The following is a 144179-nucleotide window of genomic DNA, read 5'->3' as shown; positions in this document are numbered from 1 at the left end:
TACTGGGCTAGATGGACTTTTTGTCTTACCCAGTATGGCCCTTCTTATGAAGTTTTTGTCCATGTTAAAAGTCCACTGAAGAGCTGTCAAGGCGTCACTACTGAAGTTCAACTGACGAGCAAGAGGTGAAAGGCTCCATATCCTTTTTGCTGGAAAGCTGACTGAGAAAACATGCTGGCTTTTCTCACTAACACAGCACTCCCACTGTAGGTGATCTTGAGCCAAAACCTTGTAGCTAAACAGCCCCAAACTTAGAAGATATTCAAAATCCAAATTCAAGTCAAGATCCAAATTTTGCAAATGCCACAAACTTCAACCATAAAGATGAATATCCCTGATTATGGAGATTTTAGAAATCTGAATCTCAGCTCGGTTATGGCTTTATATTATGGCTACACTTATAAATAGTTGATTAAGAACTAATAAATTATTAATAGACATTTTAATAAATAATCTCTATAGATTCCAACAGTTCAATAAGTTTCTTATTATGATAGCTTGTACCCATCTATAACAGATGCTTCTCATGTCTATTTAATGCTTACACCGGCAATTAAATTGTTCCTTAACCCTTTGTAAGCTAATACATGTATCCTTAATTTAAGGAGTCACCCACATTTTCTGCCTTGTGCCCATCAGTGAAGTGAGAGGATACTTAGAGGAAGACAGAAGTCTATTCTGGGCTTGTCGCACCTCATTCCTCCAAAGTCTCCAAAGTCCAGCAGCATCAAAAAATGTAAATACACACAAAGTGCCACTGAGATACCACTTCTGGTTAGGAGCTCAGTCTGTATCATTTTCTGTTCCCATTACAATTATCCCAAGTCTTAGGCTGAGAGGAGCACTTAATCTGAAGAGATTAGGCTTCTCGATTCTCTGACAGTTTGTTTTCTTCACAAAGACAGTAGTGGGAGCAGAAAATGACACAGGCCCTAATCTGTTCCTGTGACAACGTTAAGGGATATAGTGAGAACTGACAGTTTCAGAAACGGGTTGTTTTTGTCCTTGTTTACCTGTGGACTTGTTTTCCTATTTGGGGACCCTGCCAACAGAAGGAAATCCCCAAGTGATCCACTGGAGCTATGTCATTATTATTTATTGAGGACCAACAGTGTGCTTGGGGCTGTACATACAAGAAGTTACAGTCCCTGACCTCTGACTTAAGGCCATCTGTTCCACATATAGTGCAGGTTCTATGTTCCTTCAGTCACAGGAGGAGTCTGGAGGTATTTGTGCTAAGAAGAACATAGATCATGGAAATGGAAGAAGATAGTGCTACTCAAATTTACACCAAGGTAACCAAAATGAGAGCTTGGCTGTGTGCATGTACAGTGAGTAGAGAAACTGCACAAGGGAGCCCACCTTACAGTAGATATTATCAGAAAAGATAATGAAACAATGTTACAATAAATGAACTTGAAACATCCTGCGTGTTCTATGGAAATAGGGCCTTTTGTAAGAAGCAAGAGCAAGCCACATAAGGTTCTACTTTGAATCCATCTTATCCTGAAGAGCTGTAAGAGGCTAAGGATCCCACCCTTCTATGTGCAATCAGTGGGTTGCCTGGCAGAGACATTAAAATTATATGCATGTTGTAGCCCTTGTTTTGAGGAGCTGACAGATTCTTCAGGATAAGGTCACTTAAATGATTGATGGAATATGTATATATAAAGTATCTGGCATTTTTAAAGTAAATTAGGTGTGGGACTTATCCGTCCTCAGCAGTGACCTTTTCATTTCTGGTGTTTTTTCACAATTTTTGCACAATTCCATGAGCCAAGTACTGTGATTTGTCCAGGGGGAGTATGTAGAGGTACTGTAAAACTCATTATTACAGGCTGGCTGGACCAGGTAAGCCTGGATCAGTCTTGCCTGTGACCTACCAACTAGCCCTGAGCTGATGTGACATGGCAATTAATGGTAATTAGTGACTGCAGCTGGAGCAGTCAGGAAGAACTTAAATAGAGAAGGGAATCAGCCTAGAAGTATTGTGGCTCTAGGAGGACTTCCTGGGGAGCTGGTCAGGCTCCTGTGAGTGGAAGCCCTGTGCTAGGGTTTAAAGATGCATGAAATCAGGTAGGAGGACCCACAAGGAGCAACATAATTTTCTGTGAGGGGAATCCTGAGCTAGGACCTACAAGAAGCAGGAAGATCCCTAGAGGAAGCTGTCAAAGTCCCTGGTGGAGGAATGCAATAAGGGAAAGTCTGCTAAGACAAGAAGCAACCAAGAACTCTGCAGATGCAAATTAGGCTCCTGGGGATGCCCTGTGGTAGAGTCAGTCAAAGCACTCTAAGGCTATGTCTACACTGGTGGGTTCTTGTGCAAGAATGACCATTCTTCCACAGAGCATCCACACTGCCCGCCTGATCTTGCACAAGAAGATTTACAGTAAAGCATGATAAGAGAGGACTTCTTGCGCAAGAGCTATGCTCTTTTCTAACAAGTGTAAGCTCTCTTGTGCAAGAGCTCTTGCACAAGAGGGCAGTGTGGACGCGCAGCAGGGGTTTCTTGCACAAGAAATCCCTATGAATAAAATGGCCATCTGTCAGCCGACGGTCAGGGCAGTGTGTGTGTGTATGCTTCCGAGAAAAGGTTTAACGTCCGTGTCTTTACTGCTAGGACCGGGGTTCCGTCGCAGAGGGTGGCCAGCAGGCCAACAGACGCCCCGTTATATAGTAAGAGCTTATTACACCTTAGATTTTAACTGCTAGAACACAAAGTTCCTTCGCAGCGGGCAGCCTGGGAAAGGCTGGAAAGGTGCCCCAATGGATCTTGTCACCTGGGAGTGACACAGATCCAAACGCCCAAGCTCTCCCTATGTCTGTCCCTTTATGACCGGCTGAAGTTCTTTTAAATTGTGCTTGGTTCTGTTACAGCAACTGAAGGAGTCAGGTTAAAACTTAAACAGTTACAGGTTTATTAAAAGACTTATAAAAGCATATGGTTACAATGGCTATTGCTCTATTTCTTAAATGCTAACAAATACAGATTTTAAAAATGGTTACAAAGAAAATAAAGATAGAAAATAGAAATAATGGTACCAAGTGACAGCTTAATCTTTAAAGAGCTCTAAGTCTATGTATATATATACTTAAACAAAGGACCACATCCAGGTACAATTTTTACCCCTTTCTGTGCCTCTCGTGTCAGGCCAGGGCCGGTCCCTCAATTCCTAGGAAAGACGAATACGAGGTGGGCGTCCCCTTGGAACCTCGGGAGATCAAACACCTAACCCGACCAGCAGATAGATGGTAGATTGACACTCAGAGAAAATGCGCTGCTGGACCTATCTTTATACCCCTGGGGGCCCGTATCCTCTTTCTTATCTAAGATGCCAAATTCTACTGGTCCGTTTTGTGGCGCCAGTTCTTACAAGCAAGTTTCAAGTTAATTTACACTTGCAAGAGAGATAACTAAATTGTGAATACTAGACATTTTTTTTACTGGGCGAGAGATTCCTCCCCCCGCGGATGGATGTGTGTTCGTATCAATATGGGTTTCAGTCAAGGGCACTCCTTGGCAGCCTCTTGGTCAGCAATTGGCGTATCTCTGTTTACAGCCATTCACGGTCACACAGCCTGGGCCTTCTGCTCTGTGTGCCCTGTATGCTCCAGGCAAGCAAAAATGGATGTTACAAGGGGGTTCCTGTCTGGCTACACCATCAGAGCTTTCTTGCACAAGAGAACATCCGCACTGCCATGGATGCTCTTGTGCTAAAGCACATGGCCATGTGGACATGTTCTTGCGCAAGAGTTGTTGCACAAGAACTCTTGCGCAAGATATTCTTGAGCAAGAACCCGCTAGTGTGGACATAGCCCATGGGTATGTCTACACAGCAGTGTTAGTTCAGAATAACTGGTGTTATTCTGAAATAACATAGTGCACGTCTACACTACAAGCCTTTATTTCAAAATAATGTCATGCTGGAGGACTTCTTACTCTGACTCCTGTAACCCTCATTTCATGAGGAGTAAGGAAAGTCGAAGGAAAAGTGCTCTTCCTTTGACTTCCTGTTGTGTAGACAGTGTCAAAAGCCGAATTAAGCTATTTTGACTTCAGCTACACAATTGATGTAGCTGAAGTTGTGTAGCTTAATTCAACGTTTGCCCTGCTTTGTAGACGTACCCTAAGAGAGCCTGAGTAGGGGTGCAGAGATTCTACCTCAAAAGTGAGGGAAGATGCCAGAGGTCTGGGAATCAAAGGAAAAGCTGTGTTAAGTGAAGACTGCAGAGAAGCAGCAGAAGGGGCATGAGCAGTAGAAATAGGACAAACTTTAAAAACAACAAATAGTCTGGTAGCACTTTAAAGACTAACAAAATATGTAGATGGTATCATGAGCTTTCATGGGCACAGCCCACTTCTTCTGATGACCAGTGTGTTGGATGTCCAGAACCTCAAAAACAGATGGTGTCATTTTTGACAGAGTAGTATTTCCCCTTTCCTTTTGACCACTTGATTCTTCCTAAATTACAACCATTGATTTTAGCATTCCAGGCATGTGAATCATCCCACCAGGTTTCAAGTAATACCAACTAAATCAGATTTATGCTTATAAACGAGAAATTCAATTTCTCTTGTTTATTACCGAGGCTCCTAGCATTAGTGTACAGGGAATTCAAGAATTTTTTTAATTTCATGTTCTTTTGTTCCTTGGCATCTCAATTGTGTGCTAAATGGGCATGTATTTCTTCCTTCTTTTTGCCCACTTCTTTTATTAGTTTAATGCCCTTCTCACTCCTTGAGCCAGCCTGCCAAAAGAATTGTTCCCCTCCTACTGCAGAAGAAACTATCCAAACTATATAGCCCTCTCTCCTTAGAAAAAGTGGACTACGGTTCTACAAAACCAATAGCTTCTATTCTACACCACTTACCTAGCCAGCAGTTCACTTCCAGAATCTTCTGCCTTCCCCTGATTGCAGGACAGGAGCAGAAAAGCACTTGGACTTCCTTTTTCTTCTGAGGTTTCTCAAAGTTGTCTTTCATTTGTGTGGTATTATGTCAAGCAGTATCATTTGTCCTGATAGGCACCATCACCAGTAGCTCTCTGATCAGTAGCTTCATAAGCCTATCCAGTTTTTGAATGACATCTTGCACCTTGTCTCCAGGAAGGACACTAACTACCCTGTTTTCCACCTGTCCCTTGCAGAATATTATTTTCTTCTTGGTATAGAAACCCCAACAAGGATTGTCTGACTCCCTGCACTGTCAGTGAACTCTGCATGGGCATACTCAATTGTCTTGCAGGTTGGGTTGAGCAGCTATCCACAGATATCATATACAGCTCCCGCGTTCCATTTCACCAGCTGGTTCTTCAGAAATATGTTCTGCAGTTTCCACATTGAACATAACAATTGAATATGTCTAGCTGCATATACTTCCTTCTCGTTCTCTTGTTTCTTTGAACCCTTAGTGAACCAAACATACTTGATTGCTCATGAGCAGTAACAGCACAATGCTAACAGAGCACAAACTATGCTCCAAAGGTCCATCTAGAATAGCATTCTGCCTTCAGCGCTAGGCAAATACGTATTGTGATACTGGAAGGAAAAAGGTCTCAGTCGTGCCCCTAGCTAAATACATCTGCTGTGTGGATATGATGAGAAGGAAACAAATGCTGACTGACCCCTTAACATTTATGCCTGGCGCATGAGATTCAATTATCCTTAACCTATAATTAAGATGGCCCTACACTTACCCAAAGCAAGTCTCCAATTGCAAGCTTGCTTGTTTTTCTTGTGAACTATTTAGATTGTTTCTGGTTTTGTATTGCCATGATGTTTTGCATCGCCTTTTATGTCAATCACACTTACAGTAGAAAACTCCCTAATAGACTCTGTGGAGCATCCAGATCCTCTCCCTTTGGGGCTTATAGAAATCACTACAGGAGGAGGGGATTTCAGGTGGCTTGGGTAAGGGAGGTTGTTGTCATAAATGTAACTGGAGACATTAAAGAAGCAGCAGGAGTGGTCTAAAAGCCTATGAAGGGACCAGAGCCAGTTAGGATGTGCTCTTGGCAGCTTGAACCAGGATTCATTGTTTTGCATCACCAGGTATGTGTTCACTTTACAGTGCCAGGTAACTGCCTCTTTTATAGTCACCTGAAATCCCAGCTCTGGTAGTTGCGGCAATCCTAGCAAAGAGACCAAATCTCAGGTTACAGTGACAGTTACTTGCACAGTTACGGTGACAGGCAGCCACAACTGCCCTTCAAACACAGGAAATGTTGCTGTTCATTTCAAACTGATAGTCTAGTGCTAAATGGAAACAGGCAGCACAGCTCAAAGGAAAATGGCTTCAACCATCTGATTTCCTAAAGCTAATAAAATAATGCTTTTATCTAAAAAGATCCTTTGCAAGAAAATTCTGTGCAAGTCCCCAATGGGTCTGAAATCTGCTGCAGCAGAGAACCAGACATTTATTCTCTCTACCAAGGTCAGAAGTAGTCATGAGGTATGGAAGGCTGGCCATCAATGCCACACCACTGGGCAATGGCCTGTATCATGTAGCAATAAGCTGTGGCAGGCTTATTTTCACAGCAGTTTATAAATATTCACTCACAGAAGAGGTAAAGAAATAGTATCATTCCTATTCAGGTAACAGAAGGATCATTAGATGATCATGGAAATCTTGCCAGCATACTCCACGGAAAAGATAGAAAAAAAAAATCTTGCATTTGGAACACTGATGTTACTCAAAAATTATCTTGGAAAAGAGGTAAATAGTAAGATGGCAAAATTTGCAGATACAAAATTACTCATAATAACTAAGTCCAAAGCTGACTGCAAAGAGTGACAAAGGAATCTCACAAAACTAGATGATTGAGCATCACAAAGGCAGAGAGAATAAAGTGTTGATAAATGCAAAGTAATGCACATATAATTCTAACTATAAATATAAAAATGATGGGGTCTAAAATAGTTGTTACCACTGAAGAAAGAGACCTTGCAATCATTGTAGATAGTTCCCTAAAAACATCTGCTCAAAGTGCAGTGGCAATCTAAAAAGCTAACAGAATATTGTGAATCATTAGGAAAGGAACAGATAAGACAGACTATCATATTGCCTCTATACAGCCATGGCATGTTCACATCTTAAATACTGCATGAATATCTAGTTGCCCCATCTAAAAAAAAGATATATTGGATTTGGAAAAGGTAAAGAAAGGGTAACAGAAATGATTAGGGGTAAGGAACAGTTTCCATATGAGGAGAGATTAAAAAGACTGAGATTTTTCAGCTTGGAAAAGAAATGATTAAATGGTGGGGGATATGTTAGAAGTCTAGAAAATCATGAATAGTGTGGAATACATACACTGTTACTCCTGTGTTATGTACTCCTTCACTAAGGGTATGTTTACACTACAGAGTTTTGTCAGAAAAATGGCCATTTTTCTGTCAAAACTTGAGGAAAGTCCACACTGCAATTGTGTTCTTCTGCAAGAACAGAGGGGGTTTTTTCTGGCATTCGTAATCCTCATTCTATGAGGAAGAAGCCTTTTTGCAAAAGAGCTATTTCACAAAAAGGCGTGTGTGGATGAGGAAGAGGGAGTTCTTTTGGAAGAAGAGGAAAGAGGAAAAAGCACAGGTGTCCTGGTGGCCATTCAGTCCATACCAATCACAGCTTACATGCTAGAGAGCATCCATTCAGTCTGGAGACTCTCTTTCGAAAAAGCAGATGGCTTTTTTGATGCACTTTTGCAGTGTGGATGCTCTCTTTTGGAAGAAGTTTTTTAGCAGATATCTTCCGAAAAAAGCTTCTTCCTAAAGAAGCCCACCATCTAGACCTAGCCTAAGAAGCTCAATCAATTAAATGTATAGGCGACAGATGTAAACCACACAAAAGAAATTATTTTTTTCATGATCAACATGTGGAACTCTTTGCTAGGTGATAGTAGAAAGGCCCAAATTATAACAGGGTTCCAATAAGAACAAAATAAATTCAAGAAGGATAGGTCTATCAATGGCTACTAGCCAGAATGGGCAGGGATGGTGTCCTTAGCTTCTATTTAGCCAGAAGCTGGGAATGGGTGACAGGATGGATCATTTAATGATTGCTTCTTCTGAGTATGCCTTCTGAAGCACCTGGCATTGACCACGGTCAGAAGCTAGAATACTGGGCTGGATAGACCATTGGTCTGACCCAGTATGGCTGTTTTGATGTTCTTATATAGAGCCCAAATATATCTGCCTCCTGTTGTAACCCACTATACCCCTCCCCCCTCCCAGAGCTGAGATACAGCCTAGGAGTCCCGCCAGTCAGTCTCTCTCTCCCTTTCTCTCTCTCTCCCTGCAGTTAGTAACAAAGTAAGAATATATATTAAAACTTTAAGCCTAACCAGTGTCCCTTAAGTGACTTGCCATAAGATGTCAGAACATGTTAGTATTAGAGCTGAGTGGATCTAAGATTTATTTAATTTGTTCTTGTATATAGGAATTAGATACAGGGCTCCTGTCAGCTAATTGCTATGTTATCTGCCGAAAAACCTGGAGTTTTTAAGTGCCTTAGTAGCTCCTAGAAAGAGGTGATGTGGGGGGAGGAGGCAGAAAGGGTCAGGTCCACCCCTCCCCCCACCAATTTGCTGCTTAGTTTGTACTGAGCATGCTCGGTAACACAGCTGAAGCTGCTATCCTCAGTTTGCTCCCTCCCCTGCCATGTTCTCCCTCCCTCTCCTCTCCCACCCCCATCATGATATGAACAGGCTGCCCCCCTACCAAAGTCTGCAATGGCCCCCCTGGCTATGCGGGGCAGGGAGGTTGGTGGCAGTGCAGTCCTCAGCTTAGCAGATCCAGTAGATAAATATTAGTATATGTTTGCAATGAAAGAGATGAATAATCAGACTGCCTCAAAACTGCTAAGCCCAGGAGAGACAGATCTTGATCATGTCACTGGCATTTTGTTTGTCGTAGTTCTGAGACTGCCACACCACAGCTCTGTTCCTGCCAATAACTCTCAAGCTGCCTAATACCACCTTTACAAATCCTTTTGTCTGAAGACTTGCCCTGCATATTTATCACCATTTAGTGCAGCAAGGCATTCTTCTTTTATAGGACCTTGGGTTTTAAAGGAAATGTCACATGTAATTTGAGGTGTTTAAAGAGCATTCTGGCTAGAGAAGCCACGGTATCATCCTGTTGTTTCCAAAGCATTTTTGTGATATGTCCATCCTTCTTATTGATTCCTTCAGCTCAGCTCATGAGTGATGAGTTTGTATCCCTAAGGAAAGACTAGATACTTCATTGGCGTCTAAGCCAACACTGGATGAAAACCTGTCACAGGAACACTCAGGAAAGAAATTATAGACATGCAGCTTGGAGGGAAATGTCAGTCCAGCAGCTCCCAACAAATACTTTGATCTTTTATGGCACCATTTGTCCAAGGATCTCAGCTCATTTTACAAACGTTAACTAAGTTTCACAACACTCTTGTGTGGCTCAAAAAATGAGGCACAGAGATTAGATGATAAACCAGACAGTGAGCTAGGACTTCTTGAACCCAGGTTTCCAGATGTCCAGTTGATGGTGCTAAACCAGTGGCTCTCAACCTGCAATCCACTTATGGCCCAGTCAGCACACAGCTGTGACCAATGCTAAGTAAGCTGAGAATCAATGCAAATGCTAAGCAATGTTGGAGTGATATGAGAAGCATCCCTTTCCAAGAGGTAGAAAGGAGAAATCCTTCGGAAGCCTGTTCCAATATGTAACTTATAGTTCAAAAGTTTTCCCTGATATCTAACCTAAATCTCATTTGCTGCAGTTTTAATCTGTTACTACTTGTCCTAGGCTATCCATGGCCATTGAAGAATCTATAACCCTGTCCTGGTAACCTATTTGAAGACGATTATGATGTCCCCTTCACATGCACACACCCTCAATCATCTGTTCTCAAAACTATACCTGCCTAGGTTTTTTACCTTTCCTTGTCAGTCAGGTGTGTTCAACCTTTTATCATTTCTGTTGCTCTCCTCTGGATTCACTCTAATTTGTCCACCTAGCTCTCTTCAGTTGTGACACCAGAACTCAATGCAATTTTCTTCTTTCCTAAGAACTGGAGAGGCCTCAGTTGACCCCAATATGTCTTACAAATGACACTCTTATTACTACACCCCAGCATATTAGCCTTTTCACAAATGCATTATATTGTTGACTCATTCAGTTTGTGACCCACTATAATCCCCAGATTCTTTTCTGCAATACCAGGGGGTACATCTACACTGCATGGCTATTTCGGGACACCAGAGGTAACCCAAAATAGCTACCCCGCATCTTAACAAGCCACCTGTTATTTCAAAATATTTTTCAAGATAACAAGTGTGCTTTTTTGGCATCCAGGTAATCCTCGTTCCATGAGGGTTAAGGAATGTCTCGAAATAACATGTTATTTTGAAATTTGGCACTGTGTAGATGCATCAAATTTCAAAATAGCCTATTTCAAAAGTCAATCTAAATAAGATACGCAATTTACATAGTGCAAATTGCATATCTTATTTCAAGTTTAGGGTGCTTTATAGACTCACCCCTAATGTCTAGGTGATTATTCTCCACTTTGTCCTTATACTTAGATTTTTTTCTTTTCTAAGTGTAGTACTCTGCGTTTGTCTCTATTTAATTTCACCTTGTTGATTTCAGACAAATCCTCCAATTTTTGTCAAGGTCGTTTTGAATTCTAACCCTGTCTTCAAGACCTAACAACACTGCCCATCATGGTGTCAGCTGCAAATTTTATAAGCATACTTTGCATTCAATTATCCAAGACATTAATGAAAATATTGAATAGTAATGGACCGGGACTGATGTCACCCCCTACTACTTATGTCCCCTTATTTTGACAGCAAACCATTGATAACCATTTTATGAATCCTTTCAAGAGTTCAGATTTTTCTGAAGCACTTGGCACAGTGTTACATGCTGTATTTTTTGTATAATTTGGTGAATCTGACATTTTGTTTCATAAAATTTCTGAAGAAATCAATCTGACACTAATGAGAGAACTCACACATGCTCCCTGAGCCTTCATCTGATGATGGGAGAGACATCTAATTCACATGCTTCCCCTAGTCTTTGCATTACAAGGCTAAATAGTAATATCCTACATTTAGATAGCACTGCTTCACCCAAGAGAATTTGAGTTGCTTCATAAACTAGCTACATACACAGCAGCAGTTGTGAAATGCAGCCACTTTTGTGATGGAGACTAGCAGTCAGCAAATAATCATGTGGGAGTGTGAAGACAAGGATCTCAGGGCTAATCCATGGCTTCACAAAAAGTTCCACATGGAGCAGGAGTGTGCAATTCAATGTCTCATCCAAAGTTGTACACGCCATATATTGCATGCTGGTTCTTTTAAATCCCCGGAAGGATGAAGAGACGAAGGACTGGTATTTGAAAATGTGGCTATTCCAACTGCATAAATGGCAGCAGAAGGCCAAGTTAAAACCCTTTTGGTCACTGATGATACAGCTAACACGTGTAGGGTAGCCAGGGCCTTACTGTTTGATAACTGATCTAAGGTGTTGGGTCTAATGTTAAACTGTATACTTAAATTAGGTTATCTGAGTCTTGAGTGCAGTGAAAGCACATAGTCTCATCTACACTGCAGTCCATATACTCCATGGTTGTACATCTGCATAGCTCTATTGACTTCACTGGACTTGTGTGAAAGGAGAGCCTGACCCAGCATTTTTTTTTTTACCATGTTCTAAATGGATCCCTTGATTCTGTTGCTTTTGCAGTGCAAATGAAGTTTTAGAGGGGTTTGTTGTAAATGGACACCTTTCAGATTGGATCTGGACTTGCCCACCCTCTCCTTTTCAGAGGCCCACAGGACACTAGAAGAGAGCCACTCATCAAGTAATGCCAATCTTAGCATTGCCATTCACAAGTGCTCAAAAATCATAATTCGGGCTCCTAAAATCATGAGACAGTTAAAAATAACAAATGTTGGGGATGTCATTTTTTGGGTTGGCTGTTTTCCCTTCTGGCTTCTGTGGCTTGTGGTGCATTTGTGTCACATGTCTCTGCACCATGAGGTCTAGAATTTTTTTTAACATGGAGGTTTTACAACAACAAATAAACCCACACAAGTTATCATGAGACATCACACAAACTGGCAACTTTGAGTTTTGTAGTCTAGCACCAGCCGCAGGAGACATCCAGTTCCTGACAGGTTGTCGCTCACTAATTAGGCCATGTGAGGTTGAGTTTCATCATGATTTTTTAAATAATAACTGAAGCTCAAAAATAGAAACAAAAGAAGAAGGGATATAAGCCATTACAATACACAGAATATGAGTTAGCATGGAGACTTGCATTCCCCATACGGCAATTCCAGTGGGTAGCTAGGATAGAGGCTCATTAGGTTCTGCTATAGCCTGTTACTGCAAAACTGGTGTTATTTTGAGGGTTAGACACCTTCATCTGTAGCATTTGATCTCTGGCTTCCAAAAGGACCGGTTCAACTGGACCACTGATCTGAACCAATTTGATGACTCCTTTGCTTTTAGACAGGTGTATTAGATGCACCATACTACAGAATCTTGCTAATAAGCACTTTGTTACTAAGATACTAATCATTCTCACCAAAATGTGGCAGTATTTCCTTGTAGCCCAGGGAAGATGTAATAGCAGATTCATCATTTTAGGGGTTCAGCTTACCATTACACTTACAAAATATACTGCAGTAGATTCATAGGTACATTATGAAATATTGTTATTAGGCAATTTAAATGAAAGTTCCTTTGTCAAATCAGGTGAAAAAGGTTCTTTTTGTGAGGTATTATCTTCGTGGGGGGGTTCCCCACATTCGTATTTGTTTTATTAATTAACAAAATGGAGCCATCTGCATTAGTATTCCCAGTCATCAAAAATAAAGCGGGAGTTAAAGCACTGTGCACCACAGCACCAAGTGTTTTGGACGAACACTGAGGCTCCTCCCCTCATAGAATAGGAAGAGGTTCAAGTCATAGACATCCTGCCAGACTCACCGACGTTTGGGAAATCACCATTAAATTCCTATACGTTTGCCCTATCTTTGTTATCTCACTATCAGGGCTGATTAGCCCGCTCTCCCTTACACTGGGGAAATCAGGAGTAATTCCCTTGAATGTGGGAGGAGAGGGGCCTTACAGTTGCATGGGGGTCAGCTGATGCCTGTGGAGCCAGAGTAAAGTGGATACAAAGTAGCTTGTTTTTTCAGAGAATTCTTTGGCACAGGCCAGAGCCCTCCCAGCAGGTGAAGAGTCAAATCTGCACATTCTGCTCTCTCCATGTACCCACGAACTTCTGGAAGGTGGTGCCTGTTGAGGCCTGGCTGGAACTTCCTGTTTCCATCTCCTAGAAAGCTAATACAGGCCATGAAGCAATCTCAATGTAAGTTAGAGCTTAAAATGACTCCGGAAAAGGAAGCTGCCTCCTATTATTTCTTGCACTGATCTAGCCCTTTGCGTTTCTGTGGTTTTCTCCATATTAGTCTACATGCTCCCCCTCTTAGATTCATTCAGTGGATGGGAGGAAATAAGGTTTCCAGGGGTCTGGTTTTGAAACAGACAGACTGGTATTTGAGCTTTCTGTCTGGGAAACAAATTGAGAAAATACTGGACATATAAATGTCCGGTATTTTCTAATTAAGTAAGTTTTATTATTATCATGAGTATCAGTATGTAGTTGCGTGAGTGTGTCTACCAGCCAGGCAGTAAGCAACTACATAGCAGAGGGGAGGGGAGCAGGGTGGGAATCCCCAGGGCCAGACTCGCCTGTGCGCCCCACTGGGCCTGTGCATGGGATGGGCAGCGCCCCGGGATCTGCATGCGCCCGGGCCAGCTGTGCACCCCACTTGCTGGTTCCCCTCCCACCCCCCGCTATGTCCCTGAACCCCTCCCAGCCAGCCCGTTCCCCCCCTGGCCAGCCCCATTCCCCCCAACCCTCTCCCACCCAGCCCTGCTGCCTGCCAGCCGCTTCCTTCCCTCAATCTCCCTGGTCAGCCCCGCTCCCCCCAACCCTCTCCCAGCTAGCCCTGCTTCCCGACGGCCGGTTCTTTCCCCTGATCTCCCCCGGCCAGCCACGTTCCCCCAGACTCCCTCCTGGCCAGCCCTGCTTCCTGACGGCCGTTCCCCCTCCCCGCCCCCAATCTCCCCTGGCCCAGCCTTGACCCCCAGGCACCAGGTCCTCTCTCACATCTCAGAGTCACCAACACTAGGCAGCTTGCCTGTTTCCAATGCACTTAGTAAGTGGCCCGTTTCCTACGGGTCAGTAGGAGTTTAGTACTTTTTTAACAATGCTTGTGCCTGGCTATTACTCTTTGCCATGGGTGGCAGGTATAAGAGGCAAGGGGAGGCGGTGCCTTCGCTGGATCTTAGTGCTCAACCTGTCCGCTCTTCCTATCTCTATGCTGACCATTTCTGAAGGCTCCCACAGTAGGCTGTTGCTGCTTGTAGACTGGTGGCTCTCCCTCTGCCCCCCCCCCCCCCCCCATCCCAAGTGGATCTATTATTTTAAAGTGAAAAGCCTTCCAGCTTGCCAGCCCTATTAGCATAACAGTGAACCTGTGAAAAGAGCCATTAAGTTATAATGAAACCATTTAACAGGCATATGCCAACCTGAATTTACTGACAAAAACAGTTTTGCATTACTATGTCTACAGAGCCTTAGTTTAAAATTTTCTTTAATTATTTCATTAGTTGGTTGCTGAAGATTATAAAATCACATCTCTAAAAAATCCTTACATAGATATATAGATGCACAGTCTCAGTATTCAGCTTTAGCCTTAACTGCTTGGATCTTCAAACATGTAGGATTTTTAAATAAATTGTTCAAAAGTCCACCCTTCTCTAAAATAAACATTTTAATTTTAATGACCAGAGTATAAAAACTCAATTCCAAAATCTTCCTGCCCTTCCTATCTATCTATCTAATCTATCTCCATTCCTCTTTCACCCCCTGTTGAAGAGAGCCCTTAAAGGGACAAAATTCCTTTTCTTCCAGATAGCTGGACAAATGGGTTTCCTTTTTATTTCTGACTATTTGAGTTACTAGTTTTAAGAAAACTACCCCTTCCCCACCTCTAATATCATTAACTCACTGGCATTCACCTTCCTTTCCCCCCCCCCCCCCCCCGCATCCCCCTTCTGTTCTGAAATGTGATTTGTCCTTTTCATATGTGTTCATTTTTTTTAATTGTATCCTTTGCTATATATGGCTGTGACTATTTTCTTCCACTATTTGATCTGAGGAAGTGGGTCTGGCCCACGAAAGCTCATCGTCTAATAAACCATCTTGTTAGTCTTTAAAGTGCTACATAGTCCTGTATTTTGTTTCAGCTACACCAGACTAACACGGCTACATTTCTATCATTAAAGAAAATGGAGCATTTTTTCCATTGCATGCCAGATTGGGAAAGCTGGACATGCAGAAAGTACCTAATTAAAAGCCTTAAATTTGAGAATAAAAAATGTCAGCCACAGGCAAGTCATAATGCAGCCCTTCTCTGTTTTACATTTTCTTCATCAGTATTTCTAAGACAATTTTATATTTTAAATATACTCTGAAGCCTTCATAAAGCAATCATTCCAGGTTACTACATATTTAAACTCACTGAAAGACATTTTAAATTAGTCAGTCAGAGGGGGTTCAGTGTGTTCATAATAAAGTTCATTGCTTTTAGAAAAAGGGAGCACTAATTTATTTTGTGTGATTTTTCATAAGACATGTTAATGAAATGTCACTATATGTTTATGTTAAAAATGTGTTTCCAAAGATTTTAGGCATAACAAAGGATTTTATTCATGGAGGGTTTTCTTAAAACTAGTAACTCAAATAGTCAGAAATAAAAAGGAAAGCCATTTGTCAAGCTATCTGGAAGAAAAGGAATTTTGTCCCTTTAAGGGCATGTACCTTCCCCACCTCTAATATCATTAACTCACTGGCATTCACCTTCCTTTCCTCCCCCCTCCCCCCCCCGCATCCCCCTTCTGTTCTGAAATGTGATTTGTCCTTTTCATATGTGTTCATTTTTTTTAATTGTATCCTTTGCTATATATGGCTGTGACTATTTTCTTCCACTATTTGATCTGAGGAAGTGGGTCTGGCCCACGAAAGCTCATCACCTAATAAACCATCTTGTTAGTCTTTAAAGTGCTACATAGTCCTGTATTTTGTTCCATTTTCTTTAGAAAGACATTTTAGAAAAGTGTGGGAGGGGGGGAGAGGTTCCCAAATGTCATTTGCTACATTTGGGTTTAGAGATTTGGCTGGAATGGGAGAGCAGAGAGAAGAAAGAGACAAGAGGAAGGGGTCTGGACAGAGCAGGGATGGAGTATGGGCAGAGACATAGCCTGGGAAGCTTACCTCCCTAAATAGCAGCTTCACCCATAACCCTTGCTCTCTAGTCCAGTGGTTAGGATACTCAACATGGATTGTAGGAGATGCAGGTTCATATCCTCCAGGGTATGTCTACACTACAGAGAAGATCGAAGCAACCACTGTTGAACTTCCAGGCTAATGAAGACCTGCTAATTTGAACTGAGAGGGGCACTTGGGGCAATGCCGGTAGTCCTGCTTCTACAAGGAGTAAGAGAAGTCAAAGGGAGAGTGTTCTCTCTCAACTTCCTGCAGTGTGCACAGCACCAAAAGCCGAGTTAAGGTACTTTGGCTTCAGCTACGCAATTAATGTAGCTGAAGTTACATATGTTAATTTGGCATTATTCTGTAGTGTAGTTATACCCCCAATGGCCTGTTCTCCAGGGGCTTGTACAGGGATTTCCTGCCTCCTAGGTGACTGTCCTTTTTGGTGGGCCATCCTTGTCCAAACCCCCTCTCTTTCTCAAGTGGCTGTTGTTCTCTTGGGACCAGGAGAAGGATTGCTCACAGGTGACTCTTCTCAGGAGGTGGGAGCCCCCAGTTCATGTCCCCTCAAAAGAGCAAGGGAATGCCCTGGGGTCTGCCACAACCTGGGCCTGTATCCTGATCCTGGAGGACAAGAGCAGTGTGGGGAGCTGACTGCCCACCAGCAATTCCTCTTTAATTAAAGGAGCTAGAGAGGCTGCAAATGGCCTTTTGATTAGCTACAAGGGTTCTACTGTCATACTCCAGAGGCCCTCCTGCATGGCAGAGCAGGAATTTGATCCAGGGGCACTCACACCCCAGCTGAGCACCCTAACCCCCATATCACAGAGGGCTTTGGAAGTGTACTGTGCCCTGGTTAACATGGAACACTTGCTGGCAATAGCTCACACTGCCACTCATTTCCCCACAGCAGAAAAGGGATTTCATCTCCTTGCCTCAGGGGCAGAGAACCAAACCACCAGAACACAGCAGGAATCACAAGTGTTGAGTTGCCAAATTTTAATTTCATGTTTACTGACCATGTCCAGCCATGAACAAGAGAGGCTGAAGGCAGGGGTGCTATGTCAGATTTTGTTGTGGGGGGGGGCAATCTGTGTATGCCGTGATGGGGGGGGAGGGGGAGAGAGTGAGAGCAATGGGGGGAGGACAGAGGCTTCAGCAATGGTACTGAGCATGCTCATTACAAGCCAAGCACCAAATGGGGAAGGGAGTGTTCCCTCTAACATTTTCTGTCCTTGGGTGCATTTAATTTTCTTTTGGGTGGGTTGAAATTTCTTATTTGCAACATCAATATTGAGGTAGTGCATTGAGGTCCACCACCAATACAAACAAAACACAAACACATATATATCAGTCCATATGTGTGGAAGAAAATATATTAAAACAAGGGACAGGTAACAAGAAGCAATGCTTATTATATTTAATATGAAATCAAATAAAAAAGAAAATTAACACTACCCTTGGAGTACATGTATCATCATCCTTTCTAACAACTCAAGCTAGTAAACACACCAAAATGCATATTATCCACACATAATTCATCTTTAAGATGCTAAACCAGGCCTGGGCAAAATATGGCCTGGGGGCCGGATCCGGACTCCCTGCTTGCCCCATGCTGTCACCCCTCCCCCCCCATACTGCTCAGAAAGGCTGCCGCAGCCGTTTCTCTTTCTCAGCTGTGAGCCTGAGGGAGAGGAGAGTGGTGCTTCATGCACACCCCCAGCACAATTTCATTGGCTGATTTTTGGCCAATGGAAGTTGCCTGTTTGAAAAACAGGCTGCCTGAAAAACCTGCTTGGCTCCTGGCCAGGAGTCACCCAGGTAAGTCTCTCAGGCAGAGTCTGCCTCTGGCACTCCAGCCCCTCCCTTCCCCTGGCCCTTGCCCCCACCCTTCTTCCCCCTGCCTCACATAAACCAAAAACCTCTGTCCGTTCCTGAACCCATACCCCCTCCCAGACCCTGAACCCCAGTCTCCTGCCCCAGGTCACAACCCAAACCCCTGCATCCCAATCCCCTGCCCCAGGTCACAACTGCCTCCTTCACTCAAACTCCCTCCCAGACCCCACACCACCTTCCACACTCCAGTCCCTTACCCCAAGCTCCCTTCTGCATCCAACCTGCATCCCAAACCCCACACCTCCTTGATTAATATCATAGAAGAATGTGGCCCTTGACCACTTTCCAAAATCTTGAAGTGGGCCCCCTATCAAAAATTATTGTCCACCCCTGTGCTAAACCAATCTATGAGTGAACTACAATTAGTATTTGCAAGGAGAGCATGACTGATACAATATTTACTGACACTGGAAAGGCAAGTAAAAGGCATTCCCTAAGGCTTATACAGTTTCTCTGGGGAATGTTTAGAATCTGTGCTGTAAAAACAGATAAATGTTCTCCTGGTTTGAAACTTTCACCTTGTGTGTGTCACCTCTCAAAGACTCAGAGGGTTAGCTGTATTAATCTGTAACTGAAACATGTTTTTAATGAATGGTCCTGCAGCACCTTAGAGACTAACAAAACTCAAAGAGTAGAAGCCCCAGAAGAAATTAACACATGGCTTCAGGGTTTGTAGACAGATGCATGTTTCAAGGAGCTTGCAAATAAGGTTTCATCCTACAAAACAACTTGCATCACACCTAGTACTTGCTACTTCTGACTCATGAGAGCGAGAACTCTACCACATATCAAAGAACCAGCTTTAATGCAATACAACATACCGGCTGTGTCTAGACTGGCCAGTTTTTCCGCAAAATCAGCCGCTTTTCCGGAAAAACTTGCCAGCTGTCTACACTGGCCACTTGAATTTCCGCAAAAGCACTGACTTCCTACTGTAAGAAATCAGTGCTTTTTGTGGAAATACTATGCTGCTCCCGTTCGGGCAAAAGGGTCAGTGTAGACAGCTGACATTTGTTTTCCGCAAAACCAGGGCCTACCCGCAGCTACACCCCTGCTCTTTCAGACATTTTAATCTGTCTAAAAATAAAGGTCAGTTTTTTAGCAGTAATAAAGAGATACTATGAGCCTGGCAGTCAAAAACACACAAAAATGAAGGTGAGACAAAAAGATAGTGCTAAGAATCTTATTTTAAAAATCTTTGAAGTATTGAATGGAGAACATTCATCAAAAAGTATGGGTGAAGAAATCTCTCAATTATCTGATCACTTGCCCTGTTGCGGGGATACGATGACGACTGCAAAAGTTGAACTGGTGCGCTCTGCAATGACAATGGAACCACAACATATTGGTAATTTTGTCAAAGTAAGGGAAGAAACCTACCCTGAAGACATTGCATTATGGCCAAAATCTGTTTAGTTGGATATGATAGAATATTTCTTAGTAAATAAACTGAAAAAAAAATAGGTAAGATGAAAAATGTGATAAAAAAAGAATATGAGGTTGGAGGATGAAAGCAATTTAGAGATCTTCATGAGTCCCATTTTCTGATGATGAACAAAAATGGGACCACAGAAATGAGAAATTGGTTGATTTTTTTTTTTTTTTTTTTTTTGAAACTATCACGGCAGTCTATTGTTATGTTTGCAAATTATTCCCCGACCATAGTAAAATAAAAGAAACATTTGTCAAGGGGCACTTGAATTGGAGAAATGTTTCAAGAGACATTGCTGATCATGAAACTTCCAAAGCTCATGTTAATGCTATGTGTAAGTTTGTTGAAAGATGTAAATTATCCAGAAGAATTGATTCTGCGTTATTGACTCAGTTGGAGAAGGAGTGTTCTTGTTGGAGGAGAGTGCTGACATGTATTGTTGCCACAGTGAAACTTCTGTCTTTCTTGGTACTACTTATAAGAGGACATGATGAGTCATCAGTGTTAAATTTAAAAGGTCATTTTTTAACCTTCCTTGAATATCTTAGTGAATTTGACAATTTTCTCAATGAACATTTGAAAAATTGTCAGTATTGTGGCTCAAACCTGCAATGAATTCACTACTATAATGACAGAGCAGCTCAAAAACCAATTCACTGATGAAGTAAAGGATGCCAAGTACTATTCCATAATAGTCAATTCAACACCAGATGTGGGTCATGTAGACCAATTAATATTATTTTTAAGATATATGAGTGGCAATGGTGAAGTTGTAGAGTGATTTTTGGTTTGTCCTACTAAAATCCCATACTCCTGAATAGCTAGAGACAACGATTTTGGAAATCTTTGCAAATTTAGGTTTGGACGTCAAAAATTGTTGTGGGAAGAGCTTTGATAACACTGCAAATATGGCAGGAAAATATACAGGTCTACAGGCAAGACTGAATAATGCAAATCCCTCTCTTTATTCATATCAGGTTCCAGCCATTCCTTAAATTCAATCTGCAACACTCCAGCTGCATCTTGTGAGGGAGCTATACATTTTTTTTTATTTCATTCAAAACATGTATGCTTTTTTTCGGTTTCCACACATCAGTAGAGTATGCTGCAATCACGCTTGGAGCAAGCAAATGGAAAACATTTGACAATCAAAAGAATTTGTGACACCAAGGTGGTCTATTCATGCAGATGCTATTTTGGCATTGAAAATGAACTATGATGTTATAAAGAGAACCTTATTAGACCTAGCCACATCACATTCTGAAAAACTACATGTGAAAACTGAAGCAAAATCCTCAGCAGAAAAGTTTAAATAGTATGATATTGCTGTTTTTATTATTTTGTGAAACCATTTACTTCAAAGAATTAATGCCAGCAGCAAATCACAGTAAAAAGTTGATATGAATTTATTGAATGCTGCACAACTTTTGGCCTCAGTCACAAATTTTGTCATGGAAGTTCAACATGACTATAGGTCCATGGAAGCAGAGGCACTAACACTAACAGAAAATATAGGTTCCTCTGATATATCTGATGAGAAACGTAAAAAAACCAGGAAATTACTTTGATGAAACTAGAGACAATAAAATCAGTTTAAAAGGGAAAGAGAATATCATCATTGAGACTGTCAATGTTATTTGTGACACAATAATAGTACAATTGCAGAGTAAAGGTGAATCTCTAAAGAAAACTGTTGATTTATTTTGCATGTTTTTTGACAGAACCATGGATGAAGATACTAAAAGCCACTACAGTCAGATATTAAGTGAATTCTACTGAGAGAATATAAACACAAATCTTTCTGAAGATGAAGTGAAACATTTCATTCATTTTATCAAAAATGATGAGGTTTATGCTTCAAGATCACCAGTTGATTTGTATAGACTTGTACATGATGGTTTGCAGGCAACCTTTCCAAATGTAGAAATCATTCTGAAAATATTTTTAATAATACCTGTGACAAATGCTTCTGATGAACCTTCTTTTTCTGTATCGAAGCGAGTTAAAAATTATTTGCTAAATATGATGAGTCAAAAACATTTGACAAGTTTGGCAATATTGACAATTGAAAGTGCCTCTAAAAATATTACTTACAATGATTTGATGATTTTGTAAAGAAAAGGTGTAAAAACCTTTTACATTAATAATTTTTTAATTGAATACAGTACTTCAGAGAATGTTAACTTTTATTTTTCCATTCATGCATCATCTACACATTTTATTTTTACACATTTTTCATGTTTTTAAATACGAGCTTCCATCTAAACCAGAAGTTGTCAAACTGTGCTCTGAGAACTCCATTCAGGTGGACTGGGGAAAGATTTTTTTTTTTATATAAAGTACTCTTATCCAAAGCACTTTACAATACTTAGCTAATGGTAAAAACAATATTTGGAAATATCATTAAGTGGTCCACCGAGACCCTCAGCAATTTTCAAGTGGTCTGTGGAAAAAAAGTTAAACTACAAAAACAATCAAGGTACCTCACTTTATTTTCATTTACTTCTTATTACTTATAATATAGGAGGAGGAAGAGGAAAAAAGAATGAAACATGGGAGGGGCAGGAAGAGTGAATGTTCTTTTTTCTTGGTTCCGGGGGGGAGGGGGGACCACCAAAAATGAAGCTGAGCACAGGGCCCCACAAACTCTAAATCCGCCACTGGAAGACAGTGTCATAATGTACAGGTACAAGGGGAGTGAACTGAGGTTGCTAGTCAGGAAATGCCAATGTTAAGGTTATCTTTTCAGTGTTTGACTTTGTGATTTCAATAATGCTCTTTTAAGAAAGGTTGGTTTTTTTGGGGGGGGGCAGGGGTTGGTAATGTAACTATATATTAATGTAGACAGTAAAACTGTCTTTACCTGGGACTTCTAAAGACAGCTTAAATGGTAATTGTATTTTGTCTCTGTAGATAAATCAGTTCATAGATTTAAAGTCCCCGAGGGACAATAATGATAATTGAACTAGAATTCCTGCATAACAAAAGACATAGAATTTCATTCAGATGAAGTCAACTATGTGTAACTGTGACAAGCCACTCGCGCATCATGTGGAGCACTGCCGTGCTGATTGCTGCTAAGTGAGCATTGATCCCTGTGTGATTTAAAATTTTGATCACCTGATTTGGATCAGATAAGCTACCGTGAAGCCACAAGGTCCCTGCCATATAAAGGCAGCACAAAGCAGGCCACTGGGCATCAGACAATCTGGATTCTATTCCCAGCCCCCACTCATTGCATAACCGTGAGAGTTCCAGAGCTAGAATCCAGATTCCCTGACTCCTGATGTGTAACCACTAGGAAGTGCTCTCGCCAAATGGGAAAGCCCTCTGTTCTCTCCCCGCACAATGTGTTTCTCCTATGCTGATTGCAGCTCTCATGTGTTCATTGTCCTATCTGAATAATGCAAAAAGACTTCCCCCTTTCCTGCTCACCAACTCCTATTATGGTCAGGGAGAAATCAAGGCGAATGCACAGAGTTATAGAATGCAACTGCAATCCATGGCATCTCTTTGGATTGTTTCTCTAATTTTCTGGTGGAGAAATCAGAAGACTTGACTTGAGAGGGAGGATGCCAGGGAAGCAGAGCGGTGAGGTAAAAAGACATGCAAATGAAGATTTTAGAATGAAGTGTCTGCTTCAGTTACATATTAAATATGCACACACCTCTCCACCAGACTGCAAAGAATGGGCAATGAATTCAGACTAGCATTAAGGGAGGAAACTTAATGCGAAGTCCTGAGGAAACTTAGCTATAATAATAAGACAGCTGTGTTTTGTTAAATAGCAAGTGGAAGCTAAAACTACATCTTGCTTCATCTACAGGTTGGACCTCCCTAGTCCAGCACTGTGGGCAGATACAGGGAGATGATCTGCACCGTGAGCCATGCCTTGTCTCAGTTCTTGGACATGCAGTGCTTTCCTGTGTGCATGGAAAGCCAGCTCCCTGCAATGTCCCCCCACAGCCTGCTTTTACCCTGGCAGGTCTCCAAGACAAGCCAGATTCTAAGGGAAAGAAGTGGGGGTTCATCTGTCCTGTGAGGTGTCTCCAGAGGGAACAACGGACAGCCCCCAGAGATGCCTGCTAGTTGTCCACATAACTGGTCAGATTTCCATCCTCTCTTTTAGGGACCTATGGCTCTCATTTCGGCAAACTGGGGCCATGTGTGTCTCAGCTGGTCGGTCCCTCTCCTTGCTGCCGATTAGACTCATCACTTTTCCTGTAATAGGTGTGAGTTCCCTCTGGCTGAAGTGAAATACAAAACGTGCCCCCAAAATCCCAGCCCATAGCTAATGAAAGCACCTTGGGCTAACAGCTGCTGCGGAGGGAAAGGAGAGCCAGTTCTCTTGCTTAGCTGCTGGCTCTCCTGATCTTTGCTGTGCCCACAGGCCATTTGTTTTCTTAACCTCTGGAAAGCTGGCAGGCACTATGGGACAAAATGAAAAATGATGCTCACCCCTACTCTCTCATCATCATCATTTGCAAGGAGACTGGACTCGCTTCAGTGCTTAGCTGTCGAGGTTCTTCAGCTTCCTGCCAGTTCCTAACAGCGACTCCACTGCAGGTAGCTGGAAAAGGATGCCCCCTATCTAAACAGCCTGCTTCTGAGAAAGGTGGGGGGAGGAGGGTTGTGAGCAGTACAAGCCAACTATAGAGGAGGAATATCTTTGTTTGTTACTGTTCATGGAACCTGCCTCTCTGTTAACCTCCAGGGCATTTGCAAAAATGAAGGACAAGACATGGGGGCTAAATATCAGCTAGACTTTTGTTACCTGTTGCTGACAAAACAACTTACCTGACAAATTAATGCCCAAAAACCTCCTCCAATATGCTCCCCACCCCCCGAATCAGCCTGAACAAATGAGCCACGCAGGTCAACAAACACAGGCACTGACAGATTAAGTAGGAAACAAGTTTCAGAGACCCCCCACTTCCCTCTGGGCAACATTCTCATGAGATACAGTGCAGAATCTGGCCTCAGATATTTGTTTCAAGTCTTTCACCTAGGGAGGGGATGAAGAAAAAGTCACAAATATTACAGATTCATCTATAATTCACCTTAGAAGGTGCCTTCACTCCAGAGCTTTGGTACAGCTGTTCTAAAGAGCACCTGCTGTGCAAAGGCAGATGTTAGCTCTGCCAAGAAAGGTCCGCTTGGTCTCTTTGTAGTCTCCTGCAGGTAGGAATGCACTGCCACACAAGCAAGTGAATGAGGCAGGAGGAAACAATGTAAAATAGGGACCTACCAAGAGACAGTACAGCCCAAATACCAGGGGAGGAAAGGTGGAAATCATTCAGTTTCAATCAGTGATGGTTTGATTATATGGGATAATCATCTCACTTTGGAATCACAACTCAGCTGTCACTTTCTCCTGTGGTTTTTGCCAGAAAGTGTTCCCCTTTTCCCTGACTGGCAGGATCATTGCATATTGGGCCAGCTGTTCAACGATGTGCGAGATATTCTGGCTATCAAGCTTCTTCATGCCATGGGTATAGGAAAAACTAGAGACCCTCCCACAACCCAGCTGTCCTTTCCTCTTCCAGTCCTACATTTCCCTGCAGGGCAGATGGGGAAAGTATAGTGGGAAGTTATTAAACATTCAAGGCTTTTTTTTATGCAATCAATGCAACTTGTTACTTCACCTACCAGACAGCATCTGGGGTTTTTATTTGTTCCCCTGTAGAAACAACAGGACTGTCTTCATTAGGACTGAAAAGACTGACTTTCAATAGACCAAGGACCAAACCATATTCTTCTGCCTAGATATTCTTCTGCCGGATTAGGCTTCTAATCCGAACTAGCTGTACTCCGTGCCACGTGTAGCCGCGCGGCACAGGGTCCGACCTAGCCGGCATTTAAAAATGGCGCCGGCCGGCTTCATGCAAATGAAGCTCGGGAAATTCAAATCCCGGGCTTCATTTGCAACTGCGGATGACAACATGTCTACGCTAGTTCGAACTAGCGGGGTAGCGTAGACATACCCTGAGAGAGTTCTCTGCAGCTACAGAGAGGGACAAGCATGTCTCTCTCTCTCTCCAAGACACCATTCTTCATTTTCTGTAAGTAGGGTAAAGTTTAAGTAGTTTTGTTAGGTTTTATTGTTTTAAGGATTGGGTATGGGATCTGAGATCTGGCACTGCTTAAAAGATGTTTTGGCTTTTCTTTGTAACTAAGTTCTAGGCCCATGGAGTTTCTCCATGAGTATATTTTGTTACCTCCCTATCTAGTCATTATGTTTGCAACAGGAATATTGTTGTAATAATAAAAGTTCTTTCTTTTCTTTTTATTAACCTGGCAGTGGTTAATTGTGTGCCTTGATTTTTATCTTAGGGGTGAGATTTCCCAAATGATCTTCCCCCTGATTTCTTTATCAACATTTGGGTGGTGGCAGCGGAAGTTTTATTCCCAAGATCTAGGTTTTTAAGATTTTGGGGGAAGTTTTATACCAAAGCCTGGTAGATAAGGCTTTGGGGTACACTTGCTGGCCCCCACTTCTGCATTTATCATGCCAGAGTGGGGAAGAAGCCATGACAAGGCCATTAGTGATTTTCTCACAATCTTTAGATTTCCAGACTTACATTCTTAGCGCATTGGCAAGCATCACAGTCCCAGTAAAAGGCCTTAAGATTCAGGCTTCATTGGGTCTCTAACTTCTTAGTATATGCACAACATGCCTCTGGTGGCACATGACCAGAATTCATCCCTGAATTTGGTCCACTGGTTGGATCATTAGCTTGCCCATTCCATCCCAGATACTGATGAGAAGCATGACATGAACACTGACCCAGGTGCCCCCTCCAGTCTAGCCCTTCCCACTGGGTCTCTGAAAGAAGCAAGTTCTGCCTGACCAATCAACTGAACAATATGCTTCAGGCTCCAACAACCCAAGGGGTTCCATATTTGTGCCTGTCACGGTGCAGCCACTTCACCAGAGATCTTCCACCTGGTAGTCCCAGGAATTATCCCATTGAATTATCCCTACTGATAGGAGGGCCCCCGTCCAATAGCCTCTCCCAAAGCAACCCAAGGGTTGAGGTCCAATGCTCACCCCCCTTTCCCGGCTGCTCAGTCCAATGTTCCTCCCTGAGTCCAAGTCTATAGTTTGCCCTCTGGGGTCAGAACAACCCAGTTCACTAGTCATGGCGTAACCCGAAGTGAGTAGTCTGTTAAAGAGTTAGTCAGTAAGCGCAAAGTATGTGTTCCTACCCCTCAGCATGGGGGTCTAGGCCCACCCACACAACTGGACCCCAGCCGGGAGCCCATTAGTGGCTTGCTCATGCCATAGAATCAGTGGGAATTCCTGACCACAACACGCTGACTCCGGTGGCTTGCTCACACCCCTGAGTCAGCAGGGAATCCAATCCGCACCACGCAGACCATTACCAAAGGCTCACTCACTCTGGTTGCTGTTGCGGCTCCAGGGCTGCTTCCTGCTTCTTGGCTCACTGGTAGGCCTCTGTTTCACCACATCCCTCTGTGTTTTGGGTGCTGCTCCTTTTCCTTAAACCCAGCAAGGTCTCAAGAGCTGTCCCGTCCTCAGTTTGTGTGGTAGTGTCCTGGCCTCTGGGTAAGCACTGGGGCTTGCATGGAGCTGGTTCAGCACGTCCACGTCCACGTCCACGTCCACGTCCACGTCCTCTCCCTCCAGCCCCCAGCTCCAACTGAGCTGAGCTGCTCTCTCATATATTAGAGCAGCCTGAGCATGCCTAGTAAGCTAAAGGGGGTGTGGCCTCTTTCACCCTCAGGGATGAGTTAACCCCTTCCTGACCAGTGCGGGGTGGGTATGCCTCATCACAATGCCATGAACATGGACCTGAGCAGTGTTCCCTGTAAACTGTGTGTTTGGGCAGCCACCCAGGATTGATTCCAATGCTGCCCATCAGATGAGCAGAGCACCCACAGCTAGGTTTTGTTTCTACTGATGGTGCACATTCACACATGCCTCAGTGCACATAAAATTTTATTCCACACATGGATAGAAAAATCCACACATGGATGGAAAAGATTAGAGGGAGCACAAGCTGGGACATGATACCCATTGTAAGTAACTAAGTGAAACTGCAGAAATCAAGTGGCTCTGTAACATAAAGTCAAATACATCTGTACTTGAAGGCTGAAGGAAATTTGGACAGGATTGCCTTTTGGAGGTCACTCTTTGTCCAGGTGTCACGGTATGCATTAGTGATAACAAGAATTATTGGTGTGGTACAGCTGGTCCGCTGGCCAGCTAAGAATATAATAGCTGCCCTGTGGAGTTCACAGGCTAAAGACCCAAGTGGCTCTAGTACAGTACAATGTCACTAATTCCCTTCCAGCCTGTGCACCTTGTAGTCAGTTGCCGAAGGTGTGTGTGTAGTGCGTGGAAGCGTAGTTCTGCACATAAAGAAGATTCAAATCTGTATTCTGCTCAAGTATACACAGACATGCCTGCACTCAAGGCCACTCCATTGCCACTGAAAGAGAAAAGCAAAATCTCCCCAGCTCCCTTTTTTATTTGAAGCCAGCAGAAGGGAATAAATGGACAGCAGACGCAAGCCAGGGATAACATGCAGGGAGGAGGGACAGGGGGATATTTGATGAGCACGTCAGATTTTTCTGCTACTTCATCATTTTTCCCAGAGGGAAGGTTTTCATGTGACTTGAAAACAGAAAGCGTCACCCTCATGGGTTTGCTCCTGCCCTCCTATCTCTGAGCTTCCCTCACACTTAAATCAGAGAGCCCCGGACATCTCTGTATTATGTGGCTGTAGGTGATCCCACAAAAGCCCTTCCCCTTCTCCCATCCCTTCTTCATTGGCCCATGTCGCTGCGACAGCAAGGAGGGCAGGGCTTTTTTTAGAGATCATCAATGCCACGCTCTGTGCTTTGGTAGGAAGAGTGATCACTTGGGTGGCTGCCAATGTCTTTCTTCCCCAGTGTGGGGCTGAATGTGCTGCCTCAATATTATTCCCCTCCAGCCAGATGGTTAAGGGATCTGGGACTAGATGCTACACACGGTGGCATAGCCCTGAGTCACTAACTCTCTCCTTTCAATATCCCCAGCCTCTCTATGGCCCCACCATTCATTTCCATCTTCACCTATAGAGGGTGCTAATGTGCCATGTATGTCTGATATTTAAGCATCTGTTGCCAGGACCCCTAGGATGCTTAGGCATTGTCTGGGAAAGAACATGTTTGCTTTAAATAGATGCTCAGATAATGGGGAAATGTTTTGTTCTGCTTTAAGAGAGAGAGAGAGAGAAGAAAAGTAATTAGCTGGAATTTGGCCAGGTGAAAAGCTTTAACTCACACTAATCTCAGAATGTTCACAAAAAAAGAAGCCACTCTAAATCCCCATCTCTACCACTGGCCTTTTCACCCCAGCAAAGCAGGGCAAGCAGAGTTAGAATATGTATTGATTTGCCCTATGATTAAGTACTCCAGTGGTAAAGAACACAGAAACAGAATGGAGTTGCTTTTTTAATTGACTGTAAGTAACAGCGGCATTTGTCGGGGAAAGGGGAAAAGCAGGAGGCAAAGTAACACATTTTGAGAAGTCTATGGAAAGGTTTGTTAAGCAGATATGTGAGGTATGAAGAGAAGGCTGCAAGGAGGGGCTACTTTAGATTAAAAACAACTCTGCAAAACAGGAACTGCAGTGTCTCTGCACAACAATGAATGAATTAAAGCCAGTGGAATGGATCCCTTTGCAAATCCAATAAAAGCCATTTGTTTCCTTCCCAGAATACAGATTTTCTTTTATATGCACCACATTCAAGGCAGTCCATTGTTTGCCAAGCCCTGGAATAACAAAGATTTACATTTATATCACACCTTTTCTTTGAAGCGAGGACGGTACTCTGCAGACAAAGGGCCTGATTGCAAGTACCTTCTCTCTGGGACCTGGACACAAATATTTGCAGGAGCAGATGGCATCTTTTCTTCACCTAACTACGTGACTGCGCATAGGACCTGATCTAAAGCACGCTGAAGTGAATGGAAAGACTGCTTTTGATTTCACTGGGTTTTGGATGAGGGCTGCACAACTCAGTAGTTACTGCTAGCATTAAAGACTTTGTCAGCTACACCCCAACTATCTGCCCACATTTTTGCAAATGCAAAGTGGGAGGCCAACTTGAGACCTCTTTGAAAAAATCAGGCTTTCTTCATGCAGAGATTGCTTCACTTGGCACTGATATCCGAGCAATCTTAACGGAAAATGTAAAATCTTCCACATGTGTCTGCCTAGATTCCAGAACAAGTCATCCTGTGGTACCTTAGAAACTAACACAAATATATAGGATCATGAGCTTTTGTTGGGCAAAATCCACTTCATCTGATGAGTTGGAGTGGAAATAACAGAATCCAAGATATATATAACAGCAAAAGCAGTTACCTATCAATCATAGGCCCTGTGTTAAGCTAATTAAGTGGGTTGGATGTTTCCCATTCATAGCTTTTGATGTGAAAATGTGAATGTCAAAGACAAGGGAAATTGGCTTTGTAGTATGTTAACCAGTTTATATTTTTATTCAAGCCTAGGGTGACAGTGTCAAATTTGTAAATGAATTCCAATTCAGCAGTCTCTCTCTGTAACTGGGTAGTAAAATTCCATTGTAGAAAAATAAGTATCTACACAAGTGTGTTATTCTTCTCCAGAAATGAGATTATCACGCAAACACTACTACACCTCCCAGAGTTGCGAGGGCATCATCATTCCTCAAATGCATCCAGTCCTTACATAGCAAATGTGCGTCTCTTTGCAAGGAGACAGGCTGCTGGCTGTCCACATAACACAATGTCCATGCCAAGGCAAACACTAGTGCTTTTGTGAGATCCAGGAGCCACGTACACTAAATCAGTCCAAAAATCAGATAATACGGTCAAAAGAGAAAACATAAAAATTGACAAAGGTGGGATGAGGGCTGCTGAAACAGAATCATGATTAATATAAATTTACTTAATTTTTTGTAAAAAAAAACCTTAAAAAGCGAGTGGTCCTGTAGCTCTTTAGAGACTAACAAAAATATATATAGTATCATAAGCTTTTGTGGGCACAACTCACTTCTTCAGATGAGTGGAGCAAGAGACACAGAAGCCCCAAAATTTAAAGCAGAAAAAGAGGGGAGAGGAGAAGAGTGAAAAAACTGTCAATTATAGTGTCCGTGTTAAATGAGGCTAATAAAGTGGGCTGTAAGTGTCCGATACTTAGTTTTTTTATGTCATTTGGGTGTTGAATGTAATGGCCCGCCCAGTTCAAGTCTTTGTTTAATCTCTGGTTGAAGGTGTCAAGTTTGCATATGAAGGCCAGTCCACAGTCTCTCTCTCTCTCTGTAGCTGGTTCCTGAAATTACTTTGCAAAAGAATGACTAATTTTAAATCCATTAAAGAGTGTCCAGGCAGGTTAAAATGTTGTCCAACAGGTTTCTATGTGTTACCATTTCAAATATCTGATTTGTGTCTATTAATCCTTTGTCGTAGCGACTGTCCAGTTGGCCAATATTCATGGCTGAAGGGTATTGCTGGCACTTGATGGCTTGATGGCATAGATCACATTAGAGGATGTACAGTTGTATGAGCCTCTGATGTGGTGGCTTATGTGGTTAGGTCCTGTGATGGCGTCGCTTGTATAGACGCATGGACAGAGTTGGCAACAGAGTTTATTGCAGCTCATGATACTATATATATACAGGCAGTCCCCGGGTTACATGGATCTGACTTACATTGGATCCCTACTTACAAATGGGGTGAGGCAACCCTGCACTAGCTGCTTCCCCCCAGCAGACCAGGGAGACGCAGAGCGGCTTTTCTCAGCAGACACCTCAGCTTGAGAATAAAGGACTGAGGGAAGTGAGATGTGGGAGAATAAAACTGAGCTCTGGAGAAATGTTTGGCTAGAATTTCCCCTACAATATGTACCAGTTCCGACTTACATACAAATTCAACTTAAGAACAAACCTATAGTCCCTATCTTGTACGTAACCCGGGGACTGCCTGTGTGTGTATATATATATATATATATATATATATATATATTTGTTAGTCTCTAAGGTGCTACATGGTAATTTTTTGAGAAAGGGGAGGAGCCTTAGTTTCAGATTTTGGCCTTGAGTTCCCAAAAACCTCTGAGCAGCCCTGGTGGTTTGTGTGATTGTCTATAGACAGTCATGACCCTAGAAGTGTGATTGCATCAGAGTAACATATGAATGGGTGAGGAGTGGTGTTGTGTGTAAGCATGCAGGGCATTCATGAATCTGCAAGTGTAGATATGTCTATGGCTGGTTCTTTGTGTGTGCACACTGCTATGTGATGGTGTATAGAGTGTGCAGTTTGGTGTATGTGTGGTTGTGTATGCATTTGTGTGTGTGGATGTAGATGGCTTGCGCGCACACAATAATTTGGACAGTGAATTGAAATTCTAAATAAGAAGAACAGCTGAACTTCAGCCGTAGTACCCACACTACATATGCATTCAATTAATTTCATTAGACAAGGAATCTCCTCCAGGCTAAAAGGCTTCAAAGTGGCTAAGGAGATAAATCGTCCTTCCAATTCAGACTCATGGCCAGCCACTGCTTGGGAGCCTACTTAGATTATTATTAATTTCCCCCTCCAGTAGCAGTGGACTGTTTCAGTAAATAGATTCAAGAAGAGGGGACATTACCAGAATACAAACTTCAAGCTTTCCCTTGATTGCTTTCAAACTTGAATTTTACAACCCCTTTGAAATTCCCCCCACCCCAGATTTTCAGAATCTTCGTGAAATTACTGGAGACTTGTATTAAAGGAATGTCACACATAACACCACCTTATCATTTCCTCCACTAGACAGATTAGTGTGGGGGAGGGGGGGCTGGAGAACAGTGATTTTTGCTGACTTTACAAATGGACAGAGACAAATGACCTTGAAAGGGCAAAAGTTAGCATTCTAAGATGACACCAAATGGCTCAATAAAGTACAAATTGATCTGAAAGTAGGAGAACAGCTTAGATGTGGAATGATAATCCATATCTGTGGGAAGGTACTGTTCCATTTTTCGAGAGACAAAAAAAATCATCTGTGTTGTTGCATAGACTGTTTCCAACCATATTTCTCCTACAGAGGTTTCAGGAGAAGAGGGAAAATCAAGTCAGAGATCTCCTCAAAGCATAATTAATCACCTTTCCCCTTCCCCTTTTTATCATGAAACAGTTAATGGAAATCCTCTAGGTGGATGAGATCCTCACCCTAGTTGGACCCATTTACAACAGGCGATCCAGCTGGCATTGCATACAGTGACCCTCACAACTTGCATCTGACCAAGAAAGAATTCCCCCAGTACAGGCTCAATTTCTTAGACTCAGAAGGTTCACATAATTTGGATGAGCTTCAGGAAATCATTTATACATTGGGATGCCAGCACTTAAACCCAAGCTTTCTGGGCAATCTTTCCTAGGCAGAGCTTGTTTGGCATTTTCTCAGGCAAAGACAACATTAGCTTTCCTGTGGTTTCAATCACATACATTGAATAGGTTTGGCAACAACAAAACATGTAAGTCATGAAATGAGGCCTGTTTATTAAACATGCAACAGTTTGATATCACAGTATTTTGCCCATATACATAACATTGTGATTCCAAGAGTCTCTCAATGGGCTTTGCAAAGACAAATCTTCACAACACCAAGCTGGTATATGGTATCACACCCATTGCACATGTGAGGAAAATGAGGCAGGGAGGCAGATAATCAAGTAGCCAAAGGTCACGTCACAAGTCTGTACCGCATTATTGTTGTTTTGTGTTATTATAGGAGCTATCAGAGGCCCCACTCAGGACTGGAGTGTCACTGTGTTAGGCTCTGTCCTCACACATTGTCAGAAATCGTCTCTGCCCAAAAGACCTTGCAATTTAAACAGACAAGGGGAGGAAGGGTAGTATATAAACAAAGGGATCAGGATAATGACCAGACACATGTAATTAGTTGTAACTTTCCCCCCTTTTGCTCCAGGCATGTGAAGGGCTGAGAAGAGGAAACTGGCACAAAATGTGTACCCCGCTCCATGCTGTCGTCCCTCACTGGAACCTTCCCCCCACCCACCCCCGATGGAATGATATCTTCCCCTCCCCAGTCTATGCAACTACTCTGTGGGGAGCTGACATCTCAGTGTGCCTTCTCTGCATGTTCCTCTGCACCTCACCCACTTTTTGACAAAAGCACGTGTCTGTCCCATTTGCTCTTGCCAACTAATCAGGTCAGCAGGAGCAAATAGAAGGAATGCCTCCTTTCGAAAACAAGTCAGGACGGCAGGGGCAAGGCTTAAAAAGGAGACTATCCCAGCCAAAACAGGATACATGGTCACTCTAACTATGGGGTTATTGACTTCAGTGAAAAGCACTAATTCATTCATGTGCTGTTCAAAGAGCAGGATAGAAGGGCCCAGAGAAGCAGTGGAGTGAGTGAGACGGCATGCATAAAACAGAAGGGAATATGGTAATCAGCTTCCCTGATCTCCTATCAGCATGTACTCTGGGTGACCTTTGTCACACACAGAGTGTACAAGAATCTGCGCCTCATGAATTATCAAAGATTAGCCTCCCTGTTCCCACTTTGCTTCTTCTTTCCCCATCTAGCTCCCTGGAGGAAACCAACAGCTGAGAGGCCTTTACTCAACCCAGGAGTATTCCCTGTCAGCTCACTCTCAGCATCAAACTGCATGAATTATTGAAAGCTGGGGCTGCTGCACTCAGAACACACAGACTGCTGTTCTAGTTGTGCATCCTTCCCAGGCCTCATCTCTCTCACACACACACGCACACGAACACACACACACATGCATACACTATAACAATAAGCTACCAAGCATTAATAGCACTATTAGTAATATGTAATGGAATTGTCAAACCTGCCCAATGCTAACATAATAGGTAATTCTTCTTCATTAACAGAAACTGCCAGAGGAGCAGCTACCAGCATCCACATGTTTAATTTTCCAAGCAAAGAAATACAGAACTTTCCCCAAGCTACTTAGAAAGGATGTGACCCTATGGCTGCTATCTCTCAGAGGCAATAAGCAAGTGTCACAGGTAAGGAGACAGGCGCTCTGGTATTGATCAAAACAGAACTAACTGCAGGTCCCAAAAGGAGCTATTATTGAGATTGAAAAAAAAAAAGTTTCACTTTTTTTTTTTCATATTCCTTGTACTATCTTCACTTCTTGGCTCCAGCCAGGACTGTGGTCTTCAGAGCTCAGATCCCACAGTCCCCTCCTTACAGCCAGAGTTCTCGTGTTTTTCTAGTCACAGAGATTTATTACTATTCCTGTGCAAGTTGCAATAGCAACTAGAAGATCCAGTCAGGGATTAGAGCCCTATTCCACTAGTGGTACTGTTACCATCTTAGTCAGCACACCAGGGAGTGAACTTAAAAGATAAAAGCATCGGCTGCTACAACTTTCACAAAAGCTCTGTAGCTAGGGGCTGTAACAGGCTCATCTCAACTACACAAAAGAGAAAAAACCTATGACACACACTCACCAGTAGGTTACTGTGACGGGGCGGGCCGCCTCCACCCCGCGGACCTGGACCCTCCCTGCACTGAGCCCGCGGTCGCCCTAACACTCTTTGGGACGGCCCGAGGCAGAGGGGCGAGATGCGGCGTATGCTCTGCCGCCACCGCTCAGCTGAGCGGCGGCGCAACAGGTTCACGTTCGGCGGGGAGCCGGAGGGCGGCGTCCGTGTGCGTGGTGTCTGACGTCACGACGCCAGGACGCTGGGGCGGGCATTTTAAAACCCGCTGGGGCCGGAGCAAGAGTGGGGGAGAAGCAGGGACGTGGGAGGAGAGGAGTAGAAGGAGAGGTGCACAGGAGTGGAAAGGACAAAGACAAGGGGGTAGGAAGTAGCCCAGGGCAGGACAGGGCGTCCGGCGTGCTGGTGAGTTTCAGGCATTTCCCCCACCAACAGGACAGGACCGTCTGAGCCTGTCTTTAGGGCCCTGGGCTGGGGTCCGGGAGAGAGGGTGGGCCCGGACCCCCCTAACCTCCCCCCCGTCGGGGAGGAAATTGAGGACAATTGGCGGACACCAGTGACTAAGAGAGAGACCGAGAGGGAGACGGAGAGAGGGGAGGGGTACCCCCCTCCGTTACAGTTACATACAGAGTGGGAGAGAAGTAACAATAATAATGGGATGTTTTATGTACACTAACATGTGGACACCTATCTGATGCCCCCTCAAGATTCCACCTCAAGACACACTTCTGCTGGCATTGTTGTGTAGCATCACAGGGTATCTAGCATCACCCTGTGTCCATGGGAGAAAGTGGTGTCATAGGGAAAAGTGCGGAGAAGTTTATGAGAGATCTGGACAAGCAGGCAGTGAAGGCTGGTAATGCTGGGAGCAAGTGATCACACATCAAGATAACAGAGCAGATGGCCTCCTAGGCTAAACCTTCTGTCATGGGGAAGGCTGCCCCTCCCCACTAGAGCCTTTACAATCACTGACCGTATTGACATGGGTGGTGCTCAGATGCCGTATTCTGTTAGCTTTTCAGATTGCTACTGCAGATTGAGCAGATGTTTTGTGAGAACTAACCACAAATGACTCCAAGTTCTCTTTCTTGGGTGGCAACAGCTAATTTAGTCCCCATCACTTTATACATATAGGTGGGATAAATGCATTACTTTGCGTTTATCAATACTGAATTTCATCTGCCATTTTGTTTCCCACTCACCCAGTTTTGTGAGATCCTTTTGATGCTCTTTGTAGTCTGCTGTGGACTTAGCTATCTTGGGCAGTTTAGCATCATCTGCAAATTTTGCCACCTCACTGATTATCCTTTTCTCTAGATTGTTTATGAATATGTTGACTAGGATTGGTCCCAGCATAGACTTTTGGGGGACACCACTAATTACCTCTCTCTATTCTGAATACTGAGCATGTATTCCTATCCTTTGTTTCCTGTCTTTTAACCAGTTACCAGTTCATCAGAGGACCTTCCCTCTTATCCCATGACAACTTACTTTACTTAAGAGCCTTTGGTGAGAGATCTTGTAACAGGCATTCTGTAAATCTATGTACACTATATCCACTGGATTCCCTTCTCCACGTGTCTGTTGTCTCCCTTAAAGAATTCTAGAAGATTGGGGAGGCATGACTTTCCCTTATAAAAACCAAGTTGACTTTCCCCCCAATAAATTATGTTCATCTTTGTGTCTGGGTATTCTGTTTTTTACTATATTTTCAACCAGTTTGCCTGGTACCTAAGTTAGAGTAACTGGCCTGTAATGGTAGGGTCAGCTCTGCACCCTAAACATTATCTCTTTCCCTCTTTCACCTTCTTTCTCTCCCATGCCCTGACACACCCTCTATTTTGTAGATTGAAAGAACTAATATAATCACTTAGCACATACATTGTACTGTTTTGTAGGGAGTGCTGACCTTATTGTTCCATTCCCCCTTACCTTTGAGAACTCCCTGGATTTCCCCTGTACTGGGTCTGTACCAGCACATGTGAGGTGGGAGACAGAAGAGAAGATTATGCTCTGCTTTGCAATACTTTTTTTTTAAATCAGAAAATCAAATGGCCATCAGAATGCTGGATAAATGAGCAGGGAAGAGAAGCTAAGCACAAGGAAGTGAGTGATTGTACTGTATAGCAGGACATCCCTGCTCAGTAGAGCTGACTGAATATTTTCCATCTGGAAGCATGCATACATCTGACTAAACGGCTGTTACCCACGAAAGCTTATGCCCAAATAAATCTGTTAATCTTCAAGGTGCCCCAGGATTTCTCGTTGTTGTTACTACATATGTACTAATTAGTGTTGGTACTTCTAGAACCAGGCCTGCCTCACAAGCATCGCTACAACTGGCCCCACAGCAGGCACTGCTACCTAAATGCACCGATCACACTGCACAGATTAGGCAGAGCAAACAGAACAGCACAAGGGAGGAGGGTGGAAGCCCAGGGACAGGAGAAGAGTGAAGAAATGACAAGATGCTTTTGAAGAAAGAACTGCCTGAAGGTGCCAGAGTGGAGGGTGAGCTTTTTGCGGGTGGCAAGAACTCTCAGTCAAGTCATCAAGATTTCTGGAAGTGATCCATATTACATATGCCCTGTGTGATGTAGTGTTGGTACCTTGCTGGTTGCTAGACTTGGGCTGTGGGTGACCCCCACTCGCTGCTATCTGTACCACGGCCCATCAAAGTAGCTGATGGGTCAGGTAGGTAACCTGTTCTACCGGTTACCTCCCAGGGGGTATGTCTACACCAGCTCCCTAGTTTGAACTGTTCCATGAGGTGTAACAGTTAATTCAAACTAAGAACTTAGTTCGAATTAACGTTTAACTGCTGTGTGTAGCCGCGGGCAGTTAGTTCGGACTAGGGGAATTTTAAAATAGCGCCCGGACGGGAAGATGCAAATAAAGCCCAGGATATTTAAATCCCGGGCTTCATTTGCAACTTCGATTGCCTACATTAGCCTCCCTAGTTCGAACTAGGGGGCTAGTGTATACATATCCCAGGAGAGGAACAAAGGGAGGAAGGTGGAGTGCAGCCCCTGACTGGGGGGCAGGGCTGGAAGTTGGGCAGTTTCTGTCTGGTATCATGGAGGAAGCAGCCTAAGCAAGGGGCTGGGATTTAGAGGCCCAGTCTCCCCAATCTCAAGGGGGGCTGAGGCATCCTAAAGCCTGCCCTGTAATCAGATTATATCTAGGCTGTGCTGTATTCTGGAGAAGCAATAAACTCCCTCTATTCTACTGGCTGGTGGAGTCTGTTCATGCCATTACGGGGGTGCAGGAGTTGGGGGAACCCCGATGCGTCATCACACCCTGTAATAAATATATATCATTATTCATCAGCCTTACTGATGGATGGATGCACCCCAATGCAAAACTATGACTAATCTACCTGCCAAACCTTGTAACAAAAGCCTGGGAAATGGGAAGAGAGAAAGACCTTGCACCCCATCCTCTGCACTTAGCACCTAAATGTCCAAGCCAGAGTCCCATTCAAACCAGCCTAGGGCAGTGAATTCCAGCATCAAGAACTCTCCAGTGTGACAAAGCCCTGACATTATGTCCCAGATGCCTAAATCAAGATGCTATTCTCTTAACTGGCCTTTACTGCCATGGTAGTATATGGAGAGAGCGCTCAGATAGCCAGACCCCAAATAATGTTAGGGATTTGCTGAATTGCACTAGGACACCTATAGTAAGTCAATGCAGTTGTTGAAAAATGCTGCTGCAATATTCTTCTTGCTGCAAATACCTCCTACCAGGCAGCCATGTGTTATGCCAGTGGAGTTACATCAGAGATAAATTTTGCCCAAAGTGCCTCTCAATATATTTTGCATTGACTATGTCTCTCAGTACTACTCAGGCTGACGTTAGCATTGTTGTTTTTGAAAACTCCTTGGCTAAAAAGACATGCTTGTGTGACAGAATTCAAAGCTTTTAGCAATAAATTCTATTCAGTCAACTTTTTATATTTGGATTAAAAACATGAAAAGAAAAACTTTCATGTAGTTGAAAAATAGGATTACAGTTTTCAAAATAAAAAAACAATTAAAATTTCAGTGTTCCCGCTTTCCTTTTCTTCCTCCCTCCCTTTTTTCCACTGAATAAGGAGTGGGACAAAAAGTTTAACAAGTGGAAAAAAGGGAGAGGGAGTAAAAAGGGAGGGAAGAGTCAATAAAACAGAATATCAGAACTGAGAAGTGTTTTCAATTTTTCAAAACCCAAATTAGACAAAATATTCCAAAGAAAGAAAGATTTTATTTTATTTCATCATTTTTCATTAAAAATATCATGAAACATTTGGAATGAAACATTTTAATTTTTTCCCAAAATATTTCATGAGAATGAAACTGGTTTTTTGGGTTTGTTTTTTGTTTTTTTACCAACTTGATCTTCTCAACAAGTTCTAAATCCAGAGGCTAGAGTATGGCTCATCCAGCTGAATTTTCGTACCAGAAAAATTAAGGTATGACAGTACCAGTATACTGTCTCCAGTTTACCCCTTTTGCAAAGCCAGCATTTTCCCCAGAAATACATCATAGGATTATATCTGTGTTACTGGGGCATTTGATATTATATTAAATAGACAGCCATCCTATTAGCCCCATTAGAGTCCCTCATCAAAGCTAATGCATTATCTTTGATCATGCTTCTAATACAGCAGCTCCCAACCGCCAGTACACGGACCGGTGCTGGTACGTGAACTGCTGACTTCCAGGCTGCGGCAGCTGCTAGGGATTTTACCTGGTAGCTGCGCTGGAGCTGAGGCAGTGGCAGGAGGAAGCAAAGCAGGAAGTACCCCCCTTCCTTCTCCTCACTCCCACCCAGGTAAGATAGCGGCCCGGCTGGGGCTCTGCGCTACCTCCCCCCAACCCACCTCTATCGCAGAGGGATATATGGTCACAAGCATGGAGGTGACTGAGGAATGTAAGTCATTGAGAGTCAGTAGGTTGGAGGCTCTCAAGTGACTTGCCAAAGGACACAAAGGAACTTTATGGCAAGACAAGGAATTCAGCTCCGTGGAAATCTGTCTGTTGACGGGAAGGAGAGTTGGATGCTCTTGGGGAGGGAGGGGGCGCAAAGGAGGAGGAAGTGCATGTGCCACTAACAGCAATAGTGGCCCCAGTCCCTAAAGAGGGCAGCCTCTCTCTGGGGAGTGCAGGGGTGGGGTGGGGGCAAAGGGGTTTTGGGTGAGGGAATGGTGGGGTCACAGGGCAAGAGGGTGCTGGCATGGGCGGTTGGGGTCAGAGGTTAAAGGGTCAAAGGACACGGGGCATAAGGGTGGGGGGTCAAAGGGTGTTAGGCACTGGGGAGCAAGGGGCTGTGTTGGGGCTAAGCGGACCGGTAACATTTTGTGTGTATTTGCATATTCATTATTTGCATAATGAATATACAAATATGCAAATAAAATGTTACCAGTCTGCCAAAAGTTTGTGAATGGATTTGACAGTCCACAGTATAAAAAAGGTTGGGAACCACTGTTCTAGTATACAGTTCTCCTCTGTACGTGTTAATGTCCTCATTATTCATCATATTTTGCAACTTTCATCTCCCAAATGATAGAGAGAAAACAGTGGGGTAGGAGGAAATTCACAAGCTTTGGCATCAAACTTTGATTTACTGAATTGAAAAAAAAAGTGCAGCAACGATTTGCAAAGATGTTGAGTCCAAATGAAAACTGATTGCTAATGATCAGTTGCTTTCTGAAATGCTAATGGAAAAGTGAAGCCATCTCAGTTGCCTCCTCCATTAAGTGGAGAATCAAACAGATATTCAAGAGTTACAAGGCTGAATAAGAGAAACCGATTCACTTATGAATAGGAGGATTTGCTGATTCTAGCAGCACCGCCCAACCTATAGCAGTGCAAGAGACACACTGGATCTTGCAGTCAGGCATAGAACTGGAAAGTGCTCGCCACTTGATTTAACAGAGATGGACAATGCAGGAGAAGTTTGGATTTCGCAAGATCTCTGTCCCAATTCAGGATTCATTCTAGCCACATCGCTGGAGTTCTGAGTCAATGAAGTGGGAGCAGAGGTAAGAAAAATGACACCAGTTTGGGTCCATCTTTAATTTAAAAGGGAAACTACCAAGATCAGATTAAACAATCTTAGGTGCAGATCCTGCAAGGTGTCGGCCATTTTCTGACAAAACTCTGTAGTGTAGACATACCCTTAGCCTTTGTAGCTGGGATCAATGTCAGCAACAGTAGGGGAGATGTCCAAGGAACACCTAAATGCTGCAGGGAGTGGCATTGGGGAATCAGTAGGAGTCCCACATCCCTGAGCACTGACACAATGCTCTGACATGGTGCCACTATCCAGCTGAATGGTACCATCTCTGAGGTGAGATGTGTGCTCTCAACCTCCACCCAACGTGTCAGCAAACTAGGTAATTCCAAGGCCAAACCTATTCTCAACCATAGATTGGATGCATTTTCACTTCCTGTCTCAAACTGTTGCATGGTTTTGTTGCACACAGTTACTCAGCTGCTGCGTCCCATCGCATGTCAGCAGTGGCAGAAGTGATCCCTTTGAAGGAGTGATTGGATGAAGATTGATGTTGTCATGGCCATAAGGGATGGGCAGCAGCCTGGGAACTAAGAGGTTAACTGACAGGTAGCAGTTAGCCAATAGAAATGCAGATAGGGATTTCAAACTTGGACAAAGGAATTTTTGGGTTTTTCCTTCCTTTGTCTCTGAGCAGTTTCTCTCCAGCTACTGAGGGGGATAGACAAAATGTCTCTCGCCAAGAAAAGACTCTTCACTATCTGTAAGTAGGGTAAAGTTTAGATGAGTTCATTAGGTTTTATTGTTTTACTAGCCAATTAGCCTGTCATAAGACGGGATTTTCAGGTCTTCTCTCCTGAGATCTTTCGCTCCGTCTCTCTCTTTCTCCTCCGACTGCCTCCCCCGACCCCACTCAGCTCTCCTTCGCCTCCTGCCTCTTTCTCCATCTCTTTCTTTCTCTTCTCCTCCTCCTGCCTCTCTCTCCCTTCCGTCTCTCCCTGCCCCCCTTCCCTTTCCCTCCCGCTGTGGCACTCGGCTGAGTGCTGCCTGCTCAGCCAGGCTGCTACGAGGGGGGCGGGGCGGTGATGTACATGGCCAGGGGGCAGGGCCGTGTACATCACCGCCCTGCCCCCTTCCCCTCCCGCTGTAGGAGAGCCCAAATGGCCCCTTGCGCTGCTGGCTCCCCCAGCGGCCCAATGGAGGGGTGCAGCACTCAGCTGAGCGCCACAGTGGGAGGAGAAGGGGGGGTAATGGATGAAGGGCCCCCACTTCTGCATTCATCATGCCAGAATGGGGATTTAGCCATGAAAGATGTATAGGGGCAAGGTCATTTATACAATGGAAACATCCCTACTGAAACAATGAGTAATAAAACATACATAGGAACAGAGCTGCCTGTCACACATGGTCATGTGCCCTGCCTTTTGGGTTTCATTTGATTGGATTAGGCAGACAGCAGCACGACTGTCTGGTGAGGAACACAGATCTGTCAGAATGATGGCAGATCACTGGGGCATAATGCAAGTAGCAACTACACATGTTTGTTTTTATTTCCATCATTGGCTATTATGGGAAACATTGAAATGTGTCCCCTACTCTTTATGTAGCCTAAGGCACTAGATGCACCTTATACAACAGCCTGCATAATGGGCAAACCCCAATCATCTGAGACAGTCCCTACACCCTAGATGTCAGTCACAAAGAAGCAGATGTTAGGATGCCACCAAAAGCTTCCAGCACATGCCTGTTGGCAGGATTTACAGCTTAGAGCTAGTGTGCGCCTCCATCTGGCTGACAGCTCAGCACTGCTTTACATGAAGGCTCCCCAAATATGGGTTTCACACGAATATTGTCCTCACCCGCATCAGAGCTGTCCTGACCCGTGTCAGAGCTGTCCTGACACACCTGTGGCCAAGAGCCACCTTGTGACAGTTTATCAGATTATCCCACTGCAAAAGCACAACTATTTACCATTTACAGATGGTGAGAGCTCACCGTGTAAGGCCCACTAGCCTTTAGCAGCTGCAGATCCCAAAGGGTTATACTGTATAAAGAAGTGTAGGCATTAGTACCACAGCTTGCTGATTTCATGGGTGCTGACAGCCTCTGTGAACTCCTGGGCAAGGTGTGGAGGCCCCATCTCTGTACTCCTGGAAGGGGAGGGGCCTTGGGCTGACAGGGCAGGGCCGGGGACAGCCAGCCTTGAGAGTAATGCCAGCCCCACGGCAGCCTTCAGCGCTGCCCAGAGCACGGTGTGCCCTCTCCAGCCCATAGCACTGCCCAGAGCACCGTGCTCAAGCAGAAATTTAAAGGGCCTGAGGCTTCCACCACCACCACTGCCACCATAGCAACGGCAGCAGCCAAGAGCTCCAGGCCCCTTTGAATCGCTGGACTCCAGGGCTGCTACCCTTTTTGCCTCCATCCTTTCTTTCAGCAGGCGTGGCTGATGGTTGGCTAACAGAGGGAGAGGCCATAGGTGCCCTGCCCAGATGACAGCAAGCCTAATTAATCAGAGCCTATACAGTACGTGAAGATCCCGAGACAAAACACTAAATCAGTGCGAAGTCCTGAGGACAGGCTCAGCACGGCAGTAGCTGACAACACGGTCTGTGTTGTTCCTCCTCTGTGGTTCAACAAAGGACTGTCAATCTAGCATATTTTCCCCATACCAGATTCACTGATAAGCACATGGATAGAAGGGGTTTCTCCATGTAAACTGGGCTGTTTTGGCTTGTGGCGCTGAGGGGATTTGTGTCAGTGAGGCTCCAGAGTACAGTAATCCTTAATAAATGTGTTTTAAATAATACATGTGCACTGAAAGAACATGCTACGGCTGCCTTATTAAATTGAGATCTAAATCTAAATGCATATTCGAGGAAGGCATCATTTATTAAGCTGTTGCCAACACCTTCCAGTCTCCAAGGAAGCCCACAGCACAAACATTGCTCTCCTGCTTTGCTTAATCACTCGGAGAGCACAGGGATCCACATATCCGCATGCTTAATCATCTGTTCACGTAATGCTTGGTGTGGGTGCTAGTGGTAGTTCCAATGAGAGTCCACCTTCGTACAGGCTGCACTACATGGGAAATGGGGAGTGCTTGCCATGAAAGAATGACAATTATAAAGCACGAGAGATGATCAGCAACCAACAATAAGGTCTCTATTTGCCTTTACAGAAATCCAGTGCGGGTACAGTATGATTGTCAATATGTATTTGTTGGACTTACTGTCTGTTTTCTTAGGGCAGAGTGGGGAACCTCAGGCCCAGGGGCAATTACCTGGATGCAGCCCCCAGGGCTCAGGGCTCCTCCCCCCCCCCAAGCATTAGGGAGCCCGTGCTGGCATTCCAGGCCCCCCTGCCACCCCACTGTGGGGATGAAGCACACAGAATCTATTAGCCTGGGCCTCCTGATGTGCAAGGGGAATGGGGGAGTGTCCTTCTTCTCAGTCAGGATCCATTAGTGAGGACTGATTCTGTGGGTCAGTGGCCCCTGACCCAAAAAACGTTCCCCACCCCTGGCTTAGGGTCTTATAGGACCCAATCCATCAAGGTATCTGTGGTCCTGATTTAGCAAAGTACTTCAGCACACATTGATCTTCAAGAAGCTGTGCAGTCCCACAGAAGTCAGTGGGACTACTCTCCTCCTTTAAGTCAGTGGGGCTGATAGCCTCTCCAGGACCCTGAGCAAAGTGGGGGGAGAGGGGCTGCTTCATACCCCCGGAAGGGGAAGGGACATCAGCAGACAGGTGAGGCTGGAGCTAGGTAGCACTCAGCACTGCCCGGAGCATGCCACACCTCTCACCCCAGCCCTTAGTGCTATCTGGAGTGTGCCACGTGGAGCTCTGGCAGTGACTTAAACAGGCCAGGCTTCCAGCCACTGCTGCTGCTGCAGTCGTGAAGGGATGGCCAGAGGCTTTGGGCCCTTTTGTATTGCCAGGCCCTGGGGTAGTTCCCCCTTTTTCTCCCTTCTCCCATGACGGGGGAGGGGGGGGCTGCTTAAAGTTAAGCACCTACTTAAGTGTGATGCTAGATCAGGGCCTATGTTTGGAACTCTAATTGGAAACATACCTTCTAGCTTGCCTGCATGGAAGATTTTTTCACTTTTTGCAGTATAATTACTGCACTATAATTACCAGTATACTTATACGAGAATAATTGCCTGCATGGACACTCTTATTCTGGAATAAGTGTGGCTTTTTCAGTTTAACTTAGCTCACTTCCACAGTGACATAAAATAACTCAGTAAAGGGAATAATTACGCCAGACCACGTGGAGGGCTGACCTGGTATAACTTTAGCTATTTAAATTCACATCCTACCTTATGCCAGTTTAACTCCCCATGTAGACAAGCCCTCAAAAACAAAAACTTGGTGAATACAAAGAGTGACTCTCCAAAACAGGCTGTAGGTTCCCTCCTGGGGCCCGAGCTTTGCCAAAAGTTATCAGAAGGATATGTTTCTAAATGATTTATTCACTTTGCACCTTGGTGGGAGTGCCACATCATTCATCACGCAGGAAGACATGAGATGCCCTGGGTGCTGCTCTGATAATAGAACCTGTGACAAATGCCTCCAGGCGTCTGCCAGTCCTACCCTGCTCCTCGGAGGAAAGCTGCTCTGGTTCAGCTGCAACAAATGGCTCATGCACACATAGGGTCCAGAGCTGTCACAGGGAACAATTTCCTCTACAGGGCTGATCGGATTGCTCCATTCCCCCAGAGCAATATAGCTATTGATTTTAATGAGTGTATCATATGTAACAAGTGAAGCACCGTGTGGTTAGTTTCGTTTAGTGATCCGAGGGTGATGGCTCCAGTCAAGCATAGAACAGGTTCCTTGCCAGTTTCTCCCACACAGTTCTGATGCTGCAGATTCCTCTCCAGGATACCCATATGGTTCTATTGGTGCACCTCAGGGTATGTCTCCACTACCCCCCTAGTTCGAACTAGGGGGGGTAATGTAGTCATACGGAGTTGCAAATGAAGCCCGAGATTTGAATTTCCCGGGCTTCATTTGCATAAAGCCAGCCAGCGCCATTTTAAAATGCCGGCTAGGTCAGACCCCGTGCCGCGCGGCTACACGCGGCACGGACTAGCTAGTTCGGATTAGGCTTCCTATCCGAACTAGCTGTACGCCCGAGCACTCTGGTGCTTCTCTTGGACGTGTTGCTGCAAGTCTGGCTGCACTTGCTGCAGTCTGCCATCCAGGAGGTCCATCGGGGGCTGTCAGTATCCAGGAGGCCCTGTGGAAGAGTTTCGACCCTGAGGAGCACTAAAAGCTTCCCTGGTGGGGGCTTGTGCCTCATTCCTCCCTCACGTCCTTCCACTTACCCCTCCCTACCCCCTCTTCCTGATGTCAAATAAAATACACGTATTTTCAAAAATATAAACTCTGTTTATTTAACAAAACTGGGAGGGTGGTATGAAACTCTGGTGAGACTGGGGAAAGGAGGTGAGAGAGGGGAAGAGAGAAGGTGGGAGAGGGGAGAGAGAAAACTGGGAGGAGGGAGATGGAAGGGGGAAGCAAGGGGAAGAAGGGAGAGGAGAAGGGCTCAGGGGTGAGGGTCTCGCCAAGCCAACTGTTTCCCAGCATGGCGGGTATGGGGGCATCGGCATCCCCCGGGGAGTGGGGAGGATGGGGTGGAGGATGAGGAGGGAGAGGGGGGAGGGGAAGAGAAGGAGTGGGAGGAGGAGTGGGAGCTGGGGAGGCAGCAGGTGCTGGAGCGGCATGAGGCAGCACACTCTACACCAGGGTCTGCAGATGGACACAGATGGCACAACCCAAGGCAATCAGCTCTCGCCGGAACTCCCGTTGGTCCTGCACCCACTGCTCCATGGTGCAGTACAGGGCTCGCAAGGCCCCCAGGTGCTGGTCTCGTTACCCCTGCAGTGTTGCAGTGGACCTGCTGAGCCCTCGGGTGTGGGAGGATGTCCCGGGCGGGGTAGTGCACCCTGCATGAGCAGCTGGTGCGGCTGTGGAGAAAGAAGAGAAGTGGTCAGTTCTCCCTGGGGATACAGTGGGTGAATCCCAGCCCCCTTTTGCGAGGTGAGGATGACCATGCCCTGCACTGTCAGAGCCGCTGTGCTTGCACAGATGCCATGGTCAGATTGTCCAGCTATCCCTGGGAGTGGGAGCTGCACATAGACCGCACCCATGCCCCTGTGCTGTGTATTAGTGCGGCCAAGGTGGGGGGGGAGGGGGAGATGTCCCCTGCCTCTGTGTAGAGGGGGCTTGTGAAGGGAGGGCGTCCTGCTGTGTCCCACCCCAGGGTCAGGAGCATGTCAGGTCTCTTCAAACACGCGTGTGGCTATTAGGCCATGGCTCCTGTGTGGCATGCAGCTGTAGCCACCTGCCCAGGGGTGGCATGGCATGTGCTTGCATGTGCACAGGTTGCTGTGTGATCTGTGGTAAGCAAGGCCCACGCGCGTGGTCCCTGGTCTTCCACGGCCCCCTTTCCCCCCGTACCCCGAGGAAAGGGACAGTGATGGAACTTACATGGTGTGGCCTCCTTGGATGACCCTGGTGAGTCCGCTGCTGGGCCAGCTGGCGTGGCACTCTCTGTGGTGGCTCCTCTTCTGTGCCCTGGTCAGGGCCCTCCGGACCTGAATTGCTGCCCCCCCCCCCCCCAGGGTGGCACAGACCGTCCCGCCCCCCCATGATGCAGTCCAGGGTGTCGAAGTAGGGGCAGGTGTCTGCCCCTGCTGAGGATCTGCCCTGAGTTGCCCTGGCATATGCGTGCCACAGCTCCTTGATCTTCATGATCACCTTGTGTGCACATGTGACCATGGTGCCAGCTATGCGTCCGTAGATGGCGGCGTTCCTCCATCTAGTGCGGAGATCATGGACATTGGAAGCCTCCCCCCAAACCTCAATGAAGTCCATGATCTCTGCACTAGTCCAGGAGGGCGCCCGCCATCTCCAGCCCCTGGCTGGCTCCTGGGAACTGGGACTGGGTGGGGGACAACTGGCTGGCATTGGCTGCCCAGCTCATTCTCTGGCCACTGGGTGAGGGGTAGTGACTGCTGGCAGGCCTGGCTCTGGCATACAGTGTGGCCAGAGTCTACCCCTTTAAGGGCTCCAGGACTGGGGAGAGGAGAAGAGTTTTCCTGGTTTGACCCAGAGTGGCCACCAGGGGAAACTGGGAAGGGCTGGAGGCCCCCTATTTTGGAATAAGCGTCTACACGGTGGTTATTTTGAATTAGCTATTTCAAATTTGGCGTTATTCCTCGTAGAAATAAGCGCCCCGCTATTTTGATTTTATTTCGAAATAGTGGTTTGCCTGTATAGACGCTAGGAAAGTTCATTCGAAATAACTTGACTCATTTTTCTTAGAGGTGAAAGGACTGTGCAAAGAAAGCCCACCGTTTGTGGGTAGTTTCCAATTCTTCTCTAAACACTGTGATCAGTGGGCGAATAGAGCAGCAACAGATGTCCTGGGGATAGTTACAATGTGTTTTACAAATACCATCTCACCACCAAATACAATATTTGCAACAAAAAATTCCCTTCTGCTCATGGCTTGACCCACGCAACTATTATTATTAGAGCTTAGGACACTTTCTATCTAAGGAGCTCAAAGCACATGATGAAATGGATTCAGCTTCATAAAATCCCTGCAACATGCTATCCCCACTGTATTCCCCAAATGAGACACAATGGTCACACAGATGTGGGCTAGAACCTCTGAGCCCTGAGCGGCAGACCTGTGTTCTAATTATTAGATGGCACTGCCCTTTACAGAGTCTCATTACTTTGACACAGATCTCATTTAACCCTACTCATCCATAGCAGATTTGATTATATTTAATATTAGGTGAAATAAGCTCATGTCCAAAACAAAAACAAATTTTAAAAAAGACAGAAAAAAAGAGAAATTCTTGATATGGCCTAATTTGAGGGTTAACACCAAAGAAGGCTCTGTTAGATTGGAAATGTTCTTCACTCCACAAAGATCAATGAATGTAATTATTTGGACTTAAATCTCATGAGTTCTGAAGAGACTCTAAGATTACTTGGAGAATAAATGCTATTTTATGTGATGTCAAAGCAGACTCGAATAACAACCCTCAGCAAGGGCCTATTGATAAGAGAGAAGCCTTTCAGTATTAGTACTGCACTTCTGACTTCTTAAAGGGATACCCCCACAACAAATCACATTTAAAAATTTATCATCTCCTCCCCTGGATTATTAATAAAGCATGTTAGATACTTAGACATGACTCTTTTTTAGCCCACATCTCTGTGAGCTACACTTTTCTTTAAATCTTTACTTTTTCCTTGGCAATACAGCTGGTTTAGATGTTGTACTTCAGACCAGGTCTACAAGAGGGGAGAAAGTTGACCAAAAATACCAAGAATATTGTAGCTGGAGTCAACATATCTTAGGTCAAATTTCCACAGCATCCCCACTGCAGGAGGTTGATGGGAGAAACCCTCCCATCAACTTCCCTTACTCCTTGCAACTCAGTGGAGTGCCAGAGTCAATAGTGGCACCATCTGTGGTTGATTTAGCACAGGGGTCGGCAACCTATGGCTCACGAGCCAAATACAGCTCACTACAGATGCAGATATGGCTCTTTTGAAGCTCAAGCCTTGCTCCCTCAGCAGCAGAGAGCCTGCACTGGCACTACAACCTTGCAGCCCCCTGAAAGATTCGAGTGCCAGCACCAGCTTCCTGACGGGGGAGAGATGGGAAGCCCTAAGGCAGTCAGAAATGGAGTGCAGAAATGGCTGCGTGCTGCTGCCACTCCCCCAGCCAAGGGAACAGCACTTCCTAGAGGCAGTGCAGAGTGGTAGGGGGCTCCTCAGGAGTGAGGCCAGATTGCACTGGCTGCTTGGCCTCGCCCCCGGGGACTATGGAATAGTTGAGTAACCAATAAGAATTCATGATTTTAATCGACTATTGAATTAACTGATATTTAACATCCTTAATCCAGAACCTTGTGCTGGAGTAAATGAGGGCCTTTTCCACTGAAATCAGTGGAGTAGCTCTGGTGGAAAATTGGCATAAGTGAGAAGAGAACTGCCCTGTAACAGTTTGTTTTACTTCTTGGATCTGCTGCTGCATTCAGGTTGGCAGTACTTCAGGAGAAAGCTAGAGACAAAACACTCAGAGCAGAGCTGTAAAACCTGCATTTGAGAGCCAAAATTACTTCTTTATTAGTATTATTTAGTTGAATCATAGTAGCACCTAGAAATCCCAGTGAAATAGCATTGTGCAAGCACAGGGTAAGAGAGAGATTCTACCCCAAAAAGGTTCTTTCTACTCAGGAGACACAAGTTGATAGGTATCCGAAACAGACAAGGAAAAGGTTAATGTAGACCCAAAAAACTGATCATGCTACTTGGATTCACCACGCAAGTGGATCAAGCTTAATTTAAGATTAAATCCAGCTGGGGAAGGAGCTGGAAGATGGCTAGGAAGATAAGAAGTACAGATTAGGAGGGGACTTCATCCTGCAGTCTTCCACCAGCTTAAAAGATAATTCATTGAAAAGAAACATGAGCTATTATGTAGTTGGGGAAAACATGAAGCTACTGTACTGAATGAAAGGTTTGATGTCCGGGAATATGGTCCTGAAGTAAAGATAATATATGCAATATAATGTTTACATATCAGCTTGAGGGTTATTTTGGAATTATGTAACACTAGATAGGAACAGGGATTGGTCCAGTAGTGCAGAAACATGCAGTAGTGATTCCAATGCAAAAATCAAGCAAACTATTCACAAAAGTGGGTGCCTATAGATCAATTGCCCTTTCCGTCTATCTGGGTAAAATTATGGAGAGAATGGTGAGTGATGCTCACCTGTTTTGGAAAACAATGGCATTGGAGATACAGTTCAGTGTGGATATAGGAGAGGAAGATGTATCATCAATCATACTGTTCAACTGGAAAGTGAAAAATAAGAAAGTATTACAAACAAAGATTATGTAATAGCTGTCTTTCCAGATCTTGAAAACACATCTGACATGCTATGGCAAAGTAGATATAAGAGGGATAAGGAGAAGAATGGATGGATGAATTAGAAAATTTTTGAATAAAAGGATCATGCTGTCAGAGTTGAAAAAGTTGTATTGAATATATAGTATTAAATATGGTACATAGCAGGAAATTGTCAGCCTGACTTTATTTAATGTTACCATAAATGATCTTCCAAAACAAATAAGTGTGCAGAGTGATGTCACCTTATTTGTAGATGATTGTGCTCTATGGGTTGGTGAATATTGAGGTGGCAGAACAGAGAATCAGCAAAGTATTACAAAATACACACAGTGGAAAAATACAGGAGGTATCAAGTTCTCCATTGCTAAAACTAAAAGCTTGATCTTTACAAAAAGGAAAGCTAACATAAGAATATAAATGGTGTAACTGTGTGGCAGACAAATACAGTTAGTTAAAAGGTTTAAATTCCTAGGGATAATCTTTGATACTAAATTACTTTGGAAAGATCATAAAGATTATGTTAAAAGATAAATGTAAAGGAAGGATCAACTTGCTTTAAACTATTCCTAGGACTAATTGTGAGGCAGATAAGAAAACACAGCTTATGATATACGGAGCCTTAATCAGGCCGGTAATCAACTATGACTGCCAAGCTTTTGGGTCAGGATCAAAGTGAGAACTTAAAACATTAGATTTAATACAATCGGCACTACGAGTTGTGTGAGGATGCATTTATTACAACACCCACATATGTATATTACAGATAGCTGCTATTGAAATGCCAGGTACACTACAGATGAAACTACTAGACCTTACTGTCTGGACCAAAGTTATTGGCAATTGCAATGATGAAAGCACCAGACAAATATATAAGGAAATCCAATAGGCACAAATTGTTAGACCTCAACTTGCCACTTGAGTGGAAGAAGGCATTGGAAAACAGGGAAGAGCTAAACAACATTAAAATCGATAGGAAAATTTGCTCTGGAGAGAAAGCCACATGTCCAAATGTGGGGTTTGATTTATTTTATAAACTTAATGGTAAAAATGGAGACAGTAGGTATAAAAAAAACATACCAATATAGAGATGGAAAGTTGAGTTGTTTTTGACAAAAATATGCAGATGGCTCCGAAAAGATAGGACAAATTGGGACACCATATAATATGCCAAAAATAGGAATTACTACATCTAAAAGAATGTCCAGTTCTGTAGCTGGTAGCAATAATGCTAGAATTCAGCTGGATTTAGGATGGAAGCTCAGGAGCAGTCATAATTTCTTCAGATTCATGATCAAACTTATAGCACTTAAAAGAGTGTTTTAGTATTTGGAAGCAATTTAATCAATGAAATTATATTTCCAATAACAGAGTTAATACACATGGGCGTACATGTAGCATTTACCTGGGTCAGAGCGCATATCAGGATTGATAACAAAGAAAGAAATGGATAGATAGAGCAGATTAAAAACACTGTAAGAAATGGAAGGACTGACACAAATACCCTTGAATAAATAGGAACTCAAAAGTCCAGGTACAGAAAATAAATGGGGGGAAAAAAGGAAGCAGATTTTTTTAATTGTGTCCTGGAGTTGAGGATAATGACACACTTCGTGGCTCAGATGGGAAACATGAAATGATTTTGTTTATAGTACTAATTGGCCTTTTTTTTTTTTTAATCTTGTTTTAATTTAAAAAAACCCACAAAGACGGACTATGTGTACTCAGTACTGCAGAAAAAATAATTGATCACCTTCCTAGGTATGCTAGTTTCACAAAGTAAGGAAAATGCTTTGAGAATTTTAAACATCTTAAGGTGATAAATGCTATATTGTGTTATTTAGTACAAATATCAGGGAACTGTGGTAGCATTAAAAAGATCTTGTTACATGACCTAAAAGACACAGGACAGAATGAGAGAATATAAACCACTAGGAAGTTAGGAATTATAATTGGTGATTGCTAACTGGCCAGTCAAGTCTGCAACATCATAAGAGGAAGAAAAAAGGAGATTGCAAGGAGCAAGGGGAGGAATGCTGCAGTCCCATTTAGGACTAGAGAATGTAAGTAATTCTGGTCCAACCTGCAGCTCCCATCTTCTGCATCGTCATCCTTTCCCACCTCATGACTTCCATTCTACCAGTGATGCCAGCCATGAGGTCCCATTCTTCTTTCACTTTGGTTTATGTTTCTTTTTTCCGTGCTGTCCCATTGGGGTCCATCCACCCTCTCCACAGTGAAAGGCCCCCCTAAAAACTCACTCCTTCTGCATGCCCACAAGAATGGAAGTGAAAGTAAATAGATAATCCTGAGTTAGTCCGTTAGTCCTTTCTCAGGGCTTCCCACTGCGCTCTTTCCACTAACTCGACTGCACTTGTTCTGAACTGAGTCTTGTGAACTAGCCTCTAACTTTAGCTGAACAAATTGAAGGCCGAGAGGCGATGTGACTGCTTTAAGTACATTGTGGAGCAGGGAAAAGAGCTATTTAGCTAAAGGAAATTGTGACCACAAGAACAATTGAAAACAATTTGTCTGGAAATTAGAAGGTTTCTAGCAATTGGAGGAGTGAGGTTCTAGAACAGCCATCCAGTCAGAGAAACAGAGGCAAGAAACCTAACTAGTTTTTAGACACAGCTTGATGTATTTATGATGCTGTTGCCTGTGATAACTGGGGGCAGGACTTAATGATCCAGGAGATCCCTTCCAGTCCTACATCCTGTGTCCTTCCCCCTATAATGTGAAACCAAATCATTCTTTGCCCCAGGTTTGTTCATGGTGTCGCTCCCCTTTCTGAGCACAGAGCATCAAGGACCAAGTGGCCAACCATTTGCCTGTCATGGCAAATAGAGCTTACCAGATCACCTATAAGGGAACAGCTGACTGCCATGACACTCTGGAGACTCTGTAGTGCCTCTGGTCCACAGTGTATGAAATAGATAACAAGGCTCTTCAGCAGGACACTAGGTTATAGTGAGCTGTCTATGCTACTGTGCTTTGTTCCATCGTGCCATGGAGCCCTGTGTACATATTCAGCTATACGTCTCCTGCAGGCTTTCAATGCTCAGTAATGTGTGTTAACCAGGTGATCTCCTGAACCAAACACACCTGAATTTTAGAGTCACTTGGCTACACTAACTTGGTGCCTTAGTGCAACTAGTTGTACCATCCTGCCAGTATCCCTTCTATGTTCCAGACCAGAACTTAGGAACAGCCATGCAGAGACAGCCCCTGAAATGTACATCCTTGGCTTTACAGATGCTGTGATGGTCAAGAGACCTCAAGCCAAGCTGAATCCATGAGACTATGGGTTCCTAATCCGGAAGCAGGGGTCATGACCCTGATGGGAGGGTCATGAACAGGCTTCAGGAGGTCACAAGCACTTTTCTTTAGGTCTAGAACGGAAGGGAAGCCCCCCACACAAAAATGCAACTTACACTGACACTCGACTTCTTGCTGGAATAGCCTACGCCAGTTGCCTGGATGAAAGGGCTTTTTCACTGGTATAACTGTGTCCACGCTGGGCCTTTTGCCAGCATGGCTAGGTCAGCATGGGGGTCTGATTATCTCACATACCTAACCAACAAAGCTAAGCAGGCAAAACTTTCCAAGCCTCAGTAAGCGAAGGAGTCCTCCAGCAAAGAAAGGAAGACTTTCCTTGCCACTTGCCTTTCCCAGCATTCCAAAGAAGGTAAAGGAGGAGAAAAAAAAACTTTAAAGAAGAAATAAGCAAAACTTGCCGCACCTGTATGCTGCTACCATCCATTCCGTGCAGCTCTTCTGCTAGCCAGGCATAGAGGATGTATCCCTGTAGCTTACATTTCTATGGGATTCATGGTTGCTGTAGGCAGCAAAATAACCTTGAGGCAGCCAGGAAGATGGGAGTTACTCTGCCATGGGCTGTATCAGCATAAGGAGGGTACACAGGTAGCTTAAAGCTACCTTAGCATAAGGGGAAGTGCTGGACATTTGTCTGCTGTGCCTCTTGGAGAGGTAGAGCAAAGTATTACCCAGTGGTTTTAAAGCTCTAACTCCTTCATAGCTCATCTTCAACTAGTGTTCCCTGTAAGTGAGCACTTGGGCAGCTGCGCAGAAGAGGTTCTAGTTCTATCCATCTGGTTAGCAGAGCACTTACAGCTGTCAGCATATGTTTTTACTGGTGGTGCACATATTGGCATATCTTAGTGCACACAACAAAATTTATTATGCACACCAATGGAAAAATTAGAGGGGACATTGTCTTCAGCCTTGCTATTTCTCAGCTTCTTTACTAGTAAAACAGGACAAATAATCCTGTTTTTCTACATGGGGGTGTTGCAAGAGTTAACTTCTTTCTGGTAACAGTACTTTGGGATCTGTGGGTGAGAGGCGGTGGATGAGGGCAGCACATTCTGATGATAACAGTAATTTCAGCTCCCTGATGCAATGTCTCTGTTAGTGCTACTGCTGATAGTCCTGTTGGTTGCAGGTGGCTGTTATTTCTCCATTTATGCTTAAAGCTTTTTCCCTTTCAGGTGCATTTTGCTCGTAGCGTTACAACACTGCTTTGAAACATTCCTGTTGTCCTGTCATCTCAGGCGCACTAGTGCAATCTTTGAACACTGTCAGCTGGAATCATCCAATCGCTAGTCTCATCAGCAGAGATGATGCTGAGCTTCCTATACAGCCTCCACAGCTTTCTCTTTCTGCTGGCTTCCTGCCAAGCCCATGTGTAGAACGGATGCCCTCATTACAGACAGAAACAACCCTTCCCTATTGATGTGCAGGGGTCAAAAATTTCACAAATGATAGCACACAGGAGGAATGGCCAAATAGGCTTGATGCTCCAGCAGCAAAGAAAATAACATCTAAACTGGGGGTTGGCAACCTTTTCAAACCAATGAGCCAAACTACATCAAAATTCAGGACAAATAGTCAACAAAGAGCCGTATAAGAATGTCCATTTGCATGAGTGAAAATATACAACTTAATATTATTGATAATTGACACAGTCATAGAATCATAGAACACTAGACCTGGAAGGGACTTCAAGAGGTCATCGAGTCCAGGCTCCTGCCCTCATGGCAGGTCCAAATACTGTCTAGACCATCCCTATCAGGTGTCTATCCAACCTGCTCTGAAATATCTCCAGTGATGTAGGTTCCACAACCTTGCTAGGCAATTTATTCTAGTGTTTAACAACCCTGACAGATAGGAAGGTTTTCCTAATGTCCAACCTAAACCTCCCTTGCTGTAGTTTAAGTCCATTGCTTCTTGTCCTATCCTCAGAGGCCAAGGAGAACAATTTTTTCTCACTCCTCCTTCTGACACCCTTTCAGATATTGAAAACTGCTATTGTATCCTCTCTCAGTCTTCTCTTTTCTAAACTAAACAAACCCAATTCTTTCAGCCTTCTCTCATAGGTCATGTTCTCTAGACCTTCAATCGTTCTTGTTGCTCTTCTCTGTACCTTCTCCAATTTCTCCACATCTTTCTTGAAATGTGGTGCCCAGAACTGGATACAGGACTCCAATTCAGGCCTAATCAGCACAGAGTAGAGTGGAAGAATGACTCCTCTTGTCTTGCACGACACTCCTGTTAATGCATCCCAGAATCATGTTTGCTTTTTTTGCAATAGCATCACCCTGTTGACTCATATTTAGCTTATGGTCCACTATGACCCCTAGGTCCCTTTCTGCAGTACTCCTTCCTGGACAGTCTCTTCCCATTCTGTATATGTGAAACTGATTGTTCCTTCCTAAGTGGAGTACTTTGTATTTGTCCTTATTAAACTTCATCCTATTTACCTCAGACCATTTCTCCAGTTCGTCCAGATCATTTTGAATTTTGATCCTGTCCTCCAAAGCAGTTGCAACCCCTCCCAGCTTGGTATAATCTGCAAACTTAATGGCTGCGTCTAGACTGGCAAGTTTTTCCGCAAAAGCAGATGCTTTTGCGGAAAAACTTGCCAGCTGTCTAGACTGGCCACTTGAATTTGCGGAAGAACACTAACAATCTAAGGTAAGATTGTCAGTGTTCTTGCACAAATACTATGATGCTCCCGCTCAGGGATAAGCCCTCTTGTGCAAATGCTTTTGCCAAGAGGGCCAGTGTAGACAACTGAAAACCGTTTTGCGCAAAAAAGCCCCGATGGCGAAAATGGCGATCAGGGCTTTTTTGCGCAAAACCGCGTCTAGATTGGCACAGATGTTTTTCCGCAAAAAGTGCTTTTGCACAAAAGCATCTGTGCCAATCTAGATGCTCTTTTCCGCAAATGCTTTTAACGGAAAAACTTTTCCGTTAAAAGCAATTGCGGGAAATCATGCCAGTCTAGACGCAGCCAATAAGTGTACTCTCTATGCCATCATCTAAATTTTTGATGAAGATATTAAACAGAACTGGTCCCAAAACCAACCCCTGCGGAACCCCACTTGTTACTCCCTACCAGCATGATTGTGAACCATTAATAACTACTATCTGAGAACGGTTATCTATCCAGTTAATAATATGGTTCATCACAATGAAACATTGTACTCAGAGACTTTATTTAATGGGACTTCTGCTACTGCATCTTTTCTTTGAAGTTTACTTCATAACTGGTCAAATTCAGCTTCATGTAGGCACTCAGGCTGTCTTCTGTCAATCTTATGGTAGGCGGATGGAGATGTGAGGATACAAGGGGCTCAAGTGTATGATGAACTCAGGTCACAGGGGGGGGTTTTGGGGGGGGGTTGCAGGACTGTTATGGCACAGGGCTGGGGAGGCTGATGCCTTATCCCAGGGGTAGATACAGTGTAAAAAGCCGAGGGAAAGAAGTTGTTGAGCAAAAAAAAAAAAAAAAAAAAAGCTGCCCCTTTAAGAGCCATGTGTGTCCCAAGTAGGCTTCTGTTGGCTGCATCATCAGATCTTGCTGCGCCAAGCGGCGCTCTACCCAAACAAGGAAAAAAAGGTCAGCGCAGGGGACTGTGAGAACAGTCACGGGTGCGGGAGCAGTAATTTTTCCTTTGAAGAGCCGCACGCGACTCGCAAGACATGGCTTGGCCAACCCTGCCTTATCCATTTGGCCATTGGAGGACCCTCCCTATCTCTAGCAGCTGCCTGATCCTCCCTATCTTCCGCTGATGCCCACTCCAGCCCTAGGCTTGCAGGTGGTGGCTGCCCAGCTTCCCCCAGGGCCAGCGGCTTGCTCTGGGGATGCACTGTGGCCTAGCTCCAGCACACGGCAAGGGCAGACCACATGGTGGCTGAGCACAGCACCAAAGCAAGCTGCTCACCCTGCCCCTGCCAGCTCCATCCTTGGGGAAGCTGGTGGTAGCTACTCAGCTGTTCCCAGGGAAGGTAGTTTGCTCTGGGGCTGCACTATGGCCTGGTTCCAGGCCCAGCACACAGCCAGGGCAGGGCAGGCCATGCAGTGGCTACCCAGCTACTCCCACCTGGTGGCAGCTCCAGCGCTGGGGATGCTGTTAATGCCTGAACTGCACCTGTCCCTTGGGTGCCATTGGGTCACTGGTACTCTCCCTGCCTCCCTACCTTCAGCTGATGCCTTTTTCTCCCTAGCTTCAGCTGATACCAGCTCCAGCCCTGGGGAAGCTGATGGTGGCTGCCTGGCTGCTCCTGGGCCCCTCTCACTGTACTGGCTGGGAGCACGCATGGATCACCTCCAGCGCATCCTCAGCCGGTACTTTAAATGAGCAGAGTGCCCCAGCCAGCTCTTGCTGCAGTGACCATCTTGGCATGAGTAATTATGGGTGCCTTTTAAATTTTGGATTAATTTCTCATTTTAATTTAAAAAGGTGCATGTATTATTTTGGGACTACTTGGTTCCATACTGAGCCATATTTGGCCCAAGAGCCATAGGTTGCTGACCCCGATCTAAACAGACATCACTTCAGCATGAGCCTGTGTGACAAGCCAGCGTGTAATTGTTATGTCTGCCTGTTGTATTAACTTCCCCTCATATGCTGCAGCATCTGCCAATGCACCTAATGAGTCAAACATGTCGAGCTGCTTACAGAAGCCCTTGGGAGAAAGGAAAACAATGGGTCAATGGGGCATTTGTCTGTTTTGGGTGGGTTGGGGAACAAACGTAGGTTCTAGAAATAGAACCAAAAACCAGAAAAGGACTCTCCTGTTGTGTGCAGCTGGCAATGTATATGGAGCTGATTTTCAGCACAATGTTAGGAAGCGCTTCCCACTGGAAGTTCTCTGAGATGGAACAGCCAGCACACCACCTCATCATGCCCTTGGGGCCAGATTCTGAGCTCGGTTACCCCAGTGTCAGGCCATAGCAACACCCCCAATTTCACTGCCAGAATTAAGGGCAGAATCAGGCCAGGTGACTGTAGCAAAATCATTGATGTCCGAGCACTTTAAAAAAAATAAGAACGGCCATACTGTGTCAGATCAAAAGTCCATCTAGCCCAGTATCCTGTCTGCCGACAGTGGCCAATGCCCGATGTCCCAGAGGGAGTGAACAGAAAGGGAATCTTCAAGTGATCCCTCTCCCATCACCCATTCCCAACCTCTGACAGAAGCTAGGGACACCATTCCTACCCATCCTGGCTAATAGCCATTGATGGACCCAACCTCCATGAATGTACCTAGTTCTTTCTTGAACCCAGTTAAATGAAAGGCTGACAGCTGGTACATGGCAAAATGCATCTGCTGTGTGAGAGGACTCTGCTTCCTAGAGAGCATGGAAGTGCTGTGTGAAGGGAGGCCAAAGGCTCTCCCTCGCCCCACTCCAGACATCCAGCCCTGTTTCTTCATGTTTTTTCCCCCAAACAAGTAAATTGAGTTTTTTGGCAAATAATGACAGAGGAGCTCTGGGGAATAGATGTCAGAAGCATCTGTGCATGTGTGTGTGTGTGTGTGTGTGTCAACCTCTCCTTTCTATTATTCCACCTCTCCATCTTCTATTTCAATCTGTCTGCATTACAGACAGATATTGCTTTCTATTCTATGGAGACCATTACATTTGTAATTGGAAACCTCACAAAATGTTTCTTCCCTTGTTTTCCCTCCTCTCCCTCCCACTATAGCCAATAATAGAAACATTGGTGTCAGGCTCAAACTGCAGAAAAGGAATTACACCCATGGATTCCCCTCCCTCCCTTTCTGCTTCCAAGTAAATTCAAGGGTCAATTAAATGTCTTGAATAAATACTGGGTAATGAAGACTGTGGCATATGCAGTGATGTAAGTGGACGGAGCCATCCTTTGGGTTTCAGTGTACTACATCTTTTACACATAGAGGAGTCCCCTTTCCTCTCTATAAGAGCCTTATTGAAAAACCTGGGAGGTGAGCAGAAGCAAGTCCATCCACTTATAAAGGGCCCTCCCCCAGCCTTGTCGGAGGTTCCCAGGTTCCAAATGAGTCCAGGAAACAACAAAAGAAAAACAGGCTTGGGATGCAGGTCAGAGGTTCATAATGAGGGAACCAGAGGGAGACACCAAGCAGAGAACCCCAGAGAGCACCCACTGCTCCTCAAACTGGTCCATGGAACCAGTGGACACCACCCAGAAGAACACAGCCTGGATATGTGAGATCAGGGAGGTGTAGCAATAGGCCCTTCAGTCAGAGAGCACCCCCTCATCCATCCCCCTCCTGCTGATGGTGTAGATAGCTGCCTTGGCCAGGGCCGAGAGGAGGCTGATCAGAAAGTCCCAAGACTTCATCGCACCATAGAGTGGATGTTCATAAATAAAATGGAGCAGGGAAAATGTGCAATCAGAGCCTCTGCAGGAGCTAGAATAGAGGCTGCAACTTGGCACACTTGAGGTAGGCATATGCCAGGTTCTCTCTCGCATTGCAGAAGGGGCAGGCATCAGGAATAGGAGTGAACCACACCTGTGCTCACAGCTCTATGGAGGAGCTGCCAACTGATGTATCTGGCAGGTTCTGGGACCAGGGTGGAATAGAGTCCTCTCTATGAGGGGAAGCTTACCCTTTTTTTTTTTTCTCTCAGATGTAGAGAAAAAACAAGTCCATTCGTCCCCTGATGTGCTGAGACCACTGCCTATCATGCTGACCAATATTGTCTCACTGTTTCCTTGTACCCCGGCCCAATCTGCATTCTCCTGTTGTCTAAATGTACGGTACTCAAGATTGTAAGATCTTTGGAGCGGGAATCAATCTTCATTCTGTGTTTGAACAGTGGCCCTAGTTTGAACTAGTGCTACCACACTACAAATAATAAATAGTAATTATAATGGAGATTTTAGATTCCTTCTTTCTTTGTTCACTGTTTTCATTAAGCTGACCTAAAAAGTCATCAAGGATAGGGGAAAATAAGAGAAAATAAGGTCTTGTTCCTTTGTGTTTGAGCAAATGGAAAAATCTGGTGACTTGGGTGGGATTGAAAAAGTAGAAAGAGGTCAGAGAAAGTGCTGAAGTGGGGATGAAGAGCTCTCCTGGTTAAAAAGAGGGAGAGGCAGAATGGAAATACCAAAAAGAATAGAGAAGTTGAAGCTTGCGCAGTATTTTTATGCAAATGCTGCTAAGAATGGAGGCATGAGATCTCTTTGTTGAGCACTGGTGGAAAAAGTAATAGTTGAAGTGCAGAAAGATGTATGTTACCATATGGGGAAAATGGCATATAAGAATTTTACAGAAGCATTTTAAAAGTATCATGTAACAAAGATGAATTTTTTATCTGAAAAATAGGAGAGTTTTGTCCAAGAAATCAAATGGAAACTGATCATCTCTTTGGATTTCTGTTAAATCTTAGAAAGTTCTCAGCTCCCTCCCATTTTAGCAGTTCCCCACAAGAAACCCTTTGAAAGTCTGGGAGAAATCTTGAGTTGAGAATTATGAACACTGGTCATCAAAACAGACCCTAAACAAGAGCAATAGCTGTATTTTTTCATGGTTTATTCACAGCAGCCTGAACTAGGCTAGGGGCTTTGTAGACACTCGGGAAGGCTGCTTCTAGGAGTTCACACTCTAAGGACAAGCAGGCAAGTGGACAGAGGTTAGAGGAAGAGGAAAAATTGACAATTTGGGTCTGAATCTTATTTATCCTATCATCAGTGTTCATCCTTCTGTAAGGGGAAAGTGCTTACCCTAAGGCCTCTTTATTCTTAAAGGAGGAGTGGGGGAAAAGGGTATTAGGATATGTGTCCTCTTCAAGCTGGTGTATGAGTCCCAGTGAAAGGAGACAGACTCCAATGAGCTAATGTACTAAAATTAAAACATAGCTGCAGCAGAAGAACAGGGCTAGTTGCATTGAGTACATATCCAGGCAAGACCCTATTCTAGTTTCCAAGGTAGCTAGCCCAGCACCTCTCTGTGTGCTGCAGCACAAAGCTTTGTTTTGAGGGTCCTAGATTGCTCAGAACTAGCACAAATACACCTCCTTGCATAGGTGACTAGTGGTAGTACTCAGGAGGTGCACTAGCCAATGGTACCCCACCAGAATTTTAATTGCTCCCTGGGGAACCTCTTCATGTCCTCTCCTTGTTTCCCTGGGCATCCCTCCCTACACTCTCTCCCCCTAAAAGTACAAAGCAACTATACCTCCCTGAACTAGGAAGCACATCCACCATTCAAAGCTAGCCAAACCCTCAGTATAAGTGAATCAGGCCTTTTATATATGTGGCAGGGTGTTTACCCTATACTTACCCTGAAAGGGTTATGCAGGAGGTGACTAATTAAGCTGATAGGCCACAACTGAAAAGAATCAGGTGGCTAAGCAATCCTTTGACTGAGGGAGGGAGCCCAGCTGGGGAGGAACCAGCTAGGCTGAGTTGATATAAAGACAGGAAATTAGTAGCTGAGTGGGGCTACTAAGAAAGACTAAAGCTTTTTTGGGGGGGGAGGAGAGAAGAGAGGCCTAAAATACTTCTTGGGGAAAGAGAGGGAGACTGGAAAACCTAGAGAGCAGGGAGTACTAGATGACAAAGAAAGGGCTCAGGGAAAAGCAGTAAGGTCCAGAAGGGAACAGGTTGCTGACTGAAGGGTCCCAGAGTAGAGGGTGTGGGCTCATGTTCCCTTGCCAGCTGCTGTGGATGTGGTACCATAGAGCAAGGAGTGGGAATATTGCCCAAGACTGTTGAAGAAAATCTGTGTTATTCCTGTAGGGGGGAACACTTGAGCTATGTCTACACTGCAGGCTTCTTGTGCAAGACCTTTTGTGCAAGAACTTTGCACAAAACAGTTCTTGTGCAAGAGTGTGTCCACACTGCCATGTGCTTTTGCACAAAAGATGTGTTTTGTGCAAATGTGTCCATGGTGGTGTAGATGCTCTCTTGCACAAGAAAGTTCCGATGGCCATTTTAGCCATAGGCGTTTCTTGCACAAGAAATCCCTATTGCCCGTCCACACTGCCTTCTTGTGCAAGAGCTCTTGCTCAAGAGGGCTTATTCTTCGGGGGAGAGGAATAACCTTTGGGCAAGAAACCTTCTTTTCTGATGCTTTACTGTAAATTTACTTGCACAAGAATGCACGTGCAGCGTAGACACGCTGCAAGTTTTTGTGTAAGGACAGCCATTCTTGTGCAAAAAGCCTGCAGTGTAGTTGTAGCTATACAGTAATCTGCAGGGCTGGCCTTAAGATTTACTATTAACCTGGTATCCTTTTGCCTGATGGCTGCTGGGGGGCAATAATTTTTTTAGAGCTGTGATTTTACAATCTTCAGCAACACACTAATGAAATAGGAGTAAAGCAATTTTTAGATTAAGGTTCTGTAAACTAACACAATACATTCAGAAACTGATGGTATGTACCTGGAGTTGGCATATGCCTGTAAAAAGCTTCATTACTACTTGAATGGCTCTTTCATATAGTCAGTGTTCTGCTAGTAGGCCTGGCAGGCTTTTTCACTCTTAAGTTAACTACTGTAGATGTTCTCCAAAGGAAGCAGAACAGGGCTAGGAAGAGGCAGGTGGGTGGACATTAGGACCCATTTGTGCCTCAAATTTTTGGGTGCCCCACACCACTTTGTAGTCTCTGTATGGTTAAGGCTGGCTCTGGTGATATGATTGAAGGGCTATGCCAGGAGGAGGAGCAAGCATGAGGCTGTAGATCCAGAGAGAGAGGATAGAGATGGCCTGCAACTGCAGGACTGGGTGTTGGCCTTGCAGAGCTAATCCCCAGAGTGGCCAGGAGGCAATGCCATCCTAGCAGTGAGTAGAGCATCCTTTCCTGATGTACAAATCAATTCGGTTCCATGTAAGCAGGACAGCAGAAGTGGGCTTTTAAGAGGAACTGAATTGTTTCATGTGAGGTGAAGAATGTTCTCTTGCTCATGAAGACCTGACTTATATTTGTTCTTTGTTTGTTTCCTTAGTCAGTCACCTGAAAGAGGAAAGTGCATGTGCATGGGAAAACACAGACTTCTGTCCTCACACCCAGGATGATATATGCACTGATGGTACAAAATCCTCTTTTGAGATTCCCATCCCGCCCCACACCTGAATGGATCATGTCTAATGGGAGGGGAGGGGGATAGAAGTTCAACTTCCATATCCCTGTTGCCAATTGGTCTCTTTGTGAGGCCTGCCAACATGGCTACCAATTAGTTCAACTGGGCAAATTAGCAGCAGAAGTTATGCCCATGGCAAGCAGGAGTCAGGTTAGTTTTTACATACTTATGTCCCTTACCTACTCCAGAATAAGTGACAGAAGTTGTTGTTTTTATTTAAAAAATCCAGTCCAGAGCTGGATTTGTCCAGGGATCTCTTTAATTTATTCTTTTCATCTCTTTGTATTTATGTATTTCTTTCCCCACTGCAAGCAATACTAAATGTGAATTTGGAAAGTTTAAAACATGTTTAATGTCCCAGAGCAGCAGATGCAGGCTTAAAAATCAAAAGATTTTCTTTAATCGTTGTTTTGCTGTGAAGGATAACACCATTCCCTTTCCCTCCCCCTCCACCAACCCATTAACTGGACCAAGTCAGAATTTAAGCTTTGTTTGACAGTGCACTCCACCTGTGAAATAATACTTGGGGTACCTTAGTGCCTGTTCACACTATATGGGCATGATCTTAGTCCCCCAAAATCTTATCACACACTTGGACCTTTACTGTATCATTAGAATCAAGAATGTTGCAGCCATGCTGCCAATTCACACTGCCCAATCTCCCGCCCCTAAAACATCACAGCTGTATCTAATGGTTCCATAGCATGTGTAAAGCATGGTTTATAACTACTATCACCCGGTGGTCCCTTGACTCAATCTCCCAACAAAGGGTAAGTGCATATAACTGGGCCTTCCATAACTCAGCTTTTACCAGCACTTACTGCATATGGTTAACAGACACACTTTGACTGGTAACAGAAGAAGGGATTGATTTTTTTTCAATTTGGTTTCACCATGTAGCAATTTGTTATTTTTAAGTGTTCATCTATTATTCATTATTCATCATTCTTTAAGCACTTGCAATTTGTTCGGGTATGAGACTAAATTATAATCATGATTTCAAAAAGCTAACTGTTGCCAACTCCCATGGTTTATCATGAGCCTTCCTGGATTCAGTGTTTTTTATTAACGAATCAGCTCCTGGAATCATGTGAATACAACAGATGTTCAGCTTTCATTTAAAAAAAGCTATATTTCTACCCCGTGTGTTTGCAAGAGGGGAAACTTCTTGAAAAGATGACCTTTAAAGTCCCAGAAAAAACAAAAGAACCTGAAATGTTGCATGATTTTTCAAGTCACTCTTGTGATTTTTGCACCAGGAAGCCCATAGTGCAAGGATCCAACATAGAGGGTGAAACTGAAATACATTGGCTTAATCCATGTTCTCCTGCTTCCTCTGGTGGCTGATCTGAAATGCTCTAATAACCTGATACCTACAGCTGAAGTTACCCCTTTAGCTCAGGGCATTTGGATGTGAGGGGAGCCTGAGAGCTCAGATTTGAATCCAATGGTGTCTGTGTGTGGAGTCAAAGGTGGTTGCTGGGGGAACAATTGTTCAAGGTTTAATGCAATGGGTCTGCCCAGTAAAGAACATTTTTGCCTGTTCATTCACAGTTTTTGCATCGTGCATTTGGTATTGTTTTGCCAAAATAGAAGGTTCTCTCTCAGAGCTTTCTTTTAAATGTAATGGGTAAAAAGAGGGAATTTTTGAGGTCATGCATTGTGAGCATACAGAAACAAGGAGTCTTGAGAGAGGATTTGAAAGCATTGCCTGATGCACTCCCAAACCCCTACCAGAAGAGGCAGCTTGGAGTTAAGTGTGATGGTGGGAGTGAAAGGTGATAAAGCGGTGTGTGCAAGTTGCTTAGTGCATTACTCCTGGGAATCACCAATTGTTTTGAAAAGTTTTGCAGTTCACAAGTACCAGGAGGTAGGACAGAAATCCAAGTGCCTTCATAAAACAGGGAAACAATCAGGCACGGCCATTAGCTCTTCTGCCCTAGCCTTGTACTATATGCAAGATAGATACCCGTGATTATTTACTGCTTTAAAATGAACTTGGGATATTGATTTATTTTTCCCCTTTTAAACATGCACACCATTGGAACGGCAGTCAGCTCCCCTAATGGAGTGTGTCAGGAAATTACATCCATCTCTCAGCTGCAACAAGCCACCACCTTCTGTATGTGTCTCATTGGGTGCAGGGACGGATTAAGGGGGGGACTAGCCGGGCAGCTGCCCAGGGCCCCAACCTATGGGGGGCGCCTGATGGCAGCTGTAAGGGGTGCTGAGCGTGCGGCACCCCTTAGAGCTGCCATCAGGCTCCGGGGGCCACATGGCGCCCCTTAGAGCTGCAATCAGGTGCCACGCACCCTATTGCAGCTGTAAGGTACGCAGCGAGCCAGGGGGCAGGGCCGCACATGAGCCGTGCGCCCGAGGCAGAGCCGCGCATGCATCACATGCCTGCTGCCCAGGGCGCAGGAATGGCTCGAGCCGGCCATGATTGGGTGGCACACCGCTTAGCCAGGAACACAATGGGGAATAACAATGCTAACCCCACCTTTGTAAAATGCTTGGATATCTGTTAGCGCGAGGGGAATAACTGCAAAAACTGAATATTGTCCTTTTTATTTTTAAGTGGCTGCGGTGCGTTGGACATTTAGAGCTCAATTCTCTGGTCCGCTAAGAACACTTTGTGCCATTCTAGCATACAACATGGCTTCATTTTAACCAGAGGGGGACAATGGAGCATTCCCCTTGCATGCAGAAACTCTACTGGGATGAAGCAGATGGAGATGGCTTAGCCACCTCCTGTATCTACCACCCCCATACCTCCAGGCTGTGTCTAGACTGGCAAGTTTTTCCGGAAAATCAGCTGCTTTTCCGGAAAAACTTGCCAGCTGTCTACACTGGCCGCTTGGATTTCCGGAAAAGCACTGATGATCTCATGTAAGATCGTAAGTGCTTTTCCAGAAATACTATGCTGCTCCCATTCGGGCAAAAGTTTTTTTCCAAAAGACTTTTGCGCAAAAGGGCCAGTGTAGACAGCACACTACTGTTTTCCGCAAAAAAGCCCCAATCGCGAAAATGGCGATTGGGGCTTTTTTGCGGAAAAGCACGTCTAGATTGGCCACGGACGCTTTTCCGCAAAAAGTGCTTTTGCGGAAAAGCATCCTGCCAATCTAGACGTGCTTTTCCGAAAATCATGCCAGTGTAGACATAGCCCCAGTGTTTAAACCTGTTGGGAGAGGGTGCTTAGGGGTAGGCCAGTGGCAGAAAGGAGATACGGTAGAGTGGAATTCTGCTACACCTAACCTTTATTGGGATACCGTTGTTCCTCACCAAGGCAGGCAGGATCTGGATCAGGGAGCTGCAACTTGCTCCTTGTGGCCCCTGTTGTCTGCTGTGTCTGAACTCTGCTTGGATACAGTTGAGAACTGTGACCTAAATCTTTAACAAAGTTATGCCTTTCCATATGTACATAGAAAAGGTATCTTTACATTGCACAGGTCATGTGACAAACCACAGCTGCCAAAGAGAATCCAAAAGAGCAGATGCAGGAAATTGAACGCCCGATTGAGCAAAGCACATAGTTCCCTTTGTTACCTGCAAGGGTGCTTCATTGACCTCAGTGGGCTTACTCGTGTGCATACGTTAAGCACAAATTCAAGTGTTTTGGTGAATAGGAATGGGATTACTCAGTTACTTAACATTAAATCCGTGCTTAAGTGCTTTGCTGAACCCAGAGACTAAGGATTGCAGGCAGGCATTAGTATCCTGGGTGCAACAGTTCTGAATGGCACTGGAAAGAGAAAACTAGAGTTTGATTTTTGAGGGGCTGAAAACCACAGCTGAAATCAGTAGAGATTGCAGATGCCCCAGAAACTGCACTGAGATATGTGAACTCCTAGGAAAGAGAACTCCCTGGAAGGCTGGCTATGCGGGATCTAGGATTTAATTCAGTTCTCATTAAAATTTACTGAAGATGGCCTTGGCTATAAATAACAGTGTGCCATCCATGGCTTCTCTCCTGGTCTTTGTCAGATAGCCCTTGATAAGCAGTTGTAAGCAATTCAACAAAAGGCTCCTATTTGTCATATCGCTGAATCCCAAACAGCAGCTTAAAAATGTGATACATCTTTATTCTGGCCAGCATCTCTCAGATCAGCTATGGGACAGATTCACTGAAACCTGTCCAGGGAGATGCAAATTACAAAATTACACTGCCACCCTATTGCGAACAATGGAGATGGGTGGGGAAGGGTTCACCTATGAGTCAGAGCAGGCACAAATGACCATGGAAGATTTCATCTAACTATACAAAAGAATAAATAATTCTTCTCACCCCTTTCCTTTGGGTGGGGGGCACGTTGATCTCACTAGGAGCCAGGCGTATATATCCAAGGACAGAATTTGGCCAAAAAGCAACCATCTTGCAGGTCTGCTGATGTTGAGCCAAATCCAGCTTATCTTGAATAGCTTCACTGCAGATGGGCCCGCCTGAAGTATTTTCTCCTCATACCAACAGTCTCAGTAAGGGCATTGAAATTGCAGCACTACTAGCATCAGGAAGGCTGTGTCTAGAAGGCTTAGCCAGTGTCACTGTCCAGAAAACTGCTTCTACTGGGGACGCGGTTATACTGGCAAAACTGAGTGCCACAGTAACTGCTTCTGATGGGGCCTTTTAGCCAGCCCCGCTATGTCAGTAAAAGCCATATTCTACCACTCCCCTAAGTAACATAGTAATACCAGCACTAGCCTTCCAGCATAACAGCCCAAGGCGAGCTAGATTTGGTCCCTCATTTATAATCAAGGAAGTACTGCTCAGGACTGCTAAAGAATAAGGATGTTAAGTATAAGGTAACTGACTACAGGCAGTCCCCGAGTTACGCAGATCCAACTTATGTCGGATCCGCAGTTACAAACGGGGCTTTTCTCACCCCGGAGGACTGGAGCGGTGGGATGCCCAGATGTGCTGCAGTCCCGCCGCCCCCGTCCTCCAGGGCGAGAAAAGCTGCTCCACTTCTCCCTGGTCTGCTGGGGGGGGGCCCCCCTAGCAGACCAGGGAGATGCGGAGCAAAGCCGCGGAGCACGCCCGCAGTGGGACAGCCCGGGCGCGCTCCAAGGCTTTGCTCCCCGTCTCCCTGCAGACCAGGGAGACGCAGAGCAAAGCAAAGCCGCGGAGCACGCCCGCAACGGGACAGCCCGGGCGCGCCTGGGCTGTCCCGCTGCGGGCGTGCTCCAAGGTTTTGCTCCCCGTCTCCCTGCAGACCAGGGAGACGCAGAGCAAAGCCGTGGAGGATGCGGGCGGTCCCGCCACCCACATCTCCCTGGTGTTCTGGGGGGGGGGTGCAGCTAGTGCCCCCCCTCTCCCTCCCCAGCAGACCAGGCTTTTCTTGCCTACGCCTGGGGTAGAGCAGCTGGGGCGCTGCCGGGTTGGTCCCACAGCGCCGCTCCTCGGCGCTACTGTACCAACCCAGCAGCACCCCAGCTGCTCTGCCCCAGGCGTCCTGATTCAGCCACTGCTGGTCAGTTTCAGCAGTGGCTGAATCAGGACGCCTGGGGCAGAGCAGCTGGGGTACTGCTGGGTTGCTCCAGTAGCGCTGAGGAGCGGCGCTACTGGAGCAACCCAGCAGCACTCCAACTGCTCTGCCCCAGGCGTCCCCAAGTCAGCCGCTGCTGAAACTGACTAGGGGCTGACTACAGGAAGCCCGAGGCAGAGTTGCTTCCTGGAATCAGCCGCTGATCAGTTTCAGCAGCAGCTGACTTGGGGACGCCTGGGTTTCTTAAGTTGAATCCGTATGTAAGTCAGAACTGGCGTCCAGATTCAGCCGCTGTTTAAACGGATCAGTTTCAGCAGTGGCTGACGCCAGTTCCGACTTAAATACAGATTCAACTTAAGAACAAACCTATAGTCCCTATCTTGTACATAACCCGGGGACTGCCTGTAATCAAATAGTCGATGCATTTTTGCATCGACTATTTGATTAATCAATAAGGATTCTTCACCTTTGAAGTGTAGCAACAGCCCTAGGGCATTAGGAAATGTGGCATCGGGCTCCTCCTGCAGCAGCAGCACCACTTGGAGCCTGGGATCAGCTGGGGACTCAGCTGACCCTGGGCTCTGTGTGGAGCTGGTGCTTTGAAATGCCATGGGGAGCCCAGATAGAGGCAGCAAGTGTAGAGGGAGCAGCTAGTCGACTTGTCCTTCATATCCCTACTAAAGAATGGAGGCTTTCCCAGGTATGCCAAGGAACATGTCCCTCTACATCAGAGACATTTGCACTGGTGTAACCACACTTACTCAGTGGATTAAGTTGCCTGGGCCTTAGCCTGGATTGATATTGGTGCGGTATATTTTCCTCAAGTGTCTGAACAACTGAATCTGTGAGCATCTCTCATATAGTCAGGCCTCAGAATGTCTTGTCTCTAAGGCTGCTTTTGTAGAGATAGAGCTACTATGCTAGCAGTTCCTGTTATGACTAGTGGGGCTCTCAAGTTAATTCATAAAGACATTTGTCCAGGGGTGGCACCATTTTTTGTAAATGAAAAAAGGCGTTCAGATTCCCAAAGCTTCAGTAGGCTGAGCTGCTAGAAAAATCTCATAACTTCTTGTAGTTCAAAAACTTGCGACTTTTTTGTTCTGTGTTTGTACTGCACATAATACAGTGAGGTCCAGGTCCATGATTGGGGCCCCTAAGAGCTGGGTCAAGGTGCTGCTATTATTATTATTGTATTATATTGCATTAATAATAATAATAATACAATTTCCTTTTGATTCCATTAGAATCAAACTAAAAACTTTTTTTTAAGTTTTTAGGTGGTGGCCTGCTCTCTCTCTCTTCTGGAGCAGAAAGGAAAAAGGGAGCAAAAGGATTTTAAAAACACAAAGAACATATTGGGATGCATTAGGAGGAGCATTGCCAGCAGATCAAGAAAAGTGATTATTTTCCTTTATTCAGCACTAGTGAGGCCACATCTGGACTACTGCATCCAATTCTGGCCCCACTCTCTCCCCCCCCTCCCCCCCCATTACAGAAAGGATATGGATGCAATGGAGAAAATCCAGCAGAGGGCAACAAAAATATTAGGGGGCTGGAACACGTGAAGTATGAGGAGAAGCTGAGGGATTTGAACTTGTTTAGTCTGCAGAAGAGAAGATTCAGTGGGGGATTTGATAGCAGCCTTGAAATACCTGATGGAAGGTTCCAAAGAGGATGGAGAGAGGCTGTTCTCAGTGGTGACAGATGGAAGAATGAGGAGCAGTGGTCTCAAGTTGCAGTGGGGGAGGTCTAGGTTAGATATTAGGAAAAACTATTTTACTAGGAGAGGGGTGAAGCACTGGAATGGGTTACCTAGGGAGGTGGTAGAATCTCCATCTCTGGAGGTTTAAGTCCTGGCTTCACAAAGCCCTGGTTAGGATGATTTATTTGGAATTGGTTCTGCTTTTAGCAGGGGCCTAAACTCAATGACCTCCTGATGTCTCTTCCAACCCTATCATTTTATGATTCTACGAACACCATTTTTATTCTGTTTGTTTAATCGCAGGGATAATTCCACATAGAAAACTTCCAACAAAACCAAAAAGCTTTTTTTATTCTGTTTTCCACAGAGAGAAGATGCCCTTTTTGTGACCAGCCCTAGAATAACCCTTCTCAGTACAGCAGCAAGCCCTATAGAAACATAAATTGGATAGACAGAGCTTAAAACCAATTGATCCCAGTGAAATTGATGTGAGTCCGTCAACAGGCTTTGAATCCATCCCCAAATAAATAAACCTACCAGTCTCGTGTTCAAACAGGAATGCTATTCCCCTATTCCTAATCCATGCCATTGGAGTGAACGTCCTGGTGGGGAAAATGGCAGCTCTGTAAACACTCTTCCTAGCCGTGGAATGAGTGGAGGGGATTTCTAGGAAGTATTTGGGAAGTTTGGCTTTCAGGATAGCTGCTTTAGTAAACAGTTATGTCAGTAAATGATGGCTGCAGCTCCCTAGCACAGCCTATATTAGTATCCACTGCATGTGATGGACAAGAGCCTAACATTTCCTCCACAAAGCTATTTGTATATACTGTTGGAACGGGGTTTTTTGCTCTGGCAGAGACCCAGAATTGCACTGTCTATTTACATTTTTTAAACAAAAATGGCTAATGCATTTCAATAATAATAATAAAAAATCATCATCGCCATTATAGTAATGGTGCTGTGCTAATTGCTTGCATTTGTGCTCCTATATAGTACTTCCCTCTCTGACTTATTGCCATTTGTATGCAAATAAGCTCTAATTAGCTTGTTTGCCAGACTTTTAACACCCAACTATTTAGGGTCTGATTCTGCTCACTTGACACACACACAGTTGTATCTTACTCCACAGAAGTCAACAAGCCCACACACACTGTAGGGTACTACTCAGCTTGGCAGGATCTGGCCCATAAAGCATTTAGCCTGCAATGGAAGACAACACGTGTACAACAGCTCAAAAAATACATTATAAACTGTGCACTGTGCCCCAACTCATCTCCCCAGAATGCCAGCTCTCTAGTGCTCTCAGGCCAGGTCTACTACACTACTGGAGAAATTTGACAAAAATTTGAGAGAATAGTGTAGCTGGAGTCAACGTACCTTGAGTCGAATTTCTACAGCATCCCCATTGTGGGAGATCGACCACAGAAACTCTCCTGTTGACTTCCCTTACTCGTCACAACCCCATAAAGTACCCAGGTAAACAGAGGTGGCATCAGCAATCGATTTAGCGGATCTCTACTAGACCCACTAAATCGAACCCTTGGAGAGTGATCTTCAGAGCATCAATCTCTGGGTAAGTGTACACCTGGCCTCAGTTGCCATGTGAGGCTGTTAGAAATCTGAAGTGGAATTCTTTGGTACTTAATTAGCTTAACTTAAGGGTTAATTTAATTTGAGTTTCTGTAGTACGGTCCAGATTCCCCAGTAAAGAGATGTCCACATAGCACTGACCCCACTCCCACAGTTCTGTCACAACCTGCCCTGGGAACAATGGAAAAGTTAGGATGATTTTTCCATGAGCTACAATCTTTTCTTTGGTATCATGAGTTTTCGTGGGCAAAACCCACTTCTGAAAAAGTGGGTTGTACCCATAAAAGCTCGTGATACCATCTGTGTGTTTTGTTAGTCTTTAAGGTGCTACTAGACTATTCATTGTTTTTAAAGTTTTTCCTGTTACAGACTAAGTCGGCTACCTCTCTGAATCTTTTCTTTTGATTGTTCTAAAGTACTGCTCAGTAGCCTGAAGGGAGCGACCTGTCCTCAGGACACTCTGTGGGTTACAAAAGTAGTCCCCAACATGGGTTAAAAGACCTTCTTTCCTTTCCCTTTTTTGCACTTTTCAATTTAGCCCTTCACTTAGCGTAGACCGAGAGAAACCTAGACTGGTCAGTTTCACTTTCAAACCAGTGTTGCTTTCTTGTTTCCCTGCAGCCATTCACAATCTACCCCCACCCCATTCTGCTCAATCTAAAGTGATCTATCATCCCTTCTCAAGCAAATATTTCTATTTGTCTTAGGTTTTATACAAAGCCTGCTCTCCCTCCCTTTGCTTTTATTTATTTACCAAACTATAGAACAAACATTGCAATCTTCACTATCTGGCAATGCACCCGCTGCGGTTCTAGGGCGTGTTTTCAGCAGATTGCTACACCTGGTGCCTTACGTGCTGAGCCTCCTCTACTTGATTGTGTCCTTTTAAAATTAACTTGAGGGTAGTTATCCCTAGTATTATATTGCTATGCAGACAGGAATGAGCTGTGACTCCTTTTTCACAGGCGTGCCAGCCTGGGGCAAAATTAAATGAAGATCTCCAAAATCTGTATTCCCAGCATGGAGTTCACCACTCTACATCTATCTGTCAGTTTCCATCATAAGCCAGGGCCCTCGCTGGCCCCAACATTTATAAATTAGCTTCCCTTTTTGGTGTTTAAATGAAAAGCGACATCTAATTTGTGAGTGAAAGCGTTTGTCATTTCTTAGGGGGATCCAGACATGCAGAACGCAATTAACGTCTCCAAAGAACGTTGTACTGAGGTTCAGCAGCAGCTGACAAGGAAAATTAAATGAAAACAAATAAAATCAGTTGTTCTAATACCGTAACTCAAGTGGCAAGTGTAATCTTCTCTTTTTATCTGAGGTCTGAATTGCTTTCCTACTACAGCTTTCATTATGAAAATGTGGCACTTCTCAGCCCCAGAATATTAAGGCAACACATGCCCACAGGGTATTGGATCGTTTTAGCAAGGAACAAACAACGCAGAATGCAACATTTATGGTGGTTTCTTTTCCAAGCTAACACCTGTTTTGCAGCAAATGAACAACTGTAATGATAAGCATTGCCACTCACATGCCAATGCAATGCATCCCAGCCCAGCTAGCTTCTCCTCTTTCCAGCTAGAAAAGGAATCTTTCTGACGGCTCTGGTTTTGAGGATCCACAAAACCCCAGAGTGCAAGTGGCTTTCAGGGCCTGGTTTGCAGGGTAGCCGAGCTAGTCTGTAACAGGAAAAGCTTTTAAAAACAACGAATAGTCTAGTAGCACCTTTAAGACTAACAAACATGTAGATGGTATCATGAGCTTTCGTAGGCACAACCCATTTCATCAGATGTATGGCTAGCTCACAGCATGGTCCTGGATTCTGCATGGGGATGTGGGGAGCCTCTTAGGCAGAGCTAACAGAGTGAAAAGATTCCCTGCTGGGCCACTTAGGCTACGTCTAGATTGCGACGTTTTTGCGGAAAAAGCTATGCAAAATGTGCTCCACATTTTGTGTAGCTTTTTTTTTTTTTCCTTTTTTTTTTTGGGAGAGGCTTTTCCTCCATTTGGCCCCATCTAGACAGGGCCAAATGGCAGAAAAGCCTCCTCTTTCAGCGGAGCCCTTATGCCTCGTGAAAAGAGGTATACAGGGCTGCCTGAAAGAGCGTGATTGCTCTTCCATTAAAAAAAGGGGAAGAGCAAACACTTTCCTTGGACACAGCGGGGTTTTTGCAGGATGCCACAAAAAAACCCTAGTCTAGACGTAGCCTTGGAGTAGAGGCCTGATCACCTCATGTGGGGAGGAGTCAAGAGAAAAAAAGACCAGTCTATGTTTCCTCCTGACCACTAGGAGGTACTCAGATACCATGGTGCTGGAGTACAGAACAGAGACAAGGAGAAGGAAGGAATATAGAGAATGAAGACTGGTGGGGGAAAGAAGAATCCTAGAAATAAGAATGAAAAGGTTTTGTTAATTACACTTAATCCTCTTCATCTGTACTTCTCAAAGCATTTAGCAGATGAAGGAAAGTCTTTTTAGTCCCCATTTTACAGCTGAGGACACTGACACATAACATTTAAGTGATTTGCCGAAGGTCACACAGTAAGTCAGTGGCAGAGCCAAGAAACTAACGTGGTGCATGTAACTCCCAGCTTTGTGCCTATTAGTCCCGCTTTAGAAGAAAGTTGGCTAGTTTTTTGCCATATTCTCTGTGTTGGCGCTGTCTAATTTTTATACTACTACTTGAGACTGACTGAACGAGATCACTGCATGAGAAAAATTAATTCATTGAAGGCTCAACCAAGTTCTAAATCTGGTCTTAATCTCAACCCCTTTTCTAGCAGGCAAGCATGTGAAATGATCACTGGACTTCTATGTGAAAATTTAAGAATCTTGATATATAACTTAGTTATTCTGAGACTGTATCATGCATTTGGAGGTAGTGACATGTTTTTATGTCTGATGCTTAAATACAATGGGGACTGTGCAGAACAGTGAAAGCAGTAGCTCCCCAGATATAGACATCTTAGGGACAGAGCTAGGGACTTTCCTCCCCCAGCCTTACCTTCACCCACCACCCATGGGTGGGTGGGGGGGGAGGGACTCTGTGAGATCAGGGGAAGTCAGAGGTGCAGTTAGCTTGGTAACTTGTAACGGCATTGACAGCACAAAAACACCACTCTCCCTGGGCATCCCTTTTTGGCAGGCTCTGCAGAGAAGTTAAGCACTGAATGTGCCTTTGACTTATCTTCCCTCTAGGTTATGACTGAACCACAGTGCCTAGCATGTTGGCTAAGACAACAGACATCACTTAAGTGCAGGCTAATCTGGAATTTCAAATGCTGTGGAACTCAATTGTTTGCAGTGAGCTTTCTCTGCTCAGAGGAAATACATTACCCATGGTCGTAGGGGAATAGCCAGGGGTGGGCCTGAGTGAGTCACGGCCCACCCACTTTGCACCCAGGCCCCCACTCTGGCATGATAAATGCAGAAGTGGGAGCCCACAAAAAAACCCAAAACCTTATTTACCAGGCTTTGGTATAAAACTTCCCCCCCAAAATCTTAACAACCTAGATTTTGGGGATAAAATCCTGCTGCCACCACCCAAGTAATGGTAAGAAAACCAGGGGAGAGATCACTTGGGAAATCTCACCCTAAAGTACAAACCAGGACACAAAAATTAACCTCTACCAGGTTAATAAAAGAAAAGAGAAAGAACTTTTACTATCACCACAATATTCCTGTTGCAAGCATCATGACTAGATGGAAAAGGCACCAATGGTGGGGGAATCCTGCCATGGACCAGGAGCTTAGTTACAAAAGAGAGCAAAAAGCATTTTTAAATGCACAGACATCAGATCCCTTTTCCCAAACCATGAAACAATAAAACCTAATGGATTTATCTAACTTTACCCTACTTACAGAAGAGTGAAGAGTCTATTCTTGGAGGGAGACATTCTGTCTGTCCCCTGCAGTAGACGGAAAGAAACTGCTCAGGACAAAAGAGGGAAAAACCCAAAAATTCCTTTGTCGCAGTTTGAAATTCCTACCTACCCTCCTATTGGTTGAATCTACCTTTCCTAGATAAGGTTAACTCCTTAGTTCCCAGGCTGCTGGCTAACCCTCATGATCATGACAGCCTTTGACTTATCTTCCCTCTAGGTTATGACTGAACCACAGTGCCTAGCATGTTGGTTAAGACAACAGACATCACTTAAGTGCAGGCTCATCTGGAATTTCAAATGCTGTGGAACTCAGATGTTTGCAGTGAGCTTACTCTGTTCAGGGGAAATACATTACTTATGGACCCAGGGGCATGGCCAGGGGTGGGCCTGAGTGAGTCATGGCCCACCCACTTTGCACCCATGCCCACCCCTCTCCAGCCCACCTGGCAAGCAAGCCAGGGAAAGGGACCAATGCACTGCATTTTGTCCTACTTTGCCCCAGCCCTCCACCCATGGAGAGGGACTGGGCCTTTCTCCACCGTTACCCAGTTGGGAAGTGGCGCCAAGGAGAGGGCCAGGGCTTACCCCTAACCCTTCTGTCCCACTCCCCATCTCCCCTCCCCCATTCTTGCTCACCCTCCCAAAGTCGGAGCCCAAAGTCAGAGTGGTCCCTTCTGGATAAGCCACTGCATGGATCACATGGCTTGTGTGTGGTTCTCCCCTCCCCACCTTATCTGCCCCCTACACAGAGAATATGGACTGGTTACAGAAGCTGGCTGTGTAGCCCAGCTTGTAGAGCCATTCATGCTTTTAGCTATGGAAATTCCCCAGCTCAAGCCCCACCACTGGCCAAGACAGTACCCATCCCGTTTAACTGATGCTGTCTTGTGATCCCTCCGCTGGAGGTGAACAGAGGATTTCAATTGTCAGAGCTCCCTCTCCAGCACCTTTCAGTAGCATTACATTCATTTATGAAAACAAAGCTAGAAGGGGACTGTCATATGAGCTGTAGAGTTCAGTATGAACCAGTGATATCTAGCACAGAGCAAGAGTAAATCTGTGTGCACCTTGTTTGGAAACCAAGTGGAGACCTTAAACAGACTGGAAGAGAGCTGAGAGGCTATCAGCACGCACACACACACACACACACGGTCTGAAACTGACAAGATCAAAAAGAAATATAGAAGCCAGTGAATTTGGAACCGACTCTGAAAATAGGTGAAATAACTTCTCTGCCTCTTGGTCATTTTTTATTTCCTTGAGGAATCCCACTGTGGTCAGAGAGAATCAGGGAAACAGCAATATATTTTGTTGAGAGTTTTCAAGGATGCTTTCTCCACAGCATTGTTGGAATGAAATCAAGACACCACCACTCTCTCCTCCCCAATCTCATTTTCACACTCTCTAAAGATGCACTTCAAGGCTGGCGTTCTCTCGCTCATTCATTCTCTCTCTATATAATATAAAAATACTAACAAGCTAACATAGTGGAATCTAATTTTGCTGGATGAAAAATTATTGGTGTCAACCATGTGCTTCCCCTTCCCAGCTTTCTCATTAAGTTTGGGAACTTGAATCTCCTGTTAGCAACTCTTTTATGTAACTTCTGAAAGTAGCATGGACATTCACAGAACTTATGTTTAAAAATCACAGGGTGAAATGGTAAAATGGGAGAATTCATGTGAAAAATGGCAGAGATTTCTCACTAAAGACTTTAAAGTGAGTTTGAACAAAATAAAAACTCTTCTTACCACAGTGAAAAGTTCATTTTTAAGAAGTTGATAACTTTTTCCTTTTCTTCTCCCTAACATGATACATAAAAAATCACAGAACATCTTAAATGTGAAATGTTTTATTCTGTTACTGTTTTACAGACAAACAGGCTTCCACTCAGCTCACATTCCAGCTTTGTCTTTCTTGTTTATCAGGGAGCACTGTTTCTCTGCTATGCTATACAATGCACATAGACATGAAGTGGCTGAATAATGTTACTGCAAGGAAATATCATTTTAAACCACTGTTTCTTAAGCTTTTTAAGACTGAGGAACACCAAACCATTTTTTTTATGAGGAACACCAGGGATTTTTTGTTGAGGGGTAAAAAAAAAAAGGTTGGGGGGAAAGTAATTGAGCAAAAAAAAAGTCACCTGCCCCTTTAAGGGTGGCCATTTTTAACTCTATTCTCTACAGCACATCTCCAGAACACAGTTTAAGAAACACTGTTTTAAATGCTTATGCTTCTTCTTTTCTATGTTGTGTGTGTGCAAACTGTGCTGGTAGAAGCTAGCCAGACTGATAGCCCTGATAATTGAAAACATCTCTGTATCCAGAGGACAGGTACAGTATGAACAATGTAAGCTAACCTACACAGTGAGGACACGTCTACAGAGCAGGGCTAATGCTGAAATAAGCTACACTGCTTGAGCTATGTCAATTGCATAGCTGAAGTCGAAATAGCTTATTTCAGCTTTTGGCACTGACTACACAGCATGAAGTCCAAGAAAGAGCACTCTTTCTTCGACTTCCCTTAACTCCTTGTAAAATGAGGGTTTCAGTGTTTCACAAAAGCCTCTGCCTGAGCTATTATTTGACTTTACACATGGATTTTCTGGAATACACTAAACCAGTGGTCCCCTACGCGGTGCCCGCGGGCGCCATGGCACCCGCCGGGGCATTTGTGTGCACCCGCCGACAACCTGGTCCGGCCCTGCCCCTGCACGCGGCGTACTGGAGGTGCCGGCCCCAGGCACGCGACACGCACCGGCGCCTGGTGCACGGCACTCGGGCGGCCCCAGCCCTGGGGCACATGCGGGCGCACGGTGCCGGTGCTGGCCCAGGTGCGCGGCTCGGGCGGCGGCGCCGGTCCCGGGCCCACGGCACAAGACGCTCAGGCAGCCCCGGCCCCGGCAAACATGCCGGCACTTGGTGCAAGGGCATCCCCGCCCCTGGCATGCGCCAGGATGCGCGGCCCCGCCCCCGGGCGCCCGGCGCTTGAGTGGCCCCGCCCCCAGGTGCCCGGAAGCCTCTAAAGGTTGGGGACCACTGCACTAAACTGTAAGGTTCTGCCAACACATGCCTTAGAGACTGACAAAAACCTCCTGCTGACTGCATTGCTGCGGGAAGCCGGCAGTTGTCTTCTAAGTCATTCTTTACTGATGATTTGTAAATGATTCTCTGACGCTTTGTAATTGTTTCAGTTGCATTGCCTTTTAAACTCTGCAACTCCTTGTAATCTTTGTTAAATCTTGCAACTTTGTAACTCTCCGCAACTTTGCTTTATACATGCAGAAAATTACTGTAAGCTTGGTGATTGTGGAGCCTTCATCATCATCAACAACAACCATGGGCTCAACGCCCGTTGGTGTCCGCTGCCTCCCTCACTATTTCCTTCTATCTTTCCCCGTCCAGTGCAGAGTGGCTTAGTTTCTGTGGACTAGCTCTGCACCAATCTACTATATCATCTCCGCATTCTCTGTGGGGCCTGCCTCTCCTATTCGAACCATCCATTATGCCAAATACCAGAGTCTGAACTTTTCGCTCGTCATTCATTCTGCAGATATGCCTGAATAGCTGTAACTTCCGTTGTATAACCTTCTTCAGTAGGTTCTCTTTCGGCCATATCTTCCTATATAATTCCTCGTTGGTGACCTTCTGCATCCATCCTATTCTCAGGATCTTTCTATAACAACTCCTCTCGAACCACCCATGTCTCACATCTATACAACATGCTGCTAAATACACACATTTTCGAGACGCTCAGCTTCATTCCTATAATAATTGCTTTATTTTTCCAGATCTTATCCATCACCTTCAAACTCACTCTTGCTTTCAATATTCTAGTCACTATTGTAGATCATACGCCAACTTTGTAACTCTCAGTCACTTTGCTTAGAACTTGCTCTAAACTGCATTCTCCCCGAGATATGAATGTGGATGTGAGCGGAAACTATTGTGGCTGCGTCTAGACTGGCAAGTTTTTCCACAAAAGCAACTGCTTTTGCGGAAAAACTTGCCAGCTGTCTACACTGGCCGCTTTGAATTTGCGCAAGAACACTGACGATCTAATGTAAGATTGTCAGGGTTCTTCTGCAAATACAATGACTCTCCCATTCAGGAAAAAGCCCTCTTGCGCAAATGCTTTTGCACAAGAGGGCCAGTGTAGAAAGCTGAGAACCGTTTTGCGCAAAAAAGCAACGCCCTGATGGTGAAAATGGCGATCGGGGCTTTCTTAAGCAAAACCGCGTCTAGATTGGCCCGGACGCTTTTACGCAAAAAGTGCTTTTGCACAAAAGCATCCGTGCCAATCTAGACGCTCTTTTCTACAAATGCTTTTAACGGAAAAATTTTTCCGTTAAAAGCATTTGCGGAAAATCATGCCAGTCTAGACGCAGCCTTGTGGGTTTGGGATTAGAAATTACAAAGCTGAGCACGTGGAGCCAGATGATGAGTCATCAGACCAGGTAATGAGACTGCTGCTCTGCTGGATCAAGGGAAGTCTGGGCATGTTCCCTGGTGAGAATGTAGATGAGTCACAGGAGTTGTACAGAGGCAATAAAAGAAGAGAGCACATGGCAGAGGCAATAAAAGAAGAGAGCACATCTCTTTCTGACAAACTCCTCTTTCTGCAGCCTGTTTCTTTCCTGACCAGCTCCCCAGTCATGATCAGCAGATAGACCCTCCAGAACCAACATGCCTTAGCTCCTTCTGCAACCTGTGTGTGTGAGAGAGAGAGAGAGTGTTCCCCTTTAGTTTAAATCTTTAGCGGCAGCTCTATCCTCTTTAGTTCAACCTTGTAGTGCATATAGTGGAGTGTTAATTCCTTAATCAATAAATCCATGCTAGTGTAACACTGGGTGGTCTCCAGTGGGAATTTTTTGGGTAAAATACAGGAGTCAGAGTAAGAAGTCCTCCAGCTCAACATTATGTCGAAATAATGGCTTGCTGTGTGGATATGGACTATGTTATTTTGGAATAACACTGCTGTGTAGACATAGCCCGAGTCCTTATAGTGTGTCTCAATGCTGTTCTCATGGGAGATGGCCATTCAGTCTCCATTCACCCCTTGGCTACTTTACTGAGGCCATCTACAAGGGAGCCAATTAGTTCTAATAATGGCAGTGATGCTTCAGTGATGTGGACATTTGTACATGAAAAAAAAGATGGCTGCTGTCAGATCAGTAACACACAAAATCATTCATGTGGCAGTGAAATCCTGCCAGCTAGTTAGAAGCATTCTGGTGTCCAGAGACAAGCATTGAAATTCCTGCTATCTAATCAATTGCAATAAGTATTTCTAATGCACCTATCACTGGGCTATATTGCCTTGATCCAGCAATGCTTTTAAGCAGCGGTCGACAAATTATGGAAAACCCTATTACTTGCCAGACAAAAAAGGGACTCGCCACCCTCCTCCACAAAAAGTGTTTTTTAATGGCATAAATTCCTAATAAGAATAAGAACAGTAATTACTAATAAGTTACTAATAAATATCACTCGTTATTAATAAATCTCTTATAAACCTCTATCTTTTCTCTCTGCTGCCATGTCTCCTCCCCTTGTTCCATCAGCTCCCCTGGTGCCTGCTGCCCCCCAACCCCTCACCCTCCTCTGATGTCCTCACTCCTGCCCTTCTCACTGCCCTCAGCCCTCCTGAGACCTGCCCCCCTCCACCAGCCCTTCTCTCCCCCCGTGCCCACTCCTCCAGTAGCCCCACTCTGATCATGTGAGCTACCCGTTCTCATCCCCTCTCCTAAAACCTCCGTCTACACACCTGCCCTGCCTCTCTCCTCTGGTGCTGGTCCCTCCCCTGCAGGTGTCTGCCCTTCTGCTTCACCCCCAGAATCCCTTGGCACCTGCACCCTCCTGGTGCCTCCCCCTTCCCTCACTGCCCCTGTCCCCTTTGCCCTTTTTTTCCCTGATACCCTCACCCTCACCACCCTCATGCCCCTGTGCCCTCACACATGCCTTGCCCCATCCCTGCCTTCCTCATGCCCACCCCTTCTTTCAAGCCTTCTCCCAGCACCTCCCCCTCCTCCTCTAACCTCCAGTGCCCTTACCCTGTCCTCTCCCAGCATCACCCTGTCCCCCCTCCCACTGACACCTCCCCTCCTGCCCTTTTCCTCATTGTCTGCACTTTACCCTCTGGCATTTGTCTCTCCTGCACCCGTCCCTTGGTGCCTTCCCCTTTCTTCTTCTCCTGACCTCCTCTCCTCTCCTCCCCTCCCCTCCCCACAGCCCAGCCCAGCCCCTTTCCCTCCCCCAGGGCCAGCTCTAGGTTTTTTGCTGCCCCAAGCAAAGCATTTTTGGCCACCACCCCTTTTTTGGTTGTCTTTTACACGTTTGCATTTTGCAATGGGTTTTTTGTTTTTGTTTTAGCCCTATAAATAGCAAATAGAATTTTCATTCTTTTTTTTCCAAAAAGACAAAGGTGCTTCAAGTGAACTCCCCCTTTCACTTGCTGCTGGGTCACAGCAGCCTTTTCCCTGCCCTGTCCAGCCCCTCCCTGTAGACAAGCACCCCTCACTCCCAACCCACAGGGGAAGCAGGGTGCAGGGACAGCACAGAGCCAGAGAGGTGCAGGGATCGAGGGGAGCAGGGTGTGGTGGAGGCACAAGGAATGGGGCACAGGGAATGGGAGGGACAGAGGGATTGGGGTCTAGGGGCAGTGCAGGGAATGAGCAGCACAGAACTGGGGGAGGCAGGGATTGGGGGGAGCAGGGTGCAGGGGAGGCACAGAGAATAGGACGTGGGGAATGGCAGGGGCAGAGGGATCGGGGTCTAGAGGCAGTGCAGGGAACAGGCAGCACAGAGCTGGGAGGGACAGGGATCGGGGGGAGCAGGGTGCGCGGGGCAAGGGCAGTGCAGAGTCGGAGGGTTGCAGGGAAAAGGGAGAGCAGGGGTCCAGGGTGCAGGGTCGGCGTGGGGAACGGACGGCATGGAGACAAAGGGGGGCTGGGACCGTGGCAGGATTGGAGCCGGCAGGGCCAGAGCCGAGCTGCCGCAGCCCTTTAAAATCAGCGGGGCCAGGTCACGCCAGCGTCCTGGCGTCCCACCCCGTCTCCTCGCACCGGAGCTGCATGCAGGCAGCCTGGTGGGAAGAATCGCCACACTTCCCCTTCCCAGCGGCACTCTGCTCCTCCGCTGGCCGCCCGTAGTGCAGGCTTCTGCCAGCCAGTCACAATGGCCCACTGGGCCAGTCCGCCCCTGCACTTGCCAGCTGGTAAAATCTACTCACCACGGGCGAGTGTATTTGTCGAGCCCTGCTCTTAAGCATATGCTTAATTCAAAGCATGTGCATAATTTCTTTGAAGAAAAAAAGACTGCTCATTGCTCAAAGTACGCATGTGCTTAACAGCTCTGCTGGATCATACCTTAGGAGTGCTCAGCATTAACATTAGCACTGCGGTATCTATAATGCAACTGATATCCCACTTCCTGACAACTCCTCACCAGGCATCCCATGTAGTAGACATATTGTCAATCACTAGAAATATAAGCATAGGCCTGCATTCCTCTGGCTGCTGTAAATGATATTTGCATCAATATTTGGCACCGGGATATTATGACAACAGACAAATACATTGGATTCTAATCACCCTGCCTTCCTCAGTCACTTTGAATCCCTAAAAACCCTTCCATTGATGCATCAGCATGTAGAGGGGAAGGGGGAAAAAAAAGCTGTGTTTTCTTTTATTATTTCCAATGAGAAACTCTCCATTATTTTCTCCTCTTGTATGTTTTCTCTTTTTAGTCTCTTCCCCACTTCGATAGTTTATAATAGCAGCTCAAGGTTCAAAGACTTCCCAATATGTATTAGAGATTCAAGTCTCTTCAGGGGCATGACAGACTAGTGATACAACTTGATGGCTTTGGGGAGAATGACGCAATAATCTAATCATAACACCCACAGCAGCAACACAAGACATTCCCTTGCAGGGTTCTGAAGACACACACTTAGGGCTTGTCTACACTTGGTCTACACTAGAGAGTTACCGTAAAATCGTGAGTATAATGCGCACCTATGTATAGTGCACACCCGACCTTTTCAATGTCAGAATCACAGAAAAAACTGAACTCCTATATATAATGCACACCTATATATCTACACTCCTGCCAACAGGTCTGTCAGCACCAAGCCCAGCCTTGCCCACTTCCCGGAGCCATCCCTGGGCTGCCCGTGCACCACACCAAGCTTGTGACTGCCGCAGGGGGCTCCCGCCCCCCCGGACAGCTGCCCGTGCACCGTACTGGGCACACGCCTGCCACGGGGGACCCCTTGGCGCAGCTACCTCCTCCAAGAGCCTCTCTAAGCGGAGACTCTGCCAGACCCACAGCCTGGACCCGGCCATCATTGGTAGCTGCAGCCGAGAGTAGGGGGACGGCCCAGCCAGGACACCCCAGGCCAGGGAAGTTGGTGGCCCCTCCGCAGAGTGCCTCACCATCTTCTCCTCCCATGCCCTGCTGCGCCCAGGGGGCAGCGTGCTCTGCGGCTCACTCTCCACTCCCAGCCTGTCGCTCTCCACTCCCAGCCCCCCTGAAGGAGCCAGGGCGCTGCAGCCTGGCAGCTCCGCTGGCTCCTCTCTTTGTCCAGGAGCCAAAATAAAATTTTTAAAAATAACTGCTACGTATAAAGTGCACCCCAACTTTGACCAGGAAAAAAATTGGAAAAAAGTGCACATTATACACGAGATTTTACGGTATTTCAAAATAACTGCCTCATTTCAAAATAATAAGCCAAGCATCCACACTACTAAGCCCGTTATTTCAAAATAATGGGCTGGTTGTTTCGAAATCTGTACTCCTGCTTTCCTCGGGGAATAACGGTTATTTTTAAATTGTTACTTCAGAAGTTATTATTTTGAATTTAGTTATTTTGAAATAATTTCCTAGTGTAGACATGCCCTTGCAGTGCTGCGCTGGTTGCAGCCACACCACTGAAGTACTTAGTAAAGATGCTACCTCTGCCAAAGTGGGAGCTTCTCCTTTTAGGGTAGGTACTCTTCCGCAAGAGGCGGTAGTTATGTGGACAAAGAGAAGGTCTTCCAGGAGTCAACTTGGTCTTGCTATGTTGGATTAGGAGTGTGGATTTTCCATGCCCTGTGCAATGTCTTTATACTAACATAAGTTCCTAGTATAGACCAAGCTGAAATTCTTCATTAACAGTTATAACAGCCCCAAAACCTTGATGGAATTAGAAATTTATTGTTGGACTTACTGGTTCCAACTCAGTTACCTTAGGGGAGGGAGTGGCACCTAGCCGCTGCTCTTGAAGTGTCCTTTCTTCTGACGGGTGCTCTGGCAATGAAAGGGTCTCAAGGTGCCAGCTTCCATCTCTTAGTTAATGAGAACCACCTGCAGAGCTGGCAGCAAGTTTCCATTGGCAAAGCAGCCGGTGTGGAATGGAAAACCAGAGCCATCACCTGGGCACTTGGAATAAAATATATTCCCCTCAGCACTAGAGCCCAGTAAACAGCTCATCAAAGGCAATCTTTGCCACCATTATTTTTCCTAGGGTTTGTGGCTGAAATCGCTATCTGCGGCAGTGAAATGGGATAAGACAAGGTAGTACAGGTATGGTGCTGACAGCTGCTATATAAATTTCCCAACCGTGCAAAATGTACCATATTCCTGACCTAGGCTGTCCTGATCTAGACTGTCCAGCTTTGGCTATGCTCACACTTCGGTCAGCACCCTTCAAACCCAAGCTTCAGCAGGAGACTGTCTTAGAATCATAGAATCATAGAATAATAGGACTGGAAGGGACCTCGAGAGGTCATCGAGTCCAGCCCCCTGCCCTCAAGGCAGGATCAAGCTCCGTCTACACCATCCCTGACAGATGTCTAACTAACCTGTTCTTAAATATCTCCAGAGAGGGAGATTCCACCACCTCCCTTGGCAATTTATTCCAATATTTGACCACCCTGACAGTTAGGAATTTTTTCCTAATGTCCAATCTAAACCTCCCCTGCTGCACTTTAAGCCCATTACTCCTTGTCCTGTCCTCAGAAACCAAGAGGAACAAATTTTCGCCTTCCTCCTTGTGACACCCTTTTAGATATTTGAAAACCGCTATCATGTCCCCCCTTAATCTTCTTTTTTCCAAACTAAACAAGCCCAGTTCATGAAGCCTGGCTTCATAGGTCATGTTCTCTAAACCTTTAATCATTCTTGTCGCTCTTCTCTGTACCCTTTCCAATTTCTCCACATCTTTCTTGAAATGTGGCGCCCAGAACTGGACACAGTACTCCAGCTGAGGCCTAACTAGTGCAGAGTAGAGCGGCAGAATGACTTCACGAGTTTTGCTTACAACACACCTGTTGATACAACCTAGAATCATATTTGCTTTTTTTGCAACAGCATCACACTGTTGGCTCATATTCAACTTGTGGTCCACTATGACCCCTAGATCCCTTTCCACCATGCTCCTTCTTAGACAGTCGCTTCCCATCTTGTATGTATGGAACTGATTGTTCCTTCCTAAGTGGAGCACTTTGCATTTCTCTTTATTAAACCTCATCCTGTTTACCTCTGACCATTTCTCTAACTTGCTAAGGTCATTTTGAATTACGTCCCTATCCTCCAAAGAAGTTGCAACCCCACCCAGTTTGGTATCATCTGCAAACTTAATAAGCGTACTCTCTATCCCAATATCTACATCATTGATGAAGATATTGAACAGTACGGGTCCCAAAACAGACCCTTGAGGAACTCCACTTGTTATCCCTTTCCAGCAGGATTTAGAACCATTAACAACAACTCTCTGACTACGGTTATCCAGCCAATTATGCACCCACCTTATCGTGGCCCTATCTAAGTTATATTTGCCTAGTTTATCAATAAGAATATCATGCGAGACCGTATCAAATGCCTTACTAAAGTCTAGGTATATGACATCCACCGCTTCTCCCTTATCCACAAGGCTCGTTATCTTATCAAAGAAAGCTATCAGATTAGTTTTGCATGACTTGTTCTTCACAAACCCATGCTGGCTATTCCCTATCACTTTATTACCTTCCAAGTGTTTGCATATGATTTCCTTAATTACCTGCTCCATTATCTTCCCTGGGACAGACGTTAAACTGACCGGTCTGTAGTTTCCTGGGTTGTTCTTATTCCCCTTTTTATAGATGGGCACAATATTTGCCCTTTTCCAGTCTTCTGGAATCTCCCCTGTCTGCCATGATTTTTCAAAGATCATAGCTAAAGGCTCAGATACCTCCTCTATCAGCTCCTTGAGTATCCTGGGATGCATTTCATCAGGACCTGGTGACTTGCTGACATCTAACTTTCCTACGTGATTTTTAACTTGTTCTTTGTGTATCCTATCTTCTAAACTTACCCTCTCTCTGCTTGTATTCACTACGTTAGGCACACCTCCAGACTTCTCGGTGAAGACCGAAACAAAGAAGTCATTGAGCATCTCCGCCATTTCCAAGTTCCCTGTTACTGCTTCTCCCTCCTCACTAAGCAGTGGGCCTACCCTGTCCTTGGTCTTCCTCTTGCTTTTAATGTATTTATAAAAGGTCTTCTTGTTTCCCTTTATGCCTGTAGCTAGTTTGATCTCATTTTGTGCCTTTGCCTTTCTAATCTTGCCCCTGCATTCCCGTGTTGCTTGCCTATATTCCTCCTTTGTTAGTTGTCCTAGTTTCCATTTTTTATATGACTCCTTTTTTATTTTGAGATCGTGCAAGATCTCCTTGTTAAGCCAAGCTGGTCTTTTGCCATATTTTCTATCTTTCCTACACAGCGGAATTGTTTGCTTTTGGGCCCTTAACAACGTCCCTTTGAAATACTTCCAACTCTCCTCAGTTGTTTTTCCCTTCAGTCTTGCTTCCCATGGGACCTTACCTACAAGTTCTCTGAGCTTATCAAAATCTGCCTTCCTGAAATCCATTACCTCAATTGTGCTGGTCTCCCTTCTACCTTTCCTTAAGATCATGAACTCTATTATTTCGTGATCACTGTCCCCTATACTGTCTTCCACTTTCAAGTTCTCAACTAGTTCCTCCCTATTTGTTAAAACCAAATCCAGAACAGCTTCTCCTCTGGTAGCTTTTTCAACCTTCTGAAACAGAAAGTTGTCTCCAATGCAGTCCAGAAACTTATTGGATAGCCTGTGCCTCGCTGTGTTAGTTTCCCAACATATGTCTGGATAGTTGAAGTCCCCCATCACCACCAAATCTTGGGCTTTGGATAGTTTTGTTAATTGTTTAAAAAAGGCCTCATCCACCTCTTCCACCTGGCTAGGTGGCCTGTAGTAGACTCCTAGCATGATATCACCCTCGTTTTTTACCCCTTTTAGCTTAACCCAGAGACTCTCTACACAGCTATCTCCTACATTCATCTCCACTTCAGTCCAAGTGTGTACATTTTTAATATACAAGGCAACCCCTCCTCCCTTTTTTCCCTGTCTGTCCTTCCTGAGCAAGCCGTACCCTTCCATACCAACATTCCAATCATGCGTCCCATCCCACCAGGTTTCTGTAATACCAATGATATCATAGTTGTATTTATTGGTTAGCAATTCCAGTTCTTCCTGCTTATTACCCATACTTCTCGCATTTGTATATAGGCATCTAAGATACTGATTTGATCTTGCCTCCCTGTTGTGCCCTGACCCTCCTTTCTCCTTCCCATTATAGGCCGTAGTCCCCCCCATTTCCAACCCATCTCCCAGTCCCGCACATGCAGCACTTACCTGTGGGCTTTGTTCACCTGCCCCCAACAAACCTAGTTTAAAGCCCTCCTCACAAGGTTAGCCAGTCTGTGTCCAAACAAGGCCTTCCCGCTCCTGGAAAGGTGAACTCCATCTCCGCCAAGCAGTCCTTCCTGGAAGAGCACCCCGTGATCAAGGAAGCCGAATCCCTCCTGGCGACACCATCGTCTCAGCCAGGCATTCACCTCCAGGATGCACCTCTCTCTGCCTGGGCCCCTACCTTTGACAGGAAGGATAGAAGAGAATACCACCTGCGCTCCAAACTCCTTCACCCGTACTCCCAAAGCCCTGTAGTCACACTTGATCTGCTCAGTGTCACACCTGGCAGTATCATTTGTGCCCACGTGGATGAGTAGCATGGGGTAGTAGTCAGAGGGCCGGATAATCCTCGACAATGCCTCCGTAACATCTCGGATACGGGCCCCTGGCAGACAGCATACCTCTCGAGATGAGCTGTCAGGGCGACAGATGGGTGCCTCCGTTCCCCTCAGAAGAGAGTCTCCAACCACCACTACCCTACGCTTCCTCCTCGCAGTGGTGGCAGGAGACTGCTCAACCTTGGACTACCTCTTATGGGCTACCTCAAGAGCATGCTGGGAGGAAAATTGGTAGTAAAGGCTTTACCATGCTAGTATTCACCTTTGGCTTCATGCTAGTTCTCTGACTTCATCTGTTACTGTCACGCACCTCTTTGATATTGATAAACCTTAACCACTGATTTATCCCCATGTCTTTGGATTACTGCTATGTAAAATATTCCCTGACTTCATCAGAGTAGACGATAACCTGTTTTAGGGTAATTCTGAGCAGGTAGAGTTCACACCTTAATTCACAGAACACATCCACACTTGCCCTCTTTCTGGGGTTTGGCCTTATTGGTAACTAAACATAATTCATAACCTAAACTTCCTTCTCAAGCATTGCAGTTTTAGAATTTCCCTACAGCCTTCCATTGTCTTTGTCTCTCATGCCTTCTGCCTCTAACAGAAGGGGAATTTAGCCCTTCTAAATATCTGAGTAAAGCTAAATGGACACATCTCATCTAACCTCTGCACGATTCAGGAAAAATACCTCCCCATCCAGATGAGTGGCCCTAGAACATTGTTGTTTTTGTGTCTAGGCTGCAAACTTGCCATGAAGCACAAACAATACCCAGATAATGAAGAGTTCATGAATCCAGACTGATGGTGGATCCATGTTTATGGGCCAACTGCCAAGACCCGAAATAAATATCCCTATGACTTGAATCTGAGCATCCTCACCTCCCATTCATTTCAGGCATCAGCAGCACCTGGTGTGCTCAGGCCCTTAGTAAGCATTCTTCACACCAGGAATTTTGTACGAGTGGAATCCTCATGGGGAATTTGTCTTGGAAACACATGCTGCATCTACACAGGAGACATGCAGCTCACCAGTCCTGTAAAATTAAAATGAATGGCAAGGTACTGAAGGGAGAGGCAAAGAAATTACGCTGCAATGAGCTGTAGTTTCAGCACTGAAGGCGCTAAAGAGCCCCTGCTGATCTGTTTCATAAAGCTCATTTTTTAAAGACACTTGAAGCCAGTGCAAGAAAGTTGCTGAGACCCGAGGAGCAATTTTGTTCTAAACATTTAAAACAGGGGGATCTTTTTTTAGTCAGAGTTTTAATTTCTTCTCCAGTTTCTTTTGACTCTCCTGCTTTGTTGGAGATTGGGGTTTGTTGAAGGGAAGTGACTTTGTCAAACTTTTCCACTGAAAAAGTCAGTCAAAAGCTAGACAGACACAACTGTATTCTCTCAACTGTGTGAAATGACACTGTATGAGTCGGAGAGGTGGCAGCTGAATGGTCAGAACAGGGGGCTAGACGCCAGGCTTCCTGGATTCTGCCACTGCTGTGCTATGTACACTTACACAAATATTTTAGGCCAAAATTTTCAACCTTGGCTGCTGAAAGGTAGGTCCCTACATCCATACTTAGGCACTTAAGCCAGTAGTCTGGTTTGCAGATGCTATGTACCTATGGTTAGTGGGAGTTGTAAATATTCAACCCCGCTGAAAATCAGGTAACTTTTTTTCAGATGCCTAAACAAAAAAAGGGAGATACTGTATTTCAATGGAGCCAAAAGGGGTACATGCGCTAGTCTGGTTCTTAATAGTGCCTAAGAAAGTCCTGAAAGTTTGGGGGGTGAGTTGTTTGCTTTATTTTTTTGCTTTATTTTCAGTTATTAATCTGTTATAAAAGATTGACAAAATAATTATAGGTGAGTTGTTTTACAGAAAGTGTTCAAAGACTTACAAGTACATAGCTTTCTTTTTTACTTCAGATCCTAGGGGACAATCCTATAGTTCCTAAAGAATTAGTGAAATGACATTAAAAGAATCAAGAGACTGAAAACTGACCATCACAGGGGAAGATGGGCCATTTTAAGTGTGACCATCTGTCTTGTTAACATCCACAGGACTCGCTCACTAATGATTATTTAAGAGAAAGGATGTTTTAGTTAAAGGTCCAACATCGCTCTCCCCTTTAATGATATTCCTGTTGTTTCCAAAGTTAAAAAAATAATACCTGAAGCAAAAGCAGGGTTTTTTAATTGTTTTAAAAAACAACTATATTAATGGCCTGCCTTATCCACCATAAAAAAAAAAAGACAAACCCGTCTTTTGAAGGAGTCTTTCCCTGGTCAACTCTAATAGGTACCCAGCTTTGCAAATTTTGACTAATGGAGACATATATTCTCTGCCCACACAAAGCATGATGATATTCCTACTGAATGGCAAAATTTTGACAGCAAAAAAATAAGCAGAACCAGGCCTCAGTAGAGGAACATCCCTAAGGCATTTAAGAGGATACTAATGGAGCTGTTTACAAATTAAGATACTTCCTTGAGATGCATTTGGAGAGAAAATGGAGTGGAAGGAGAACTCTCAGACCTTGACTTTACAGCTAAAAGGGTATGCTTTTATTTAACCTCAGGCAAACAACGCACATGTGAGCTATCCTGAGGTAAAAACAAGGCACTTCCGTTTATCATGAGGCAAACTTTTTGCCAGGGTCAGCCCTAAACCCCTATGGTGGGAGGGAGAGAGGGGGAGGAGAAAGGTTGAATTCACAGTAAAACTGAAGTACCGTATTTTACCCAAGATAGCTCATGTACATTTGTTTCCAGGAGATAAAACACACAACTTCAGTGGAGACATTAGGTCCATAGAAATGCAGCCAAGTTGTCTGGCAAACTGTAACCTTTCCTTCCCACACCCTCAGGACCAGACAACAGAGGGCAGGCCCTAGTGCCATAAAGGCCGGGATCCTTACACTTCTCTTTGATGGAAATGTGAGTGCCAGCTCTGAAGGTTGCAAAAGGAAGATAACCATTCTCAGAGTGTAGTTATTAATGGTTCACAATCATGCTGGAAGGGCATAACAAGTGGGGTTCCACAGAGGTCTGTTTTGGAACCGGTTCTGTTCAATCTCTTCATCAATGATTTAGATGATGGCATAGAGAGTACCCTTATTAAGTTTGCAGATGATACCAAGCTGGGAGGGGTTGCAAATATTTTGAAGGACAGGGTCAAAATTCAAAATGATCTAGACACATTGGAGAAATGGTCTGAGGTAAATAGGATGAAGTTTAGTAAGGACAAATGCAAAGTACTCCACTTAGGAAGGAACAATCAGTTTCACACATACAGAATGGGAAGTGATTGTCTAGGAAGGAGTACTGCTAAAAGGTCATATTGGACCACAAGTTTAACATAGTCAACAGTGAGACACTGTTGCAAAAAAAGCAAACATGATTCTGGGATGCATTAACAGGAGTGTTGTGAGCAAGACACGAGAAGTCATTCTTCCACTCTACTCTGAGCTTGATTAGGCCTCAATTGGAGTCTTGGAGTTCTGGGCACTACATTTCAGGAAAGATGTGGAGAAATTGAAGAAGGTCCAGAGAAGAGCAACAAGAATGATTAAAGGTCTAGAAAGAAGCAGAGTTGATTGTCCCCAAGTCCTGCTCCATCTGGAATTCCAACTGTCTTCTAGTTTCACTATCTAGCGTATCCAACTGAGAATTCTTTTTATTCATTACAGCAAAACCAAACTCCTTAGGCCCAGCTCAAGGGTTACAGCAGTGACTGCATTATGTCCTCATGAGTCCAGCACCAGGCTCAAATCCTGCCAGGTGTTCAGTCTTTGATGAATAAGATCTATATCAGGTCATTTTGTCAGCTCTGGCCTCCTCTGGGGACTGCATCACAGACAAATTTGAAAACCAGGATTTCAGTGTCTGCCTCACCTGGGTCATGAACCTGCCCAGACACATGCCCGGTGGGATGTGATCTGCAGAGCAGACCAGGAACAAAGTTAGTAATTACACCAGAGGAAAGGTAGGCATTCAAAACTCACCTGAGATGCAATTTCCATTAATCTCTCTGAACTGAAGTCATCACCATTTGATCTACACAAACCAGTAAAGTAAAAGGGAACAGCCAGAGCAACCCCCGGGATGGAAAAATATCCAACTGGAAACCTCCTGAGTTCCCCAAACCAGTCAGTGCTCCACCAAAAGCCCTTTTCTAAAAAGGGTCCCATGTAAAGAAGGCACACCTCGACCCAATGGCATTGATCAAATTCCTATAAATGAAGTGGGACAGTACCATGATGGTCATAAACCATAGACCTTCTATACAGCATCTTTCATTCAAGGGTTTCAAAATACCTCAAAATGTCAGGATTTTCTGACATTTAAAAAATGTTTTGGGGAAAAAATTAAAAATTTGTCAATTTTTTTCCACTAGAAAAAGAAATTGCTTCCCAGCCCAGTCTATTTCATTTTCCAAAGAGTGAAAAAGGCAGCAGGGTTTAGTGTGAAGCTGGTAATAGGGGGAAATAGAGGAGTCAAAAGCAAGGTGGGAAGGAGAATGGGCTTTTCCCAACAGTGATGAAAACAAGAGGAAGCAGAGAACTATAGGAAAGAATAGGTCGTTCCAGGTTGGAGATGTTGAGCTGAAGGGGGCAGTCAGTCATAAGATGTCAGGAAGAGAGCTGGGGATATAAGGGAGGTCAAAGGTGGAATGGTAGATTTGAGAATCACTTTGCACGGAGGAAGGAGCAAAGGAAGAAAAAGTTGAATGAGAAATGGAGAGGCTGGGAACACAAAGGACAGCAACAAAAGAGAAAGACCGTTTGGGACATCAAATCCTCGCCCTCACCCGGCAGGTTCTTGCTCCAGCTCGCGGGCCTCTTGCTTATTTCACTAACACTGCAGCTCTGTAAAAACAATTAATCAGCAGCCTTGGCATGCAAGTGACTCAAAGCCAGGCTGTTCCCTCAAATTATATTACAGATTTTGTGAGCAGAGGCTGGTTGTGATCTGGTGAATTTGTGTCTCCTCCAAAAAGGAGAGAACGGAGACAAATGAAAACAAAGTGCTTCCATCAAGGGGTCCTATCATGTGTCTTACCACATAAGACCATCAACACTCAAAGGGCTGTCTTTCCATCAGAGTCACCCCAGCTCCACCAACAGCAGCAAAGGGAACATAGCACCAAGCAGACCCCAGAGGACATTCCATCAGCGTGAATAATAATAAGGTAGTTTTCTTTGTTGGGTGTTTCCATAGCAACACATGGACGTGATTCTATTCTCCAGTTTAAACCCCCATTGCAAATGACAGAGTTTTGGTTTTTTAAACAAATTTCTGCACTGAAATTTGCCTCTTGTCTGTAGGCTTGCTTAATCCACCTGTGTGCAGCCAGCACCACCATGTGGCTAAAGGGAAAAACTTCACCCCCAGTTCCAAAAATTTAAAACTCAAGTGCCTCTTAATATCAAGTTTTAGGATCCCAGTAAAGAGCTGGAGAAGACTTTGGGGAGCACTGAATCCACACTCCTTCATGGCAGGATTCTCATCAGATATTAAATGAGTTAATTTCTAGCAGACTGAATAGTTGAGGCCACCACATATTCTAAAAGGCAGCAGAATCTTGCATTGCAAGGATCCCAGCCACAGATCTGATGCCAGCATTAGGCACCTGCCTCTTGGATGCAGACCTTGAGTTGCGGGTCAAGGTCCCCATCCTGTTACTGTCTTTTGGCTGCTTATTACATTTTTGGCTGGCCGCAATTCAAATAAAAAAACTCCTATTGACATCAAAGCAGGGGTGCGGAAATACTGGCCTGCAAGCCATTATACCTGACAGGCTCACACTGCTATATTTACCTGCTCCTCCCAGGTATGGGCGATCACAGCTCCCACTAACTGTGAATCGCCATTCCCAGCCATTGGGAGCTACAGAAAGCTGTGTCCCAATCCCTGTGGCTTCCTGCTGCAACCATTGGCTGGGAACGGTGATCCATGGCCAACGGGAGCTGCAATTGCCAGTGCCTGCAGAGGTACTGGTAAATATAGAGGTGGTGGCCCCTGGCGAGCCGCCATTGTTTTATTGCCCTCCCTGCTTCAAAGGGAGCACAATGGGGCCCATTGTTTCCATTCTCCTCTTAAGTGAAAGGGTATTAGGTTTAACCTGATGGTAGACTGTCATAAATAGTCCAGCATTCAGGGCTAAGGTTATGATGCAGAGGGTCCTTAGCTACTGGAGTAGAAGGGAGTTAAATCAGGATGTGTGTGTTAGCTTCGGTGCCACTGCCCAAACTGGAGCCTTAATCTGGTCTGTTGATTATTTACTTCTTCCCAGGACTGGGTGAGGAGATCGGGGAGGCTGGCCCATGAATTGTTGAGTCAGTACAGGGCTACAGTCCTAGGCTAAGGCATGCGCTAAAGGAAAGCTTAGCATGATTTATTTGCTTTGTATCTGAGTGATGTTCTCCCCCTTGTGGCTGGTCCACAGAGCAGATATGGGACCTATTATTAGAGTTGGCTAAACAAGATCTTATTGTGGCCACATGACCTCTCTGCTTTACTCCACATTCTACTTTTAACTATCTGGTGAGGTCACCCAATCTGAACTCTTCTGTCCCTCCGTTCCTGGGGACCAGCCTCCCCTCCAGTCACTGCAATTGAAGCAGTACCTGCCCCTCAATGAGAAAGGAACATGCTCAATTCTCCCTCTCAACCAGCAACACTAGCCAGCTAACGTGCAAGACAGGTGGAAGCCATGCCTGACTAATGCTCCTTTGTGCTAATACAGGAACACATAATAATGCTTCTGCAGCATTGAATTGCTTTTGCTGCATAAACAGCAGAGTCCCAGTACAACATCTTGGGCTCACGGAGGCTAATTCTTCTGGCAGTAATGTAAATAGAGTGGACACACTGGGGTAACATTCCCAATCCTCATCCCCCTTCTTCGGTGGCATTTCTAATGCCTACACCGCATAGGTAATTTACTCAGCTCTCAAACAGGTAAGTTCCACCAACTAGGGAGGGGGATTCTCTCTGTGGTACAGCACTAGTATTCCAGCTTGCCCCTACAACCGAATAAAACTAAAAACATTTCAAGCCACCTTTGACACCCCTGTAACACACACAGAGTTATATATTTCACTTTCAAAATGTATAACTAAAATACCCTTTATCAGCCCTAAGACACCTGTCTTAGCTTCAGCAGGGCACCTCTGATCATACGGGCCTCTCCTACCACTTCCTGTCTTGTCACCCATAATCTTGGCAATATTCTTCCGAGTGGTTAAATCTCAATCTCTAACACATCAGGCACATCTATGGCAACAAGGCTGGTGTGGAAGTTAAAGCTCAAGCTTCAGAAGGACTCTAAGCCTCATGCAAAAGCTTCAGTACAGGTATTTGCAGAGAAAGTGCCTCAGGCAAACCCCAGCTGACATTGGTATCCAGATGGGTGGAGAGAGAGAGCTTTATGAGAGAAAAGATTTGAGAACTCAGCGTATACATAAAGGGACCCTATTTGAACTGCCCTTCCTTCACTTCTAATCAAAACTCTGACAAACATACTACAGAGCAGGCTCGCTAAGTCAACAGCAAACTTCACTATTGACTCAGACAGCAGGGCAGATCCCTGAAGAGACTGGTGCTTTGTCAATATTCTGCACTTTGACTAGCCATCCACCCTCTCTCTCACAGCCAGACACCAAGGAGAGGAAGAACAGCCAGCCAGTGAAACTGTAGAGTTCTGAAAAGGTTAGCTCAGCACAGCCCCTGCTCAGGAATCAGCAAAAACAAACAGCGGGAGAGCTTCTTTTCACGATCAAGTTGTTAATGCGCCAACTCGAACTCTCGCCATAATCTCACTATACCTGTGTGGCTGCGTCTAGACTGGCAAGTTTTTCCGCAAAAGCAGCTGCTTTTGCGGAAAAGCTTGCCAGCTGTCTACACTGGCCGCTTGAATTTCCGCAAGAACACTGACAATCTCATGTAAGATTGTCAGTGTTCTTGCGGAAATGCTATGCTGCTCCCGTTTGAGCAAAAGCCCTCTTGCGCAAATGCTTTGGCGCAAGAGGGCCAGTGCAGACAACGCGGCATTGTTTTGCACAAAAAAGCCCCGATCGCGAAAATGGCAATTGGGGCTTTCTTGCGCAAAACTGCATCTAGATTGGCATGGACGCTTTTCCGCAAAAAGTGCTTTTGCGGAAAAGCATCCGTGCCAATCTAGATGCTCTTTTTCGCAAATGCTTTTAACGGAAAAACTTTTCCGTTAAAAGCATTTGCGGAAAATCATGCCAGTCTAGATGTAGCCGTGTGAGTCTATGGACTCCTCAGATGCAGCACCAGCTGCTAAGAGCCCCAGCATGCATTAAAGCATAGTAAAATCTTGTTTGATTCCTTAAAAGAGTGCATTGTCCATATTAGGATTTGCCAAGTGAGGCTTGAAATGTCACTATTTTGTGCATGATAAATGTCTTTGTAAATCTATGGAATGTTCTAGGGGAATTACTTGCCCAGAATTTAAAGCTTCCATCTGTAAAAAAGAACCACCAAGCAGACAAATGTCAGATGCGACACTTAGCATAAATGGGGTGGGGGAGGTAAAGATTTTACTCTGCCATCATTTCAAAATGTACAAGCTACGCTGGTGCAATTTCTAATCTCTGCATAAACAACCCTTAAAAAAAAAAAAAAAGAGAGAGAGAGAATCAATAGCACATCTTTCTCTGACACTGAAGAATCAATACAGGGTGAATTTCCACTGAACAGAAATATACATTTGAAGCATGTAGGCTTGGCTTGTTACTAAGTGTGCATTATGGGGAAAATGTTGTGGAAGGGAAGCAAAATTAAAATTAAAAAGAGAACTCCTACTTGGGCAATCTAAAAAAAGCACTTAAAGCTGAGAGTTAAGAGATTCTTCTAATGTTCCAGAGAGTGGCAGATACACTATTATTTCATCCTTAGCCAGTTAAATATTCTGAAAACACTCAGTGGCCAGGGCTCTTCTTCCCCATTCCACCCAGCAATAATAGTTTTCTTCAGAGGGTCTCAAAGTGCTATGTGGATATTCAGTAAGCCTCATGCCACCACTGGAAGGTAGCTATTACTCTTCTTTTTTTACAAGTGGGGAAACAGAATCAGTGAGGTTGCATCTTACCAAGGATTACTCAACTCCCTGATGAAGCTGAGACTAGAGCACAGATTTCCCATTTCTCAAGTCCTCTATTTAACCAACCTTGCTTTAAATATTTGGATAGTTCTTAAACTACTAGACAATACCTTTAAGATTGAGACATCAGTTTTGAACACTGATGTCCATGAAACCCTATGGTCTCTGAGTCTTATTAGACAGGGAAGAGTTTTATTTGCTTTGTTTCTATTTCTGTACAATGAATGAAATGCAATCAAGAAAAAGAATTAGGGTCATGACTGTTAAATGAACAAACAAAAACACTGTGCCCATAACTTGTTCTTTCAGAAGATTAACGTGCAATTGTAAGGACAAATCTGAGTCTCAGTAAACCTCCCTTGAACCTCCCAATGGGTTACAGGTATAGAGCTGGTATAAACTAGTGTTCTCACTTGACTCATGATCATTCCAGCTTCTATTAAGAGAGACACTCAATGAATTAGATTAAAGGCTCTGAGCTGTACATCAGCTGTGGATTCACGTAATTATTTCCATCAGTCAGCACGCATTTAAAAAAAAAAGACAGACACCAAATCAGAAGCTATTTCAATTTAAGTTGCTCAGTATAGCAGTTCTGAACAAAGCAACTCGGGTTGAAGTTGACACGTACAATTCAACAAAAGAAAAGAAAAAGTGTATTACTAGGGCCAGCTCTAGGTAAAGCTAATTGCTCTTGGCTTCAGTTTCAGAAGCTGTCAGGGTGCAGCCTTGACCTCCCTGGCTCAGTGAGTATACACAGCCACTGTCAACAAGATACCAGCTTCCTTTCTTCCCTCACCTCCCTCCCAGAAATCTAGCGACGCGGCCATATTTGTGGGATTGGTCTCATTTTGAGTTCTACCACAACCTTGGGGCTGGGGATGCAGAGCAGAGCACTGTGGGAAGAGGAGCCACAGGCAGAATGAAGACAGGTGAGTTGATGTACACTGCAGACTGAACCTCATATGGCAATTTCACAGACTGTCCCCCAAAACCCAGGTCAAGCCCTGTTTGTTATAGTCCCTGTGGTACCTAGGGCCCCATTGGCTCATTTCAAATCACTGTCATACATTAGCAGGATTGGAAAGAAAAAAGCCCTCTTCCCTTTCACATCTTCTTCATCTTCTTCTTGCAGCGTTGGTTGAAGACAGGAGAGGATCCCATCAGACTATCAGGGGAATGAGAACCATAGCTGCTCTCCGAGCCATTGGGACTCTGCGGCATCCCTGCTTCACTCATGCCTGACATGGGCTCCTCAAAGACATCGCTGCCCAGGACCCCATGCCCAGCAACATTGCCCTCCTCGTTTTCCTGTGGTTCCATTTTCACCTGAGCCAAGTTCCAGAGAGGAGAGGCATTCACCTCGGCAGCACCTGGAGAGAGAGAATACTCATCAGTCACCAAGAATGCATGGGAACAGATGCATTGGTACAAAGGAGAAAGAGCCAAAGCAAGCAAACCCCCAAGGCTGGGCTCACAAGGTTGGAGATGGAACAGATGTAAGACAAAGCATATAAAAGCAAGTCTTACTTTGATCCCCTTCCACTTAGGGTAGAGGTTGGCTAAGCCTCCACTGCCTCTCACCTGTTTATACTGCAGCCCTCTGTGAAATTTCCAAGGCAGTGTGTCAGTTTTAGAAGGGCCAGGCACCCGCCAAGAGCTTAGCAGCAGCTGGAGCCAAGAGCAGCAGCATCTAGAGCCAAGAGCACCAAGATCTAGCCAAGATGCCAAACCGCTGCATGGAGTCATGACTTGGAGGACACAGCAGTATCACCAGCGGGTGGTGCCCTTATAGCCTCAGCTGGCCCTATAGCACCAGTAGTGCTAACTCCAAGTGGTTTGAGAGGACATGAGAAATAAGGCACTTCTTTCTTCAGTGATGCCCTGAAGGCCACTCAGGCTGTAAAGACAACATCCCATTGAGATACTGCTGTACCCTCCCCAAGTCCTAGCCCCAAGTCCTAGCCCCATGCAGGAACTGGGCATCTTGGTTAGACGCCTGATGCTTGTGGTAGTAGCTAATGTTGCCGTGTTCTTCCTTCCCTGTGAAGGTGCTTCTTTCCCAGATAGCACCTTCAGTCTCAGAACCTTGGGACATCAGACCTCCACAAATGACCAAAGGACGTCCTACCCTCTAGCACTTGACACCCACAGAAACCACCCCTTCCCCTCCACAGAACATGGAGCAGAGACCTTATGATGGAGGAACACTGAGGTAGCTGTGTATAGTTTGTATTAATTTAAAAAAATCTGATAATTCTAGGTAGGTGCCAACGGGGCTAGTCTGTATAGAAAAAAACCAACAAACTAGCCCGTGGGCCCTATGTCATGTTTTTGAGGAGGAAGAAGGGCAGTTGTTAAGGACCCCAGGAGGTCATAAGGAATTTTAAATAACTGATAAAAAAATTGTTAAAACCTTCATTATTATTGGCCATGCTCATTGGCATAGGTGAACACTGTATGGTCTTCTTAAAGTTACCTTCTTCTTTCCAACCCTTCCCTCCTATTGTCTGTTATACTCATTTCTTGCATCTTCTCTTCAGTTACACTGAGTTCAGGTTAGGAAACTGTGACTTCTTAAGTATTCACATAGCACCTAAAACAATGGGGCCCAGAGTTTAATTTGGACTTTTGGGTGCTACCACAATGCACCAAAAAAAAAAAATCCCCCCGCCCCCCAAAAAAATCACGATTTTTTTAGGAGGACTATGAAAGCTGGGTTAAGGCCCACTAAACTTTTGCCCATCTTTCATTTTTATGCTATCTCTTCTAGTTGCGTCCAGAAAAGAATTATCCCTGATTTGACCAGAAACAAAAAAGCATCAAGTTACAATCAAGTCTCTTCTCAGAAGATTGGTTAGGAGATATGAAGCCTTTTATTTCTTGGTCACTTGGTTCAAACTCTATTCAGGTCAATAAGTGATTAAGTCGTCATAATCCGATATCTTTTCAGTGGCCCATATAAAAGGAATTAGTTCAGTACATAATGGCTAAATTTTCCACATCACAAAGGCCAACACTATTACGAAGACAGGCTTTTTTATTCAGATTGATGTGCAACTTTATGGCCTTTTGTGTAAAATTATATCCAAGTTTTTGTTTTCAACACAGTGATGGGTGGATTTTGTTTTGGTTTTGTCCCTAAGAGGTATAATTATAGATTTTGTTATTTCTGCAAATTTATTTTGAAAGAAGACAAAAAAACCCACTAATGCATCTGATACTAATTGGGCCCCTTGTTGAGTCTTAGCATAACAACCAAGGACTGAATGTAGACTGAAACCTTCTCTGGCTCTTCAAATTTGATCCCTAGAGGTCACATGAAAATAACAAAATGCAGATGCAAACTAAGACGCCAGCTTGGAAGATTTCCAAACCTAGTTTGCAAACTCAAGAACCTTACCTGAAGTTTGAATAAGCATCTGAGTGCTGAGCCAAACATTTTACATTTCCCCTATTACTAGCAGTTATAGAAAGAAAATCCTTCCATTAACATCTCAGTGGTGTATAGGTCTAGGAGCTAGACAACCCTGAAGAACTAGTGTCCAGAACCCTCACTGAAAATCCCCATTGTGTTCATTACAAGTGAAGCGAACCTCTTCTCCACCATGAGGGTATATCATCAACATGCTATCCGTCCTAAAGGTATAAGGCAGCGATGGGGAACCTCAGACTCAGGGGCCAGATGCAGCCCTAGGGGCCAGATGCAGCCCCAGGCTTGCCTAGATCCAGCCCCCAAGGCTCAAGCCCCACCCCCAGCACTGGGGAGCCAGTGCTGGCACTCCAGCTCCCTCCGCTGCCCCACCACGTGGCTGGAGCACACAAAATCTACGAGGCTGGGTCCCACTAGGCTCTGCTTTGCGAGGGCAACATGGGGAGCATCTTTCTCCTTCTCAGTTGGAAGCCACATAAGTGAGGGTTTGGGGGTTTTTTGCTTCTCACTTGTGTGCGGCCCCGACTGATGTTTCTGTAGGTCAGTGGCCCCCGACCCAAAAAAAGGTTCCTCACCCCTGGTTTAAGACTATAGCCCCAGTCTAAGCAACAATCAGAGGGTTTCCTTCTTTCACCAATTTCTCTTCACCCTCAAAGGCTTATTCCCTTTAGCTCCCTTTGTCATTGAGTGTTGTCACCAGCAAATAAAACAACTTACCATTTGCACAGGACATTTCATCTTCAAAGCACGTAACAAATTAACATATTAATCCTCACTACCCTCTCATGGCATGACAAGGAAATAGCGTCCCAATGTTTGTCTCTGTTCCCCCTGCTGCACAGAGATGAAGGGATTTGCCCATGCCCACAGCAACGGACATACTCAGAGGCAGGATTAGAACTCAGGAGCTCCCAGAACCTAGTTTTGTCCACTAGCCACTGGAGACTGCTGCCTCACTAATGGACACCTTCTCATTTTGAAGATGCCCATATCCTAATCCCAATAGCTTCCTCTCCCTCCATCTGATGTGATGCACTCAACACTGCCCATCTCCACAGTGAGAATCCTTTAGAGGGATGTGGTTTCCAGCACACAGAGGCCCTTTTGCAGTGAACAGGGATTTTCAGAGAGGAACAGAACACTTGTATTCATAATTAGAAAACATCAATCTGATATCAGAGGAGCACAAGGCATTTAATATACAGCTAGCATGTTAACCTCTGGGTCTCAAGTGGTAGATGCTAATACCAAGCTTTTTCAGATGAATCATTCATAATCCCTCATGGCCCAGGAGTTCACCATTCCCTCCCCCTCAAAATAAGAGCACTTCACACTTCAGGAACATTGCAGAAAACAATAAAAGCTCCCAGCAAAACATCTGAGGGATTTGTATTTTTTAAAACCCAACAGCATTTAAAACACTAGTAGACTTTTATGTCTAGTCTCTCCTTGGTACACACATAACTTGGATTAAGGTTAATAGAAGAGACCCCATCATTTTTAACTGCATTTCTGAGTGAAACACTTATTTCTGCAGGGAATGGCTCAGTTCCCGTGGCTGTATATATGAATCACAACACAAATTCTTTGAGTAAGGGAGTTATTTGGAATTTTCCAGAGAACTCATAGCTGGGGCATGGTGCTGGATTGCTAGCCAGAGACTGAACTTGTATGGAGATACAGAAGAGGTACAAACACAGGCAGTAGTGGTACAAGACTCTCTCACACCACCAACCACTGTGCCTCAATTCTGATCTTGAGCAATGACTTCAAGGAACAAGAAGGGAGTTCTTTTTTCATGGCTGAACAGTCCTCACTGTCATTGCTGAAGCTACTAGTTGTAGAGGGGGTTTGCGATGTGGACACACATCCACAAGAATGGGACAGAGCTGCCAACCATTTCACAAATGATGAAATGGACAGTCAGAAGATGATGACAATCAATTGACTGAGGCCAAATTCAATCCTGGAGGTAAGCTCTGAGTCCCATTAACAATTTTTTACTCAACCAGTTCCCCATTTCCTCATTATCTGGTTCTTGCCCTTATTCCCATAACAAAGAACGTGGACGACAGGTTTTCAATTACATGAAGTTCTGGCCTCCAGTCACGGGCCAGTTTGATGAGTGTATTGAGCAGTGTAAAATGTCACAAGAAACTAACAAAGTAGTAGCTTTCCCAGCAGTCAACTGGCAGAACAAACTGGACAAGCCCAAACAAATCCAGCAACAAACATCCTCAGACAAGCAACAAGCCCCGCGTTTCAAGAGAGACCGTTTCTGTGCTGTTTGTTTCAGGAAGCGGTGATCTTCTGGAACCTACTCAGAACCAGAAAATCAACTGGATTCTTTTTGTAATTGTTTATTCATTAGGAATAAGAATAAAAAGCAGTGGGTTACGGTTTTTGCTTCATATGTAAAAGGAAAGTCTGTTGGCTCTCCTCTTATAAACATTTCACAAGTGTTCAGAAGTATTTTCCCTTTGTTACACTGGCCTGGAAGAAGGTTACCTTTATTCAAACATATACTACCATAATACTGAGCTAGTAGCAGCAAACACTTGAGTAATATTATTGTAAGTTTCAGTGCTTGAACCATTACTGTAAGATATAAAACACCATAAGGGCTTACACCCTTTCAGTGACTGCAGCCATTGCTGTAAACTATTTTCTACTGTATTCTTTTGATGCTGGCACAATGGCTGCTATTATTAGAGTAACATTAGTGTAAACTCTGCATCTTGCAGTATTACTGCAGAATACTCCCATCCGTTTGTAGCCAATCCATCCCCAGCACTTCATTAACTGCATTTCATTTTCCTCCATTTTGTATCTTGTGTTTGTGCAAGATTATAACCCAACCTTATTGCAGCTAGTTAATTTCAAATAGAACCCTCCTCCCACATGACCAAAGCCAACCCGCATCAGCTGTGGCATTGCTAATGAGGCCATTTGGAAAAGCTGAGGGAGTGTTTACAACAGCAGGCTGCCCCTTACCTGAAGCCTGTGGGGATGCCTCTACTTCCAGATTGGCAGAAAAACGCTCACTCTGAGCTCCAAGGACACCCACAGGCAAAGACTGGTCGCCAGATGCCAGATCTCCCTCCAGCTCTTCGCTTATGGGGAAGGTGATATCGCTGACTGGCTCCTCCTTGATCTTCACGGGTTTGGTGTCTTCTGCTGCCTTTTCGGGGTTGACAATCTTCTCATATTCTTCTGAGAGCTGTTTGCTAACCTGCCAGTGATCATTGGAGACAACAAGGCTGGATTTTTCAGACAAAGCAGAACAGGCAACTGTGTTGCGGAGTTCCTTCTCCTCAACAGATTACTGGCCTCTAATGAAATAAAATGGGCACTCCACTGCAGATAAATTATATAAATTAGGGCTGTTAAAAAATAGTGTAATAGGGTAACTGTGTTACCTTCCTTCTCTCCTTCATTGGGCTGACTCATTCTTCTGGACAGACACACAATTTCCTTAGAGGCAGGGCAAACTGCTACCACAGTTCTCTTAGCTTCTTGCCAGCCCACCCATGATGGTTACTATCTTCTGGTTGTTTTATCTTAAACCCTCCCTGATTCCCCTCCCTCCCCAAATAAGCGCTCTAGTTGAAAATTAACTCACTGAGCCAGACAGTTCTCTATACAGTAATTCCTCATTTAACACTATAGATATGTTTCAGAAAATGATCATGTTAAGTGAAAACGTGTTATGAGGAGTCAATTGTCCCATTGAAAATAATGGAAAAGGTGGGGGTTGCGTTTCAAGCGGTGGTGTCTGTTGAGACCGGGACATAAGGTTGGGGGGAAAAGGGGACTGGGTTACAGCAGGGAGGGGAGGTGTTTAGCTCTGGGTAAGGGAAGGGGAGGAGAGGGGATGGGGATGGGTTGGGAGTTATGGCCCTGTGATGGGTCTGCCAGGACCCGCACTGCGCCCGGCGAGGGGAAGGGTCTCTGGGGAACGGTGCAGCGAGCGACAAACCCTCCGCCACTTTACAGGGAGGCAGGGGAAGCCCCGCACAGCTGCCAGCAATGGGCCAGTGGGGGAAATCGTGTTATTCCAGGGACAGTTATGTAATTCAAAAAAATTCCCTAAAAAAAACCCGTGCTATCGCAAAAACATGTTAAACAGGCCTGTGTTAAATGAGGAATTACTGTACAGCAACAAAAGATTGCACTAAGAGTGCATTAAGCAGCATTTTTGACATCTTAAACCTCACCTGCAGCATGTAGCTGTGATAATCCTTAATGCGATGCTGCCAGAACTTCTGCAGGGAGAGCACACTGCCAATGCCCACTTCATGGAACACCTGTTCCATCACATCCGGGAAAGGCGTCTGCCCAAGTCGAGCTTCTCGGTCCACAGCAAAGCGCAGCAACTTGGTAAACTTCAAGCAGTACTCATGAGCAATGTCTGTCAAGGTCTCCAGGACACTCTCATTGGCACATTCGAACCCCGCATGCGCCAAGATGGTGGCCATGGACTGGTAGAGAAGCTGCCGGCAGGAGGTCCAACTCAGCTCAGTTACTGGTTCCCCTTTCCCTCTAAAAGAAGAGAGGACAACATGAACAGGCCTTCACCCACCTCAGGAAAATAGGAAACAGGGAAAAAAGATTGACTGTTAAAGGGTTTGTACCATTATCATCAGAAGTGAGTGGAAAAGGAAAAGCAGATGGGTCCTTCATGGCATCTCTGTTGTGTATGGAGGAGACCTAGAAGGTTTCTGGCTGCTTCCCTCCGCCCTCCCCCTTACAAACATCAGGAATGTCAAATCTCATCTTTCTTTATTATATTGGAAAACTCTTTGGGTGACTCAAATGCAGACTGAGCTTTCTCATCCCTTAATTAAACCAAGAACTTCTCTCCCAGAGGTCTGATTTAAACAGGTGTTTAATACACACAAAAGGAGTTTTAACAACCTACATGCAAATCTCTTCCCCCTCAGTTAATCAGATTTTACTTCTTTGTTAGCTCTCGAATGTCACAGACCTATTAGTTCTCTAGTCATCCACAAAGGCTTCCAAAGCAGACAAGATGTATGTTTGTAATGTGAAAAACAAGCATACCCAATTTTTCCAGGCCACCTCTAAGCAATGCACTAGGTGATACAGCCAGAGGTGGCAGGCTTGCAGAAATTTTGGTGGTGCAGGCTCTGGGCATTCTGTGCACCACCTTCCCATTCAAATTCCCTCCCCTGTCTCAGGCTTCAGGAGGGAATTTGGGTGGAGGAGGGGAGTCCAGGCTCTGGGAAGGATTTTGGGTACTGGATGCAGGCTCTGGAATAGGACAGGGGATTGCAGTGCAGGAGGGGGTTCAAGTTCTGGGAGAGAGTCTGGGTGCAGGAGTGAGCTGTCAAGGTCTGAGAGGGATGTGGGTGTGGGAAGGTCTGAGGTGCAGGCTCAGGGACGGAGTGTGGGAGCTGGGTGCAAGCTCTGGGCTGGGGCAGGGAGTGGGGGTGTAGGAGGGAGTAGGAGTGATGGAGGGGGTGGAGGTACAGGCTCTGGGAGGGAGTTTGGGGGCAAGAGGGGGTACAGGGGAAGGGGAATCTGGCTCAGGGAAGGAGTGGGGTATGCAAGAAGGGACAGAGGGTGGGGGGATGCAACACTTACCTGGGGCTCCCAAGCAGAGGGATTCTTCCTGGCTGCAAGGATACTCAGGTGGGGGCAGTGCACAGAGACACCCCACCCCCCAATGGGACCGGAGGAATGTGCCAGCAGTGGCACAGAGGTAGTGGCAAGAAGCCGCTCAAGCCCTGCTACACTGCTGGAAGTGGCAGAGAGGGGCCCTGGGCTATTTTAAATCACCTGCGAGCAGCAAGCAGAGCTGGGGAACACACAGAGGGGAACAGGCTGGGGAACACACGGGGGGAAGAGGAGGGTAGCACACAGCAGTGGCAAGCAGGGCCAGGAAAGAGACCCAGCCCTAAACTTTGGTTGAGCAGGGTCCCTGGACCAGGAATACTCCTGGTACCCAGGCATCACAGGCCCATAAAACTCACCACCTACTATGGCTATAAAAGAAGCAGGAAGAGAGAGACAATACAATTTGCAATGTACAACAAAGCATGCTGGAAGATCCAGAGAAAGGCTCTGTCTTACAGCAGGGATTGACAGCCTGGGCATTGTGACCACCCAGGGTCCTAGGTATAGCAAGATGGGAAGCAAAGAGTATGGGGTGGTCTCAGTATGGGAGGGGCTAAGAACCACTGGCTTATAACACACTATTCTCACAATGAGTAGGTGATAATTGTTTTTAACTGAAGCAGGTTAGCATTTGACAGTTTCACAGGGGGGAAAGAAAGCTTTGAGGAATTTGAAAGACAAAAGAGCATGGGACTGGTCCATCAGACTTCAGAATTCATAGCTTCTGCTCACCTGGCATGGTTTTTGTTTGCTTTTTAATACTTCACTCAGCTCCAATGTTTAAACTAAACCAGACAATTTCATTCTCAGTTTCTTTTTCTGATCTCCTTACACGCCCACTTTCTAAATTTGACACTTCCTTTACTGGAAAAACTTAAACAATGAATAGTCTAGTAGCACTTTAAAGACTAACAAAACATGTAGCTGGTATCATGAGCTTTCGTGGGCACAAGAAGTGGGTTGTGCCCACGAAAGCTCCTGGTCCCATCTACATATTTTGTTAGTCTTTAAGGTGCTACTAGACCAGTGGTCCCCAACCTTTTTGTGGCCAATAGCACATTCATGTTTTCAGAAGTGTGTGGCGGGCACTAGCAATTTTTCAAGGGGCGCCGGGCAGGGCTGCCGGGCTGGGCATGCACCATGCTCCCAGGGCCCAAGAATGGCTCGGGACGGCCCTGGTCATTAGACGAGCGCACATAAATGCCCCAGAGGGTTCCATGGCACCCACGGGCACCGCGTTGGGGACCACAGTACTAGACTATTTGTTGTTTTTTAAGTTTTTCCTGTTACACACTAACTCGTCTACCCCTCTGAAACTTCCTTTACAGTCACACTACCCAGTGTTTCCTATAACTCACCACTGGTTGATACTTTACAACTACCGTCTGATAACCGCCTAGCGGGCTATGTAAGAGGTTGGCCTCACTGCAATGCCTAGCGCTTAGGTATCTACACCACAGAACATGCATCACAACTGGCATCTTCTAGTCTCAGAAAAAATGCATGGACCACAAGCTTCAGCTCCCCCGATCCTTAAAGAGGGCCCTGCCAAAAAGGACTGAGTCATAATAGCAAAGAGTATGTGTAGGTCAGGAAGTGAGAGGGAAGCTTGCACAATTGCTACCAGTACTAAAACCCTTCTGGGATACTTAGCGGGCTCCATTTGCCAGACTCTCAATATCTTTTGCTAGTATGAAATGCATTTACATTTTTAAAAAGATAAAGAAAAAAATTAACAATGTAAGTCTCAGATCAGAGTATTACCTGGGGGAATAAGAAAAGCTGTGTAGACCTCAGTTCATTAATTCCCCCTACTTATTACACTCTGAAGTGACTCTTCTCAATTGTTATTTATGTCTCCTGTCTTCGAATGGAGAAAGCAGGTGCTCTACTACGCCAATTGAAAAATAATCTAGTTTTTCTATAAGCCCAAGCATCAGCCATACTGCTCTATCCCCTTTTTGTATTGCTGTCCTCTTAAATAACTCCCAGAGAGCTCTATACTTCTTACAACATCAGCACAAGAGGGGACAGGGGCCTAGTTCTCCACTTTCTTCCATTGTGGAAAAAAACAGTGGTAGAGCCAGGGACTGGTCTTTTTTTTTCTTTCTGTTTTTTAAGGTGAGTAGATGGGCATGATTAAGTGTAGCTAGTAGCTGTCAAATGAGGCACTTTGCAAGCTTCAACTTATACACTCGAGACATAATTCAGTTAGCCAATTTAGGATATATCCCCACCTACAGCTACTGTTTAACAATGCATGGCAACATTCAGCAGCAAAGAAGAACACTATATCTATTTGAAATTTCAGGAAAAGAATCTAATTACCCAATTAGAATGTGGCCAAGACACTGAGGTCAAAGGAATATAGTCAATGTAAAATCTAATCCATTTAGAGAGCAAAAGAAGGACAGTTTCCAGGTACTGTCCCTCTCTTTGTGTCTCCATCTCAATTTATATGTAGTTTCATAAATACGGTTTCCTGGTTGTTTTTTGTTTTGAAAGGTTTGAAGGAACAACAGGAGGTGATGAATGAATTAGTTATACAGGGCAAATAGCGAAACTTCCTATAGCCAAAGTGCTGTCAAACACCCAGTATAAACAGACTGGAGGGCGTAGGGGGAGAAAAAATTCCCCCACTCACCTCCTTTGAGTTATAGTCACATTTGCCAGTGTTTGTATCAACAGGAAAACATTTTCAGGCAGAAGGGTGAATTTTAAGTTGAATGTGTCCCTGTAGCAACAAACATTTGCAAAAAAGGCCATTAGATTTTTTTTTTCATTTTTTAAATGATCATAACTAGTAAGAACCTTGGCTTTACATCTCATTCAAAGTTTGGCATCTCCAGAAACACAGCACTCCTAAACACTTACCACTACAGACTTTAACAGCAGAATGTCACTTCCTACAGCTTCTAATGCTTTCCATGAAGCATCCAGCTATCAACCAAATCTGAGCCTGCTTTTCACCTAATCAGTGTCCCAGACATGCTTGTGTGTAATTTGGAGGCTTAGAATGTGAATAGCTCTGCAGAAAAGGATCTAAACTATTTTCAGTATCACAAGTACCAGAGTCGTTAACTCGAGTCCCACAACCTGAACTCGAGTTCGACTTAAGCCGCCTAGGTGACTCGACTTGAGACTCGACTCAGGTTCATTGTTTGTGACTTGAGACTTGCTAATTTTGTTAAATTGACTTGGTGGAAAAATTGTCAGAAAATGCTGATATTGATGGCTTGTACAAAAGTGACTTGACATTTTTTAAATTAAGACTTGAGACTCGACTTGGGACTTGACTCGAAAGTGACTTTAGGGACTCGAGACTCGACTTGAGACTTGAACTGTAGTGACTTGAGACTCGACTTAGACTTGACAATGACAACTTGAAGACAACACTGACAATTACTATGAGCTACTGGCACACAATAATAGATCCTCACTTGCATCACAAGTCTAAATAAAGATCTACAAACACTTCTACATTTTTATGGGAGACAATATGAAGGAAAAAACATCTACCCAAGAATATATAAACTGAAATGTTGGTTTCTCCCCACTCCCATCAATGGGCCTGTAATGTACAGAATATCAGTTCAGAGCCAACTGACAGATCTGATCAATCAAAATTAGCCTTCAGAGTTAATGAGGTTGCCAATCTTATAAAATGGCACTGTTTTACCCACAAAAGCTTATGCCCTATTAGACTCTAAGGTTCCAAAGGACTCCTTGTTGTTTTTGCAGGTATAGACTAACATGGCTACCCCTCTGAGACATTTTCTGTAGCAGTCTCTTAACATGACTGCATGCCCCCATATGAAGCAATCAAAAAGTGTTCTTGTGTCCAAGCTCCTTTCTAGGAAGGCCATTTCCTTTAAAGGAAGGAAAATCTTGCGGGCCATTGCCTGGTTAACTAACATGTTAAACAGAAGGAAATTGGACCAATTCAATGTGGGAAATAAGAACTGAGGTTCACTCAAGTAAAATAATGAAAAGCAGCCATAATCTGTTGATGGTGAGCAGTGAACTAGCAGCAGATCTCGGAAAAGAAAAGATTGCTTTCTCATGAACACTTCAATTGTATTACATTGCTGAGCGGATTTCTACTAAATGAGGTACAAAAATTCCCATTACATGCAGAAGGGCAAAGGATGATACTGGAAAAACAAGGCTAAATTAAAGCATCTGGAGTGATGGTTCTTAGCCAGGGGAACACACATACCCTTGGGGGTACTCAGAGTAGGGCTGTTAACAAAATATTATCGGTTACATCACTATTCGATGTTCCCTGGGGGAACTCCCAGAGATCCCCTTGCCACCCTGTGCTGCTGCTTCTTATATAAAAGCAGAATTGGGGGTGGCAGATGGGAGCCAGTCTGTGAAGAGAGCAGTTTTAAAAACCGGCTCCCCACGCAGACTGGCTCCTACCTGACGTTGCCTCTGATACAGAGGCAGCAGCAACTGGTGGCAGCAGCCCCTGTCCATGTGGGGGGCCCAAGCTTCCTGTGGACAGCAGCTGCCCCAGCACCCCATGGAGCAGCCTCTGTCCCCGGTGAGCCTGAGTCTGCCAGGAATAGAGGTTGCTACGCAGCAGCAGCCCCTGTCTGCACAGAGGCTGTGCCAGCATCACAGCTTAAAAGCCAGCTCCCCACACTAGTGCCTCTGATCGGCTCCTGCTTGTTCCCCTCCCAGCACTGGTGCCTCTGATAAAGAGGCAGCAGCGCAGGGGGGCAAGTGGCTCACGTGAGCCAAAACACACAGGCAGCTGGCTTCCCACGTGTATTGGCTCCCGTTTGCCCCCCTCACCCTATCAGAGGTAGCAACATGGGGGGAGGGAGGGAAGTTGGGACAGGCGGCTCCATGGATCCGGTGTTCATGGGGAGCCAGCTTAAAAGCTGGCTCCTGCTCCTCCCCCTCCCTGTTTCAGAGGCAGCAAGGGCTGGGGCAGAGTAGGCATAATTAGTACGATTAACCGATAAACACAGGCTTCTTGGTTAATCGTGTACTCGATTGCATGTTGACATCCCTAACTCAGAGGTCTTCCTGGGGCATATCAACTCATCTAGACATTTGCCTCATTTTACAACAGGCTACATAAAAAGCACTAGCATGATCAGTACAAACTAAAAATGTCATACAGACAATGACTTGTTTATATTGTTTTATACACTATATGCTGAATGACATGTTTATACTGCTCTGTATACTATAAACTGAAATGTGAATACAATATTTATATTCCAATTTATTTATTTTATAATAATACGGTTAAAAATGGGACTATATGATATTTTCAGTACTAGCATGCTGTGACACTTTTGTATTTTTGTGTCTGATTTTATAAGCAAGTAATTTTAAGAGAGGTGAAACTTGGAGGTACAGAAAATCAGTCAGGCTCCTGAAAAGGGTATGGTGTCTGGAAAGATTGAGAGTCACTGTGCTGAAGAACACAATGATTACAGTAAGGAAAGCTTTGCTGGGGAAGAGATCTCTTTTCCCTTTCTGAATACACCTCTTTTTAAGTGTCACTCCACTGTCTTGCAGCTGCACACACCTGGCTGTCTAGGGATAGCCTGCAGCTGGCATAATTAGTGCTCGTATCACCCGTAAAAACTGGCTACTTCCCAGCTGGATTATACCTGGAAACTGGCAGGGATTTGGGGATAAAATGCAGTACAATCCAGAGAAAGATTCTGCCTCCCCCAATTTATCCTGAACCTCAGCACATTCTCCCCATGCAAGTTGCCAACCCACTGAAAAAAAAGTCAATTCCTAACCATTGATGGGTACTTTCTATCTGTTGCTACTCCTCAATTCTCCTGAGCAGTGGGAAGCCTGAACCAGAAGTACACTTCCATAGCAGTCAGGGAGGCAACAGAGTCAGAGAAAATAGCAATGGAGGCCAGCTAAGAAACCAGCCAGACAATTGAGAAGAAAGCATCTGAGATGCTTTGGGGGGGGAGTAGGGCAGGGGGAGGAAAGAGAGAGAGTAAATTCTGTCTCTCTTGAAGTTGGTTCCATAGCAGTTGGAGGCAGAGAGATAACTAGCAGTCATGTTATTACAGAAGTGTCCAGCTCAGACAGTAATTACTGTGCATTAAACTTTCAATGCTGAGAACTTAGCCCTCTCTTTTCAGTTCCTACACCAATGAAAATCTGCTAGGCTTTCTTTCTGTAAGTATACATGCACTTCTTTTCCCCTGGAATGAGAGTTATTACAGTGGATAAAAGAACTAGAATAGTTCAGTCATCCAATTAGTCTGATACTATGTCTCTGGCAGGGAAACACAATGGATGTTTCAGAAGAAATCATAAAAGCCAACTATATCACAAGGAGGAAATTCTTCCCTATATCTGTTTATTATCTTACTTACGCATTGAAGAACAAGGGCTGGAAACCCTTGTACTTTTATTCTAACTAGTATAACTGCTGCTGCTATTCTTATGCACATAAAATGTCCACACAACACAGCGATTTTATCTGTTCTATACTAAAACAGAATAAAAGCATACAATACATAGACCTACAACTTCCTGTCTTATGACAGTTAAAACTGTGAGGCACATAATTAAACCATGTTTTGCATTAAATTCCAAATTTACCACAGCTAATTAAAAACTCCCTCTTTATAACTGACAAAACCCATCACTCCCAAGTTGCACTGCACCAATTTTTCACAATTCTGTCCTTAAGCTTTCTTAGGTGGCTAAATATTATTTTGTTTCCCTAGAACATTCTCTGTTACTGTAGAAGACAAGGAGAGGGTTGAGATTCTGTTTTTATCAATAACTATATTAATTACTCTTTCCCGCTAACATGAAAGGGATTTCTAACATTTGTTTAAACCAAAGTGAAATCTGATTAAAAAAACCAATTCAAACCTTTACAATGAAAAGCTTTTTCTTCTTGGGTTGAGCTAACAAGTTTAGAGGGAATGAGTAATTAATATAGTTACTGAATTAGCTATGAACTGCACACAAAGTTAAACAAGAGCCAAGTAAGTCTCTCATGGTTTCTCATTTTAGGTAAGTAAGGAGCTCTGAGAAAGGAAGGCAGTGTGTCAAATGAATTAATTGCATCTAGTGGTTAAATTACATGACACAGAGTAATGATCTAGGCTCTGTGACATAGCTTGGAGCATGAATTTTTGAGGGACCTCGAACAAGCTACTTCATCCATATGCCTCTCTTCCCCACTTATAAGAAAAGGGATAATGTCCCTTTTGCAAGAGCACTGCAAGACCTGATTCACTGATATTTAAAAACTACCGTGAGGTCAAAATATATAAGGCACCATACTGACGTACACATTACTATTTACTACAATTTAAACTTGGTGATATAAATAAGTAACTATTTTCTAGTGCAGTTGGCTTTCCCAATTTTATCTTTATATAGACAATCTTTTCTTCTTTACAAGCGGATTTTTAAGTGATTATTGAAACAATGCCTTACCATGGCGTTAGAGTGCCACTGCATTACTATAACTGGGATTTCCCAAATCACTGGCATTTAAAAACTTGTTTTGTGTTGAACAAAAGATTTTTTTTTATTTTCAAATAAAAAGCCAAGCAAAATATTTGGTTTCAAACAAATCAAAATACAGTGAAAGCTTTGTTACCTGGCACTCATGGGGAATAGGGGTAGCTGATTAACTGAATATGTCTGGTAACAAAACTTAGTGCTCTGCCCCCCTCACTGCAGTAGGCTGATGAGGAAGGAGATGTCTGCCAACTGTTAGAAGGCCTGCAAGGGCTGGCTGGACAGGCGGGAGTCAGGTGCATGTACCTGAAGATGAGGTGGCATTGTGGCTAGGGGCAATACCAGTTAAAGTGTTCTGGTTAACAGAATGCCAAGTAACAAAGCTTTAACTGTAATTTGTTTTGATTTAGACTATTTTAAATATTTGACTTCATTTAATCTGAAACAATTACAACTGACAAAATATTGTCCTGAAGGTGTCAAAATAAAACATTTTGATTTTTCATTTTTGTGTATTTAACTGGGTTTTAAGCGAAACAGTTTGGCAAAATGGATACAAATTGGCAAAACATTTTTTTGTTGCCAAATTGGCATTTCTCACTTTAAAATTTTTTGGCTGAAACATGATGCACAGCTCACCTTTTAAGTGAGTCAAAGTAAAATTCTTAGCCATCTGTGATTATTCAAGATCCTACAGCAGAAATAGGAAGGATGGTTAACCCGTAGGGTCACATTCTGTTGTCATAAATTCCCCGTTTCAGCTGAATTTATTTTTTCTCCTTCAACATGTATGTAGTGGCTCTCTTATTCTACTTAAAAGCATATTGCATTATAATGGTGGGAGCGTGAGCTCGGAAAACAAAACAATACAGTCTGTAAAGCACGTTGGCATCCTGTAAATTAAAAGAACTTTCTCTTGTTAATTTAGTGCTGGCAAAATACCGATTGCTGTTAGAAGACTCCAGAGACTGGACCCATATTATTTACCCAAACAGGTGGAGCAGAGGTAGAAGCAATGCAAGTTTCCTACAAACTATCCCTCTAGCCTTCTGTTGGAAAAGCGAGTTTTAGGGAGAAGGGAATTCAGTGTCCATACCCATACAATTCTTGACCTTTCTGTTGAGATTATCAAGAACAATCTCACCCCACTGAATAGCCCAATGCTCACCTGTAGGCTTATAGACTTTCAGTCATTATGAACCCAAACTGGATTTGAATTAGCAACTGGATTTAAAATAGGGAATGTAAAGATGAAAGACCATCTCCAATGACAATCATAATTTGAACTTCTTCAGCTCCTTCCACCAGATGTCAAAACTATTTACAAACACTAAGCCTCAACAAACACTGAGATACAAATCAAAATTGCTAACCATATTGTACAGACAGGAAATGAATACACAGGCAAGAGTAGAAGTCAGGATTTCTGATTCTAATCTCCTTCTCTAATCACCCTATCTTAGACTCCCTCCTTGTGTAATGATCCTCTAAGGCAGCCATTCCCCAAAAGGGATGCATCTGACTGACTCTGTACATATAAAGATGCCTGACTTTGTTGTAGCAGAGACTTAAACAAAAGTGACACCAACACACCTATAAAAGTCGCTCTCTGGGTCACTGTGCCTTAGCTGAAATGGCATCTTGGGGGTTTTGCTATCCAGTGGAAGTAGGTCATCAGGGAGGGGTGGGGAGGCAGGACAGGATGGTAGAGGCTCACTCTCGTCCATCTTTATGCCTTCCACTTGCTGCTGGTTCTGGGCCTGAGCCAATGCAATGAGGCCACGGAGCCGTCTGTTGTGCTGGATAAGCTGAATGGTGTGAATGGTGAGACTACATGGCTCTGATGGGACGTCCAGCATGGTCGGTGGCCTGGGCTTGTTTGCAGAAGGCTGATGTAATGGAGGATCTTGGACTTCCACAGTGCGAAACTCACGCTGTAGCAAATCAAAGGAGCTACGGTTGGCTTGACTGGCTGAAACGGGAATCTCACCCCAATATCGCATCATGCTGACACAAATAAGATAAAGTAGCTAAAGTAACATAGGAGGGCTTTTGAGAAGACGGTGGGCTTTTGATAGATGAAAACAGGAGTTATGACACTCTGAGCACCTTCACAGTTAACAACACCAAATAATTCTCATTCAAGGGCATGCTGAGAAGTATGATCTTCAAAACACTGGCAAGTTGTTCTTAAGTGATGCTGTTTTCCCTAGAGAAAAAGAAAGCCAGAAGGTCATTTCACATTTATAAAATAAACGTTACTTCTCCCTAATCCAGAAAAAAAAAAGAATTCACAGGAAAAGAACAGGCAACAAAATCAGCCTTGTATGGGGAAAATTCCAGCAGTTTGAAGTCGAAGGGGTCCCAAATCCACTGTGTGTTTGGAATTACTCCTGAGAGGGTTCAGTGATCAGTCTTCTGAGCACTGCAGGAGGATCTTCCTCTGGTGAATGACAGCAGCAAGAACTCACAACAGATACGAGTTCTTACCGTGCGTTCCTTCACTCCCACACTCACTCCCCGGAATTGGATGTAGAACACCCGCAGGAGCTGGAATCCACCCTGGGTGCGGGGCACAAAGCAGCATCCCCAGCAGCGCCTGGCACTCGGGGCTCTCGGGCAGGTTGTCGGGGGGGGGGGGGGGGGAAGCAATAGCGCCAAAACAGACACCGCTGCAAGGGGTGGGGGGGAGCAGCTGCCTCTGACCAACCCCTCTCCCCGCACTCGGGCAGCGCCGGTGGGGCAGGCTGAGCCCTGCGACGGGCACAGGGGTAGGGGATCCCGGCCCGCAGCCCCCGCTGCGGATACCTCGCAACCGGCTAATTCCGATCGCCCCGGCGCCGGTGACCTCTGACCCGGATGCAATAATTGTTCCTATAGCGGAAATGGTCCCCTGGAGTCCCGTGCGGTCTAGCTGGTGGACTGTTCGCCGTGTCCCCCTTCGGTTCCGGGTCAGGGAGATGCGGCCGGAACCCCAGCTGCCGAGCAGCAGGTTTCCCGGGGAGTCGATTTTCGGACGGACCCGGGAGGCAGGCAGCGGCCGAGGCCAGGGAGATGGAGTCGGCGGCTGAGGGACCCGACCTCGAGGGCTTCAAGAGGCCGGCGCTGCCGCCAGCGGCCCCGCTCCGGGGCAAGGAGGCGGGCGCCGCTCCCCGGGACCCCGAGGGGGAAGCAGCGGGTGGGGAGCCGCCGGCGGAGAGCTCGGCCCCGCCCCGGGAGCAGCGCCCGGCCCCGGGTCCCTTCCCCGCCGCGGACCCGCCGCCCCGCTACCAGGAGCCGCCGTGGGGCAGCTGCCCGCCGGACGATGCCGGCTACAGCCTGGAGACCCTGAAGGGCGGCGTCATCGTGGACACCCCGCGCCTGGAGGGCGGGAGCTGGTTCCTGGTGGGGCGGCTGCCGGGCTGCGCCCTGGCCCTGGAGCACCCGTCCGTGTCGCGGCACCACGCCGTGCTGCAGTACCGCGGCCAGGGCCAGCCCGGCTTCTACGTCTACGACCTGGACAGCACCCACGGCACCTTCCTCAACAAGACCCGGCTCCCGCCACGCACCTACTGCCGGGTGCGCGTCGGGCACGCGCTGCGCTTCGGGGGCAGCTCCCGCCTCTTTGTCCTGCAGGTGGGTGCGGACCGGGGGAGGGGGGGGAGGACAGTTTGTACAGTGGGTGAGGGGTTAAGAAGCATTGGCCAAAATTGCAAACCTCGTATAGAGTGGAAACCACTGTAAAGCCGGGGGTATAGCGGTGAGGGAGCCTGGGGGTCTGCCCTGCCTGCAGATGGGGGAGCATGTCTCGAAGTGGGGAAATGTGACTGTAAACATGGTGCTGCACTTGCGGTGATGTGCAGAGTACAGATTGTAAACCTTTTATGTGATGGGAAGCACTTCAAACCAGGGGTGCAGAACATTCAGCTGGGGACTGCCTGTCTCTGAGCCCGAATGGTGGACTGTATACCCCCAAAACTGTTTGGGAGCAGGACCTGAAAATACCGCTGAATGTGGGGCTGCACTTGAATTGATGTGTAGAAAACAGACTCTGCATGCTGACCTTGCATAGGTATAAACAGCTGTGTAGGCAGTGCTTAGGAAGTAAAGTGCCCTCTGTGCCTGAATGTCTGTATGTTACTTTCAGGGCTCTGCTCACTCAAGCCATGCCTTTCAAGTTTGTGCTGCTACTATTAGCTATTGCCACCCTTGTAGCTACATGCCATCTGACAAACATAGGTGTCGCCTGCCTGTCACTGCAGCATGTAATTATTCATGTGGTCCTTGTGTTCTAGGTACTGTCCTAAGTGTACAGAGCCTGACTCTCTTCGCAGTTACAGCTTGTCAAATCCAGTTGTCCAGAAATCATAAGTGAAGCCATTCGCATACATGAACTTTGCAAAATTATTTGAGTATTAGTTTTCTGGCTTTTGACTTTTAAGGTGCACTTGGGTCTCATTTTCAGGCTTTGCTTTGTGACCTGAAGACAAGAAATGCACCTTGTAAAAGCTATGATAAAGTTGCAAAAATTGACCTGCTTTCAAACTGACAGTATTCTTTTGAGGAAGTGTCCTTATTCCATGTTACTTTGCTTACTTATTCAGCAACTTAAGAAAATTAGTTAATGACTTATGGGGAAGGGGAAGGAATTTCACCACCTCTAACTATGATCTGTAATTGGCTTTGTTGATATTTACTTTCTGAAGTAGGATGTACATGTTACTGCTACAAAACAGTGCTTCCAACTAGATTAGAGGTTCACAATGTGCAGGCCTTATAGGGGGTCTACGGCTTGAGATTAGTCCCCTCTCCTCTTTCATGCAGCAGGGAGCCTGTGCTGCTGCTCCAGCCTCACTGCTTCTCCAGCCTTCTCCTCCAGACCCGGCTCGTGGAGAGAGACCGATCAAGTGGCTCCAGCGGCTGTGAGGGGGCGAAGAGAGAGATGTAGCGCATGGAGCCGCTCGCTCTATCTCTCTCTGCGAGCCGGGTATGGCTAGGTATTCCGACCTGGGTATCCCTCGACTAATCGCTTCCCTCTCCCCTTGCTGCCTCTACTAGAGGCAGCAAATTGGGGGAAACAGGAGCCAGTGCTGTAGTGGAGACCAGGCGTGAGCTGTGAATTAGCTGATTCCCACCCCGCGCCAGTCCCAGATGCTTCACCTCTGCTTTTTAAAGCACGGGGCCAGTGGGTGACTGATTGAGTTGGGCCAGGGGAGGACATGCTGGCCCAGTGCTCCCCACACTACTTTCACCTTTGAAGTGTAGCAACAGCCCTGAAGCTGCTGATGCAAATTGCATCAACTTTTCAATTAGTCAATTAATTGAAATTTTACATCCCTATTGAGAACCACTGAACTAGATGGAAAATGCTGTTGGTTTAGTATTTGTTTTTTCCAAAGTGACAAGGAATCTATATGATCTCATAGTGTAGATTGCATGACGAGTACCACTCTTATTTTTATTATATTTAGTTTTTGCAGCAAGAGTTGCAGTGAAAGAGTTGGATGTATATCTTGGAAAGTTGCATTTTTGCAGAAACATTTGCATATGCTGCTTTGGCAAATGCAAAGTTTATGAAAGTAGTCCAAATTAAAGCATTAAATTTAAGAGAAAACATCATTTTTTGTTGGGGTTGTTCTGTGTGTGTAAAATGAAAAAGCAATCACTATCGTTTTGAATTCTAGTTTAGCAATACAGTTTCAGATTTATACAAGCTAAAGTACTAATGCTTAACAGTCCAGGAAAAATTGTATTAGAAGTAGTGATTACACAGGCTCTTTTGAGGCCCTTAGAGCACTTCCTAAACATTAATTATGCTTATTTAACCACACTCTTGTGAATTACAAGTTATATAGGGGTCATCTGGCTACCATTAAAATGCGCCCACATCTGGGATTGAGTGTTGCATCTGTAATGCTAGTCTTCTCTAGACAGGAAGTAAAAACTACTGTGTCTGGGAGCAAGGGATTTAGGGATGTGGAATACCATAGGTAAAGTGAACTTTTTATAAGAAAACTATAAAGAGATTGACAGTACCATATAATAATTTGCTTTTATGTTACAAAATGGTATCTATTCCAGATACACTCTAAAGGTATTGTCTGTGTCTTGTGCTGCAGGGACCTGAGGAGGATCAGGAGTCTGAATCTGAACTAACTGTGACTGAGTTGAAGGCGCTGCGAAAGCAACAGCAGGCAAAGTTAGAGAAGACAATGTTAGGCGAGGACTCGGATGAAGATGAAAAAGAAGAAAAGGAAGAGAAACGGAACGAGAGCACTCAGAGTAACGATATGAGTTGCTCATGGGGAATGGGTAAGAGATATGAATGAAGTTGCTAAAATAATAACTAGTGTTGTCTCTGAAAAAACTGGATCGATGAAAAAGTATTGCTATCCATCTGTGTGGTGTATTATGAAACAGGTTTTTTTAAAGACATGCTTACTTTTGATATGAAAATGATTTAAGTTGGTGTGTGGAAGTGACAGGGAGATTTACACCAAAAAAAACCCAAACGCCCACAACATTAAGGGCTTGACTCAAAAAAAAACCCTAAGAATTGAAGTTTACACTTTGCCCTTTGCTACTACTATGCTGTGGATATTATTGCAACAAATGTAGTGTGATGATTTGAAACCCCTACACGGAGGACTTAGCTCTAATTGAGTTTTGTGCCTGTGTGTTTGACAGTAGGGTTGGGTTTTCTAATTATGTTTTTTAATTCTCGAGAAAACCAAACCTTTCAAGTCAGCATATAAAAGTTGACAAAGTGGACCATAATTTTAAATAGCTGAAGTTCCAATATTTATATCATTTAAATGATTAAACTACTATTATATACTTGATCTTGCTTGCAAAAGGCTGGTAAATTTGTGAGACTAGTGTATCAAAAAATGTAAAAGTTTAAGCCAAACTTGTTATATGGTTTTTTTTTCTGAATTATGGCTCATATCTTACATGCTAATGAAGGCTGAATTTTACTTCATCTCTTCTCAACCTCCTTCCCTTACTCATCTGCACTTCTGTATGTGCTTTCCTCCAGGGGAAGATGCAGAGGAAGATGAGGTTGAAGAAAATCCTATTGCCATCGAGTTTCAAGAGGAGCAAGAAGCCTTTTATTTGAAGGACCCTAGGAAGGCACTGCAGGGTTTCTTTGACAGGGAAGGTATGTGTATTGTGTCTGTCCTTTGTCAGCTGAGTGTCTCCCCATAGTGATGTACGCAGTGATGCCGTACTTGTCACATACTGCTTTGTATTTGGGATGTAAGAACTGAAGTTTTCTGTTCTAGGGTACAGTACCCATATGAGGAGAGATCATTAATACTGGCTCTTTTCATCTTGGAAAAGAGATGACTAAGGGGGGAGGGTATGATAGAGGTCTATAAAATCATGATTGGTATGGAGAAAGTGAATAAGAAAGCGTTCTGAGGAGGAGTAAATAACACAAGAACTAGGGGTCACCTGATGAAATTAATAGCAGATTTAAAATAACAAAAAAAAGAAAGTACTTCTTCACACACTGCACAATAAACCTGTGGAACTCTTTGCCAGGGGATGTTGTGAAGGTCAAGACTATAATAAGGTTCCTGCAGGAATTAGGTAACTTCATGGGGGATAGGTCTGTCAGTGGCTATTAGCCAGGATGGACAGGGATAGTGTCCCTAGCTTATGTTTGCTGGAAGCTAAGGATGAGTGACAGGTGATGTATCACTTGATGATCGCCAGTTCTGTTCAATTCTTCTGAAGCACCTGGCATTGGACACTGTTGGAGTACAAGCTACTGGGCTAGATGGACCTTTACTCAGACCCAGTATGGCCATTCTTATAGAAACTCTTGTCTCTGCACCCATGGCCTTCAGAGTTCAAACTTTGTTCCTAGCTGTCAGACTGGGAATTGTGTAAGAACCTTGCATCACTCTTGAGCGACACCCCTTCCATAACCAACTCTCAGAAATAATACTTGATCCACAGACATCACAGTTCAGCCCCGTCTGGTAAGGGGATGGTTGTTGTGATATAAAGTTTTATGAAAAAGTATTATACAGAAGCAGAAGGCAGTGACAAGTTGGCATACATTTAAAATCATTGCTAATAAAGTTTGCAGATGATTTCAAATATTGGCAGAGTGTTAAAGAATGACTGATCTGGATTTTACTGTAAGATCAGCTCACCTTTACAGCATATCTTTTAATACAAATAAATGCAAGGTCACAAAAGATGAACCAAGAATACAGGTCACTCTTAGGATGGTAAGGGACTGTTTTGGAAAGCCATGACTCGGAAAAGAACTTAATGTCACAGAAAATAACCAGATGCCTAGGATGATGTGGTGGCTTGGAGCAAATCCTATCTATTGATGTATAAGCACAGGACTATCCAGCAGAAAAGGGGTTATTTTCCTTCTTTTGCTTATCTTTGCTATCTTCCCCTACTACAAGTAGTGGTTGCTGAGTATTACAACTTGGGCAGATACATGAACTTTTTTCTTTATTTCTTGTGCAGGAGAAGAACTAGAGTATGAATACGATGACCATGGACACAATACCTGGCTCTGCAAGGTTAAGTATGTATACTATAATTTCAGAAGGTCAATGCATAGGCTTTCCTTTCCATTTCATGAGCAGAAGCAGAGATTCATTTTTTTGATTACTACATCTGCAACTAGACTAAAATGAGATTAGGTTAAAACATTGGAATTAGAAGGATGATGGTTGGATCATTACCTAGTTTAGTATTTCCTCCAGTCTTTCTTGCTTTGCTATTTTCCATTCTTCAGGGATATCAAGTTGAGACCTCTTTTTCAGTTGTCCCTACTTTGAGAAAACAACAATTTGAAATATTATGTGAGGCAGAATTTAGCTTAAGAGTAGCTCACAAACATGTGGAGATAAAAATTGATGCTTTATACTATTTGAAATTTGATTCTAGCCTTTTAGATGGCATAAAACATTGGTTTCTAGCTTCAAAGGTTCTTCAGAAAGGTCACTAACATCATATTGGGGTTGTGGAGGGGAAAGCAAGTTAGTAATCAGAACTGCATGACATTTAGGTCTGATATCTTATGACCAGATGGAATAGCTTGTCATGGCTTATACCATTTTGTGAATCTCTGCTCCAATATGTTATAATGTACCAATTCTAGAAATTAACAGCATTTGCAAGATACAAGTGCTTAAAACTACTTCGGGGTCTAAATTACTTCCTTTAGCTTGTCAGTGCCGTTTTGCTATAGTCTGGGATTAGATGTAGGAAGTCCCATTCCTCAGGCTAGGCCTGTTCCTCAGGCTGTATGTTTTGTGGAAACTAATTGCTTTGATTGGTCTTGTAAAAAAATGAAATATGCAAATATTTACTGAAAAGGAGTATGGGGTGGGATGGAAAAGAGTGATGAATAGATTAGCCTAGTAATGTCTCACAGCTGGTCTACAACTTTGAATTGAACAGATTGCCTGTGGATGATGCATCAGGGAAACAGTTGGTGGCAGAGGCTATTCATTCAGGGAAGAAAAAGGAAGCAATGATTCAGTGCGCATTGGAAGCATGCCGGATACTGGATGCTAGAGGTGTGCTGCGGCAAGAAGCAGGTTGGTAACCCATCAGTTTTTTTGGTAGCTATTGAAAAGATGTTCTCTAGTGAGGCCTGCTAGTTGCCAAGAAAGTTTAAGCCTGCTGCATATGCCTCGGACTAATTTAAACAAGCTTGCATTCTCCGCTGTATGTGCTTGGTCAACTATGTGGTACTAACTAGACTAGGTAGGCTAGATAGTGACGTAGATGACTAGCTTCCAACTGTTCTCATTTTCAAGAGCTTTAATTCTTTTTGCTTCTTCGTGTTTCTCCCTCACCTTCTCAGTATCCCGGAAGAGAAAAGCAAAGAACTGGGAAGAGGAGGACTTTTATGACAGTGAAGATGACACCTTCCTTGATCGAACTGGATCTGTTGAAAAGAAACGACTGAACAGAATGAAAAAAGCTGGGAAAATAGAAGAGAAGCCGGAGACTTTTGACTCGCTGGTAAGAACAACCTCAGGTTAACAGCCAGATAGGACATTGACTTTAGACTATAATCAGTCTTGCATACACTGTTGCTGAGAAGAAAGAGCTAACTGATTATAAATTGCTCTGTATTAGACAGTGCTCGGATACCATCTCAGGCCTTTAAATATCAATTGATCAGCCTAGAGTGGAATGAGGAGGGCTCAGTGTCCATAGAACAAGAGACTTGAAGGCTAGGAGGGTTGAAGCTTGGTATTGTCATATGCATAGGAGTCTTTTGACTCCAGCACAGGTTGGAAGCACCACAAAGCTGCTACCAGCACATGAGGAGGCTGTGCGCACTTCATTGGTGGTCCCACTCTGACTGAATGAACAGGTGTGTACATTACAGAAACTGCCGTCACTTTTGGTATAACTTAACTTCTACTAGCAGCCTCAGCAAAAAGGAGGAGGATTGGGCATGGAGAACAAGCCCTTTCATTATAGAACTGCTCCTGCTTACAATTGAGGAATACTGCAGAAATTTACACTAATGTTGTCTCTACTGTTCCAGCTCTGTGGATAGAGGACTTCAGTCCTCAGGCCAGTCAGTCATCTGTCATGAGCCCTAAATGCACACATATAAAGTAGGGGAGGCAAGAGGAATTTGCAATTTCGTTGATCAGAGCAATGAAAATACCTCCATCTAATCAGTTGCCAGAATATAGTGCACAACTCTATTCTAGGGAACTGTACTGTATTTTGTTGGCTAGTACAGTTTTCCTTCCATTTGATAGGGCATAGAGATGAGTGAATTGAGTATAAGAACAGAGACACAGCCAAGCAGTTTCAGGCCACCATAAAATAATTTCCAAGTGTCAAAAGTGCACATAGTCGTCCAAAACAAGATAAACTGATCCCTACTTTAAAGAGCATACAAACTGGATTGAATCTGATTTTAAAAGTTAGTCATACTCAGGCAAGGAATTTGAGAAGGAAGAACCAGCGTTAATATAACATGGTCACTCAGGCATGTGCACATCTTGATGCTTCAGGAGGAAAATGGTACGGTTGGCATGTGAAAGTAATGAGAAATTGTTTAGGAGAAGACTCAGTCCTTTAAACCAGTAACTTTCTGGCCAGAGAGCAGCAGTGTGAAAACAGGATAATGTGATAGAATATTGGTTTTAAAAAACTTCCTTTAAAAACTAAAATGTTTTTTAATTGTGTGGCTCTTTCTAGGTTGCAAAGTTAAACGCAGCTGAAAAAGAACTTTCTGAGATAACAGAGAAGCTGAAGGCTTCAGGGAAAGGTAATGTGTCAAGAGATTGAAGCACTTACTTTAATGAGCAGCAGGTAGGTGCATTCTCAAGGACGTTTGGTGGCATTGCTTTTGGGCCCACTTACAAAGACTCTAATAATACAGCAAAGAAATGCAAACTTCCCTCCCCCTCCTTTTATTTGAAAAGGGGATTTAAATATAAAAATCTTTAGTGAACAGGCTTTAAATTATATGCTGAATATAAAAAATATCAAATTAACTGTGTTTCTGTAAACAAAACAAATATTGGGCACATAAAAGGCCCACCATAAAATGTTGAAACAAAATATACTTGTAAGCTGTGTGTTGTGTGTCCAGATGATATCTGGGGGAAATGTACAGTCAAAAGCCTAAATACATTTTCTATCAGGAATAGTTTACATAAACAAAGGTTGGGGCTTCCTTCCCTGTGTGAGCAAGATTTTCTCTGAGAATTGCAGTGTCTTCTAAGTGTTAATGTATTTCAGCTTATTGTAGTTTTATGTCTGCAAGATATGATCAGGTATTTCATATTGGTAAACCAACCCCATACCAGTGCTAGTTTGGATCAACAATTTTGTTTCTGGTCATGTGTTCAGAACTATTGATTGGAAAATCTTTCTGAATTTAAAAGCATTTGTACTGACTCTCAGTGGAGCCTGTCTGTGGCCATCTTTCTCACATGATGTCAGCAGTAGATAGCAGATGCTTAACTAGAGGGTAAAAATTAATGCCTCATATTGATTGAGAGATGGATCCCAAGCTTTCAGAGGTTGTATAGCATTTGTTTCTCAGATACCTGCTAAATCATAATGCAGTTGATAGTGAAAGAGGAAGAACAAGATACTAATTAGTGACATATTGTTAATTTCAGGGTGTCATGACTCACCAATATGAATCTTTTTTTATCATGGAAAACTGAGCATGCCAGCATTTATTACTAGACCTGACAGACTGAAGTAAAATACTGGGGTTACTTTGGTGCCCAAGTTTAACAGTGGTTTCCTGATACTGGACTAATATAGACTATAACTAATATTAGCTCACCTATTTTAATTCTTGTATTGGCTGCTTGTTTTTTTTCTATGCAGTTTAAATTGGTAGCTTAAATTAAAAATAGATGCATTAATCGTAGGTGATTTTTATCACTGTATTGGTAGTCAGTACTACCACCACAGCACATAAGTTTGTGAAACCTTGTTAAGCTTTGGCTTTTTCTATGTGATTACATGCCTGGCCACTCAGAGCAGCAGTCTAGAAGGATGGATGAGTGAGTGACAGGCTGAATTACTGCACCTCTTACCTAGCACTTGCCAAGATTAAGTGGTTGTCAGAAAGACATCAATAGAGGTTTACAGATTGCTTTCTAAACTCATTTTGAACTAAACCATTGATGGGGAAGCTTGATAATTCTCCCCTGTCTTGGTGCAACTGAATGAAAATCAAATGCACAGAGATTTTCAATTTTATTTTTGTTAACAATAATGCTCTTCTTAATGGACAAGCTGATAGTGAAGTAAATGGCCATAAAGCTTTTGCCCCTGTAACATAAAATACAATATCCATGATTAATCCTCCTTTTGCAATGTCTAATTTTAGTCTCCCCAGCAGTTTTCTGTGATATTGCAGGTATGATAGCTTAAGTACAAGATTGTGAACTGTACTCCATATCCTGAGCTTGGAAAATCTGGTCCCTCAGGAAGCAGTGAGGGTAGAGTTTCCTTTTTTCATGCTGAAGTAATAGATCCTGATGTGGATCTCCTCCCCAAAGGACAGACTGGTTTGTCCAAAGCTGTATTTACCTGGGACAAGGCCACTCTCTGTAATTGCCACTCCTTGCTGAAACTGGCACATTGCCTGTCCTCTAGGTTCATGTGGTGGCAGTGGTTTAGGCAGAGGCAAATAGTCCATCCTACGCTGGGGCAGGGTTGTATGTATCCACTTTCTGGGCCAGCCCACTGTGCCCATTTTGAGCCATGGCTATTCATATCCATAGCCACGGATGCAGATACCAGCAGATATCTGCCGATTTGCAGGCCCCAACTGGTTCACACTCAATGTAAAGATATGAATTATATATGTGAAAAATAGACTTCTATGAGCTCTTTTGGCTGGATGACTTGCAATGTATTTTTTTAATGCTGATATATCATAATCCTAAGAAAAATTAGGATACAGAACATACCAAGTAATAATAATTCCTAGCATCCTATTACTAAGTGATCTCTGAGTACTTACTGTTACACAAAAGCTGTAGCAGCATGTATTTGTTACATTTGAAATTATATTTTGTTCTATAACAGAATTACCCAGTTTATGAACTCAGGCTTTTTATAAATGTTACATAACTAGAAAAAATATTTTTGAATACTTAATAGTTTCATGCAATCACTTTCAAAAATATTCTTATCACAAACATTTAAACAAAGACCCAAAAAATCAGCTTTAGTTACTTTGTCAATTCTGGCTTAGAATTAATGCTTAGATAATTAGGGTTGGAAGTTAAAATACTTAGGGCTAAGATTTTAAAAACTTGCAAATAATTGCATACAGACACGCTTACATATCTATATACATACTTCATCAGTTATAAAGATTTAAGTTTGCCTGAATTTTAGCATGGCATAGAATATAAAAATAAGGGAGAAGTTCTTACCTGGAAACAAAGGGCTCAAAATCTGACAACATGGAATTAGTGTTCTTTATTGTCTGTCTTTGACACAACTGAAACGGAGTATGCAAATTCTGTAGTGCTGTCAAAATCCAAGAAAAGAACTTTTCTGACCCTTGCTAGTCAGGGTTAGAACAACCTGAGGCTCTAAAACTAAATGAAACAAAATTTGAGATGCAAAGAAACCCCAACTTTTTTTCTACAAGTATGTGAGGAATCAGCAATGTCTGCAAAGAGACTGACTCTCATCTTGAGGAGGAAAAAAGTATTTTTGTTGTCCAAATATAAATCAGCCTCCCCAGTTAAAAAATAGTGCTAAAATAACAGTACAGGCAGTCCCCGGGTTACATGGATCCGACTTACATTGGATACCTACTTACCGCACTAGCTGCTTCCCCCTAGCAGACCAAGGAGACGCGAAGCTAGGGTCCCCCTGCCTCCCCCCCCCCCAGCAGACCAGGGAGACGCAGAGCGGCTTTTGTCAGCAGACACCTCAGCTTGAGAATAAAGGACTGAGGGAAGTGAGGTGTGGGAGAATAAAACTGAGCTCTGGAGAAATGTTTGGCTAGAGTTTCCCCTACAATATGTACCAGTTCCGACTTACATACAAATTCAACTTAAGAACAAACCTACAGTCCCTATCTTGTACGTAACCCGGGGACTGCCTGTATGTAAGATTGTCTGAAAGGAGTCACAGATGAAGTAATTTTTATGACAGGAGAAAATACTTACAGACTTCAAGGGGATGATTACTTGAGTTAATGTTGAGAAATGGATTTACACAGACTAATAATATGTTTTAAATCAAATTAATCCTCGAGGAAACTCCATTGAATTGTTCTCCAAGGACAAATTAGGCCCATTATTCAACTGAATAGTGAGGTTTTTCACAGTGTGGGGCATCTTGGCTAATTATCTGTCCTGGGTACTTATATATGGTGCCAATCTCACACTTTGCAATTTTTAAAGGTTAAATGAGGTGGGTATGAGACTCACTTTCTTTTCCTCTCCCCCCTCCTCCCCTTTCTACCACATGAATTTTGAAACCATCTTATCTAGCCCAGTCCCAGCCGGCTTCTCAGGATTCCTTGGATGAGTTCATGACTGAAATAAAATCAGGATGCTCCTTAGACAGCGTAATGAGGAAGAAGCTACATTTGCGGACCTTTGAGCTGAGGAAAGAACAGCAGAGACTGAAAGGGTTAATAAAGATTGTTAAACCTGCAGAACTGCCCGAGCTGAAGCCCCAGTGAGTCTACATCAATAATCATTGTATATTGTGCCGATGAAATTGTGTTGTACATTCTGGCAGTGTTCCACTTGCCAGGACAAGAAGCAAAATATACAAAAGGTACCACCACCTCCTGTCCTACACCTGATATGTTACTTTGGTGTGTCAGTGTGCCAGTTGTATCATTACTATGTCAGAGGAATGCTGCAGAGACACATAGCAACAGGGGAGTTAAAACAGTAAGATCAATACCTGCTTAGTGTATGAACACACACAGTGTTGTTTCTCAGTAACCTTCCTGTAGAAAGATCACATGGGCTTGAGTCCTTATTTCATAGCATCATCTTAGTTCTGACAATGTTTCTGTTCTTAAATAGAAGAGATTAAAGTTTGGGTAATTACTGGAGATGTTGCATGTGCTAATCGCTTTTCTTTGTATCTGATTTTGTTAGGACTGGGAGTCATGGTCTGGAAACAGAGAGCAAGCCTAAAAAGCTAACATTGCCTCTCTTTGGTGCAATGAAAGGAGGGAGAAAATTCAAACTGAAAACTGGAAGTCTTGGGGTAAGTTTTAAGGTATTTTTTGCTTTCGTTTCCTTACGTAATTAGCTTTCTCTTCACTTGCTTTTCCATTCTTTTTGCTCTTTTAACAAAGTGCAAATGCACTATTGGTTTAACTCCCAATATGACTGCATCAAAAAACTGTCACTTGCACTTTTGAGGACAATTACTTTATCTCTTTTCCCTCTTCATTTTCATCTGCACTGGTACCTTTCCTAGTTCTTCCTATGACTCTAACATACATGCTTTGTCCTATCTCCCCTGTCTGTGACCATTCTGTATAAACCTGTCTATGTATCTTTAGGGTTTTTTATAAGACCCAGTACCTAAGCAATGTGACATTAGTTTGCTTTTATGCCACAGAAGTTGCCTCATAGGCGTCCAGATATTCCTGAAAGCTTGTTAAAAATGAAAGATGATGGGCCTGAAGTGGAGGAAGAAGAGGAGGAAGAGGATGATCAGGACATCAAAGCACCAAATATCGGGACACAAAAAACAGAGATGAAAATGGCAGAAGGAGAAGTAGATCAAGAGACTTGTCTTCCTGTCAGATCTCCCAGCAAGGAGCTCACCCATGGTAAACAGTGACTTCTTTTTTCTCTTTTCCCTGCATTAGCTTATGTGAATATAAACTACTGGATTTTTCAGAGTTGCACAAAGCTCAAGGTTTGCTTCAGAGATGTTCATGTAACACTTTGCAGAGTTTCTTTTCACAGTTTTGTGCCCAGGAATTCAGCATTTGGGACATAAGCGGATCCAAAAAAACAATTGAGTTTCCCCTAGCTTTGAATTAAAGCCCTGCGCAATAGAAAATTTTCTATAGTTTGGGGTGTTTTTTTTTTTTTTTTTTTTTTTTTTTTAAGACAAGGAAAAAACCTTTGGGGCTCATGATAGGCCATATTGATAAACCAACATGTGCAGCATGTGAGTGTCTTGCAGTAACAAACTAGTATCACAGCATTGTTGGAAGGGAATGTAATTAAAATTGAAACTGAGAAGGAAAAATATTTTAAAAATCATAAAGGCAGGCTCTTGACTCTCTCTCTGTAATTTCTATCCAAATTCAAATTATTTTGCATTTGCTGACTCTGTGCACGTGAAAAGTCAGCCATGACATTGCAGTTCAGTTATTTTGTTCCCTCATGTCTGCAATTCTGCCTCCTTGCCTTAATGTATGGTATCATGTTCAGTGTGGCCAAGTTATTAGAACTATATGTTTTTAACCTGGCTTTATAGGTTAACTCAACTCTCTTCCCAATGTTGTATTGAAATAGTCTTTCTATATTTAATCTCTTTTGGGTGTTTAGAGAGCATTGTCTTTTTATTTGAATGTCATTGCTGAAATGAATGAAGCTAAGTTTACTCTAGTGTACTGTGTTTTGGACATATTACTGCTCTACTTCTTAGGATGCTTGATAGAAGTATTATGTTGACTTTGGCTGTTTTTCACAGGAATTGGTTTTCAGTCTCAGCCCATCAGCAGGGAGTTAAAGACAGCAGAGAATGAATGTCCAGTGGACCTATCACAAGAGAAGTCTCCAGGTAAGCAATGCAGAAGTTTTACAGTAAATTATGGACTTAAAATTTATCTAAAGGAGTTGTTGTCCATGCAAATTTGCAAAAGAGAACAGCATTGTTTAGTGTCTGAAAGCAGGAAACTAGTAATTCAGGAGGATGTAAAGGCTGTTTTCTGTTCTGCCACAGCCTAAATGTGTGACTTTTGGGCAAATCACTTTACCTTTGTGTTTCAATTCTCCCTGCCCTTCCACATCTATAAGGCACTTTCTCTTCCTCAGGTGAAAGACACTGTATTTATCCAAAATCATTTTAATGCAGTAGAATAACAGTAGGATCTTGCGAGTAAGAACCAAGTGTAAAAACTGATGCACTCTTTTTCCCTCTCCTTGGTTTGTCTTACGAGTTGGTCATATTATAGAAGGGAAATGCGTGTGAAGACTTGTTCCAAAACACATCTCAAATTCTATAAAGGCAGTAGCATGCACCCTGTGAACAGCTCAAAAATCACTGTGCATTTTTCAAAAATCTGTCTGACCCTGAAGATCAAGGTCTGACTTGCCATGCAAAACATTTAGGAGAGAGCTGTCTGAGTTCTTGTTTCTCCTCTACCACCTGACAGTCCATTGCATCCTAAGGTTCCTCAGGGAGACCATCCTCTTATTGTCTCATAAGGCTGAAAATCGATGTCACATTAGACTGAGATATTTAATAACTTGAGTTAAATGACAGGAGAATCAAGGGTATTCATCCGATGTGCTCCCTCACTGTTCTCTTCCACTAACTGATATTCCTGTACCCATTGAAATAGCATTTTTGTATGTCGGGTCTATGCATTTCCTAAAGTTGCCTTCATTCTTCACGTCCTAATGTACAAACACTTGATGGCCAAAGTCCAAGACACTTCCATACTCCAACTTCAATATTGTATTCTCTTGTAATCTGCAGAGGGAAGATTTCTTGACTACTAGAATTTATCATTATAGTAACTATGGTTGAAGAGACCTATTAAATTATGAAATCCTATCCACTTACAAGTGTGGGTATCTGGAGGATCAAGTACATTAAACTATAATTTTCACTTAAAATTTAATCTCTATAAATTAATAACAGTGAAATGTTAGTCAATTAATAAAAGAACTGAATTTTGATACACATTTAATGCATCATTCCTTTGATTCCTGTTTTTAGGTGGGCCTTTTGTAAACTTTTTTTCTGACAGAGATGCTGATTCATGGTGTAAGAGCAATACAGTGTGCTATAAAACAGCTCTTATTTCTTCCCAGCACCTGACAGAGTGTGCAAGACTTTTGAAGAGAACCCCAAGAAAAAGACAAAAGTAAATGGCCCCAGCAGGGTAAGTAATGATACCTGAAGCGCTTTCATGCATAGGAAGACAGTCCCTGTTCCAAAGAGTCTACAGTCTAATTTTAAAAAAATCCCTATTAGTGATATTGACTGGTGACTTAGTTGGAAAACAGCTTTGTGACAGTGATGTGCCTCTAGTGCATTACTGTTGCATGAATCAGAGAGAGCTATTGCAAGTCACCATACCTGCTAAGAAGCTATGAGCTAGCATTTCAGGAATGGTAAAGATTTGTAGAAGCTACATTGAAACTAGACAACCTTTCAGTCCGTTCATCAAAGCTTCCTTTCCAACTGTATTGATAACACTTTGTGCTGGGTCATAGTGATGTGATCTTTCATTCACTTGCAAGTGTTCTAACTTGTCATAGAGGTTAGCATGCTCCAAGTCCTAGCTCTGTAACTACAGAGCTTCCTTGTGGATTAGCCTGAGACATTGCACACACTGGCGTATGCAGCAGAGGTCTTTAAGTTTGGAAAACTGCTACAGTTAGACAAAAACCTGGGGAACCACCTTTGTAGTCCATGTAGCTTGCCTTTAATATACTTTCTTCCTTTTGGGAGTTGTAGAAAGGAGCCATTGTTATTCTTGTGGAATTTATTGTAACCGGGAGGAAAAGCGTAAGTAGTTTTCAGCACATTTACAAGGAGAGTAGAGTTGTTTCTAGGATAAAAATCTGTATGTAAAGGACAGAAACTCTCCATGTTTTTGAACATAAAAACAACCACTTACTGGCTAGGTTTAAAAAAACCTTTTCCTGAAGGCATGTTAGTTAGGTTATCTGACACTTTGCAGGAGGCTAGATCTCCCAGAAGTCTTTAATCCAGGTTAATTTTAGAGAATTCAGCTGATCCAAGGAACTGAAAAACTGCTTTGACCATGTACTGGTTAGCAAATGAACCTATAGACTTCAAGGCCAGAAGGGACCATCCTGATCAACTCCAGTTTGACTTCCTGCACATTGAAGGCCATAGACTTTCACCCAATCACTTCTATAATAGTCCCATAACTTCTTGCTGAGTTACTAAAGTCTTCAAATCATGATTTAAAGACTTAAGTGTAGGGTTGTTGTTTTTTTAATTTTGAACTCTTCTCAGTATTTCATTAAAGAGCTGTTAGATTTTGACTCTGTAATTGTGGAAGTAAAAGATGAAAGCAGTTGAGAGATTAGAGCTTTGGCTCAAATTTTTCAAATCTGAGTGCCTAATCTTAATTTGGTATCTTCATTTTTAGTTCTAGACGAAAATAGCCTGATTTTTGAGGAACACTTAGCAGTCTCAAACTACACTGATGTTAATGGGAGCTGAAAATCTGTATCACATTTGAAAACCAGCTCACTCTTATTTAACAGCCTAACTTCAGGCATTCAAGTTTGAAGTGCTGGCTTTAATATATGGTTTTTTTTCAGTGTGAATTGTGTTCCTGCATCCATTAGGCACGCTTGAAAATCTCACCTTAATCTTTTTTTTCCCCCTTAAACACGGAAATTCATTGTAAAATTGACACGTGTAACATTAAGCTTACAAATGTACACCCTCAAGAGTGAGCAGATACAAAAAATAACATTTTTACTATAGCCTTAATTTGACACGTTTTGTTTTGTTTTGTATTATCTGCAGTGTTAAGTGCAATGAATAGTTCTGTCCTTATTAGTTCACTCAGCTTCTAGTGACTTCATTGGGGATGTCATCGCTGTATCAAAGGAAGGAGTTGTAACACCCCCCATGCTTTGTGAAATTGACTTATGGACACAAATATGCATAACTTGAAGATGCTTTGACCAGAACACCTTCTCTAACCTATCACTCTTAATGTCTCAGTCTGCTGGATCTGTATATCTTATTTTGGTGCATGAATCATTCTTGTATGTAATGTTAGAAAGGTGGAGTATGGAATACGTTATAGTTTTACTTGCGCAAATGAAAGCCATCAAGGGTGTTGCCATCAATGTCTGGGTGATCACTTGTAAACAGCCCCTTTTGTCCTTTAAGCCTTAGCAGTGGTTGGTCTTAGGAAGTCAAGTGACCTCCCTAGCTGGTAGGAGGTGACCAGGTAATTTTCCATAGAAGGGGAGAATATAAAACAGAATTCCCACCTGAAAGGGAAGCTATTTAAGATGCAACGTTTTTCAATTCTTTATCTTTTCTTGGAATGATACTCCCAAGAGAATGACCCAGGGAAAAATATTTTCCCTGGTTTAGAGGCCTATTAGCTGAAATAAGAACAATGTTAGGGTGAGTTTGTAATAAGCTTGAGTGTATTAGCAATGCATTTTTTGTTATTTTAAAGTTGTAAGCTACTTTGCTCTCTCTGTTTTCACTTGCAACCACTTAAATCCTACTGCTCATACTTCATAAAATTATTTTTATTTACTATCAAACCCAGTATAAATGATTATTACCTGGGGGAGCAATCCGTGTGTACATCCTCCTTTCATTCTTAAAGGAAGTTTACCTAAATAATTTTTTTGGGATTCTCATTCAATTGGAGGAGTGGTTTTCCTGGAAGCTGGGCCCAAAACTTCATTTTCCTCTGGCCTGAACAGTTTGTGTCAATATTGCTCCTGTGAGGGGAGGAGGTGATCTCAGCTCTGTGCCTTGGCTGGGGGAGACCAGGAGATCCGACCCAGCAGGACTGGGTGGTAACATGCCCCAGAGAGCAAGCAGACAAGTGTCAGTGGCCTTGTCAGCACTCCTGGAAGCACCCCCAAGGGGTCTTCTGTGACCGCACCCCATCACAGGAATGGTGTCCTTCAATTTGTGCTCTAAGACCTTCTTTGTTAATCTGTCACTGCACTCCTGTTGTGTCTCCTCATTGACTTTTCACAATAGGGAAACTGCTCCCATCTCTCTGTAGCTTTTTTTAAAATTCTACACACATCTTTGTGCTTAAAACTAACTCTCTGGAACTTCATGGTAGGAATGCTGAAAATATCTGCTCAATTTTTATTTTTTGCAGCTCCAGGAAGCATTTTCCTCTTCTCGGTACCCAGAAGATGACCCAGACTACTGCGTGTGGATGCCTCCTGCAGGTACCAAACAATTTCCTCTAATTTCTTACTCCTATAAGTCAGGAATCCATTTGCAAAATCTTCCTGAGAACTCTGAAGTGTGACCCCACAAAAAAGTAATTGGTATGGATATTTTACACATACCTGCTCTTTAGGATGGTCTGTAACACAACCATGTACTTTTCACACTGTCATATATGCTACTGTTAGTTCCTGCTGTTCTACCTCATCTTCATTATACCCAGCTAACAAAAAGATAGAAAGGTAAACTAATTTTTGTAATGTATCTAAGAGAGCTGGTTATGGCAGGAGTCTCTTAGCAAGAGACTATGAGCATCAATGCAGACTTTCTTTTTGGGGCCTCCTTTTGCATTGTGATGATGGTGGTTTTATTATTTGAAAAGGAGATCAAAGCCTATGAGGTTTTGGGCATCCTCAACTTTTGCTTAACTCATTGGGACATTCAGCAACTTTTAGATAGGCTCTCTTGTACTTCTTTGTATTCTTTGGGCAAAACTTTGAAACACAAAGCTTTATACAACTCATAGCACATGTTTTGGAGCGACAAACCCTGCTAACTTATTGCAGCCAAGATATGGAATTACTTTAATAGGGGCACAAATCCAATTTGTGTGGAGAGTGAGAGGTAAAGATTATCGTTTTCTAATTAACCTTCAAATCATTTTTATTTAACCTTCTGTGGTTATTTTTAATGATGCAGTGAGTTTTCAATTATACTTTCTTACTGAGAGCCTGGATTATTCATATAGCCTTTCATATTAAGTGCCTAGATTAGATTCCATATGGTTTCATGATAGTCTTAACTCAAAATTACTAATAATTAGGGGTTTAAAACGGTGAGCCTCACAGGGAGGGAGGAGATGGGGAAGGAACTTCACTGAGGAGTGCTCTAACCTAGAGCTAGACAAACAAAAGGACTGCTCTCCACTAGTACTAGTAAAAATTAATCAACCTGAGCAAAATTTCTGGCTCAGCTGACCAGAAGAGTCTGAACTGGGTGTGCTTGGCCAGCTTCCTTTTTGAGAGAGCTCTCTTTTCCTGTCTCCATCTGCTAATGGGAGGATTTGTCTCCTGTCTGAGCTGACAGAAAGGGGATGCTGGGGGACACAAATAAACAGGAAAGATATTAGTAGTCTTGTAAAGTAACACAATTGTCAGGAATTACATATCGAACGGAGACTAGTATTGGATGGGTTGGTATACTTTTACTATCAAACATGCTCTGTGTAGACAGTTGTGTTCTTAGCTCTGAGTTGATCTTGGAAGAGCAAATATATTTTTGTCTCTCTTATCAATCAGGTCAAAGCGGTGATGGCAAGACACATCTGAATGAAAAATATGGCTATTGAGCTTCGCAGGTCCCAGGCAGTGGCTCTGAGGTCTAAGGGACTGTGCTACTTTGAACAACTTTCTGCAGAGTTGGGTGAGGGATGAAAGAACTGGCTTCTCAGATGCTGTTCCAGACTGACTGGCATCAGCACCAATTTGGCAGTTATCTCAAGTATTGCATCTGTTCTTTGTTTTTAAAATATTTCTAAGGTTTCCTGAGCCTTTCCCACAATTTAGTCCACCTCTTCCTTCTGCAGTTGGCCTAGTTGTTGTATTTGCTGAGAGAACGTAAAGGCTTTATGTTTACAAGCTTGATGAATTGAGACCAAGCTGGTTTTATAAAATAAAATGAGAACTCTAGTGTTTTTTGCCTTCAAATGGTAATTAATTGTCAGAGCAAACGTGACTCATAGTTCAGGTTTTATTAAAAACATTTTATTTTGAAGTAAATCTATTTTAACAAAAAAAAAAAAGCCTTTGCAACCTTTAGAACTGAAACACTTCAGCACTCAACAGTGTAAGAAACCAGAGAATGAAATTGACTGGAAACACTGAGAAAAATACAATGATTAGGGGCATGGAAAAACTCTTATATGAAGACAAGTTGAAAACATTTGGATTGCCTACCTTTCAAAAGAGACAAATTTGAGGGGACATGAATGCTCTTTAAACAAAGGGAGATCTATTCTCCCTCTGTCATAGACAAGAACATCAGCATATTTTGAGGAATTTGAAAAATGATGTATTCAAAATAGATAGCAGATAATAATTCTCTGTGCATAATTAGACAGTGTAACTCCATGCCACAGAATGTTTTTGGAGCCAAGAGCTCAGTGAGAACCAAAGAGGGATTGGACCTCTCTATATATAACAAGAATATCCAGAATTATAAAAACTAGGGCTGAAGAAAGCATTGAAAGGGATATACTTAGCTTCTTAAATTAATTCCAAATTAGGCAATAGGCAGTTTCTTGAATCTTCCTTGAAAGCCTTGGTGCTGGCCACTGTCCAGAGACAAGATGATTACATTGATTATAAATCTGAGCCAGTCTAACAATTCCTATGAAAAGTAGCTCTATAAACTGCTACAGTGATTTTTGTAATATAGATAAGGACATTTTTCTTTTAACAATAAGAGTTTTATCCAAACCATGTATCTTCACCGCCCTCTTTCATCAGTTATGTTTTTAGGATGGCCATAATAGTTCAGGCTTTTCTGTCTTTTCAGCACTGTGTATTTGGGCAGGTGCCTTTCATACTCCCCTATTTGAACCACCACTTAGTTGCAAGTATTTTCCCTGGTAACCAAAGTCCACTCACTTTAGTGTCCCCTTACCAGTTCTTTCAAAAATCATAATTAAGGAGAAGATACCTGCAGATGGAGCTAGCGAAGCATAGACCATGCTGTACCACAGGTCTCTTCCCACTATAAGCTGTATTATGTCTAAGTCCTTTCCTTTGGATCTCTAAAGGGTGCCCTTCCTGATAATCTTTCTTTCCTCCTCCTGCCCCATAAAAATGCTGAATAGGCCCCCACACTTAAGCCAGTGGCTTTAAAATAAAAACCCCGGTATAGAAGAGTTATTTCATATCCACCCATTCAGCCACTCGGCTGTTGAGTCAGGTTTTTGCTTGGTCTCACTACTTGTGTCATCCTGAGGCCAGGATACAGTACTTCCTCTAGCATTCAAGAACCAATTGTCTAAAGCTGTTGTTTCCTATGCAGTACACAGGATTACGTCTTTGCAACATGTTTACCTCATTATCATAATTACTTTCCCTTGCTACAGAACTTCCACTTACGTATTCACCTGATAAATGCATTTAGTTGTATAGGGCCTATCCAAAGCCTTCCAAACCCAGTATCTGACCAGCTGGCTTCAAGATATTTTGGTTTGGAGCTCTGTGCATGAAGCAATTTATCTGATAATTTACATAGCAACACATTGTGCTGTTTCAGGTCAAACAATTATAAATTTAAAAGCATATAAATACTATAGGTTTTTACAAGCTTTTACATTCTAATTAAAAAGTGTGACATTTAATGTTGGATGCGCTCAGCATAGCAATGAGAGAATTTAAGTGCAATGAAATGTCAAAAGCTCTCTCTTTCTGGAACCTCCGGTGTGTGTGTGCCGCTATATGTATATTCATTAATATGTTGTACTGTTTCCGGGTTCTGATGACCTGTTAAACGTAGGTTCAGTCTCATGTTTTTACTAGACATACTCAATAAAAATACAGCCTAATCATAGTTGAATGGACTAGTTTTTCACTGGGAGGCTGGCTTCAAACCTAGTCTTTGATCACAAGTGAAAATGTTTGTTTTCTCCAAACTAGCAGACAATTTGACCCACTCTCGTATGCAACTGCTGCAGCATTTCTAGACTAAACTAGCGTAACTTCAGGTCACAACTGATCTGTACTGGCAGAACTGTATGGAGGGAGCGGTGAAATCCCAGTTCAGGAGAAGCCTGCATAGTACTTATCTGCACTCATCTGGCTAACCTCTCACTTTCATAGGTACCAAGCCCACTCGTAAGAGATAGGTGTAACTGACACATCTCGACCCTTTACTGTACACGGTGTGTCATCAATTTTGTTGCGTAAATATAGTTCAGATGGGTTCTGGAGAGAGAACATTGCCTATGTAAACTCTTTATTACATTTTCATATAGAGGAAAGATAGTCTTGCCTTTACCCTTCAGTATATATGAGTGGGTTCCCTCTAGGCATTCTAACTGAAAATAGCTTTGATTTCCTTTGACTCTGTATCCCATGCTTCCCTGCCAATTCTAGTCTACTCAGAGCAATGCTAGTTGCTTCCTTTCGCTGATCTGCCCTGTCACGCCAACCCTCTCTGGTCTCCATATCCAGTTGAAGCTTTTCATCCTCCCCTCTTAAGGCACAGCACAATTTTACCTTACCTTTATCTTTGTATCTACTTCCTTTTACAGCACTCCTTAGATCTCCGGCTCCCTCTTTGTATAGCCTTTTTGCATCACCCCTTCTCTTTTAACAGAACTGCACTTTCACTCAAATTATCCTCAGAGAACGCTTTCGGTGGTCCGTCCAAGATGCCTACACTGCTTTGTGATCATAACCAATCAGCTGTTCTATAGGGTCTGTCTGCTTTAGGGCCTAGTCCTGGAACTAATTCTGCGTGGGCAGAGCCTTGCAGCTGCCTGGAGTCAGTGGAAGGATAGGAGTCTCAGCGTAACTCTTTATGGTAGGGGCCAGGCCTCCTTTGTACAGAACTGTGCATACTGCTCTATAAACAAAATGGTCATCGTGTCAAGTGAAACAATACCAGACACTATGGTGATTTACTAGTGAAATATTTCCCTTTTAGAATAGTCATACATCTGTTCTGATTTGGAAGCAGCCGCGTATTGTCCTTGGAAATTTCCTCAGAAAGTAGTTGGCAGTGCTGTAAGTCCATGATAGGGAGTGAGTGATGTTTCTCTGATGTCAGAACAAAACGGTACTGTAAATCTTCAAGTCGTGTAACTTGCTTATCAACCTTTTTATCCCCTTACCATAAATAACCCTCCCAACAGTCTTCAAGAAATTTCAACCCAGGCAGGTTCCCCACAGCAAGCCAATAACACTCTAGCAGCCCTCACAGGCTATTGTATATAATTATGCTGGGGTTTGTGTTGAAATGCTGATTTATTTTCCAGGGTTGAAAGCACAGCTGTTAAGTACCACAGACCATTTTGTTCTTGCTTCTAAAGCAGCTCTCTTAGCTTCAGGTGCGTCTTACCACAAAGCGGATACAACCGTTTTCTTTCGGAAAGTTAGCAGCTCTGCCTGCAAACTCTGTTCTGGCTTCTGTTTTTTGAGAAGTAGCCATACAAGGAAGTGGACTGTGACGTGTTGATAAGCTTCAATATCTCTTCTGTGTCTCAAATCATTCAGGTAAGTGGTATGTGAGCCAGTGGCTTAAGATCAGGCCTGGGTATTAGTAAGGGTTTTCTTAGTAATGACAATCTGGGTATTCTGAACTTAACTCCCATTCTCTCTGGGTATGTCTACACTACAAAGTTAGTTCGAACTAACTTTCATAGGCGCTACATTAGCGCTCCGTTAGTTCGAATTTAATTCGAACTAAGGGAGCGCTTAGTTCGAACTAGATAATCCTCATTCCACGAGGATTAAGCCTAGTTCGAACTTACTAGTTCAAATTAAGGGCTGTGCAGACCCTTAATTCGAACTAGTGGGAGGCTAGCCCTCCCCAGGTTTCCCTGGTGGCCACTCTGGCCAGCACCAGGGAAACTCTATGCCCCCCTCCCGGCCCCGGACCTCTTAAAGGGGCACGGGCTGGCTACGGTGCCCGTACCAGGTGCAAGCCTGCCAGCACCCAGCCAGCAGACCCTACACCTGGCACGGCTTGAGCCACCCACCCGATGCCCCCCAGCCCTCCCCCTCTTCCCGGGAGCAGGCTGGCGGCTCCCGGGAGCTTGCCCGGGACCGCAAGAGGCGGGCACCCACCTGGGCTAGTGCGGACATTGTGGACCTTGTCCACGATCTCCGCACTAGGCACAGGAACTTGGCCGGCTAGGGCAGGAGAGCTGCCAGCCTGGCCACCCAGGAGCAGGAGTGCATGAAAAGCAACCCCCGACCCTGAGCCCTGAGCTTACAATGGCCGTCCTGGGTCAGACCAAAGGTCCATCTAGCCCAGTAGCCTGTCTGCCGACAGCGGCCAACACTAGGGACCCTGGAGAGGATGGACTGAAGACAGTGACCAAGCCATTTGTCTCGTGCCATCCCTCTCCAGCCTTCCACAAACCTTGGGCAGGGACACCACTCCTACCCCCTGGCTAATACCACTCCATGGACCCAACCTCCATGACTTGATCTCACTTCCCTTTAAACTCTGTTCCAGTTCTAGCCTTCACAGCCTCCTGCAGCAAGGAGTTCCACAGGTTGACTCTGTGCTTTGTGAAGAACAACTTTCTGTTACTAGTTTGAAGCCTGTTACCCATTCCTTTCCTTTGGTGTCCTCTAGTCCTTCTTTATGGGAACTAATGAAGAACTTTTCTGTATGCACCCTCTCCACCCCACTCATGCTTTTAGAGACCTCTATCCTGTCCCCCCTCCGTCTCCTCTTTTCTAAGCTGAGAAGTCCCAGTCTCTTTAGCCTCTCTTCATATGGGGCCTGTTCCCAACCCCTCATCATTTTAGTTGCCCTCCCCTCTCCCAGCCTCTCTCTTCCCCTCTCCCACCTCCTTTTCCCAGTCTCCCCCAGTTTTGTTCAATAAAGACAGATTCCATTTTTGAACACAATTGTC

At 44.2% G+C, this 144179-nt stretch overlaps 2 protein-coding genes across 3 annotated transcripts; one reads left to right on the top strand and one right to left on the bottom strand.

The window, feature by feature from the left end:
* Nucleotides 1–99933: 99933 nt before the first annotated feature.
* On the bottom strand, nucleotides 99934–118883 carry SUPT7L (SPT7 like, STAGA complex subunit gamma). Of its 2 annotated transcripts, none has more exons than XM_075925385.2 (5): nucleotides 118739–118883; nucleotides 117524–118139; nucleotides 107029–107353; nucleotides 105806–106043; nucleotides 99934–100751 (listed from the first exon to the last, which is right to left on the bottom strand). In XM_075925385.2, the coding sequence occupies exons 2-5, from the start codon at nucleotides 117934–117936 to the stop codon at nucleotides 100486–100488; spliced, it is 1242 nt and encodes a 413-aa protein (XP_075781500.1). In that variant the 5' UTR covers nucleotides 117937–118139; nucleotides 118739–118883; the 3' UTR covers nucleotides 99934–100485. The 2 variants fall into 2 exon arrangements, with proteins under 2 accessions (XP_075781500.1, XP_014425282.1); XM_014569796.3 differs by lacking the exon at nucleotides 118739–118883 and adding an exon at nucleotides 118421–118731.
* An 86-nt stretch (nucleotides 118884–118969) lies between these two features.
* On the top strand, nucleotides 118970–141139 carry SLC4A1AP (solute carrier family 4 member 1 adaptor protein). The gene is made up of 14 exons (XM_075925384.2): nucleotides 118970–119545; nucleotides 122029–122221; nucleotides 122949–123071; nucleotides 124409–124469; nucleotides 125351–125490; nucleotides 125760–125920; nucleotides 127124–127193; nucleotides 130912–131101; nucleotides 131536–131647; nucleotides 132008–132221; nucleotides 133097–133186; nucleotides 134446–134516; nucleotides 137484–137556; nucleotides 138856–141139. Exons 1-14 carry the CDS (start codon nucleotides 118985–118987, stop codon nucleotides 138903–138905), a joined length of 2109 nt encoding a protein of 702 aa, XP_075781499.2. The 5' UTR covers nucleotides 118970–118984; the 3' UTR covers nucleotides 138906–141139.
* Nucleotides 141140–144179: the final 3040 nt, after the last annotated feature.

Source organism: Pelodiscus sinensis, chromosome 3, assembly GCF_052426305.1.
Source record: "Pelodiscus sinensis isolate ZL-2025 chromosome 3, ASM5242630v1, whole genome shotgun sequence".
In the NCBI taxonomy this organism is placed as follows: Eukaryota; Metazoa; Chordata; order Testudines; family Trionychidae; genus Pelodiscus; species Pelodiscus sinensis.
This window is presented reverse-complemented; position numbering and strand designations above follow the sequence as displayed.

Bases quoted from the DNA above. Each gene is read 5' to 3' on its own strand.
- SUPT7L (XM_075925385.2), bottom strand. From the start codon at position 117,936: ATGATGCGATATTGGGGTGAGATTCCCGTTTCAGCCAGTCAAGCCAAC. The intron at 107,354-117,523 runs GTGTGTTGGTGT...CTCTTCTTTTAG, and splicing joins CCAGAGAGCGACTTTTATAG to AGGGAAAGGGGAACCAGTAA. The intron at 106,044-107,028 runs GTGAGGTTTAAG...GATCACTGGCAG, and splicing joins ATCACAGCTACATGCTGCAG to GTTAGCAAACAGCTCTCAGA.
- SLC4A1AP (XM_075925384.2), top strand. From the start codon at position 118,985: ATGGAGTCGGCGGCTGAGGGACCCGACCTCGAGGGCTTCAAGAGGCCG. The intron at 127,194-130,911 runs GTAATGTGTCAA...CATCTTATCTAG, and splicing joins GCTGAAGGCTTCAGGGAAAG to CCCAGTCCCAGCCGGCTTCT. The intron at 131,648-132,007 runs GTAAGTTTTAAG...TTTATGCCACAG, and splicing joins TGAAAACTGGAAGTCTTGGG to AAGTTGCCTCATAGGCGTCC.